This window comes from Heterodontus francisci, chromosome 42, assembly GCF_036365525.1.
Source record: "Heterodontus francisci isolate sHetFra1 chromosome 42, sHetFra1.hap1, whole genome shotgun sequence".
Lineage (NCBI taxonomy): Eukaryota > Metazoa > Chordata > Chondrichthyes > Heterodontiformes > Heterodontidae > Heterodontus > Heterodontus francisci.
Window position 1 is genome coordinate 17,874,072 of NC_090412.1, and position 144,179 is coordinate 18,018,250.

General features: G+C 42.7%; 1 protein-coding gene across 1 annotated transcript; it reads left to right on the forward strand.

The window, feature by feature from the left end:
• The first annotated feature begins 52,616 nt into the window (after nt 1-52,616).
• On the forward strand, nt 52,617-111,566 carry vstm4a (V-set and transmembrane domain containing 4a). Its single transcript, XM_068020683.1, has 9 exons — nt 52,617-52,951; nt 70,497-70,889; nt 73,391-73,459; nt 77,857-77,925; nt 78,778-78,885; nt 79,005-79,038; nt 84,484-84,590; nt 98,898-98,962; nt 109,858-111,566. The coding sequence occupies exons 1-9, from the start codon at nt 52,903-52,905 to the stop codon at nt 110,002-110,004; spliced, it is 1,041 nt and encodes a 346-aa protein (XP_067876784.1). The 5' UTR covers nt 52,617-52,902; the 3' UTR covers nt 110,005-111,566.
• Nucleotides 111,567-144,179: the final 32,613 nt, after the last annotated feature.

Here is a 144,179-nt window from a genome sequence, read left to right on the forward strand (position 1 = left end):
TTTGTAAAAGGATTCCTTATAGGTATTGGATCCTTTCTGATGTAGATTGTCCAACAGAGAGCTGCATGATACTCTGCTTTGTAAAGGGAGGAGTGTCATGCCAGGTGCATTATTCTGCTGCAGAGGTGAAAGTGTGTCCTGTTATCACCACAAAAATCCAATTACTATTAAGCAAACACTTGGTGAAGTCAACAAAGTTTTATTCCTGTTAGGCTTGAGACCAGAACCAAGCTTGAAAGACTTGGCATTTTTTCTTTCAATTCCTCAGTCATAGGTGACAGTCATTTGGACTCCTGTGTTAATAAAATGTGATTTATTTTTGTCTGTACATTCCAAATGTCTGGCTTTCTTTTTTTAATACTTTTGAAAAGTGTAACTCAGAAATGTGTGATAATGAGAGGCTCAAAGTGCGATGCGCAAAATCAGAGTGATTGTACCATTTTTTACTATATTATATACTAGCAGACGTCCTGCAGGGCTATTCATGGCAAGATAGAGAATGCAGTGTTTTACAAGCACAGGAGAATTATACTATGTAGTTCAGCATGTATTATTCTGCTGCTAAGATGCCGGTGTATGTTACTTCAAGTCTGCGGGCAGTAATTGTCTAGCGCTCTCAAAATCAATTAGGGATTATGACTGCTGGGTCAATAAGATAACTTCAGTAACTTTTTCACAGATTGGCTTTCTTTGCTTTGTGTTTTTTTTTAAATATAAAAAAATTCACTTAGTTTAACATCTTACCTGAAAGACAGCACCTCCAACAGTACAGCACTCTCTCAGTACTGCCTAGGCTCAGCTTAGATTTTGTGCTTGAGTGCAACTTGCACCCATACAACCTTCTGAATCAAAGGCAAGAGTTCTCCCAACTGGGTTACAGCTGTCATGGGAGCTGTTCAGGCGATTGGATGGTGGTGCTGTGCAGGCTTTATCTCAGGTTAAGAAGTGGATTCAATGGGTTGAATTTTGTTCTCTTGTCGGAGGTGAGCTCGGTGATGTTGCGGGTTGGGGGGGGTACGGGTGTTGGAGAATCTCCGTGGAGCCATTCGCCATGAAACCTACCGCAAAGTGCAAATTTTGTCAGAGGCGGGGAAGTGCCGTGGCGGTACAGACGCCCCGACACAACGGCATCTTTATTTAAATGTTGTAAATGCTGCTTTAAATAAATTTGAATCTAATTCACTGCGTTTCAACAAAGGTTTCTCAATTTTCTGGTTGACCTGCAGCGCTCACGTGCCTTCAGTTTCGCTACTTTGAAAAGCTGGTGCCTCCGAGGCAAGAGTCCTCGGTGCAGCGAAAGGGAAGGTAACCTAACCAGAGTAGCATAGGGTAAGGGGGTTTACAGAGGCCATTGCCGCTATGCTGAGTGTCCAAGGGGCTTGTGTGTGAATGGAGGGAGCTCTGTAAGGGGCTTTTCTGTGAAAGGGGGGGATCTCTGAAAGTGTATAGGCTGTTTGTGTCCTTGGGGAGGGTGGTTGCGATTAGAGAGTATCCTAAATGATGTTGTTATGGGTGTGAAGTCTCACACTTCTGGATCAGATGCTAGACCAATAAAAATTGTTACCCAAGAGCCAAATTGAGCATCTGGATAAGGAAAAATTGACACATTTTTGACCAGACACATTCATTTTGCATTGGAAGGAAGCCAAAGGGACCCTTGCTTGGACATCTGACATGTTCAGAAGTATGCCCAAGGGGGCTGCTTGCTGAATTGCAGATTTTTTTTTAACAACACAGAAGTGTAGCTGCAATGAGCTTACAATGAATGTATGGAGAGAGTAAATGCAGGGCTGGCCGCCTTTTAAAGGTAGCGCCAGCACCTGCTCCAACATCAGATGACGCTGTGAATGGTATTTCCATTGCCGTCCTCACCACGTGATTGTGGGGGGTGGCCGTTGCCATTATGCAGCCCCCCCCCTCCCCCTACCTCCATGGTGGGATCATGAAATTGAGCCCATTCTAGAAAAATTAAAACAATGCTCAATGAATCCTTTCTTAGCAATGAAACGTTTATTTATGGGCTTCTATTATTAACCAAGAAGGTAAATCTTACCACTTTTCACTCCTGGGTGGAATTTTATGCAACAAGATTAGCACGTCCAATTCTTGAGCTGCAGGATTTCCCCATCATCAAACTTGAGGCAGTATGCAGGCCATGAACCGGGAATGCTGATCTCTGTTTCCAAGTTCTCCATATAAGCTCTCATGGTGCATTAGAGTGTTAAATCATAGAACTTCCCTCCATATCTAACACTATAACATGGCAAATCAACAATCAAATGCCTCCGAAAAAAAATAACATCAATAGAGCAAACTGGGAAGAAAATACTGCCTCAAAAAGTACAGCAGTACTATTACAGCGGCTGGTGCACTGGTAGAACTGGTGCCAGAGTCTGACTATGTTCACAGTGATCAGTTTACATCATGTACGCCAGCTCCAGAGTATTTGAAAGATTAAAACAAAACTCTGGTACGTTGGTTTGTCTTTTCCCATGGGATGAACAGGTAGCAGTTTCTAAAGACCAGTGGATCAGAACATTTTATTGTGGGATTGGATGGGAGTTGGGGGGAAAGGTTTCAAGGAAATTAATATGAGAGACAGCTTGGACAAATCCTCAGTGTCAGGCACTGCTCAATAAAAGCAACAAGCTGTGTATTACACTGGCTGAAGGCAAAGCTCAGTGTCATCAATAGAGTTCTCCTCTCTCTCTACCCATTTGTTAGATACTTTGGGCTAGATTTTCCCGCTGGCTTTGAGACTTGAGTGTTGGGACTAAATAGGGGTCCTGAGGTTGCACTTGCCGTCAGCAAGACCTGCTCAGCAATTTTCTGGGAGGCGGCTCCAATCAGAGGGCCAGCACCTGGAGGGCGCTGCTGAGGCAGGTCGGGAACCGCGAGAGTGCCTCAACGTGGAGGCTCCCTCACTGGGGCTGCATAGCAGCCATGAAATAAACATGATCTAGCGGGGCAGGTGGTTCGGGATGGAGGAGAAACCCCTCTGCTGGATCGGACTCTGCGGCATTTGCAGCCTTTAATGCTCACAGCTCCTACAATGAGGCACGGGGCCCTCCGGTTCCAATGGCCTGCTGCTGGGAGGCTGCCTTCAGTGATGCTGGCGACCTCTGCACCCACAAATTCGTCCCTAATTGGGTTTTTAACCGGCTTAATTAGCTGGCTGCTTCCATTGAGCGGGCAGTCAATCCGATTCCCTGCCCGCCATTAGGATAGCTCCCCAGTGGCGGGACTGCATCAGGGAGCCATCCTGATGTGGCTTCCCCCCACCCCCCTATTATCCTGGCACCTCCACCTCCAAGCCCACAATCATAAGGCCAGGATTATTCAGCCCTTTATTCTTTCTTTCCATAATAGGGCATTCAGTGAAACTTCTTTACCCAGAGGATGATTAGAATGTGGAACCCATTACCAGAGGGAGTAGCTGAGATGAATATCACTGATACATTTAAAAGGGGATGCTAGATAAACACATGAGGGTGATAGGAGTAGAAGAATATGGTCCGACTGTCAAATAGGGTATGAGGAGGCTCACATGGAGCATGAACACTGGCAGGGGCCAGTTGGGTTCAACGACCTGTTTCTCTGCTGTTTATTCTATGTAATTCTTTTGCTTTATTCATCAATGGTGCATCTATGATTCTAATAGAGGGCTTTTAAAATTACAGTGAATGCTGGGTAGCCCAACCTCTATAGTGTTCTCCTGCTCCCTAGTGAGAGAAAGCAAAAGTGTCAGGACTTGTCAGCACAATGCATGCAGACTTCTGATAGCAAATCTGAGGTTGGAACACGGAAGCTTGTGATCTCAAGCAGGAATCGCCTGCTCAGTGAATTTTCTTAATTTTGGTTTAACCCAGAGAACGTGAGTTTACATCCTGCCAAGGCAGTTTCAGAAGTTGAATTCAGTTTTAAAAAAAGAACCTGGAATTTTTTTTTTAAAAGCTGGTGTCAGTAAAAGTGACCATGAAACCGTCAGATGGTCGTGAAAACCCAACTGCTTCATTCATGTCTTTAGGGAAGAAAACCTGCCAACTTGAACTGGTCTGGCTTAAATGTGATCCCAGTCCTTCGTTAATGTGAATGACACTTAACTGCCCTCTGAAGTGGCCGAGCAAGTGCCACAAGGAGTAACATTGTGATAGTTCCTTCACCACACAGATTACAGTGGGTCAAGTAGGCTAACCACCCCTTCCTCTGGGCAGTCGAGATTGGGCAATAAATGCTGGCTTTGCTAGCAACGCCCACAGCCCGAGAATAGAAAAGAAGCAGTGATTTAAAAGACTACAGAGAAGTTAATTGTTCAATCTGTGCTATTTCTGAGCAGAACTATGCATAGTTTTTGATCCTCTTCGGAATGGAATTTCTCCAAGATGCAGAAAATTAGTTTGACATTTATAGTGTGGGAGCTCTGTATTGTTAGGCCCAGTAGATAGTCAACAATCTGGTCTAAACCCTTGGAAGTACTGGCTCCGTAGACCATGTATAGTACAGCACATAAAGGATTACAGTTGACAAACAGCAGAGACGTAGGATTTCTGTCCCAAGAAATTGCAGTTATATTCCAACTAATCCCTCATGTGTGCATGAGGATATAGCTGTGCGTGGGCACTATTGTATGCATTTGCAATTGTTTTTGTATTCTTAAACTGCAATGAATTCAGTTGGGGAAAATCACAATTTATGCATTCTAAGGGAAATGAATATCCACACAGTGCCCAAGTAACCGATTCTTGCTTTTATTTTCCCTTGTGTGTGACTTTTAATCATCTTGGGGTAGAATGATATGTTGTAAAGCCTAAGTGCACCATCCTGTAGAATGCCCCTTTAGCACTGCGCCAAGCACTATTGTGGGCACTGATGTGAACAGGAAGGCATTTTCATATAGCCGACTAGAATCGCTGTGATGTTGGGGGGAAGCAGCTTTATTTAATCACTGAAATTTGAATAGTGCTATACCTGACTACCATTTTTTAAAAAATGAATCATTTAATTTGCTTCTTATTGGGAGATAAATAACACCGCATGCTTCATTATAAGTATTAGCTCAAGCAGTTCTAGCAGTTTGTATCATGGTGCATAAGATAGTTTTAAAATCAATTTGGCATCAGGGTGGTACCCAACAGATTAAAGCATAGATGCCGTTGTGATAGGGTGCAAAAGCCACATTACTAAATAAGACAGGCAGTTTCATCAGCAAAGCAACTGCAGATAACTCCTTAAATTGCTACAGGTTCTTCCTCCCTGTCACTGACACTAAACTCTTTGCGGTTTGAAGCTGCCTCCTCTGAGGAAATCCATCCATGAATATTGCAGATGGAGCATTAATAACACTGAGTCCCAGTCTTAGTTATACACCCAACGGTTTCTTTGTGCCTATTTATGAAGCTCACTGGGATGCTTCTACATGTTAAAGGTGCTATTTAAATGCTTGTTCACCTGCAAGACGAGATAAATGCATTAGCAATGTCATTGAAGTAATCAATGTAGAAATAAAGTAGTGGTGGAAACAAAGTAATGGTTGTGTTAATCAATGATTGGGAAAAGCTCAGTCTGGGAAACCTAATTGATCTGTACATGAGAATAGAAGACTGGAAGAATCAGTACAAATGGAACAAAGTTTATTTCAGGGTTAGTGCGAGGGAGGTCTGGTGCTAATTCCTTTTAACCAATTATTATTCTCGGACTCTAAAATTTAACTCTCTGGTTAATTTTGGGGGGGGGGGGCGGTGGGAGGAAGTTGACACTCTGTCTGAAATCTGGATCCTCTGAATCCAAGCCTGAAGCTTTGCCACATTCCTGAAACATAGGACTGGATTTTATGTCGGGCGGATAAGGCAATAATGGCAATTAATTAATTGCCATTAAATATAATAGGCAATAATGGCAATTTGCAAAGTGTCAATATTTCCTGAAGGGCACCGGCCATCTGCATCAAGCCAAAGCTGAGAGTGTCCCAATTAAATTCACAACTCAAATGGATTCTGACTTTTAAAAATATACTTCAGAACATCATTATATATTAATCTTCCACAAAATAGAAATGGATAATCTTAGTATAAAAGGCGTAAAGATTGGAGTGGCTGTTGATGCTAATAATTGGCGAGGGTTCTTGTTTAACCACAACTGACTGAGGCAATGGATAATAGATTAAGTCAATGGGCCAAACTATGGCAAATGAATTTCAACGTAGGCAAATGTGAGGTCATCCACCTTGGACCTAAAAAGGAGAGAACAGGATATTTAAAAATGGTGAAAAGTTGGAAACAGTTCAGGTCCAAAGAAACTTGCGGGTCCGGGTAGACATCATTAAAATGTCAAGAACAGGTACAGAAAATAATCAAAAGGGTTAGTGGATTGCTGGCCTTTATATCCAGAGGACTATAATACAAATGGTTGGCAGTCATGCTTCAACTATACCAAGCCCTGGTTAGACCAGCTGGAGTACTGTGAGGAGTTCTGGGCACCACACCTTAGGAACGATATATTGACCTTGGAGGAAGTGCCGTTTAAATGTAGTAGAATGATATCCAAGGGTTAAGTTATGAGGAGAGATTAAACAAACTAGGGTTGTTTTCCCTGGAATTTAGAAGGTTAAGGGGCCATCTGATTGAAGTTTTGAAGATATTAAGGGGAACAGATAGGGTATATTTGGAGAAAATTTTGCTGCAGGTTGGGAAGTGTAGGACTAGGGAGTGTAGTTCAAAAATTATAGCCGGACATTTCAGGTACAAAATAAGGAAACACTTTTCACACAAAGGGTGTTGGAGGTTTAGAGCTCTCTTTTACAAACAGCAACTGATGTTGGATCAATTGTTCAATTTAAATCTGAGATTGATAGATTTTTGTTAGTCAAAGGTATTAAGGGATTTGGAGGCAAAGGCAGGTGTATAGAGTTAGGGTACAGATCAGTCATGATCTCATTGAATGAGGAACAGATACAGGGGCCAAATGGTCTACTCCTGTTCCTATGTTTCTAGATTCTTATATTGATTCTTAGATTATCTTAGATTCAATGTAAAATTCAAAAGTTACACATGGGGCATCAAAACCTTTTGCAAATTCATTCCACAAAGTTAGCTAGTCAAAGGAAATAGTTGCCCGCCAGTGTTCTTTCGCCTTAAAGATACATTTCATTAACAAAACATGAGAAAAGCAAAAAATGGTATCTTTTGCAATCATATTATTTTAACACATTTAACATTTTATATTACAGAGAAGAGAGAAACAGAGTTGTCCAGAACTGAAGGTTGCAACAGCTGTGAACAAAGCATTAACTCGCAATTCTGCTTGTTTGAAGAACAATGATCTCAGTTTCTACACTGGACAAGTTTGGATTCATTACCAGATGTTACATAGAATTGCAAAGAGAATACAGCACAGAAACAGGCCATTCAGCCCAACCAGTCCATGTTGGCATTTATGCCCCACATAAGCCCCGTCCTATCCATCCACAACTAACTTTATCAGCATAACCCTCTATTCCCTGTGCCCTCACGTGCTTATCTAGCCTCCTTTTAAATGCATCTATACTACTTGTCTCTATGGTAGTGAGTTACACATTTTCACCACTCTCTGAGTAAAGAAGTTTCCTCTGAATTACCGATTTGTTTCCTGGTGACTATCATATATATTGATGGCCTCTGCATTTGTTGGAGCAATGTTATACTCCTAGTGCATGTAACCCAATATTTTTAATCCTAAAATACTCTTGGACCATGTTGTAGGATTGCCTCTTATATGATCAAGCTTGGACACCAACTACTATAGCAGTATAAATTATTCTGCACACAGTACACTTTGCAACTTTGGAAAGCATGAAGCACAACATTCACACAAACACATTTCTGTCAGTTTTTATTCCCGGATATTATGAAATAGGTTCAGGCAGCTGCATAAAGAAATATATTTTGGATCACCCTAGTCTGATCTCTAATTATAATTTCCACATAGATATTTTCCTCGACTGCTCATATTCACAGATAATTTCACCTCACTGTTGTGCTGTCACCGCTATAATCCTGCAAAATTAGAATGGTTCCTGGTCACCAGGTCCTAAGCTTCAAACTGCTCATCAATCCTAAGAATAGTATACATATTGGAGGACAAACCTGTTGAACATACCTCCAAATAAATTGTATTGACAAAATATCATTATACCTGTACTGCTTAAATATACTTATAACTTGTGTGGAGCTTAAGCTCTGGCAGTTTGGCTGAATGATTTCTGTATCATAAATTATTTGTAACTCCTTGTACCTGTACTGCACACTTCATTACACCAGTAAAAAACAGTAGTCCAAAATTCGGCAGTACAAATCCTGACAGAATGGTGCTAATATTTAGCAGTTATTTTCGAAGATTGTGTTCATTTGTAGCCTCTTTGTCAGGTATTTAGGATAACACCTGTTCTCTTTCATTGTATATATTTATATAATGTACATAGGTGAGTACAGAACATTGGTTATTTTTTTTAGTTTTGGAGTATTGCTTGTGATATCACATGACCATCTCTGCTTTGTATTTGTAAATGTAAAATTAATTCATTGTATTATGGTCGTGTGTAAATTTATATAATCAACTGAATTACTGAATTGTGAGTGGTTGGATAGAAAAAGTGATTCAATTACCCAACGAATTATTCCCCAAATCCCACTTCTACCCATCAGTGATCCTAGACTTTTTCCCATTCTAGTTTCTGATCCATCAGCTCTTCCAGACAGTTCAACCTGCCTTTATATTCTCACCTCTCCCTGGGTGATTTCTGCATCATTAATCATAAGTCTACTTACTGAAACAAACTCCCCATAAGGATCACAGTCAAAGTCAATCAATGACCTTCATCCCAAGTTTCTTTTTCAGCTTTCAGCGGTTTTTTTTTTGCAATGACAGATATTAACTTTGTGCGATTGTTATGAAGTAGAACTCAAGAAATATGTAAAAGGAACAATCTTCTTGATAGGCTCTGAGTAACTCAATGAAGTGTTATATTAATAAAAGTTTATTTCATTTTTGAATGCAAAATTTGTATTCAGATACGTACGTACTCCTGACTGCTACAAACTTAGCTAACTACAGGGAAGCCGACTTGTAATCTGTTAATTATGTTAAAGATCATTAATTAACTGAAAGGATACAATGCTCCGAGACATGTGATTAATTGATTGGATGTTGTGCTTCACCATTTAATTGTGACCAGTGTTGGTGTCGTGCAGTCTCTTGCAAATGGATCTTAAGGTCAGCCACAACATAAACACTGCGACCCTGAATTATCAAAGCAGCGTCCAGAACAAGTTGGAGTTGCTCCAAGTGTAAATACAGCTGTTCTCCCCCAGTCCCTCAGCTCTTTGAAGCCGCTCATGAAAATGTTTAATGGACTTGTGTGCGTTCCTGCCAAATGGAGTACTGAAGCATCAGTCTGAAGATGCAATCTGCCAGTCTCTAACCCAATGCTCAGCTTGTCAAAAAAAAAATCTGCACACTGGTCAATATTGTTATTCAATTCTATCTTCACAAATTTTAACCAAATTGTTTAATTTGACTGGTCCCCCAAATAGTACGAATTATTGAACAATCTACGGTTTTTCAGGACAGTTCAGGATGGGCAATAAACATGGCCTCACCAGCATTACCCACATCCCAGGAACAATTCATAAAAAAAAGGCCAATCTCCATTATTTTCTGATGTGCATCCCTGTCTGTGAGGTAACTAGCTACTGACAAGCATTAGAAAATCTACCCTTAAAGTACTTCTTAGTCTTTTTACTGTAGGCAATATCTCTTGAATTCTTTAAAGAGCTTTAATTGCTTTGTAAAAAAAGCTGATGTTCCCAGATATATTCTCTATGTGTACATGACAATTGTCTTGATGAAAAGAATATGGAGATAACAGACCTGATTTTAACCCATTCAAAACACACCCACTTTCACAGAGTTAAAATCCAACATTTTTCTATAGTGATCCATTGTTAGTATGTTGTAAAGCAGAGTACTTGTGCAATGTAAAATTGAGCTTCCCTCACATTCATTACTGGCAACGTTACAAATTTGTTCTTGTGATATTCAATGCCTGGAGGGAGGATGGTTTCTCCAGGAATCCTCCAGAGATAAAGGCCCCAATTTTAACCTTCTGCATATATTGGGTATGTGTTTGTGGTAGGCAGTGGAGTGATTGCAATGCTCGCCCGATGATGTCGGCAGGAGATCCGAACCATTTTGATGGTCAAGCTTTATTTAAATTCAACAGCTGAGCTTCCCTCACATTTCCAGTGCTGATGGGGAGGGTGGGAAATCTAGTGAAACAGCCAAGACAATGGACCTGCAGCAAGTCAAAGGGGAGGACTGAGCAGATCTGGGAGGTGGGTGTGGGGCAATGGAGGGCATTATTAAAGGAAATTAAAACATTGCAAAGGGGTCAGGGTGAGCAATTGTCATCTTGCTGGATGAAAACTTGCACATTTATAAATTTTTAATGTTGCCTGACCTGCTTCCAGAGATCCCTTTAAGTGACAGTGGTCCTAGCCATTTTGAACTTTGTACCTCCCTTATACAGCGGGCAGTCTCATCACTGGTCAAGTGCTCCCCGATGATAACCCTGATTTGTGTGGATTAGTGAAGTTCCTGCCTGCTTCTGGTGGGAGTGCTGACCACATAAATGAAGCTCCGCTCGAAAATCACAGTGGGCAGACCTTGGAGGGGAAAGAGTAGGTAAGTTAAAATTTGTTATTTTTGCTTCACTACCACCCCATTCATGATGAAAAAGCAGGCAGTAGATAATTAATAATCTCATTAGGCTGCATGCAACATGCTGCAGTTTGACTATACCACTTGTCGCTAAGCCAATGGCCTGGAGGGAACTAAAGTACTGAGTAATATAAAGGAAGAGTGACTGAGCAAGTCTTCTGCTCCGTTTCCTGTACTCGAATTCTTGGAGAGCAGTGTGTAGGATCTGACTAATCAATATGGTCAGACCACACTGTGTTCTAAATATTTTCTTGCAATGTACACTGAAAGACCTTGGTTCTGTTGGGTAGGCAAGTGGTGCATGTTCCTACTTGGTAACATGCTACAAAATTCATATCCGGGGTTATATTTAGATGCAGCACAGTAATATTATTACAAAGCACTGTTGAGATGAAGTCAGACAAAAGTTCTGATGCAAATAAATGCTGCTCATCAGTCTATGCTGTCTCATGGTCTAAACCCAGAACGCGATGGAACCCTATGAGGATATGTCTCATTTGCCTAAAGAACAAATATTGATCTTAAATGAGCTCTGAGCTGAACATATCTCTCCGGGTTTACACTACAACAATTACATTAAAAAAAAGACCTGATGCACAATGGGAATCGATATCCTCCCTCACCAGCAAAGCAAAAGTAAATCCTTTCCTGCTTTTACGTTGACAGACACATATTGGAGATGTGAAAACCCTGCAGACTCACTAATCTGACTATTAAATTAGTGTTGTTGAAAAGCCAAGGGACTTAATGTGAAGCATCTTGGGATTGAACCCTGATTAGGATTTATCTTCCAAATTATTTTTCGAACAATAAACTTTACAGCAGTAACTGGAATCGTGGACTTTTTAAATTCAAAGCCGGAAACAGCACAATTAGAGCTGGTATTAATTGATGCACAAATATCTGGCTGAAATTATATATGGCTTCTGCCTGTCATTCATAATTATTTGGCCACAAACCGAATTGCCCTAAATTAGTCATATTAGTTAGATCCATATGTCATGTAAAATTTTTATTTCGAAGTTGCTCCCATCATATCCTGTTTATACCAATTTTATAGTCCTTCCTCAATCTTTGTATGACTTTATGAATTCCTCTGTGGTTTCTATGCATAACAGAACAAAAGTATAATTAATTAGCATCATTCAAGAGAACCTTTTAAGAGCCTATGCCTCCTTTACCAACTCACTTGTTAAAACTGCTAAAAATGTGTGATTACAGATGTATCAAAGGTATTTTATACACTGAACATTGATGTGATTTTGGCATGTGATTATAGATAGTTCCATTTCCAATAGTTTCTGCATGTGATTGTTAAAATAAAGGAATAGTATTAAAGCAACTTTCTGCAATAAATACAATCCTGAAAAATCATTCCATTCCTCATAAAAGATCTTAGGGTAAGAATTTGAGCTAGCAGAAGTGGGTCAACTAGCATTAGATGAACAGGTGAGGTCTGGAACTTGGAATGATAATACAGTGACCATTCTCCTGCTCCAATAACACACCATCGGAAATTGTGGATCTGGCTGTTCATGTGCAAGGGCCTCACTAGACCTTCAAAAACTATGCAAATGAAAGCCCAATTGATCAAAGATGCAAAATTTCAGAGTTTAGAAACCACACCAGCCTGTGCTTAGCAGGACCATTGAAACTAGATGTTAATGGCTCCTTACAAGATGGACACAAGACAGTTCTTATAGATGGGCTGCTCTAAGATGTTGACCTGCAATTGACTTCAAAGTTATGGGGAATGAATTCAATGCTCTCTTCTTACTATATTTGATAGAAGAGGGTGAAGAAGATCAAAGATAAGATAATGGAACCATCAGGTTGTACTAGATGTGCACTTCCCATACCTGTCATCTTTACAGAGCAAGGCACTGCCACCTAGCAATGTTGGAAAAGAGAGGCTCAAAACTAGCAGAGTGACGGTTACAGAGTTGAACAACCTGGTGCAAGGAAACCTGCAGATAACCTTGACCACAGTCATGACACTGCCCAGGGCTGCCAAAATAACTATTGCCTTTAGTTTTTAATGTCTTTTGCTCCTTCCAGAGCATCACAAGGAGTATCTGAAATATAAGCCACTTTATAGTTCTGAGATGTATCAAACAGAACACTGATGCCTGTATTCAGCAGGACCAGCCCGCTCATTGCTATTTGCCACTGAGCAGGAACAGCAGCCCAACTGGATTCCCCAGATTGCAGACAGCATGTAGTCACCTGTGTCCCTACGCACAATATGCTTGTCTACATAAACTGAAAGGTGTCTCACACCATCAGTGTGCAACTGACCAGTGATGACCAACACTAGAACATGCAGGTTATTGCCTGCTTCCCAGGCAGCAGTCACAATGTTTTCTTCTAAGCCAATCATCTACACCACCCTCTCTGAAGGTGAAACTCTCCTTGCATGCACCAAATATAGTACAACCTCTACTACTGTATCACAACATCTGCCAATTCTTCAGCTATGTTGCTCCATTTGGTTCAACTGCCAAATTCTTTGCTCACTTCACCTTCCAGCTAGTGGCTTGACCTCTCCTGATCTGCTACACTTGAGGAAGTTGGGGTAAGGTTTTAACTGTTTCACCAATGCTCCCAAATTGTATGTGACGTCCCAGGTTGTATCCGCATCACCATATAATTTGGAGTCAAACTGAAAGGTCAGGCAAAAATTGATGTGAATGAATAGTTGCACAGAAGTTACATTAAGTTTCATTTTCACCACCTTCGCAAACTTTTATAATTTTGCTTTGTTTTAGCTTTAGAGGCATTTTAATGGGATTGGCTGGGTTACACATATTGACATAATGGCTGAATTGGCAGTTTCAACTTTGACATTTTGCAGGTATGGCAGCACTGGTGTCAGGGTTTTAATACTTTGACATGAATTATATATATTATATATCTATTTTAAAATCAAAATCCATTGCTCATTAAAATATAGCATTAATAAATAACCACTTGGACTATCTACTCAGCAATATTAACATGGCAATATTCAATCTTCCAGACTTTTCAAGCTCCTAGCAACAGCGACCAGACTGGTGAGAGATGGACGCTTGTCACACATGTATGCAGCTGTACCCTGCTGTTAAGACAACCAGTATACAAAGAAAAGAATTGCTGTGGACTTGTCATTTACATCTGCTCCCCAGTAAGTAAGGCCATGTTCCTTTTCACAGGTTTCAGTGTAGATGCTTCATAAAAGGCTTTTATAAGCTTTGCAGGTTACACCAGTCTACATATATTTCTCACTGCTTCAGCCACCAATTTCAGAAAAATGGACAACCTTGAAGCCAAGTCAAAGCTTGATAAATGCACAAGGGAGAAAGGAATAGAAGGAAGTGCTGATAGGGTTAGATGAAGAGGGGTGGGAGGAGGCTTGCGTGGAGCATAAACACCAGCATGGTCCAGTTGGGCCGAATGGCCCAAGTCTGTGCTGTACATTCTATGTCATTGTATGTAAAGCTGTAAGTGTATTATCAAGTAGAATATAAATAGGACCCGGAGAAATTCTCTTTAAGGAACTTAATCACTTTGCAGTTTCATCCCTCAAGTCTCTTCTATGTAGGAATATATTACCAATGTTATGACATCACTGGTCACAGCTTCAGGCGGGCCCTTCATGTGAAAAGCTAGTTTCAATCCTGCGTGACTGTTCTGACATCCAGAGGTGGTGTATTATTGAGTGGGAGCAGTGGAGTCCATTCAGCCTTTTCCATGTGCGTGACACAAGTTAGTAGTTCTGATGAACCGGGCTTTGGTTAATACTTGAGATGTGCTAGCTACAGACATGTTGAAGAGAGACAGTTTTCAATTTTATGCTCTGTGTTTGCGCTGGGATACACAACTCTGTATTACATAAGATGGGAAAATCGTAAATTGATGATAAGGTAACAAATTTGGTAGCACTTCTAGACTGTGTCATTTATATGGCAAAATCATCCCTTTAATGGCACCATTTAAAACAGACCATTTACTAAGAGAATTAGGGTGTGTTTTCACTGTACCGTTAGCATTGCTCCAAAGTGGTTCCTGTTACACAATGATGCAAGTTGCTAATACAGAGATCTGATTCCAGAGAGACCCTGTGGCAGTATCGTCAATCTGGGTTTAAATGGTTCTCATCTGGCTCCTTGGATCTTCTAGATAGTTTTTAAACCTATTTAGAACTATTTGATTTATGTACCAATGGGGACATTTGTGAACAGGTAAATGTTTAAATTTTAATTGCTGGGTGAGCAGTTCTGTGCAGGTGTGTAAGCACATATTGATAGAGCTTAATCTTGCGCAGGAGGATGGGAGCTACGCAGTTGTGGGACTGTCTGCCTGGAACACATACTGCCCCTACCAGTCTGAGGCCAAACGCTACACTGTAAAACTCATTGCAAGTAAGAATTCACACACCCATAGGAACAGACTGCTCCAAATTCTCGGGTATAAAAAGTATGTGAAAAAATAACAAACCATCTACCGTCCTTAGCAAACTGGCAATGTTCGTTGTATCTTGTAATAAGTACAGAAAAATAACATAGAGGCCATAACTTTAAGATCATCACTATCGGAATGCACGGCATGTTTAGAAGAGGTTTTTGTACACGGTGTTATTAAAAGATTGAATATCCTTCGAGAAAGAACATAGGATGCAAAATTCATAGCAGCTTTTATAAAGGAATATTTGTAAAATAAAAATTTGAAAGGGTTTGGGGAAAAGGCAGGGACTGGCGAAATGAGACTCTGTGAAAAGCTTTTTCAGCAATATTGCAAAAATTTATGATTGCTTTTTCCATGAGCTGGACTCCCTGCCCGTAATTCCACCAATTTAATCACAAATATTCCCTCCCCTTAAAGGGAATCAAGTGAAACTTCAGAATATATACCCATCACTCCATTTCCATTATTCAAGCCAAACCACGACTTATAGACTATTTCATTACCTCAGTCTCCATTTATCCCTAAAAGCTGGTTTATTCTGCAGGCTGTTGTGGTTTTACATGTTCTTTCCCCTCTTTCTGCCAAATTTTCTCTCACCTTATTTCCCATAGATATGATCATCTCTGTGTGGTATAGCTCCACAGGAACAAGTAAACCTCTGGTACCTCGCCCATTTGGCTAGACATCATGTTTGAGCCTAGAATGGGTACTGATATTCTATTCACCATGTAGGTCTTCATACCTAGCACAATTCTTCTTATCATCTAAAATCCATACATATGCAGGGACTTTGGATAGTGACTAGGAGTAGGATCCCTGGGAAAATGTTCCATCTCTAACTCACCACCCTGTTGAGATTGAGGCTTAGGTCGGAAATCAGAGCTGCGACCTTTCTACACAGCGTGCCTCAGTCACTTGATGCTTTACAGAGCTCAGTCACCGAGCGAGCTCATGCACATTTCTAAGGCTGCTGTCTCATAATTCCGAACCTCCAAATGAGAAAATTTGAGACTCCACTATCAGAAGGATAGTGGGATCATGTACTATATCTGAAATTCTCGGTGCCAATGATTTTCTTCAGCTCCCTTCTCTAGATATTTGGCACCAAAAACAGTGCATCGGGTCAGGTGCCTCAGCAGGGAACATGGAGGAGCATAATTGGAAAGTCATGCCCGAATTTATGCCCATTTGTACATCAATTTGGCCAGTACAATTTACGCTGGAACTTCCTGGGCATCTAATTAGAGGATGCTGAAGCATAAAAAACTAGCGTGATTGCAACATATAAAAATGACCTTCAGCATTGTCCCAATAATTTGTAGTCTACTTCCCATCTCCTTATGACTGGCCTGTCGAAATCAAAGACACAATTTTTACATTATATTTCTCTAGTTTAATATTCATTAGGGAAAATTTAATTTCATCAAGTTCCTTCTTCAACTTCAACACAAGCAGAAAGTGAAGTGTTTTTCAAGCACTATTGTAAACAATTCATAGCAACGCAGACAACTGTGTTGAATTGGAAAGGTCTTTCACAAGTTCTGAATACTCATAACTTCAGTTCAACACACTTCAATCAACTAATAGAAATAGAAGGGAAATAAAAGGTCAAAAGGTCCTAGTCATTTAGCACAAAAATCTGTCATCTTTCTTAGTTTGTGAAACCTTTGCAAAATGATCTCAGGTAAAAACTGTTTCCTAATTCTGTTACAAAAGTCCTCTGAAATTTGCAATGGCAACTGTACATGCCATAGCCTTCAGCAAGATTGATGCTCAGTGCACAACTCCTAAGGAAGATCTTACACTGCATTACTACCCACTTCCCACTCAATGTATTGGGTTATCAATATGTAGATATGACAATATTCCAGCAATAGTACTGAAGACCTGTGCTCCAGAACATGCCGCGCTGCTAGCCAAGCTGTTCTAGTACAGCTACAACACTGGCATCTACCCTGCAATGTGGAAAATTGCCCAGGTATGTCCTGTACACAAAAAGCAGGACAAGTCCAACCTGGCCAATTACCGCCCCATCAGCCTACTCTCAATCATCAGTAAAGTGATGGAAGGTGTCATCAACAATCAAGTGGCACTTGCTTAGCAATAACCTGCTCAGTGATGCTCAGTTTGGGTTCCGCCAGGGCCACTCAGCTCCTGACCTCATTACAGCCTTGGTTCAAGCATGGAAAAAAGAGCTGAACTCAAGAGGTGAGGTGAGAGTGACTGCCCTTAACATCAAGGCAGCATTTGACCGAGTATGGCATCTAGGAGCCCTAGCAAAACTGAAGTCAATAGGAATCAGGGGGAAAACCCTCCGCTGGTTGGAGTTATACCTAGCGCAAAGTAAGATGGTTGTGGTTGTTGAGGTCAATCATCTGAGCTCCAGGACATCACTGCAGGAGTTCCTCAGGGTAGTGTCCGAGGCCCAACCATCTTCAGCTGCTTCATCAATGACCTTCCTTCAAGCATAAGGTGGGGATGTTCGCTGATGATTGCGCAATGTTCAGCACCATTCGCAACTCCTCAGATATTAAAGCAGTCCATGTACAAATGCAACAAGACTTGGACAATATCCAGGCTTGGGCTGATAAGTGGCCAGTAACATTTGCACCACACAAGTGCCAGGCAATGACCATCTCCAACAAGAGAGAATCTAACCATCTCCCCTTGACATTCAATGGCATTACCATCGCTGAATCCCCCACTATCAACATCCTAGGGGCTACCATTGACCAGAAACTGAACTGCAGTAGCCATATTAATACCGTGGCTATAAGAAAAGGTCAGAGGCTAGGAATCCTGTGGTGAGTAACTCACCTCCTGACTCCCCAAAGCCTGTCCACCATCTACAAGGAACAAGTCAGGAATGTGATGGAATACTCTCCACTTTCCTGGATGGGTGCAGCTCTAACAACACTCAAGAAGCTCAACACCATCCAGGACAAAGCATCCGCTTGATTGGCACCCCATCCACAAACATTCACTCCCTCCACAACTGGCCCACTGTGGCAGCAGTGTGTACCATCTACAAGATGCACTGCAGCAATGCACCAAAGCTCCTTCGACAGCACCTTCCAAACCCATGACCTCTACCAACTAGAAGGACAAGGGCAGCAAATGCATGGGAACACCACCACCTGCAAGTTCCCTTCCAAGTCACACACCATCCTGACTTGGAACTATTGCGCTGTTCCTTCACTGTTGCTGGGTCAAAATCCTGGAACTCCCTTCCTAACAGCACTGTGGGTGTACCTACCCCACATGAACTGCAGTGGTTCAAGAAGGCAGCTCACCACCACCTTCTCAAGGGCAATTAGGGATGGGCAATAAATGCTGGCCTCACCAGTGATGCCCACATCCCATGAATGAATATATAAAAAAAAATCACTTGTTGACCCTTACACTCCACTTGCTGGCAAATGATCTACATATTAATAGCCCAATATGTTCAGAAGGAAATGGATAAGAATGGTTTCCCATTATGAAAGGTATCTGACTTGATGGAGCTTTGTCACTTGAGTTTTGCATTTTGTGTGTCACTGAACTAAAGTAACGACAATCTTCACAAGCATCAATTCATGCCTAAATATTTGGGTGCAAATTTACATAAAAGCAGAAAATTTGCATTGTCCACTTCTTTGGATGGGGAGCGGATTTATGCCAATGAGTGATAGAGAGTCTGGGGAAGGTTTCAAACAAACACCATAAAAGAATGAGGGAATTTGGGTGCTGTGTAAGTATGGCTGCATATCATTTACATTGGAGTTTCTTCGATCTTTTGTGCCAGAAATCGGCATTGACCTGCGATTACATTTTTTTTGTTGGTTGCAAATTTATAGGAATCTCCATGCCATGGAGAAACAGCATTCAGCATGATAATAGAAGTAAAATATTACAGATGCCAGAAATCTGAGAGAAAAGCAGAAAGTGCTGGAAATATGCAGCAGGTCTGGCAGCGTCTGTGGAGAAGCAAAGTTAACGTTTCAGGTCTGTGATCTTTCATCAGAACTTTCAAAAGCTTCCATGAAACCTTCCTCTTCACATTTGTGCCTGGCCATCGCCCCAATACATCCTACCCCTGCCCAGATCTTATACTGAGCTGTGAAGCACTTTGGGAAATACTGTCACATTATATAAAGTTTGCATTTTATTAATAGACTTTATTATGCAACAGAGTTATAACAGAGGTAATATTCTGAGAACTGAAATCCGTCAACAATAGCTTTCTGTGTTTCCCTCCTTCATCGTGCAGTAGGAAAGGTGGGAGGAAGGGAACAGTCTAGCTCCCAAATATTGCAGATATCACTCATGGAAGCTTTTGAAAGTTGGGTGAATGTAGCTGAGAGTTATATAATATAGGAATGAGATGTCTTAAAGTTTTTATTTTGTCCATCCCCAAAAGACATGTTTGAGCATAGAAAATATTGACACCTCACCATACCAATTAGAGTCATAGAGTTATACAGCACAGAAATAGGCCCTTCGGCCCACCGTGAAATTGTATGCAAAAATGCTATCCTTGGCTTGAAAGCTCTTCCAGTTCGTTAATTGTGTTTGGTGCTGCGTTGACCAGCAATGCAAATAACCATCAAGCAAATCTGCTGAATTATTGTCATGAGAGATACAAAAGGATTGAAAAGGGTTACATTTGAACTCCAGCTGGAGAAGCTCTGGAAGTAACTCATTGAATTAGTTGAAATATGGCAAAGATCAGGCAGAAAACAGGAAGGGGATTTAAGACGAATAAAGCACAAAGGCTATTGAGCAGAGATAATTGCCATTGATAATTTCTTTCCAAGTATTTCTTTAGCCTGTCAGGAAGTGGGTTGTGTCTTCAAGCATGGGATCTGCGCTGACCATTCCAGAAGTCCCGCCTGACACACTATTCAATACATGTTTTTCAACAGCAGCTTTATATAAATGCTGGAGCACATCATTTCAAACTCTATGTACCATCTCTGTATAGATCTTTATACTGGAAATTCTAACCACTTTTTCTTGTTTTTTTTTTTGAAGCCTAACCCATATCCTCAGAGATAGCTTTGTCAGTAAAACTGAGGCTATTCACTCAGAAACCTCAACCTCTTTCATGCACTCTGCCTTCTGCCCGGCCTCCCTCCTCCTCTGATCATCGACATGTTATTTACAGCCCCAGAACACTCGATAGCTTCTTTCAATCTCTGCCTCAGCGTACACCAGGCTTTCCCCTATGAGATCCACGTGAATGTTCTTTTAACATATTCTTGTCTCAGTTTATGCCCAATTAATGCAGCCCATGTCCATATGCAGCAAAACCTGGATAACATCCAGGCTTGGGCTGATAAGTGGCAAGTAACAATCATGCAACACAACTGCCAGACAATGACCATCTCAAACAAGAGAGAATCTAACCATCTCCCTTTGATGTTCAATGGCATTACCATCACTGAATCCCACTCTATCAACATCCTGGGGGCTACCATTGACCAGAAACTGAACTGGACCAGCCACATAAATACTGTGGCTGCAACAGCAGGTCAGAGGCTGGGAATTCTGTCGTGAGTAACTCATCTCCTGTCTCCCCAATGCCTGTCCACCATCTACAAGGCACAAGTCAGGAGTGTGATGGAATACTCTCCACTTGCCTGGATGGGTGCAGCTGCAACAACAATTAATAAGCTCGACACCATCCAGGTTAAAGCAGCCCGCCTGATTGGCACCCCATTCACAACCTTCAACATTCACTCCCTTCACCACTGATGCACAGTGGCAACAGTGTGTACCATCTCCACAATGCACTGCAGCAACTCACCACAGCTCCTTTGGCAAAAGCATTCACAAGAACGGGATCAGTTTCTATTTGGATGCTGACAATACCTGGCTTTACGTCTCACCACCACATTTGATACACTGAATTATCACTGAGGTATCCAACTGCCTGTCCAACATCAAGTCACAAATGTGCCAGAGCTTTCTGCAACATTGGAGAGACCATCCTGTCCAGTCACCACCAGAAATTACTTGTCTTACCCCTGACGCAATCACCCCTCCTTCATTCCCACCAAATTCAACTTCCTGGTGTGTGATCTCCGGATTCTGCTTGACTCTGAGTTTTACCACCCACCCCATCCCTCCCCTAGCCCATTACCAAGTCTGCCTAAGTCGCTTCAGAAATATTGGCTAACTCTGTCTCTCACTCACTTCCACTGCTGTTGAAACCTCATTCATGCTTTTCCAAGCCAAATTTGATTTTACCACCTCTCTCCACCAATACGGCATCTAGAATTAATTCCAACTCATCCAAACCTCTGCTGCCAATATCCTGTCAACATCCTGCCCTACACAAAGTTCTACTACCTTGTTTTTGCTGCCCACCTTTGGCTTCACATCCCTCAGCACATCATCTTCAATGGGTGGCGCAGTGGTTAGCACCGCAGCCTCACAGCTCCAGCGACCCGGGTTCAGTTCTGGGTACTGCCTGTGTGGAGTTTGCAAGTTCTCCCTGTGACCGCGTGGGTTTCCGCTGGGTGCTCCGGTTTTCTCCCACAGCCAAAGACTTGCAGGTTGAGAAGTAAATTGCCCCTTGTGTAGGTTGATGGTGGGGATGTGGTAGGGAATATGGGGTTAATGTAGGATTAGTATAAATGGGTGGTTGTTGGTTGGCACAGATTCGGTGGGCCGAAGGGCCTGTTTCAGTGCTGTATCTCTAAATAAAATAAAAATAAATAAAATCCTCATCTTCAAGTTCCTCCGCAGTGACTCAACTCCACTTTTCCAACTATGCTCAGTCCTACACTGTGCCTGCATTCTCCACTCTTTAAACTCTGGTTTAATGAATGTCCCCAGCTCCCTCTGCTCTGGCATGACCTTAATCCGTCTCACTCCCTTACTCTGCAATTCTCAGCTACATTCCTCTCTCACCTTCAAAAGCTTCCCTGAAGACTCCCTGTTCACCTGTGCCACTGGTCATCTCCCCTAGTTGCCCCATTACTCAAGCCCAGGTCTGATGTTGAACTGCATGGCAGCTTGGGAATTTCTGATACATTAAAGACACTATATAAATGTTATATTTTATTAATAGACTTTATTAATGTAATGGTACTGGATATATACTGAGAACTGAAGTTTGCTAACAATAGATTCTGTATTTCCTTCCTTCACCGTCTAGTGGAAAAGAAAAACTTGCATTTATATAGAGCCTTTCACAACCACAGGATGACCCAAAGCACTTTACAACCAATGAAGTATAATCACTGTTGTAATGTAGGAAACATGGCAGCCAATTTGCACACAGCAAGCTCCTACAGACAGCAATGAGATAATGACCAGATAATCTGTTTTTGTGATGTTGATTGAGAGGTAAATATTGGCCAGGACACCAGGGCGAACTCCCCTTCTCTACTTCAACAGTGTAGTGGGATCCTTTACATCCACCTGAGGGGGCAGACGGGGCCTCAGTTTGACACCTCATCCAAAGGACAGCACCTTTAACAGTACAGCATGTCCTCAATACTGAACAAGAGTGCCAGCCATGATTTTTGTGCTCAAATTCTGGAGTGGGACTTGAACTCACAACATTCTGCCTCAGCGAGGAGATTGTTACTAACTGAGCCACAGCTAGTAGGGGAAAAGGGAGCTAGGGAACAGTCTAGCTCCCAAATATTGCCAAATGCCCTAATCCCAGTTTTTTTCCCACCAGCCAAGGGACATGTTAGGGTACAGCAAGTATTGACACCACCTCATACCAATCTCTCTGCTGCCCGTATATCCAGATAAATCAGGTCAAGCTGACAAAACCATGCTAATAAAGGAAATCCAGATATAAATGTCATGTTTGCTGCTGTCTGCTAACCAGATGACCAACACTCATCTGTTACAACTATCAAGCTGTCCAAACTTACGGCAATCTATTACTGGCTAGCTATTCAGTTGTGTGACCAGAAATAACTTGCTGCAGTAAAGAGTGGAGTGTGTAATTGAACAAGTTACCTCAGCCTTTACATTGGCAACCACAGCAGTCCGAGGCCCCACAAAGAGACTTATTCAAACCATGCCAATCTTTCATTCTCACTCTAGAACATAATCCAAACAGTGCAACATTTCATAGCAAGCTGTATGGTTCACACATACCTGGGACCATTATTGAACCATTAAAACAAACAAACGAGGAGTCTTTTCTATCAAGTTGTACATTTTTTTATTAAATTACCATCCATGCATCCTAATTAGGATGATTGGGATTTTAAAAGATAAATAAAGCATCATTCATTATCCAAGTTAAATTACTTAACCTCTTCAACACTGGATAAAGCTTAATCTATGCTTTTGTAGCTATGCCTCTGTTAATAAAGTCAAAGATCCCATTTTTTTTTTCCAAACAGCATTCTAAACTTGTCCTGCCATTTCCAAAGATACACGTATATACACACCCCTAGGTCTCTCTGTTCCTACATCTTCTTTAAAATTGTATTGTTTAGTCCATATTGCTTCTCCTCATTTTTCCTACCAAAATGCATCATTTCATACACTTCCACATTAAATCTCATCTGTCATATTTCTGTCCATTTCACCAGTCTGTCTGTGACCAGTAGAAGTCTATTACTATTCTGCTCATTGTTTATTACATTTCCAAGTTTTGTGTCATTTGCAAACTTTGAAATTATGCCTTATATACCCAAGTCCAGGCCATTAACATATATCAAAAAGAGTAGCGATCCTAATACTGGTGGCTGAGGAACACCACTGTATACTTCCCTCCAGTCGGAAAAAGAACTGTTCACTGCTACTTTCTATTCCTTAGTCAATTTTGAGTCCATACTGCCACTGTCCCTTTAATCCCGCAGGCTTCAATTTTGCAAATAATGTGTTACTTTGACAACTGCCTTTTGAAAGTCCATATAAACAACATCAACCGCACTACCCTCCTCAACTCTCTCCATTAGTTCATCAAAAAAGTCAATTGAGTTACTCAAGCATGACGTACCTTTTACAAAGCCATGCTGATTCTCATGCATTAGCTCATACTTTTCAAAATCCCAACTAATTTTCTCTGGATTACTGTCTCTAAATGGTTCCCCACCACCAACGTTCAGCTGACGGACTTGTAGTTGCCAGGTTTATCCCTCTCCACCACCCTCATATCTAAGGAGGTTTGAAAGATTATGGCGAGTGTCTCTGCAATTTCCATCCTCACTTCCTTCAGTAACCTAGAATGCATCCCATTGAGACCGAGTGATGCTTCTACTTTGAGGACTGCCAACCTTTTAAGTACCTCCTCTTTATCTATTTTTATCCTATCCATTATCTTGACTACCTCCTCCTTTACTGTAACATTGGCATCATCCTCTTCTCCAGTAAAGACATATGCAAAGTGCTCCTTTATTACTTCAGTCATGCCCTCTGCCTCCACAAGGAGAGCTCCTCTTTAGTCCCTAATCTGCCCCAACCTTCCTTTGACTACGCTTCTAAATGCTTATAAAAGACTCTTTGGTCCCCTTTTGCATTAGCCGTTAATCTATTCTCATACTCTCTCTTTGCTCCTGATTTTCCCTTTTTTAGATCTCTGTACTTTCTATATTCAGCTTGTTTCTAGCTCACCTGCTTTTCAATACCATTGAAATCAATGGGTGTAAATCAGGCAGGTCTATAACACAGGAATGATCTGTTTTGCCAGGTCCCTGCTCAGCTGGCAATTTCGAAATTCACCCACAATTCACTCTGGGATTAGTAATAGTTACTATTTATAATAGATTTATTTAGTAATATTAGTTCAGAAGTGGGGATGCTCTTTGATGATTGCATGGTGTTCAGTTCCATTCTTATTTCGTCAGATGCTGAAGCAGTCAGTGCCCATATACGGCAAGGCCTGAACAACACCCAGGCTTGGGCTGGTAAATGGCAAGTAACATTTGCACCACACAATTGCCAGGCAATGACCATCTCCAACAAGAGAGAATCTAACCATCTCCCCTTAACATTCAATGGCATTACCATCATTGAATCCTGCACCATCAATATCCTGGGGGTCTCCACTGACCAGAAACTTAATTGGATCAGCCACTTAAATACTGTGGCTGCAAGAGCAGGTCACAGGCTGGGCACTCTGTGGCGAGTGACTCATCTCCTGACTCCCTAAAGCCTTTTCAACATCAACAAAGCACAAGTCAGGAGTTTGATGGAATTCCTTTCACTTGCCTGGACGGATGCAACTCCAGCAACACTCAGGAAGCTCGACACCATCCTGGACAAAGCTGCCCATTTGATAAGCACCCTATCCACCACCTTAAACTTTCATCCCCTCCACCATTGGCACAAGGTGGCAGCAGTGTGTAGCAACTATTAGATGCACTGCAGCAACTCGCCAAGGCTCCTGCGACACCACCTCCCAAACCCGCGACCCCCAAAACCTTGAAGGGCAAGGGCAGCAGACACATGGGAATGTTAGCCTTTCTAAGAGGCTGGGAAAACTGGGGCTCCCTTCATTATATCAAAGATTAAGAGGTGATTAAATAGAGGTTTGATGAGAGATTTTGATAAAGAGAATGCAATAATCTATTTCCAATGCTTGGTAAATAGATGGTATTAATGTAATATCGACATAAAAATGAGAGGAGATTAGGGGCAATTGCTTCAGGCAAAAGCATTGTTAGAAAATTGAACATCCTCCCAGAAACTTTAGTGGAGGCAGAATCTATAAGAGCTGTTAAAAAGAAATGGATGAATTCTTGAAAGGAATGTTTTAAGTCGTGTGGGGAAAAGGCTGGGAAATAGCACTAAGCGGATAGCTTGTCCAGAGAGCTGGTTAAATGTTCTCTTTGACTGCAACATTTGAGTTTCTCAGTGGTTTAGATCAAGCCCTCACACCCCTGCTAATGACGCATTGACTTGTAATATAAATTTGCATCAATTCTCACCCAATAATCCCACAATGAAGCCACTCTCAATTTACAGAGCATCACACCCCACTCTGCAGCTTCAGTAAGCTCTGCACCTTGCCCTATGCTTGGGCTCAGTGGGTCAAATAAGGTCACTTATTGTAGTAAAAATAGAAAATGCTGGAAATACTCAGCAGGTCAGGCAGAATCTGTGGAGATAAAAACAGAGTTAATGTTTCAGGTCAATGATCTATCTTTACAGCTGGAAGATTTCAGAGATTCAATGGATTTTAAGCAAGTACAGAGCCAGGGAAAGTGGCACCGGTTGGGAGATGAACTAAGAGGAAGGTCTGTAATAGGATAGAGCACAGAAGAAATTAAGTGACAAAAGGGACAACGGTACAAAGCAAAAGGGGTTGATAATGGGACAAGCAAAGAATCAAAGGATGAGTCTGTAAATGGTAACAGCAGAATTATTACCAACGCCTGCCGTCCGATAAAATGGGAGCAGTGAAGTCGAAATCAGTTTCGAGTCTGGAAGGTTGTAACTGATACTACACTCCTGATGTCACACACACACTGTAGATTACAATTGTTTTAAGCTGACCTTATCACCTTCCGAAGCAGTGTGCATTGAACTGCAGGACTGCTCAACTCAGACACTGATGTGTAGCAACCTCCACTGCAAAGCAGATGGATACAAAATTCGGGAACAGCTGTCTGCATACTGAACCAATGTCCAGGAGCAGGTGACCAGTCAACCACCCCCATCATTATGACCATATTACCAACAGTGTTTGGTGCCTCATTCTGAGCTTCCTCCTTATGGTCAGTATTAACTTCTGCTATAGTTTGTAGACCTGTGCCGGTGCCTCCTTTAAGCAGGGTGATATTTTAAAGCAAAGGCTATTAAATTTTCCAAGGACCAACTATTAAAATTATCTACGGATAATAAAAGTTCAACTTAATTTAGTTCCACTTGATACAATACCTTTCATGTTTTTACATTCTAAAGCATTCGGTTGGTAAACTTCACATTGCAATGTTTGATTACGTCACCCAAAATGTTTAATTTTATGCCTCAGATTTGTATGCAGCGGAATTTTAACAGCTAACCTCTGCCTTTAGTATGCTAATGCATTTGACGCCAGGACTGGAATTTCACCAGGAGGTGGTGGGCCCACCCGCCAGCTGGTAAGTTGGGGGAAAGCCCATCTCCACTGGCCCTGGAAGCCACGATGTGAGTTTGTGTGGCTCGGGCAATGCCTGAGGGCATGGCTTCTGCCCCTCTGAGGCAGGATGCCCCACCTCCAAGTGCTGCTGGCCAATCAGTGGCCACTGCTGGGACTGCAGCAGGCCCCAGACCCAGCCAGTGATGGAGCCGCAATAAAGGGTAAGTGGGGGCAGGGCTCGCTGGGGCCAATTAACCAGACCCCGGTGAGGGGAGGTGGGAGTGGGGTGGGGGGGGGGGGGATGCTCGTGAATGGGGGTGTTCCAGCAGGACTGGCCTGTGCCTGGGGGTAGCGGGGCCCTTCACGGGGCACAGTGTTCCCAATTAGGAGGGCTCCACCCCCAGCCACAAGGAGGTATTACTGGGCAGCCTCCCCAGGTGGCAAAGTGCCCATCCGCCACTGGTAAAATACCAGCAGCGGTGGGAAGAGGTCCTTAAGTGGCCATTAATTGGTGACTTCAGGGCCTCAATTGTTACAAGGTAAGGCAAACTGCCTGCCACAGCCCCCAGTGGGGGCAGGTAAGTGACTGGCACAGCAGCCATGCCATCCCAACCAATTTTACGCACACCCCACCTCCCAGCCTGCTCCCAGAGGTTGGGGGCGGGCCATAAAATTCCGGCCTAGATCTTGTAGGAAAGAAAGATCTTACCTCAGCTCATCCCAGTATACTTCACAATCAACAAAGTGCTTTCAAGTGTAATCACTGAGGGAAGGGCAGCAGACAATTTGAGCACAGCAAGCTCCTAAAAACAACACAAACAATTTCCGGATAATCTATTTTTCGGTGATGTTGTTTTGGGAATTGAATGTTGGTCAGGACACAGGGAGAACTCCCCAGCTCCTTTTCAAATAATGCCACAGGATCTTCCACATCTGGCTGGGAGGGCAGATAGGACCTTGGTTTACAATTTTATCCAAGAAGACAGCACGTGAAACAGTGTAGCACTCCCTGAGCACAGTACCTAAGTGTCAGCTGGATTATGCGCTCTGGAGTGGGACTTAAAGGTGAAAGTGCAGTCTGACACCTGCATTTAAGATCTTACTGAGTGCAAGACTAACTGCAGAGTTTGCCTATAGAACAACAGTAACTGCACTTCAATAGTAATGCATTGGTTGATTGGTTGTAGAGCTTTGGGGGATGTAATCAGGCACTGTTTAACTTTCTTTCTGTCTCCAAGTACCTTTGGGGTTGATCACATGTCAGTTGTGGGATTGATAATGACAGAGATAATCCAATTTCTCATATCCTTAGACTTACCACTATACTTACTACACTCTAAGCAAAACTTGTATACTTATAGGGTACAGTAGCATAGTGGTAATATTACTGACCTAGTAATTCAGTGACATATTGTAATGATCTGGAGACGTGAGTTCAAATCCCATCACAGCAGCTGTGGAATTTAAATTCAATTAGTTAAATAAAATTTGGAATACAAAGCTAGTATCAATAATGGTGACCATGAAACTACTGAATTGTGTAAAAGTAGTTCACTAATGTCCTTTCAGGAAGGAAATCTGCCATCCTCACCTGGTCTGGCATATATGTGACTTCAGAGCCAAAAGCAATGTCGTTGACTCTTACCTGCCCTCTAAAATGGCTTCGCAAGGCAGGCAGTTGTATTTAAGAAGGTGGCTCACCATCACCTTCTCTAGAGCAGTTGTGGATGGGTAAAAAATGCTGACCTTACCAGTGATGCCCACATCCTGTGAGTGAATAAAAAAAGCTATACTGGTGCTATAATATATTAATTGTATATCAATTGTTTAATTATATGCAGGTGAGGGGTATTAATTGGGGTCTTACTTGAGCACATGCGAGGAGACACTTACTGAGACTAGTGAAGGGTTTGAGTAAGGAGCTACATGCTTGTAATCTTTTTACTCTGTAAAAATAAATGTAAGACTGCGTAAAGATTGGCTCCAGCATCATCCTTCAACAAGACACTTTCTGGAATAGAACATAGGGTAGATTTGCAAAATTAGTACCTATACCACCAATATTTTCCTTCTTGTAGACTTCCAAAACCTTCGGTTGAGTTCGATATGCACAAATATTTCCTTTACTTTTTATATACTAGCATGTTCTATTTACATAGCCTCAAACACTAGGCTACTCCATGAATTGTGCTTAAATATATAATTCCATCACTGGATTGAGCAATTGAAAACATTTTTAACACAACATTATCTTGCCACAGGATGGTTGTGGAGTTTATATAGACTAGTTGAGCAGACCTGAACAAAATGTAATTGTACATCTCTCTTTGGGTATATATTTATTAAACATAGTGCATTGCGGAATAAATGCCACAGAGCTGATTAAGGTCACTAAGCTTTTTTCTTTCAACACGGAGCTACATATTCCAGAGCGGATTTGTGCCCAGTCAGACACTGCAGAGACGTGTAAATGGCTCAGGTTCCAAACTGGGACCACCCATATTGCGAACACTCCCTAAATAGGCTTGGCACTGATGCACACCAACTAACCCAAATATGGAAACTCATTAATAATGCTGACACAGTCAAAACCCACCAGACATTGATCTAATGGTCCAACATATTCTTATCCTCAAATACAACTACCAAACTACTCAAAACTACTCAAAGTTAGCCAAACGGGTCGCCTGCATGCGATTGATCATGCACTCTGTGATCCTATGTCATATACACTTGGTTATATGTGCTGAGTACCTTGAAAGCAAAAATTGCAATGACGAGGCATGGCTCAGGGTGGCAGTGAGCGTGATCAATCGCGTGCAGACGACTTGCGTGGCTAACTTTGGTGAGCGGTGGTTGTATTTGGAGGTAAGAATATGCCGGCCCTTTAGGTCAATATCTGGTGGGTTTTGACTGTGTCAGCATTGATTAATTAGTTTCCATATTTGGGTTAGTTGGTGTGCATCCATGCCAAGCCTATTTCGGGAGTGTTCACAATATGGGTGGTCCCAGTTTGGAACCTGAGCTGAAGCTGAATTGCCTTTTTTTCCCCTGGCAAGTGGCACTCCCTCTCAAAATGGACTCGTAGTCTTGCATACTCGCCGGAACATTGGAGAAGGTACCAGGTAAACCCAAATACTTGAGAATTTTGGGACATATTGGGCTGAATATTATGAGCGCCCCGATGACGTAGAGGGGGCGGCCTCTCTGTCCCCGGCAATGGCATTCGGCACCACTGCACAGGCCCCAGAGCTATTATTAAAGAACTTCAAGCCCTGACAGATTATTTGCATTTTTAAAGCCACCATCACCTTTTACTTCAATAAAATCATTTAATTACACATCAAAGCCCCTCTTCCACCCCCGCAACGATGAAACAATATATTAGTTTCCCTTTCATCTCCAAAAAAACATTTTTGCCGGACCCGACCTTTCAACCCCAAACTTTGCACTCTTTGCCCTTCAACCTCTGCCCACCATCCCCTCAGCCAATTGAATCAGTTTTCAACGCTCCTCCCCCCCTAAGAATTTCACTGCTCCCCCCTCCCCACCAGTGTCACGCCTCAGATGGCCGTGTGGACATCCGAAGGTGTGGGAGTTCCAGCCGATGGCCAGAATATCGGCGTGGGATGGCTGTCAGGACCTGGTAAATTTATTCGCATGCATTAACCTCCATTGACATATTGAAATGAAGGCCTCGCCGCAGAGTGGTGAGGTGGGGGAGCCGCACCGAGGCCTCGCCACCACCGGTAAAATGCAGCGGGGCCTTCTTGCCATTGGGGATCATGGTGGCCTCTCCCGGAAGAATTTTCCGGGCACTCCTGCCATGATCCCCAACGCCGGAGGGCTGGTAAAATTCAGCCCAATATTTCCATATGTTCCAACAGTGACTACAGTTCAAAAAATCCTTCATTAGTTTTAAAACACTTTGGAGTGGTCTGAGGTCATGAAAGGTGCTATATAAATGCAAGTCTTTATATCCAAGAATCCAGTTATTGTACACTACTTTGCAGAATTTTGTTTCACCTCTACTCCCTGTTGAACATGACCATAATAATCAATACTGAACTTAATTACATTTTCTTTGTTTTAAATATTTTCTTCCATCTCTTCCTCATCTGTTTTTCTCTGCCTAGAGCCAGCAAATCTAATGCAATCTAACATTTTCAGGGCATATGTATCAAATGTGTGCTTCTATAATTGTAACTAGTTTATTAAAAATCAAATATTGCTTACAAACTCTAAAGTAGCCTGTGATAGCATCACAGTCAATGATAATGAATCCTAATAGTTCTATAAATCACTGCAGTCCCTTAAGTAGCAGAATGCGTCTGACAGATTTTTAACTAAGTACTTGTTTAATAGACTGGAAGAATTAAAACCTGCTACAGATATATCTTCAGTGCACAACAATAATATGAGCTATGGCAGTTTGCTATATTGTCATCAGCTGTACTCCTTAATTAGTGTTTAATTGCTATTTTAACTTAATTTGCTTGGTTTGTACTGATCCATTTACAGGTATAATTCATTGTGAAAAGTCCAGTACCAGAAATTATACCAAAAGCAGGTATTTTGCTATAAGCTGTAAATATGCAGTAAAATGACCTCAGAATGATTCTGTCCTGTGTTATTAAGTCCCTTCCGAATTATGTATTAATTCATTTTACAGCCACTGGTTGAACACAGTCGGACGTTTAGTTCGATATTCAGTGCTGGAAGAACTGGTTATGCTGAGATATGTCTTTTATAATAAGCCTTGTCTGTATCCTGCATTGTCTTCGTGGAAGCACTCAACAGACTGTCTACCTTAATGGTACAAGGCCTATTTTAAACAAGAATTCACAAAGGAACAGCAAGCTTCTGACTAATAACGGACAACAGACACAGTGAATAGACAATAATTTGTAAACGGCTCACATGATATGTGAAGGACTTTTATTGGGGGTAAACAGTCAATTTCAAACTGTAGCAAAGCTTTAGTGAAACACTGACTTGCAAATTTTAATCTTAATCTTAAATCTGCAGTATTTTGCTTTTATGATAGACTTGTAAATCTTGTCACTTTATCTAATCGCCATAATGAGCCAATGCGGGAGATAGCAGTGATATGACATCAGCAAATACAAGCTACAAGTATTGTTACATAGACTTTATAACCCGATAGAGTCATGTGACTGGTCTTAGGTGGTGTTGCAATATTCTGATATTTCTGTACTAGGGTTGATTTTATGAATGGAACTCTTAGTGTGGAGCCTTAACGTTCAGGAGCACATACTGGAATACAGATTTCACAGTCATGTTGCCCTGGAGAGGGAAGTGTGTTTGTTAGATCAACTCTACTGGAATGCATTTTTATGTCATTAGTACATGTAGGGTATCCCATTTGCTGACCCCACTATTCCAACTCCTCCATTTTTGCCCAACCCTGGACATGGTAATGCGTGTCCTTTTCATAAGGAAGAAAGCACCAATAGGTTAATTCTTTATCTAGAGTTCAGCCCCAGCTAAGTGCCTCCACAACATGCGAGAGGGACGACTGCAGGACTGCACGTCCATAAAGGAGCCCACCCAATGTAACGACCAGTCATTTAAATTATGGGCTCCCTTACAGATAGTGCAGCTGGGTACATATTGGATGGCCTAGGCATGGCAGATAGAGAAAAATCAGGAAAAGGAGAATCACATGCCGGTAAGGGAGCCCATAATTTAAATGAATGGATGTTACATCAGGTGGGCATGTCATCCTCACTGTTCCATTTTCCTCTATAGGCTCTCTCCAGATCATCCAATTTGCCCCAGTGCATGAACAGGAATATCTGCCTCTGCCCTCTCCCCACATAGCTTTTGAATCCATTTCTATTATCTGCTCAATGGTCTTCCCCTGTAACTTCTTCCACAATTCAGATCTGAAGTCAATTAGTTGCCATTCCTGATTTGGGATAGGAGTTGTTCTTCTACATCAATACAATTCACCTTCTACGAATTGGAGGAACTGCAGGACATGTTTTGTATTATTAATCTTCTGCCACTCAATGTTTATTATTTTAATGTTGTTTTGTCGATCCTGCCTTGGATGGGCCAAGCCTGCCCTCAATTATTAGGTGTTTTCTCTGTAAGGCGGGAAGCTGATGGTGTAAATCTGTTCATGTAGGTAAATCCAGCAATCTACCAGCCCATTTGCAATGAGACCAGTCGTGTGATCTTGACAGGAGACATAATAAGCCCACCTGGCTCCTTAGACAGCTTGGTGCTTCTGTTCCTGGTTTGGGTCCTCATCCTCACGGGCCTCGTGGCTAACATGAGCATTGGGATGAGTTGTCCAAGCCCAGCAAGCTGATCATTTCCAGCCACAAGCAGAGTGGAAATCCCCCTAATAGCCAGTCACTCCAAAAGGCGATCATCATGAAAGGGAACCTGGGCCCATCAAGCCCGTTCAAGCAGCCCTCCCAACATTCAAAGGTTACCTGTCTTCAAAGGTGCAGTGAAATACCACACACTGGCCTGCTGCAAATACAATAAAAATAAATGGGAAACAATGAGTTTGTGAAAGCCAAAACCTACATTCCCTCAAAGGCATGAGTAAGTTTTGGAAAGAAGCCACAACTGAAGGGTCAGTTCCATATCCACCCCCAGAAATAACCACATCCTTTTGAATTCTCTCTGCAATACCAAAACTCCAGCTCATACAGATTCCACAGGGTGCACATGGCATTGAACCCAGGCTTCATTTCCTGCAGCAAGGGTTTATTTTAGTCTAGTTATCCATGCAGCCCGGAGCAGTCATTGTGGGGCCAAATGTAATCGAGCCGAATCTATTTATTTTCCTTTAAAAGTTTATGCCAAAGCTTTTTACTTAGCTTGTTTCTCCTTTTCCTTTTATTTATCATATATAAAAAACAACTTGCATCTATATAGCATTGTTGACATATAAAACACTCCAAGATATTTCACAGGAACATTACCAGACAAAATTTGATGTAAGGCGATATAAAGTTAGTGAACAAAAGCTTGGTAAAAGAGGTAGGTTTTAAGGGCGTCTTAAAAGGAGAGAAGTAGAGAGGGAGAAGGTTTAGGCAGGGAATTCCAGAGCTTAGGGCCTAGGCAGCTGAATGCAATGGTGCTGCAATGAAAATTGGAGACGCTCGAGAATTGTAGGAACGCAGAGATCTTGAAGGGTTGTAGGGTTGGAGGAGGTTACAGAGATAGAGAAGGGAAAGGCCATGGAGGTATTTGAAAACAAGGAGGAGAGTTTTAAAATCAAGGCATTGTCGGACTGGCGGCCAATAAAAGTCTGCAAGCACAAGTGTAGACCACTTGCATTTACGTACCAAATTTCCTGGAATGCACTTATCCAAAAACGTCAGAATTTACGCCAGTTTCTGCACCTGATTTTGCTGATGAGAACTTAGGCCGAAGGTTCCCACCAGAATGTAAAACAAGTGCAAATGAAACACCGTCAATAGGAGTAATAGAGAGGGACTGCTGTCTCGTACCATAATGCTTCCCTCTGCTGTTCCTCTTCCGCTATTTGCAAAACAGTTGAGAAGACCATCCCAGCTGCTTAGTCTTTCCGAACGTGTGAGGTTTGTGGAGGTTTGAATATCTCAGGGGGACTGAGTCTGGCAGCACTTTGTGTAAATATAGTGCTGTGGAAAAAAAAATCTTGAAGCAAAGCACTATCAAACGCCAATCAGTTGCACTCACATCAGGGCGGCACTGTGCCTAAACGTAAACCAACACACTCATCTCCCCAATCCAGGAAACTTGCATGCTGGAAACTTGCAAACTTCCCTTTTAACATGAAAGCAAATCCAAATTCCTATAACAATGAGATTAACACAATTTTGCTCAGCTCATGGTTATAGGAAATTGTTAGAAAGATTTGAGTTACATCAGCTTTCAGTTGAGGGATATTAACATCACATTGCATCCAGAACACTTAGGGGAAAATATCCCAACATCCCAACTGGTTTCTGAATGTCACCAGAAAGAGCACATTTACTAGGAATTATAGAACTGAAAATGTAAGACTGGTGTTTAATATCATTGATGTGAATACAGCCTCAACACCATTTAGGTGTCAGCTCAGTGTCAGAAGATTGTGGATTCATGTCCTACTCAGCAACTTGAACACAAAACCTAGGCAGACACTTTAGTGTAGTACTGAGGGAGTGCTGCATTGTCAGAGGCCCCAGTCCACCCTCTCAGGTGAATGTAAAAGATCCTACGGCACTATTCAAAGAGAAGGGAAGGTCCCCCTGGTATCCTGGCCTGTATTTATCCTTCATCCAATATAAAAAAATATACATTATCTGGTCATGATCACATTGCTGTTTGCGGGAGCTTGCAGTGTACAAATTGGCTGCTGCATTTCCTACAGCATAACAGAGAGTACTCTTCAAAATGTACCACAATGGCTGTAAGCGTTGTGAAAGGCGCTATATAAATGCAACTTCTTTCTTTCCAATCCTTTGAAAACATACACTCCATTTTTGAGAGCTCCCAATTGTAGACATCTTTGACTCGGAGAATCTTTTGGGCCTCCTTATCTCGAGAGACAATGGATACGCGCCTGGAGGTGGTCAGTGGTTTGTGAAGCAGCGCCTAGAGTGGCTATAAAGGCCAATTCTGGAGTGACAGGCTCTTCCACAGGTGCTGCAGAGAAATTTGTTTGTTGGGGCTGTTGCACAGTTGGCTCTCCCCTTGCGCCTCTGTCTTTTTTCCTGCCAACTACTAAGTCTCTTCGACTCGCCACAATTTAGCCCTGTCTTTATGGCTGCCCGCCAGCTCTGGCGAATGCTGGCAACTGACTCCCACGACTTGTGATCAATGTCACACGATTTCATGTCGTGTTTGCAGACGTCTTTATAACGGAGACATGGACAGCCGGTGGGTCTGATATCAGTGGCGAGCTCGCTGTACAATGTGTCTTTGGGGATCCTGCCATCTTCCATGCGGCTCACATGGCCAAGCCATCTCAAGCGCCGCTGACTCAGTAGTGTGTATAAGCTGGGGATGTTGGCCGCTTCAAGGACTTCTGTGTTGGAGATATAGTCCTGCCACCTGATGCCAAGTATTTTCAAAGTATCCTTTGAAAACATACACTCCATTTTTGAGAGCTCCCAATTGTAGACATCTTTGACTCGGAGAATAGTTCCACAGAATAATCACAGATGAGCGCATTTATTGTCAGATAAAATACTAATTGGCAATAATTATCAGTTGGAATGCTATGGGTCACCTAGTCATGTTGATGGCTGGGATGTGAATCGAGAGTCACACACAAAGGCTTTGACCAAAGTGCAAATGGTAATAATGTTTAAAGTGCTGATAGAAATACATACTCATCTTTGTGAATTGGTACCTGATTCTTTATTGTTAAGCTAGTTAATCAGAACACTGGTAATCTATCATGTGGGTCATAATGGATAATTGCATTGCTTTCATACTTACTGATCTGTATTGTGGTAGTAATGGTTGGTACATTACACTGCAGGGATATTTTTGACTTTAATTGCGAGTGTCTCAGATATACTTTAATATCTGTCAGGTGGGTTAATCATGTTATGATAAGTAACTGGTTTGCATCTACCATGGCAAAGCCATAATAGTCTTTGCAAAAATATACCTCAAAAAATACTGTTGACACTACAAATGCCTTATGGTCCATAGAAAATAATTAGTGGTACCATCGACTGAATCATTTGTGTAATGGTGCTGTCAATAAGCAAATTCAGCTGCTGATTAATGGCACTGTGTTGTTTCTTTACTGTAGAACTGAGTGACTTACTGTAGTTAAGCACTTACTGGGCCTCAGGGACAGGCTTTCTGCGTGTACTTGCCCAGATCAGTTTCCTTTTATTTCCCCAGGTCTCACTCCCAATAACTTAAAGGCTCAATATATGTTGCATTTTGCCCATTTTATCCTTTACCTCAGTCAAAATCCTGGTCTCTACTTGCGACCTCTGTGTTGTTCAGTCAGACCTATTAATCTCCGGGTCGGCAGTGGGCAGGGTGCTGGCTGTCCAAGTTGCCTTAGGTGAGAGGGCAGCTCCCTCAGTGACAACATCACAGATTGGGACTGAAAAACGCAGTGTAGTGCAATGAGTACCTAAGGGTCATCCTGTGTCAGGGAGAGGAAATAAGCCAGCACAGAGCAGCATCTGTCTTCTGTGAATCTACTACCTAGGGTTTGATTAATTTATTGTCTCCGCCTGGATAATTTGTCATAATCTCCTGCCAGTCAGCGTGATCAATCATCATTCAGAAAAATGAAATTTCTTATGTGAAGATTATCAGTCTATGACAGACTATGTATGATTCAATTATCTGACAGTCCTGAGTGTTTCAGTTAAGCCCTAGCAGCAAAACAATGTAAGAAATAATGACAAAATTTTATCAGGCTGTAGTGAAACTGTGTCAGGCGTTTGCCTGTTTAAGACTACAATCTGCATTCATTTGTTATTCTTATTATGGGGAGCACGAACAGTGCCAGAAGAAGTGAACTGCTTTGCCCTTTCCCATTATGGAACCGAGAGGAAACAATCGCTAAACAAAAGAGCATGTCGTTGCTCAAATTAAATCATTCTACTCCATATTGTCCATCAAACGGTTATCAGACTAACCCCCTCACTGCAACATTCTTGCTAAAGCACATCCTCTATGTTACATGTTGTTTGCGGCCCTTTGTTAAAAATAACTGCTTTCATTCAGGAAGTATAAGACATAGTTTGTGCAGTCGCCATCCAGTCTCATTGCATGGCACTGACAGGACGGCACAGTGACACCGCTGGCATGCCTATGTGGCTTATTATAGATGATGAATTTTTCCGGTCAAGACAATTTGCCGATGGTTGTGATACAAAAGCAAAAATAGAAAGTGCTGGAAATACTCAGGAGGTCAGGCAGCATCTGTGGGGAGAGAAACAGAGTTAGGTTTCAGGTTGATCAGAGTTCTGATTACAGGTCATCAAACTGAAACATTAGGCATGATTTTGACTCTGTGTAAGTAAATGAATTGAGTGAGGTAAAATCAAGCATTTTCATGTTAACTCTGTTTCTCTCTCCACAGTTGCTGCCAGACCTGCTCAGCATTGCCAGCATTTTCTGTTCTTTATTGGCGATCGTTTATTTTTTTAAAAAATGTTTTCACCTCCCCTCTTAAAGACGTGAATTCTTGCTGCCGCACAGCTCCACAACAGCGGCCCTCTGGTGCCTTGACCTAAAGGGTTACTCCGCGTAAGTGAGCCAAAGCAGTGAATGGCAGGAGGCTATTCGACTATGGTGGGCATCACGCCAGTGCTCAGTTCTGTCCTCACCCAATGTCCGCACTTGCATGTTTTCCAGAAGAGGTGACTGGATTGCCAGATCCTGGTCCTTAGGTATACTATAGAAAACCAGCTGCTGTCCCAGCTGCCTACAGCCAGCTCAGCACAGACCAGGGCTGGGTGTGAAAATTGCCAGGTCTATACAACTCAGAACTGCACATGGCAGTACATTTAGGCACCAAAGCAATAACTCTCTAAAAGAAAAAAAAGCATATAATCCTACAGTATTGTTTGCTATTTATAGTGTTCCCAAAGACACATTTCTAAATCACATTTAACTTGATGGTTCATATCAGTGAACTAGCAATATGCAGAATATTTTTCTAGCTGATGCTATTGGTACAGTTTTAATCCTTCCCAGAAGCATTTTTCCCTTCTCACGAGAGATTGTGCAAAGAAATTAAAATCCATACTCTGTTTTAGCACGTTTATAAATCATCATGGATTGAACAATCAATTAAATGATTCAATGCTTCTACCTGTAACTCTGCCATCTTTTGTGATGTTGATTAGGCCCCACTCCCGTCCCTCACTAAAGTAATTAAAGTAACTGAAGAACTGGGCAAGGTGGAAGATGACTACTGCTCCAAGTCTGCAGAAAGCTTCAACCTCCACAATGAAGGAGTCAGGCACAGAGTGTGCGCGTTAATGTGTAACAGCTTCCAATGATGGGTTGGCCCCGGCAAATAGGACTGAAACATTGCCTGCTTAATGCTGTTGTCAGAACAAGGTAATGTTATCAGTGCGGGAGTGGACTTCACATTCAGTAAAGATTTCTCCTCATTTCGGAAAGGAGCTCCAGTCCTTGAGCACAAGCCAAAAATATCCATCTGCCGCACAAACTTTTTTTTATTTTTAAAAAGATGTTCATATCGAGGAAACAATCTTCACAATGTTTCCAAAAGTGAGCATCGAAAGAAAACGGTATGGGTTTACCCAATTATAAAGGAGGAGGATAATTATCCTGTTCGCTAAATGTCATGAACTCAAGAACACAAGAATTAGGAGCAGGAGTAGGCCATTCGGCCCCTCGAGCCTGCTGCACTATTTGATAAGATCATGGCTGACCTGTGGCCTCAACTCCACTTTCCTGTCTGCCCCCCTATAACCCTTGTCGATCAAAAATCTGTCTCACTCAGCCTTGAATATATTCAATGACCCAGCCTCCACTGCTCCCTGGGAACAGAATTCCACAGACTAATGACCCTCTGCGAGAAAGAAATTTCTCCTCCTCTGTCTTAAATGGGAGACCCCTAATTTTTAAACTGTGTCCCGTAGTTCTAGATTCCCCCACAAGGGGAAACATCCTCTCAGCATCTGCCCTGAGAAGTCCATCAAGACATCATTAACATTTTATGATGTGATATTAACACCATGAAGCATCTTTACTACTTTAAAGGTGTAATATAAAAGCAAGTTGTTGATGGTGCTACACATAGCAATGATATAATGCTGCTCCCAAGTTTCTTTTATAAATGAGAAAAAGGGGATAGTTTTTGCACAGATGGTAGAATCACAGAATAGAAGAAGGGCAGTCAGTCCATTGGACTTGCTTTCACCACTGTTTCACATTCACATTGGTCCTGACAACACTCTGTGTAAAGAGTAATTCTCCTGGGCTCTCCTTTCATTCTTTTGCTGATAACCTTAACCTTATGCCATGTAGTTAACAGCTCCCTGACCTGTTTACATCATCAAAAACCCTTCAGAATTCGGAACAGCGCTTTCAGTTCTCTTCTTAACTACTAGGCCTCTGTCGGTGGATAGTATTCTTGCCTCTGAGTCAGAAGTTAGTTCTGATCAGTTTAGTGATTTCTAAAGATTGCCATCTCCTGGGACTTTAACAGAAAACCCGATGCAGGAGCAGGGAATCACTGACAGTAACTTCTGGATTTCCGTGTTTAACTGCACATGTGCAATCCCAGAGGTTTGTTGTCAGTTACACAGAGCAATGGCGAACGCTGACAGTCTCACAGTCACTACAACCGCAAAGTTGGGGCCGTTATGTTAAAGCCACTTATTTCCCTACAATGAAAAAAACATTTTTAAATGCTTTTTTAGGGGTTATCTGTAATCTGCAGTGGGCGTAGCTGTGAAATGGGTGAATGGGTAAAACCATAGACTGAGTTTCAGATAAAGAAACTCGATGTCTTTTTGCAAAGAGCTGTTTGTTTACACTGATGTCCTGCCTGTTCACCACAGGTGTAACAGCCATTCTGGATTCAAAGGTCCCTTCACGGCATAATTAGCTTAGTAACTGAGTCTGACCTATTGCGGCAATCATTGGCTTAACAACAGAGAATTAATACATTGAAATCGTTGGTTTGGCAGGTGGCCTCACCAAAGCCTTCTGTTAGTCAGGCATGCTTCTCTTTTCAACCTCCTCCTCACAAATCAAAGTTTAGCTCCAGGCACTTTCATTCAGCTGTGCCCAGGGCAGGTGATGAGGTCTCATATTGCCCCTGGGAATGGCAGGGGGCGGCCTTGCTTACAGAACAAGATGGATGAACTGTTAAATTCTATCCCCCAAGGGGAGAAGCTCCATTTCTGCCAGGCCTCCCACTTTGTGGTTTAAGCTGAGGGCAGGCATGCTGTAATATCAGAACACTCCAGAATCCTTTAAAACCCAGTGCCAATGAAACATATATGCATAAGATTATTTGGAACGACAAGCTTAATTATTCTACATTCCAGCAGACCTACCACTTGGCAAGATGTTGAGGTAATTTTGCAAGGCTCTGTTCCCTGGTGCAGTGTCTTACTTGTCAAGAAAACATGCTTTGCTGAATGAAGATTTTTAATTCATCGGTTGGAAACCTACATTATATTTTTAAAAAGGAAAGCTAGAATCCTACATTTAACTTTTAAAAAGCTGGCAGCCAAGATGGGCCAACACAATTTTCATTGAAATACCTCACATTCCAGGACACTGAAGTGGAGATGCATATCTAAAAAGGCTCCCATCCAGGACAATGGCTTGGATAGTTGAGTGAAGATCTAGGATCACCCTTATGCGCAGGAGATTCAAAGCCACCTTGGAGAATTCACTAGTGGAGATGTACCTTCAGGGGGTAAACATGGAAACAATACAACCTGAGAAAGATCTGGGATTCTTAGACTTTGGACCTTATTTTAAAAAAGACATTGAGAGAACCAAGTGACAGTACCCCCCTCCCCACCACAGTGTGTAAACTTGGAGTTTTTTGTTACACACAGCAGACAAGCTTTGGAAGCTAACCCGTGCAAAACCCTGGTGGGGCTGTAATTTTCTCTCTCTCTCTCTATCTCTCTCTCCAGGTATCATCACGATTTTTCAGAATCTGTCTGCAACTGTGGAACATCCAAGTCCACCATTGCTACAGACAGAGACCCAGGAGAGAAAACCACCTACATCACTGTCTCCAAGAAAATCCTGAACCAGATGGACCAGCTGCACATGCACTTCTACCAGCCAGAGACTTCGGAACCATGAATTCAGCCAGAAGACAACAGAATTACCAGATTCCACAGACTGTATACTATTTTTTACTTATTCTGGACTCTAATCCTACCCAAACTATTCTTCATCACTCTGTAATCTATTTGTATGTATGTGATTCTCGTGTGTGTGTGTGAGTGTGAAAGTTGGAGTGTTGTTTATTATTTTACTTAGATCGGGATTTGATTTTAAGTGCAATAAACAAACCTCTTTCTTGTTTAAACTCAAGAAAGCCTGTCTGATTGGTTCTTTTATGATCATAGCACATAAAGGGTTAAACACTCACTGAATTGTTGAGCACATTCACTGTTTAAAAGGCATAAATCCTTTTGCGGTCAAAAAAGGAGAGGGACAGGAGGGGAGTCTTTTGACCCCTCCTCAACTGATTGTAAGATTTAGGCACATAATGAGTCCGGTAGTATTATCTTGTCATAATCTTCCAATCTTCCCTAGGTACAGGGGACGTGCTAGAGGATTGGAGAGTGATAAATATGTCACCCTTATTCAAGAAAGAGAGTAAGGACATTTCTAGTGACTACAGGCCAGTCAGTTTAACATCAGTGGTGAGTAAGGTTTTAGAAACAGTAATCAGGGAAAAAATAAACAGACCCTTGGAGAGGTTTGAGTCAATTAAGGAGAGCCAGCACGAATTTGTAAAATGCAGATCATGCTTGGCTAATCTAATTGAATTTTTTGATTAAGTAACAGAGAAGGTTGATGAAGGGAAAGCAATGGATGTTGTCTATATGGATTTTAAGAAAGCATTTGAGCAGGTACCACATAAAAGGCTGTTTAACAAAATTGACACTCATGAAATAGGAGGGTCAGCATTAGCTTGGATTAAAAAAAAATTGGCTTTAGGACAGCGAGTCGCGGTAAATGATTGTTTTCCAGACTGGCAGTAGACAGTGGTGCACCCCAAGGGTCTGTGCGAGGACCATTTTGACATATATAAGTGACTTGGATATTGGAATACAGAGTAAAATTTCAAAATTTGCTGATGATATCAAATTTGGAGTTGTGGCAGACAGTGAGGATGACACCAACTGACTGCAACAGGACATAAATATGCTAGCAGAATGGGAAGAGAAGTGGCAGATGGAATTTAATACAGAGAAGCATTTTGGCAGAAGGGATAGACTCAATGATACTGTTCTAAAGAATGTGCAGGAACAGAGGGACCTGGGGGCTTCATGTTCATGGATCATTGAAGGCGGCAGACATATTGGAGAGAGTAGTTAAAAAAAGCATATGGGATCTTGGACTTCATAAATAGAGGTATTGAGTACAAGAGCAGGGAAGTTATGCTGAACCTTTATAAAGCTCTGGTTAGGCCACAACTAGAATACTGCATCCAGTTCTGGTCACCACACTTTAGGAAGGATGTGAGGGCCCATGAAAAGATGCAGAGGAGATTTACCAGAATGGTTCCAGGGATGAGGGATTTTAGCTACAAGGTTAGGTTGGAGAAGCTGGGGTTTTTCTCTTTGTGGCAAAGGAGATTGAGGGGAGATTTGATAGAGGTATACAAGATTATTACAGGTTTAGAAAAGGTAGACAAAGAAAAGCTGTTCCCATTAGCTGATGGTACAAGGATTAGAGGACATAGATTTAAGGTTTTGGGCAAGAGGTGCAGGGGGGATGTAAGGAAGAACTTACACAGTGAGTGGTAATGACCTGGAACTCATTGCCTACGAGGGTGTTGGAAGTGGAGATGGTGAATGATTTCAAAAGAAAATTGGATGGGTACTGGAAGGCAATAAACTTACAGGGCTATGGCGATGGAGCAGGGGAAAGGAACTGATTAGATTCTCTACAGAGAGAGCCAGCATGGACTCAATGGGCCAAATGGCCTCCTTTTTGTGCCATAATGACTCTATGACACTTGACTCTAGACAGCTGCTTTCTACTGACAAAGATAACAAGATCTGCAACAGTATTGCTCCACATAACAGGATGACATGAAGAGGTAAGCAAGAAAGAAAGACTTGTATTTTGTCATGAGTTTTTTTTAAACTAAGAGGTTTGTGTGTCTTTAAGACTGAGGAAAGAAGAGGGACTTTCTGTGAACAGTGATTGTTGAGCCCTGGTGTTTGAACTGCAGGCTATAAAACTTGTTTCCAAGCAACCTGAAAGATTTTGAATAGTCTTGTGACTTCCCTGCTGAAGGGTTTCAGTTTCATTTTGGCAATGTGAATGAAGTGTGTGATGGACAAGCAGCTAGCAGTAAACTGTGGCTGTGATTTGCTGATAGACCAGAGAAAGACCTATTCTCTCTAAAAATAAGCTTTGCAATTCATGGAAAGAAGTGCTACATTTAAGGTGTGGTTTTGACCCGCCTGGAGAGAGAATAAAACCCTAGAGAGGAAAAAATCCAGAGAAAGAGTTGTTCCTGCTCTGTGGAGAAAGGCTCCTTTGCTGAAAGGAAGCCTGCATTGTTGAAGGTAGAAAAAATCCTATTGTCTCCAGTCTCTGGAAAATCTCTGCCTTAAGAGTGAATCCTGTTGCTTTTTGTGTTCTTTTGAAGTTCCTGAAATCTCAAGAAAGTCTCTACTGTTTGACTGCTACTTAGATGTCCAAGTAGACCTGTTGCTACACCTTTTTGCTAAATGATCTGTGTTATGCCTGCTGCAGATTAATTGCCTTGAATGCCTACCCATCACAGACTGTTTATTAAACTCATCTGGAGAGACATTGTGTGGCATCTAACTATTCGACTCTGGGACATCTCACCAATCTGGAAATAGCCTACTAGACTTTGACAAATAATTATTTTATTGCTCCTAAGAAACAGTTGGGGCGGCACAGTGGCGCAGTGGTTAGCACCACAGCCTCACAGCTCCAGGGACCCGGGTTCGATCCTGGGTACTGCCTGTGCGGAGTTTGCAAGTTCTCCCTGTGTCTGCGTGGGTTTCCTCCGGGTGCTCCGGTTTCCTCCCACATGCCAAAGACTTGCAGGTTGATAGGTTAATTGGCCATTATAAATTGCCACTGGTATAGGTAGGTGGTAGAGAAATATATAGGGACAGGTGGGGATGTGGTAGGAATATGGGATTAGTGTAGGATTAGTATAAATGGGTGGTTGATGGTCGGCACAGACTTGGTGGGCCAAAGGGCCTGTTTCAGTGCTGTATCTCTAAAAATAAAAAAATAAAAAGGTTACAACTTAAATCACCTGTTTTCCCCGGTTAACTGATTTTTGAATGTATGTGTGTGTGCGCATGAGGGCTAGGAAGAATAAGGAGTTATAAAATCTGTTCATACTTGTAGATTTATCTCAGCATTTAAAACTTGGTTTATTAATAAATAATTTTTTGTTTAAAGAAACCTGGTTTGGTGTGCTTTATTCTGGGGATAAATATAATGGTTAATTTGGCTAATTTCTGGTAGGTGGGAAACTTTATTAATATGCTGTGACCTGTGGAGTAGTGGGACTGAATTAACAGTGCATTACTCCTGCCTTGGCCATAACAATTTACATAGTGTTTTTCACAGCCTCAGAATGTCCTAAAGTGCTTCAGAGCTAACTAATTATTTAGTATTGGAACTTTAGTCATCATTATGATGTAGGAAATGCAGCAGCCAATTTATGCACAGTAAGCTCCCACAAATGTATATGTGATAGCGACCAGTGAAATTGATTGAAGGATAAATGTTGGCTAGGGCACTGGGAAAATCTCCCCTACACCTCTTCAAAATTGTGCCATGAGATCTTTTATGTCCAATTGAGAGGGAAAATGGGGCCTTGGTTTAACGTCTCATCGAAAGGACAACACCTCCGACAGTGCAGCACTCGCTCAGTACTGCATTGGTAATGTTCTAAGTTTTTGATGATGTTTGTTTGGAGCTGGACAACAGCCTAGTAACAGGGACAGCCCCCTGGTCTTCTTCAAATGGTGAGATGAGGGCCTGGAAATTGTATCATGCAGTGCCTCTCTCTTTGCAGTTCCTAGTAGAGTGATAGAGAGTCAGAGTCATTTACAGCACAGAGGAGGCCATTCGGCCCATCAAGTCCATAACAGCTCACCATAGAGCTATGTAGTCAGTCCCACGCCCTGGCTCGAACCCATAGCCCTGCAAGTATATTTTTCTCAGGTGGCCATCCAACTTCCTCTTGAAGTCTTTGATCATCTCCGTTTCCACCAGCCTTGTGAGCAGCAAGTTCTAGATCATTACTGTTATATACTTGGTTCTTTATGCTGCCCCCTTATGGAGTCTAGCCAGAGAGATTTTTAAACTGTATTGTTTAAATATTAATCTTTATTTTATATTAACTATATACACTCCATACTAGTCTGTGTGTCTCTTTCAAAAGCCACGCGATAACTGTTCTTGAGTATCTCCCACATGATCTCTTACACCATCATGGTGGGCGGTAATCTTTACATTCTCAAGATTAACCCTTTGATACCCTTATACTACATCTTCCCCCAAATCTTTATCCCAATATATATATTTACATACATTCACCTTTTTATTTACATGCTACCCTATCTCCCCCCAAGTCTCTGACTTCATAGATTCAACCTATCAAGAGACTTCACAACTCTCCCTGATCTTCTTGTTGTCAGATGTGGAAGATTGGTCATCTTTCTCTGATCTCTTGTTTCTTGACTTGGATGGCCTTCGTAGAGGTTTGCAACATTCGGTGCTTTTTGAATTTTCGGTTCATTATCTGAGTCGTCTAAATGTATGACCGTTTGACATCTTTAATGTAAAGGAACAAGATTCCTTCTATTTCTCCGTATAGAACCTTCGAGTTTGTACTAGATAACATCGCTGTTGATTCTCATCCTTCTGGAGAATTACCCATGCTCTATTTTGGTCTCGTACCCATTACCTTTTGCCCTTCTGACAACTTTGTTAGGTTTCTTGTACAGTAGCTTCTGTTATAATTATGGGTCTGTTTGTTTTGATATGACTTTTCTTTGTCTTGTACTTTCTGATAATCCTTACTTTGCAATCCTGGAAGTAATTTCTTGGGTAGAATTGGAAGTTGTGCTCAAAGTTTTCTTCCCATTAAGAGTTCTGATGGTGCTAATCCGCACAATAATGAAGTCGTTCTGTATGTCAGTAGTGCTAATTGGAAATCTTGATTTTTCAGCAACATAGTTTTAATAGTTCTGACTGCTCGCTCAGCTTCTCCACTTGACTGGGGATACTTAGGAGAGCTTGTTAGGCGAGCAAATCCACATTCTTGTGCAAAGTGTGTAAAGTTATCGTTTGCAAATTGTGGTCCATTATCAGATACTATTTGATCAGGTATACCATGTGTTGCGAAAACTTATTGTAAAACTCTGATGACTGCTTCAGTTGTTGTTGTGTATATCCACTTAACTTCGATCCATCTTGTGAAGTAATCAACTATAATTAGATAGGATCTTCCTTCAAAGGAGAATAAATCCATCGCCAACCGTTCCCACGGTCACATTGGGAATTTGTTCGAAATTAGAGGTTCTCTCTGATCTTGTCCATGTACCTGACAATTTTGTTGAAGTTGCTTCTTGCCAAGTTCTCTGTCCGTGTAGCACTCCTGTAAGAACTTGCTGCATTTCTCTTTCTTGCTCTGGTAGTCTTTGAACAGCATGGCGGGCTGTGCTGTGTTGTGTGCGTTCCCTCCACATTGTGTGAGCTCTCTGGCGGAATCCAGACTCTCCGCAGTGCTCAGGTCAGGTTGGGGGGCTCTCCGTCTGCCTGGCTCCTGGATTCTTCTTGTTTATCTTCTTCAACTTTCTTTTTAAGATGAAGGCCAATACAAGCTCTTCTACTTAAGAGTGAGAACTCCTGATTGCTTAGGACATAGTGTTTCTAATATCAGCTTTCCCTTACATTGAAGCGTTGCTTGTAACTTCCCCTTTACTTTAAGTACAACACCTCCTGAGCCATGTAACTGAGTCTCTGTTGGTTGCAGAACGTATGTGGATAGCCACGGCTCTTTGCCTGACAGGACCGTCACACTTGCCGGATCCGGTGTCAAACTTGAAATTAGTGACATGTCCGTTGACATATATATCTGCTGACTAAAATGCTTGTTTTGGATCATTGATAGTGCCCAGAAAATATTTCGATTGGTCTGCTGCAGGAGTTTGCTTAACTTCATTTACCTCTCTATTCTTAACCTCTTTTCCTTTAGAGGTTCAGGTAGTCGAGATTTTATTTCAGCACATCTTACTGAAATGCCCGATTTTTCTGCAGCAAAAGCATTCTGCTCTATTGGCGGGACATTGTTCATGCCTGTGGGAAGTTTTTGCACCACAGCGTTGACAAGGTTTAAAGGTGTCTTTCGCTCTCCCACACCCTCCCCTCGCCCCCCCCAGTGTACCTTTCATCCTACTGCCTCTTGTTCAGCACTCTGGTGAAGGAACTGAACAGTTACAGGAGGTTCCCTGAACTAATGTCTTTTCTCACCTTGCAGGATTGGTCTGTTATTGCTGCACCAATTGAAGTAGGAATCACAAGCTTTTAAGATTTCATTGAATTTGGCTGATGTTTCATCAACATGTTGTCTTATCATTATATCATCAGCTACAGCATCAAGTAAATATAATAATGTTTTCACTTGCTCTGTTTTGGACTTGCTGTCCAATTCTGCATCTGAGGAACCTTTTCCTCAATAGTAGTTTTGATTCTGATTGGATCCCGAGTGACTTTTGAAACTCTCTGGCACTCCAAAATTTTGATCCATTTTAAAAAAGTTTTTAAAGACCTTTTTAGAATGTTTCCCTTTAAGAAACTCTTTTTTCAGACTAGCTTGCGTTGATGGAGTGTAGCAGGTGCTTGACAGTGTTCCCTGTTTGTTTTTCTTTATAGGTTTCTGGTAGGGACTTCCCGTTTCTTTTAGCAGTTCACTTATATGTTTACGCAGCTGCCTATTTGAATCAACAGAGCTGTTTGAAAAACAGTTCAAGTTGCTTTCTTTATGCTTTTTTTTAAAGTTAGAGTTTATTTATCTTGTTCAAGCTTGACAGATTTAATGATTTTATTCTTCAGCTTAGCTGCATTAACGGAGACTGCTGTCTTCTGGGGTTTCCCTGCGTTTTTTTTTCAGTTCGCATGCTTTTCAGGGTTTTCCCGCTCTCCGCCCTCATGTTTAGCCCGAGTGAGGGGTTGGGTTTTCCCATTTTTTAACCTCTCACTCACATGGAGCCTTTAGAAAATTAATTTTTTAAGCTTTTCAAAGGCTTTTTTTTTTAAAAACTGGGATTTCTCAATCGTCGGCACAATGACTCACCCGATCACTTGCTTTTCAGCCACGCTTCCGTTCTACGGAGCTTTTCTCCACCTTCTACAGTAAGCAGTTTGTTTTTTTCTCTTCAGCTACTTGTTTTAAAAGTTCTTCGCCTGTGGCTGATGGATGATTGTTGCTTCAAATTTTCTCTTCTGGGTATAGGACTTCGATCCCACCACTGCCACCTTATAATTGTTTCTTTGTGCTGCCACCATATAGAGTCTAGCCAGAGAGTTCTTATCCTGTATTGTTTAAACATTACTCTTTATTGTATACTAACTAAATACACTCCACACTAGCCTGTGTGTCACCTTCAAAAGCCACGCTGTAACACGCTGTTCTAGAGTCTCTCCCACATAATCTCTTATATTATCATGGTGGGTGGTCAACTTTACGTTCTCTCAAGATTAACCCTTTGATACCCTTATACTACAATTCCCACCCACCGTGTAAAAAATTCCCCCTGCATCTTTTGCCCAAAACTTTCAATCTTTGTCCCAAGTCCGAGTACTATTTGTTCATGGGAACAGCTTTTCCTCATCTAGCTTATCTAAGCCTGTCATAATCTTGTACACTTCGATTAAATCTCCCCTCAATCTCCTTTGTTATAAGGAGAACAAACCCAGCTTTTCCAACTTAACCTTGTAAGTAAAATCCTCCATCCCTGGAACCATTCTAGTAAATCTCCTTTGCACCCTCTCAAGGACCCTTACATCCTTCCTAAAGTGTGGTGACCAGAACTGGATACAATACTCAGAGCATTATTAAGGTTCAGTATAACTTTCCTGCTTTAGTACTTAATGCCTCTATTTATGAAGCCCAAGAACCCATATGCTTTACTAACCACTCTCTCATATGTCCTGCTACCTTCAAAGACCAATGCACATGCACCCCCAGGTCCCTCTGTTCCTGCACACTCTTTATAACTGCCATTAAGTATTTATTGCCTCTCCCTATTCCTTCTGCCAAAATGCATCACCTCACATTTGTCAGTACTAAATTCCATCTTCCACCTTTCTGCCCATTCTGCTAGCCTAACTATGCCCTTTTGCAGGTGGTTCATAGCATCCTCACTGTTTGACGCACCTCCAACTTTGGTGTTGTCAGCAAATTTTGAGATTCTACACTGTATTCCAAGATCCAAGTGATTTATATATAGCAAAAAAAGCAGTGATCCCAGCACTGACCCTTGGAGAACACCACTGTCTACCATCCTCCAGTCTGAAAAGCCACCATTAACTACAACTTGTTGTTTTCTGTCCTTAAGCCAATTTTTTATCCGATTGAACATTGACCCTCCTATCCCATGAGCCTCAATTTTTTTTACCAGCCTTGTAAGTGGTATCTTATCAAATGCTTTCTTAAAATCCATATAAACAACATCCATCACATTCCCTTCATCAACCTTCTCTGTTACTTCATCAAAAAATTCAATTATATTAACCAAGCATGATCTGCATTTTACAAATCCATGCTGGCTATTCTTAATTAATTGGAACCTTTCTAACTGTCTGTTGATGTTTTCCCTGATTATTGTTTCTAAAACCTTACCCACCACTGATGTTAAACTAACTGGCTGTAGTTGCTAGGACTTTCCTTTAGCAGGTCATCAGCCATATAGGCGTTATGCTCAGGAATTCCCTCCTTACAGCTCTCCACCTAAAGCCAGCATTAGGCCCCTTGAACATGTTAATCAGGGACCTAACGCTTGCTAAAAGATCCCTTCCGAAATTAGTTCCTGATGAGCTGATGACAACTAACTTAGTGTTAAATTAGGAGCATCAGCCACATTCCATCAAAAACAGAATGCACAATCACTTTCCCTGTCCCAACAGCCCACTATAACCCCCTTTCTCCAGGCTTAACTGAGGATCGCAATCAGTGAAGTAGGCAGCCCAGAAATGGTTTCTCCAGTCAGGCCGAGTTACCTGTGGAGGTGTAAGGGGTGCTGCCAATTCATATCGAGAATGCAGATGAGAGCCTATAATCAATTTCTATCAAATGCCCTGCCTCTAACTTCAGGTCGGCACTAATCGTGGGTTGTAGGGCTGGAGGAGGTTGCAAAGATAGGGAGGGGAGAGCAAGACTTGGAATAAGTTAAGATATGGCAACAGAGTTTTGGATGTGCTTAAGATTATGGAGGGTGCAAGATTAGAGGTCAGCTAGGAGAATGTTGGAATAGTTGAGCCTGGAGGGAGCAACAGCAAGAATAAGGCTTTCAGCAGTAGACGGGTTGAGACTGGGTAGAGATGGATAATACAACAAAGGTGAAAGTAGGCAATCTTTGTGATAGAGAGGATGTGGGGTTGGAAGCTAAGTGTCAGTTAAGGCGCCGAGGTTGCAAACGGTCTGGTTCGGCCTGAGATAGTGGCCAGGGAGGGGAGTAGAATCAGTGGTTATGCAATGGAGTTTGTAGCTAAAGGAAAGGAGGGATTGGGAGCTGGGAACTCCATTCGCATAAACTTTGCTGGGCAATCAAAGCCAGAGATGGAATCAAATAAACACTTGGGAATCAATCCTATCTCTGAGATTTTTATTATTGGATCTTGCTATATGTTGGCTATTGACTATACCAATTGCAATCATCCTGTTAGTGGCCTCACTATGAAGGGGAAAGGTCACATTCAGCAAGTCCAAACTGAAAAAAAAGAGCTTGGCTTTCATGGGTCATTTATTTACTTATTGACTTGAAGCCAATGCTAAAAAGCTTTGTTTGGCTCGTGAAGCCAAATAAAATTCCAATTGGAACCGTGCTCATTTGCAAGACTTCAGTCTGTTCTAACCCATAAATCGATCAGTCACACACCCCTCGTATCTCTCTCCCAGTTCTATAGATTAACAGGATCATCAGCAGGAAAGAGGATTACTGTGGGAAATCAGACTGAGGTTCCAGGAGTCATAGATCAGCACAGCATGGATTTTAGCCTTTAAAAACAAGACAGGACCATATGATGCAGTATCTGTGTCTGCAGGCTCCAACTGTGAGGGAACATGGTAACATTCAAAAGTGCTGTTTTCCAATCCGCCTGAGGAAATGAGTTCAACCAAAATCCTGGTTGGGCACAAACAGAATATGTTGCACCCCATGAGGTCACAATGAAGTAATTATATGTAAGTTAATTCCCTCCAAATGGGAATGCCTGTGAAATTAGTCACGTAATCTCAGACACTCCCAAATTCCCTCCCCCCTCGCCGTACCCCCACCTTTGAAAATCTAGCGCAGTGCATACTCCTTCAAGGGAACTGCTAAATAAGGGGATCCGTTCCCGCAAGCAAATAGTTGGAGTTTGCCAGTGCTACTGACTGCACTCACTGAAAAGTTTTTAACCCCAGGCAACTTTTCTTCCAGCAAAACAGCGGAGCTTCTCTCTCTCTGTGCAGCTGGACTTCTTTCATCGGTGCTGGACGCACTGACAATGAACTTCAAGTTGTCTCGTTCTGCTTAAAAGGCGACTGAAAGAAATTCCTTACTTGCCTGCGGACTGTGAAGGAAATGGCATTTCCTTCATTCGTAGAGAGAAATAGAAGTCGGTGTGTGTGTAGAGATTAAGGAGTTAGGAGCACACAGCTCACTGACTCATTAAACAACATGTCAGATTTTTGCACCGTGAATCTGCTTGGTTTAAACGTCTGGTTCGTGTGAACCATGAAAATCTTGGGGGTAATGGTTCTGTTGGCAGAGCTCCTTGCTGCAGGTAAGTCTTGTCTTTTGTATCTCAATACTGACTTTGAAATATTCAAGAACTTCACTCAGACAACAACAGCATGTTAACTTTTCAATTTGCCACACAAGATATAAACTCTGATGGAATGCTGTTTGGAGCCTCTCTCGCACTTTTCTCGGAAAGCAGTCAGAAAACATGGCAGTGGTTTTCTTGAGAACTATTTTTTTGTTTTGTTTTGTAAACAAGGCAAATTTGTGATAGATTTTAGCCCAGCGGGTGTAAGTTTTATCCAAAATTTTCTCTATCTTTTCATTTTTTCCCACCCTCCTGACAATTTGTTCAATAAAATTTTGCCTTTTCTCCTTGCAATTGCCAGTTGACAGGACACAGACCTCTGGATGCCCACTGCTCTGTGGTTAGCTGGCAACAAGGTGGCATATCTTAGTCCCGAGTTCCTGCACCCTCCCATCCTAATTTGCAATCCCTCATTGGTCTGTTATCAGTCAGAACAAGACCACCCCTGTCTCAACAGGCAGGTTGAGAATAGGTCCTGTAGCTTGTCTATGACCCATGTGAAAATGGGAAAAGAGATAAAATAACTGTTTTACAAAGTATAATTCAACAGCTTTCATGCAAAATCTTGAAGACTTTCACCTGCTCCAGGTTCTTTACAGGTTTAAGCTGGGCAGTTTGAACTACACTTCAATTTGCATTCAGGACTTTTTTTTTGCATTGCATGCAATCAAAATGATTCTGGTTTGTGTTCGATGATATGGTGTGATTTAATAGGGAGCTCTGCAACAAGAAATGACTCTAGGCAGCGTTCATGAGCTGTAGATCACAGAGTGTAATGCCATGTGGAGGCAGTTCTGTACCTTCACAATTGGCTATTGTATAGAATTGTACAGCACAGAAGGAGGCCATTTGGCCCATTGTGCTTGTGCTGGTTCTTTGAAAGAACTATTCAATTAGTCCTACTCCCTTGCACTTTTTCCCTTCAAGTATTTATCCAATTTGAAGAGTTCTTGTTATCTATCATATCCTGCACCATTATCTACTCTGGCATTCAGCTGTAAGCTTTCTAATCTGCTGACTTTTTAAAAAATGTTGCAGTGGTTTTTTTTCTCCAAAATAACAGAGAACCCTCCCTCCCCAGTGGATAATGGGAATTGATGGATAAATGAGAATCCACAAATTTTGGTTGGGCTCCTGCCCGCAATCTCCGAATTAGGAAGTATTAAAAGCATTAAAAATGGAGCTCAGTGTATGCATGCATCCATGCAAATGCAGAACACCACTACTAATCTGGAAAGCCTAGGGTAGGAACTTCTGTTTTGTTCTAACATTGAAAAGGCAGAGCAAACTATACAAGTCTCCAGGGAGTCCAACCTAGACAAGTTTGAAATGCAGCTTCATGGCAGATTGGAGTTATACAGCAGCCAGCGCAAACTCAGACCCTCCTGAAGGCTGCCTGACACTTAAAGGCTTTTGTGCACTAGAATATCAGATGACGTTATGTGACCACTTTTGTGCATCAATGCATACCTGAAACTGCCACACACCCCCCCCCCCCCAGAAACAAGTGCATCGGAAACCTCACTGCATCCTTCAGCTGTTGCCTGTACCACAAGCAATGTGGTTTTAAGACTTCCTACACTGCTACTTGATGGCAGGAAAGTGACCCAGTTTAAAAAAGAAAACCAAGAATATAGCAAACTCTGCCACTGCCAATACACCACGCATGTGCCTGTGGCAGTGCTATCTATTTTGATCTCTACTTTTGAAGACAGCACAAACAGAACAAATTTTACCAACAGGAGGGTGGAACTGTGAATGTGGAGAAAACCACAACATTGGGATGAGAATTCCACAAAGAATGCAACACTGCAAAGGGAACTCACTTAGGGAATTAGCTGAGTGGCTGTGGAACTAACTTTGGAATGTTGTTCCACGTATCAAAGAAGAATTGAATGTATTTGGTTATAACTTAGATCTGTACTAAAGGTCACGTCATCTTAGCATGGATGACATTTGGAAATTTGACAACAGTCAGGCAATTTACATAAATATGCTGACAATTGACATACATTTAATCAAAAAAAGCAGATAATACTAATGTATACAGTACTATATCAAGTTTCTTTGCTTTCTGTCAAATGATATCAAGTTGAGCAAAATTGTGATTATGACAGTAATCACCAATTCACTTTCTGTAAAATATTTGAGAAGCCTCTGATTACAGCACAGTTATATATGCCACACTGGCTTTTGTCCTTTCTTACACTAACTTCCAATATTGTCAAGAAGTATATCAGTAGCAATGCCATGATGTCTGGGAGCAGTGGATTAGCAGGGCCTTTGACCCCAATCAAATTCAGATTGGTGTGTGAACCCTGTTCGGTTTGCTGACTGCAAGAGTCCTGTGGGAGCAGATGAGCCATTGCAAGGAGTGAGAGGGACACCATTGTTTTTGCCAGAAGTAACTTCATAGGAGGTTAACTAGCAGTGAATAAAATCACAAATTATACAACAATGCCTGCAATTAATGGAACAGAGATATGTTTGAGACTCATTCATATAAATAGCCTGGGTATGAATCTCAATGGTCCACGGGTGCTTAGAATCCTGGACTGAATTCATAGGAGTACACATTGACCGTCCAGCCCCTTGAGTCTGTTCTGCTATTCAATGAGATAATTGCTGATCTGTACCTTAACTTCATCGCACTTTGGTTCCATAACCTTTGATAGCCTTGCCTAACAAAAATGTGTCCCTCAATTTTGACATTTTCAATTGACCCCCAGCTTTTTGAGGGAGAGAGTTTGAAGATTTCCACTACCCTATGTGTGAAGAAATTCTGACATCACCTCAGAACAGCCCGGCTCTAATTTTAAGACTATGTTCCTTTGTTCCGGACTGCCCCATCAGAGGAAATAGTTTTTCTCTATCTAGTCTATCAAATCCTTTAATCATCCTAACTGCATCAATTAGATCACCACTTAATCTTCTACGCTTAAGGAATACAAGCCTAAACTGTGCACAATGTCCGCATAATGTAACCATTTTAGCCCCAATATCACTCTAGTGAATCCATGCTGTACCTACTCCAAGATCAGATATCCTCTGAGGTGCGATGCCGAGGACTGAATGCGATATTCTAAATGGTTGAACACAGGCAGGGTTTGAGCATTTACTTTTTGTCAGCTTTGTAATTGAAGAAGCAGTGGGTGCTTACAGGGGGTTAAAATACTGGCCTTTTGCCTTTGGAAGCTGGAACCTAATTGAGCTCAGATCGATGTGATAATCCGTTGGCTGTGAAAGTCCAGTGTGAGTTTGATCAAATATGATTATAGACCTGCAGTCTATGAAGTTCATCAGGAAGCAGGATTGAGCATCTCATTGAATGATAGGTGAACAATGAAGGATTCTGTATTGTCAGCAGGGGGCCATTGGTGCCTGCAGCACACATCTCCTATTGACGCATGCTACTGCACACTAAGCTCCTTGTCGTTGTCACAGCAGCCTGCTTAGCACAGCAATGTTAAAGATAATCTCTACTGTGATTTGACAGTAAACAATACTGAGCAGGGGGTTTTATAGCAATCCCACCATAGGGTCTGTTTAAAACAACATGCATTGTATAATTACAAGGAGCTCAGGATACCCATTGACATCTGCACTTAACAGATTGTCAATAAGCAGTGAGGACATTAGAACCATAGAAAAGTTACAGCACAGAAAGGGGCCATTCAGCCCATCAAATCTGCGCTGGCTGAAAAAACTAGCAGTCCATTCTAATCCCACCTTCCAGCACCTGGTCCATAGCCTTGCAGGTTACAGCACTTCAGGTGCAGGTCCAGGTAGCTTACAACTGTAAGTTGAGGGTTTCTACCTCCACCACCCATCTGGGCAGTGAATTCCAGACACCCACCACTCTCTGGGTGAAAAAGTATTTCCCCATGCCCCCTCTAATCCTGTCAATCACTTTAAATCTGTGCCCCTGGTAATTGACTTTCCGCTAGGGGAAACAAGTCCTTCCTGTCTACACTATCTAGGCCCCTCATAATTTTGTACACCTCAATTAAGTCACCCCTCAGCCTCCTCTGATTCTGAGGAAAACAACCCAAGCCTATCCAATCTTTCCTCATAGCTGCAATTTTCAAGCCCTGGCCACATTCTCCTAAATCTTCTCCATACTCTCTACAGAGCAATTATGTCCTTCCTGTAATGTGTTGACCAGAACTATCTGCAGTACTCCAGCTGTGGCCTAACCAGCATTTTATACAGTTCTAGAATTACATCCTTGCTTTTGAATTCTATACCTCGGCCAATAAAGGAAAGCATTCCACATGCCGCCTTCACCATTTTATCTACCTGTCTTGCCACTTTCAGGGACCTGTGGACATGTACTCCAAGGTCTCTCACTTCCTCTACCCCTCTCAATATCCACTCATTTATTGTGTATTCCCTCATTTTATTTGCCCTCCCCAAATGCATTACCTCACACTTCTCCAGATTTGCCACTTTTCTGCCCACTCAACCAAAACATTAATATCTTTCTGGAGTCTACGGCTATCCTCTTCACTATCAACTACACGTCCAATTTTTGTGTCATCTGCAAACTTCCCAATCATGCCTCCCACACTTAAGTCCAAATCATTAATATATACCACAAACATCACAGGACCCAACACTGAGCCCTGTGGAATGCCACTGGAAACTGCTTTCCATTCGCAAAAACGTCCGTCGACCATTTCCCTTTGTTTCCTGGCCCTGAGCCAATTTTGGATCCAACTCGCCACATTTCCCTGTATCCCGTGGGCTTTTACTTTTCTGACCAGTCTGTCATGTGGGACCTTGTCAAATGCCTTACTAAAATCCATGTAGACCACATCCCTGTTCAATCCTCTTCATTAGTTCCTCAAAAAATTCAATGTAGTAAGACAAGACCTTCCCTTAACAAATCCAAGCTGACTATCCCTGATTAATCCGTGCCTTTCGAAGTGTGTGTTTATCCTATCTCTCAGAATGGATTCCAATAATTTCTCCACCACCGAGGTCAGAATGACCGGCCTATAATTATTTGGCCTATCCATCAAACGCTTTTTAAACATGTTTGCAGACCTCCAATCCTCTGGTACCTCGCCTGTATCTAGTGAGTATTTGAAAATGGTCCTCAGAGCATCTGCTATTTCCTCCCTGGCTTCCTTTAACAGTCTGGGATACAATCCGTCCGGCCCTGGTGATTTATCCATCCTTTCAAGGATGTCAGACCCTCTAGTACTTCTGTCATTATGCTAATCGTATCTAATATGTCACACTGCTCCTCTTTAACTACAATGTCTGCATCATCCCTCTCCTTTGTGAACACAAAAATCTCATTAAGAACCCTTCCCACATCTTCTGCATCCATGCATAAGTTCCCTTGTACATCTCTGATAGGCCCTAACCTTTTCTTTGTTTTCCTCTTGCTCTTAATGTACTGAAAAAAGATCTTTTGGCTTTCCTTGATTTTTTTACCTGCCAATATTTTTTCATGTCCTCTCTTTGCTTTCCTAATTTCCTTTTTTTACTTCACCCCTGCACTTTTTATACTCCTCTAGGCTTTCTAAAGCATTGAGTTTTATATGAATGTGATAAGCTTTCTTTTTCTGCTTGATCTTGCCCTGTATGCTTCTAGATAACCAGGGGCTCTAGATTTGGCAGTGGCACCCTTTTTCTTTGCAGGGACATGTCCATTCTGTTCCCATAGAATCTTGCTTTTGAACGCCTCCCACTGGTTTGCCACTAATTTTCCTTCAAGTAGCTGTATCCGGTCCACTTTCGCCAGATCGCCTCTCAGCTTTGTAAAATTTGCCTTCCTCCAATTTAGAACTTTTACTCCCGTTCTATCTTTGTCCTTTTTTGTAATAATGCTAAATCTAATGTATTATGGTCACTATCTCCAAAATGGTCACCCACTGCTACTTCATCCACTTACTTCCTTTCCTCAGACTAAATCTAGAATTGCTCCCCCTCTCATTGGGCTTGTTGTGTGCTGGTCGAAAAGGTTCTTTTGAATGCAGTTCAAGAATTTTGTGCCTCTGTGCCCTTCACACTATTTGCATCCCAGTTGATATTAGGGTAGTTGAAATCTCCAACTATTATTGCCCTTTTGTTTTTCCTACATAGCTGTTCTTCTATCTCCCTCTCACTGTTTGGGGGTCTATAGTACACCTCCTAGTAGTGTGGCTGCCCCTTTTTTATTTGAGCTCCACCCATATGACCTCATTTGATGATTCATTTTAACATATCATCCGTCCTCACAGCTGTAATTGATTTTTTAAACCAATAATACTACACCCCTGTTCCCTGCTCTGAATTTGTCCTATCTGAAACTGCCCTTAGGTTCCCATCCCCCTGCCAATCTAGTTTAAACCATCCCCAACAGCACAAGCAAACCTTCCTGCAAGGATATTTGTCCCAGTCCTGTTCAGGTGCAGACCATCCTGCTTGTACATGTCCCACCATCCCCAGAACCGGTCCCAATGCCCCAGAAATCTGAAGCCCTCCCTCCTGCACCATCTCTCCAGCCACGCATTCATCTGGTGTATTCTCCTATTTCTATACTCACTAGCATGTGGCCTTGGGAGTAATCTGGAGATTACTACCTTTTGAGGTCCTGCTTGCTAATCTCTTTCCTAACTCTCTAAACGCAGCCTGCAGGACCTCATCCCTTTTTCTACCTATATCGTTGGTACCAATCACGACCTCTGGCTGTGCACCCTCACCCTTCAGAATGCTCTGTCGCTGCTTGGTTATATCCATGACCCTTGCACCAGGGAGGCAACATACCATCCTGGAATCACGTCTGTGACCACAGAAACGCCTGTCTATTCCCCTAACTATAGAATCCCCTACCACTATTGCTGACCTGTCTTTTCTCTTCCCTCCCTGCACAGCTGAGTCACCCATGGTGCTCTGGTCATGACACTCGCTGCACTCTCCAGAGGAACCCTCTCTCGCATCAGTACTCAGAACTGAATACCGGTTTGAAAGTGGGATGCCCTCCAGGGACTTCTGCACTACCTGCCTTGTCCTTCTTGTCTGTCTGTTAGCCACACAGTCCTTCTCTGCCTGCGCTGTCTTAAGCTGTGGAGTGACCACCTCCTGAAACGTGCTATCCACCTCTCTGTCCTCAGTGACACCAGCTGGTCCTTGAGTTCCAAGATTCAGCGCTCGTGTTTTAGCATTTGGTGGCACTTTCTGCACATGTAGTTGTCCAGGACATGGGTAGGGGCCTGAAGTCCCCACATGGCACAGGATGTGCATTTGACAGGTGTGAGCAGCCCTGCCATGCTTCAAATTATTTATTTACTGCACTAAAATTGAAAGTTAAATAAACACAATAAAATGGTTATAAATCGAATGAACAAACGAGTAACCACTTACCAACTACAGGTATTTTAGCTTCTACTTAGTCTCTCAATGAAATTGATTTTCTTAATTTATTTATTATTCCCCTTCTTACCAAAGTCCCTCACCTACCAAACTCCCTTCTTCACACTCAGTGCAGACCAAGACATTAGTCCAGTGACGTCTGCTTTCCTTTCCAATAAAGTGGAAAGGAACTTTAAAAGAAGCCATTTGGTGTAGATTTTCACCGAAGCCTAAAAAAAATATTAGAGGAAACTTTGCATGTGCTGGAGTTGGTTCAAAGTGCTCATGTTGCAAAATGAGGATCCTACCAGTTTTACAGAATGAACCATAACCATGCCATTGATTCGATCGGCTTCGATTGGCAGCTAAATGTTCCAGGCTTTAGAAGCTTCAGGCGGGATAGAGGGGGATGTAATAGGGGTGGGGAGTTGCATTACTGGTTAAGGAGAATATCACAGCTGTACTGCGGGAGGACACCTCGGAGGGGTCATGCAGCAAGGCAATATGGGTGGAGCTCAGGAATAGGAAGGGTGCAGTCACTATGTTGTGGGTTTACTACAGGCCTCCCAACAGCCAGCAGGAGGTAGAGGAGCAGATATGTAGACAGACTTTGGAAAGATGTAAAGGTAACAGGGTTGTGGTGGTGGGTGATTTTAACTTCCCCTATATTGACTGGGACTCACTTAGTGCTAGGGGCTTGGATGGGGCAGAATTTGTGAGGAGCATCCAGGACGGCTTCTTGAAACAGTATGTAGATAGTCCAACTAGGGATGGGGCCATTCTGGATCTGGTATTGGGGAATGAGCCCAGCCAGGTGGTCGAAGTTTCAGTGGGGGAGCATTTCGGGAACAGTGACCATAATTCCATAAGTTTTAAGGTACTTGTGGATAAGGAGAAGAGTAGTCCTCGGGTGAAGGTGCTAAATTGGGGGAAGGCTAATTATAACAATATTAGGCAGGAACTGAAGAATTTAGATTGGGGGCGGCTGTTGGTAAATCAACATCTGACATGTGGGAGTCTTTCAAACGTTAGCTGATTCGAATCCAGGACCAGCATGTTCCTGTGAGGAAGAAAGACACGTTTGGCAAGTTTCGGGAAGCTTGGATAACACGGGATATTGTGAGCCTAGTCAAAAAGATAAAGGAAGCATTTGTAAGGGCTGGAAGGCTAGGAACAGATGAAGCACTTGAGGAATATAAAGACAGTAGGAAGGAACTTAAGCAAGGAGTTAGGAGGGCTAAAAGGGGTCATGAAAAGTCATTGGCAAACAGGATTAAGGAAAATCCCAAGGCTTTTTATACATATATAAAGAGCAAGAGGGTAACCAGGGAAAGGGTTACCCACTCAAGGACAGAGATGGGAATCTATGTGTGGAGCCAGAGGAAATGGGCGAGGTGCTAAATGAGTACTTTGCATCAGTATTCACCAAAGAGAAGGACTTGGTGGATGATGAGCCCAGGGAAGGGAGTGCAGATAGTCTCAGTTATCTCATTATCAAAAAGGAGGAAGTGTTGGGTGTCTTGCAAAGCATTAAGGTAGATAAGTCCCCAGGGCCTGATGGGATTTACCCTAGAATACTGAGGGAGGCAAGGGAAGAAATTGCTGGGGCCTTGACAGAAATCTTTGCATCCTCATTGGCTACAGGTGAGGTCCCAGCGGACTGGAGAATAGCCAATGTTGTGCCTTTGTTTAAGAAGGTGGCAAGGATAATCCAGGAAATTATAGGCCGGTGAGCCTTACGTCAGTGGTAGGGAAACTATTAGAGAGGATTATTCGGGACAGGATTTACTCCCATTTGGAAACAAATGAACTTATTAGCGAGAGACAGCATGGTTTTGTGAAGGGGTGGTCGTGTCTCACTAATTTGATTGAGTTTTTTGAGGAAGTGACGAAGATGATTGATGAAGGAAGGGCAGTGGATGTTATCTATATGGACTTTAGTAAAGCCTTTGACAAGGTCCCGCATGGAGGGATGTGACTAGTGGTGGTCCGCAGGATCAGTGCTGGGACCTTTGCTGTTCGTAGTATATATAAATAAATGATTTGGAGGAAAATGTAGCTGGTCTGATTAGTAAGTTTGCGGACGACACAAAGGTTGGTGGAGTTGCGGATAATGATGAGGATTGTCAGAGGATACAGCAGGATATAGATCGGTTGGAGACTTGGGCGGAGAAATGGCAGATGGAGTTTAATCCAGACAAATGTGAGGTAATGCATTTTGGAAGGTCTAATGCAGGTGGGGAGTATACAGTAAATGGCAGAACCCTTAGGAGTATTGACAGGCAGAGAGATCTGGGCGTACAGGTCCACAGGTCACTGAAAGTAGCAACGCAGGTGGATAAGGTAGTCAAGAAGGCATACGGCATGCTTGCCTTCATTGGTCAGGGCATAGAGTATAAAAATTGGCAAGTTATGTTGCAGCTGTACAGAACCTTAGTTAGGCCAAACTTGGAATATTGCGTGCAATTCTGGTCGCCACACTACCAGAAGGACGTGGAGGCTTTGGAGAGGGTACAGAGGAGGTTTACCAGGATGTTGCCTGGTCTGGAGGGCATTAGCTATGAGGAGAGGTTGGAAAAACTCGGATTGTTTTCACTGGAACGACGGAGGTAGAGGGGCGACATGATAGAGGTTTACAAAGTTATGAGCGGCATGGACAGAGTGGATAGTCAGAAGCTTTTTCCCAGGGTGGAAGAGTCAGTTACTAGGGGACATAGGTTTAAGGTGCGAGGGGCAAAGTTTATAGGGGATGTGCGAGGCAAATCTTTTACACAGAGGGTGGTGAGTGCCTGGAACTTGCTGCCAGGGGAGGTGGTGGAAGCAGATACGATAGCGACGTTTAAGAGACAGTTACAGTTACAGAGATACAGAACTGAAACAGGCCCTTCGGCCCACCGAGTCTGTGCCGACCATCAACCACCCATTGATACTAATCCTACACTAATTCCATATTCCTACCACATCCCCACCTGTGCCTATATTTCCCTACCACCTACCTATACTAGGGGCAATTTATAATGGCCAATTAACCTATCAACCAGCAAGTCTTTTGGCTTGTGGGAGGAAACCAGAGCACCTGGAGGAAACCCACGCAGACACATGGAGAACTTGCAAACTCCACACAGGCAGTACCCAGAATTGAACCCAGGTCGCTGGAGCTGTGAGGCTGCGGTGCTAACCACTGCGCCACTGTGCCGCCCCATCTTGACAAATACATGAATAGGAAGGGAATAGAGGGATATGGGCCCCGGAAGTGCAGAAGGTGTTAGTTTAGGCAGGCATCAAGATCGGCGCAGGCTTGGAGGGCCGAATGGCCTGTTCCTGTGCTGTACTGTCCTTTGTTTGTTCTTATTAAATCATTTGACACAGAAACACGAGTCGAAGTCCGGTATTGGCAAAAACAAAACTCACCAGGATTCAAATGCGAGCTGAATTGGAAAGGCAGGAAAGGCGTGTCAGTTGATTCTTTGAAAAATTCTGTTCAACATGATTTCGGGCAGCATGACTGAGCTTTTGACAGCTATACTGCAGTCAGTGCAGAGTTGAAGTTAAGTCGCCCATGTTCTCCTGATATTATTTGAATTTAGTCAATATTTTTACGAGGTGGAAATGTTCTGCATTGACATACAACTGCTTATAACACAATAATACGTCATGACTTTTCAGTAGATCACATTCACTGCTTATGTTGACGCATGAGCTGGTATCATTAATTTATGAGGAGATTGCTATAACAACAACTTGTATTTATAAAGCACCTTTTAATATAATCAACGGTCTCAAGGCGCTTCACAGAAATGTTGTCAGACAAAAAAATTAACACAAAGCCGAAGACGACAATTGGACAGGGCAATGGATAGGTTTTAAGGAACGTCTTATAGGATGAGAGAGAGGCAGAGATGTTTAGAGAGTGAATTCTGGAGCTTGGGGCTCATTGTATTGGATATAAGCATGCAACTACAAGCAGCAGGGAGCACACAAAGTATTAAAGTACCCAAATGGTAGATGCGTGACTTTGTCTAGGTTATATAGGAGGATCAGTCTGAGACTGTTTATTGTAAAGTTGCTGCTGTCAGCTTTTCTAATTATACATGGCATGTGCTTTCACAAATATTACAATGATAACATGGGATACTTTACTGTTGTGCAATGAAAAGGTTTGTCTCAGTTGGGTTTCTTCACTGTTGTTAAGTCTATAACTCCTCAGATGCAATGTTGACTGTGATAACATCATTTGGGGCTATCCATGAAAGTGTATGGTAATTAATCATTTTGGCAATGGCCTTTGATTACTGTCAATCAGCTCTGATGGTAAATGCAAAGATTGACAATAGCATAAAAAGCATGGGAATACTTCTGCACTTCAATTCCCTGGCTGCAGTCATCCATATTGTGCTGACTTCAATCAGTTCCTAACTCCTTCAGTCCGAAACCATTCCAAAATGTTATTGATGGCATCTTAAGTGTTCCTTTAGAAAACTGTGATATGAGTGTCGTGGAGTCTTCATGCAGCACACAGCAAAAAATTCATATCAATGAAAATCCATTTTATTTCAGTTCTCAAGCTCCTATGTAAGAGACCATCCTCTTCAAACTGCAATTCAACATCACCGCTCACCTGACAGATCAGCTGGTTAAGTCAATAAATAGCTGCACCATAGAGATCAGAAAGGCCCTGGATTGGGATCACGCACTCAGCTTGATTATAATGCTCCCCTTCTATATTTGAAAAGTATTGAATGCAGCTGCAGTCACTCAGACAACAGCAACTTGTATTTATATAGCACTTTTAGCATAGTCATAGATCCCTGACCACCTCCAGGCGTGTATCCATTGTCTCTCGAGATAAGGAGGCCCAAAAGAAAAGATCCCAAGGCACTTCGCAGGAGTGTTATCAAACAAAATTTACACCAAGCTATGTAAGGGGATATTAGGACAAGTGACCTAAAGCTTGCTCAGAGACAGGTTTTAAGGAGTATCTTAGAGGAAAGCAAGATAGAGAGGTGGCAAGTTTCAGGAGGAAATGTTAAAGCTTAGGGGCTTTGCAGCTGAAGGCATTATGCCAATAAGAACATAATAGGAGAGGAAATACACCATATGATCCATTGAGTCTGCACCACCATTCAATAAGATCATGGCTGAACATTTATATCAACTTCACTTTCCCACCCTATCCCCATATCCCTCAATTCCCTTAGTGCCTAAAAATCTATTGATTTCAAATGTGAATGTACTCAATGAGTAAGCATCCACAGTGCTCTGGGGTAGAGATTTCCAAAGATTCACAACCCTCTGAGTGAAGAAACTTCTCGGCCAGAATTTTATGTTGGGCATGAGGCACCGCCCACTGGCCAAAAAGTCGGGGGAGAGCCTGCCTCCACCTGGCCTGTGGAGCCACATCAGGATTTTTTTGCTCCCCAAGTCCTTAATCGGCCTTGGGCAGGACTTCCACCTCCTTGGGGCAGGAAGCCCCACCTAATGGAGCTGCTGGCCAATCAACAGGCAGGCAGCTCTTAGTCCCAGCAGCGCCACTGGGAGCGGTGGCCACTGCTGGGACTGCACCCAACCAATGGCAGCAACAGGGCCGACCCCAGGAAGAAGCTAAGTTTTTGGGGCCTCACTGGGGTCAATCGGCAGGGCACCAGCGAGGCAAGGGGTTTTGTTTGGGTTGGGGAGGGAGGTGGGAGTAATGTGCAGTGGGGACAGTGGAGCCATGGGATGGGATGGGGGGAGGCCCTCTGTGGGGCACAGGGTGCCCAATCAGGAGGGCCCCCCCAGCCCACAAGAGGGCTGCCAGGTTTTACTGGCAGCGTTCTGGGGGCCTTTGCTGCCCGGCCGTCGCTGGTAAAATAGCAGCAGCGAGTGGAGGCCCTTAAGTGGCAGTTAATTGGCCACTTAAGGGCTTTGGCCTGGGGCAGGTGGGTGGTTTCTCACTGCCCCACGTAAAATTGCCACAGGGGTGGGAAGGCATCAAGAATGACAGCCTCCGCCTCCCACTCCATTTTCAGCCCTCCCGCTACCAGCCTGCTCCTGTGGGGAGCTGTAAAATTCAGGCCCTTGTCTCAATCCTAAATGGCCGGTCCCTTATCCTAAGACTATGACCCCTAGTTCTAGACCCTTCAGTCAGGGGAAACATCCTCTCAACATCTACGCTTTCAAGCCCTCTATTTTTTAGACTTCATGGACAACCCTCTCATCCCAGGAATTAGTCTAGTGAACCTTTGTTGTACGCCCTCTAAGGCAAGTAAATCCTTTCTTCAATAAGGAGACCAAAACTTAACTTCCTGTATTTGCAAAGTCAGCAGTCCCATTAAAAAAAATTAGCACAAAAATAACTAGTATTCTAGGTTTGATCTCACCAAAGCCCTATATAATTGCAGCAGGAATTCCTTACTCTTATACTCCAACCCCTTTGCAATAAAGGCTAACATACCATTTACCTTCCTAATTGTTTGCTGCACTTTCATGTTAACCTCTGTGATTCATGTACTAGGACCTGGCTGATGGCCAACATTTACTAGTCTCTCATCTCTTACAAACTATTCTGCTTTTTCATTCTTCCGACAAAAGTGGATAATTTCACACTTCCCCGCAGTTTACTTCATCTGCCACCTTCCACTTAACCAATCTATATCCCTTTGCAGTATCTTTGTCTCCTCCTTACAGTTTAATTTCTGACTTGGCTGTGTGTTGTCAGAAAACCTGGATATATTACACTTGGTCCGCTCATTTATGCCATTGATGTAGATTGTAAATAGATGAAGCCCAAGCACTGATCCTTTTTTTTTTAATATACTTGCGGCACTCCACAAATTAAACCCTGCAATCCTGAAAATGACCCGTTTATTCCTACTCTGTTTTCCGTCAGCCTGGGGGAGGTTACAGAGATAGAGAGGTGATGCCATGTCGTGATTTAAAAACAGATGAGAGTTTTGACAGCTGACACAATGGGAGCTTCTCTTACAGCCAAATATTCTTATTATAAAGGGCTTCCATTGAACTAAATTTGTTTCACTTTCCCATGTGCTTGTGCTGGAGAACCTATTCTCCGGACTGAGCACTCCCATACAGCAAAAACAGATATAGGGGTCATTATCAGCTTATGATAACTGAGACTGTACATATCTAACAAACACTCCAATTGCTAAGCGCCCATCGTTTTTATCTTGGGTGGGCCTGACCTTCTAATATGGCTTTCCAGTTTATAGACTATAACCATGGAAAGTCAATTTGCTGTTTGGATTTTCCTCCATGGGGCCATTTTTCCTTAAAGGGGAAGATGTCATCAACGCAGCAGAGGCCTTTTATGAACTTCAGGCATTAGAAATCCCACTCATATGGCCTTGGTACTCTCCCAGTATATAGTGCACAATGTGGGTGTTAAAATAAGGCTAATGAATTGATCTTTCACTATCTGGTGAGGTGCTTGCCTCTTTGTCAGAGCGTTGCAGGTTCAAGTCCCACTTCAGCATGTAACCCAGAATGTTGGAAGTGCCATCTTTTGGTTGACATGTTATACCAGGACTATGTCTTCCCTCTCCGATGGATGCAAAAGATCCCATTTGAAAAAGAGCAGGGGAGTTCTTCTGGTGCCCTGGCCAACATTTATCCCTCAACCAGCGTCACTATAAGCAGATTATCTGGACATTATCAAGTTGCTGTTTGTGGGAGATTGCTATACACAAATTGGCTTCTGCATTTCCCTACATTACAATGGTGACTACACTTCAAAAATACTTCATTGGATGTGAAGCACTTTGGGATGTCGTGAAAAACAATTATTAGTATGTTCTTTCTTTCTACAAACTGCTGCGGTTCCAGCAGCACTGAACCATGACTGCATTATTGGCCCCATTACATCTCTGTTCTGCCATTACACTGTGCCTTAACCCCAGTGCCAAAAGAACAGGCCTGATTATATTGATGTGACCTCTTCACTTTCTATACAAGTCATCTTGATGGCGTGTCTGAGTAAATCTGCCAATCTTTAACCAGTTTTATTTTATTCGTTCATGGGATGTGGGCGTCGCTGGCCAGGCCAGCGTTTATTGCCTATCCCTAATTGCCCTGGAGAAGGTGGTGGTGAGCTGCCTTCTTGAATTGCTGCAGTCCATGGGAGGTAGGTACATCCACTGTGCTGTTAGGAAGGGAGCTCCAGAACATTGACCCAGTGACCGTGAAGAAATGGCGATATAGTTCCAAGTCAGGATGCTGTGTGGCTTCGAGGGGAACTTGCAGGTGGTGGTGGTCCCATACAACAGCTGCCCTTGTCCTTCTAGGTGGTAGAGGTCATGGGTTTGGAAGGTGTCAGCAGTTTTCTGCTATGAATCTTATCCAGTGAGAAGCATTATGCAAATTCACAGGAATTCCAAAACCAGAAATGAAAAAGGATTTTCAGCCTATTAATCTGGGTTAGCTTCAAACTCAGCTGATAGATGAAAGGCCAGTGTACACTGTGCCACTCAATCCCAAAGTTTAATTTTAAGAAAATGAGCTATATTTTCCAATTAATGATTCCAGCCAAATATTATAGAGAACAGTAATTGTTTTCACATTTTTCATTTGATGTCCTATAACTGATATCATTTAGCAATAAGAGTTTTCCTAAACAAAACAGGCCTTTAAATAAGTAATTTAAACCAGATATGTTCAGCCACCAGTCTCAACCTAAATTGTGACAATTTTATTATTAGATGAAAAAACAAACCAGCTGAGATGCAAACTTTCACATTGAAGAAATACAAATATAGAACTTGGACAGATGTTGAAAATTATGATAAGTTAAATCATTTGTGCTCTGTGAAAATGTTTTTAAGTTCCAGCGATTCTAACATGCATCATACAAAATATTAACACTGAATGGGAGAATGCAATTAGGATAACCGATGGGATTTGGCATAGTTACAACACAAGCCTGCTGGACTTTCTTTTGAAGAGATTCCAGATTGAGCCCACAGCCCAATTTACCTTGGTAGGGTGACTTTGCCACTCTCTCCTAGGTCATCTGGGAGAGGAGCAGTGATTTTCAAATAATTGTGTGCAGGGAACCCCATGTAAATATAGGCATAGTCCCAGGGTTCCCCTCCAAACACTGACATGCTCCTGGGACCCGTGACTTAACTTCCAAAGCACTATCAGCTACTCAAAGCAAGCAGCGTGAGCCTGAACAAGGAGGCCTGAGGCTTGTCCAAAATCAGGCCTCCGGCCGCGTTGTAATAATTGACAGGAGCTGCTAGTACCCGTTTGGCCGCCAGAGGCTGCTTTCAGGTGAGCCATGTTCCAATTTCCACCTACTGTGCAGCGACCCTAAGGAGTTGGGGAGAGCACAGATAAGTAGAATTCAAATACTTACTTTTTTTTAATGGTGGCTATTCATTAGGCCGAAGAAGTCCCACTAAAGCTTGAGTGGAGTCAGCCTGATGCCGGATCTGTTCAGCACTGGTGAATTTTACTGAAGGGTTCATAAACCAGCATTAAGCCCCCTCATTAGCATATGCAAAGGGACTATTTAAGGAAGCTACCCAGGATGCCTGAAAAATGTCCAAAGTCAACATGATACCTAACAATTTTAAGTGTCCTTGGGGCATTGGGCAAACAAATCTGCCCTTATCTGTGTTTTCTACCTAGAAAATGGGCATAACTAGGACCAGTTTCTACCCCAACAAGTTTTATAAATGTAAAGCACCAAACAGCATACCAGTAAGTCAGTAAACGCGGTAAAAAAAAAACGAAGTCTGAAGATAAATGGACAGAAAGCTGATTATCAGCCAGATTCTCTCTCAGCTGCTCCTGGAACCCAAGGCTCCCAGGACGCCAGTATGAAAATCTATTTTTTTGCACCAATGAACACACCACCTGGTAGAGCAACAAAGGTAAAAATTATAGTTCTCTGGTGGGCCATTGAATGTAGTCTACCTAAAAAACTACAAGATCATTTCTTAAAGGCAACAAATTACTTGAACTATGATTTTCTTTGGATTTCAGAGAAGAGAGAACCTTCAGGGATTGAATGAACTATTTATAGGAAAATGGTATTAAAGCAAACAAGATGTAAATATTTATAATATAAAATAGCACAATATTGATACTATGTAACTGTATAACAACAGTATATATTGACATTGTGTGATAGTATATTTTTGCCACCTGATTACAGATATCTGTGAGGCTTTGAAAGTCATTGTAACCCCAGGGCCTGTGGTGGAGTTCACTGAGGGACAAAGAGGCACTCTATTCTGCCGAATATCTCAACAAAGAAGGAGAAACAGTTACTTGTCTCTGGTATGGCTCTTCTCAAATTCATTGTATGACAATCAAAGGATCCTAAGGCTGAACCGAACAGGCCATGTGCAAGCATTCCGTAACTGTCGGGAGCGCCGTTGTGAGCTTCAGTTCTTTGAGCAGGGCCCAGCCAAGGTCTACGTATTGATCATCAACACATTTCACAACAGTGATGAAGGGCATTACCGATGCAAAGTCCAGGAAATTGCAAACCTAAATAGGAGGTGGCTGTCGATATCTAATGGAGACAACACGACAGAAGTGAAAGGTAAGAATAAGCTTTGTATTGATCACCGAGTAGCGTTGCTTAAATGTGCAGATAAAATGGTCAGATGCTCTTCAAATCTTGAAGTTAAAAATGATTGAACTGTCCTTTTAATTGCTATAAAAAAAATATAAATTATTCTCATAGGTTTACCTCTTGTTAGCATAGCAACTATGGAGGTAAGGATAAAAAAATGCAGTTGTATGTAATGTTTACTGCATTTAATAGCATTTCGCATCTATGATTAATTGCATTCACAAGATTAAATAAGCTTGTGTGTGTAATAAATAAAAACTATTGTTTTTCTACTTGCACAATTCTTGTCCCACTTCCAGCTCTTCTCAGAACTTCCATGACAATTTCTCTATCCAGACTTTCCCACAATGCTTTATTTCAGCCAAGTCACACTCAATGAATTCTCCGTGATGATGTCTGTTACTGTATTTTTTTTGAGAAGGAGAAGTTGTTTCATTGTGTTGCGGTACGTTGTCCTGCGTTGACACTAATTTGTTTTAACAGCCTTCAAGCCATAAAAAAGAGGGCACTTCAACCCATTCATTTATATTCAAAGGCAAACCCAAGAGAGCTTGTGGTGGTCTATCTCCTGATTCACTCAGTCCCCTCATGATATACTCTTAATTCTTCCACGAATATTTCATCTCCACTTTCTATTGGCCATGATTTCTCTGGCTGGATTTCAACAGTTAACATGTTGTCTTCATTAAAATACATTTGCATGGAAAGCCCAAATCTTGTAAACATCTTTCTAGTTTTTTTTAAAAAAAGCTCTCAAGATGTTTTCAGAGATCTGGGACAGAGATTTGAAAACCAAAAAAAAACTTTAGTTCTAGCTTGGCCCAGCACTGATGCTATTCATTTCAGCTAAGTTTTCTGGTCCAGCCCCAAATTCACTTTAATTGCCAATTCTGTCTTCTGAAAACACGTTATGCAATCTTGCTGATATGTGGCAAGACTGAGAAGGGAACAAAACCCCTACAGGTCTGAAACCACTGCTGGTTCATGACCAAACATTTGCCATCCCATAGGATGAATATACAGCAGTACTTCTTTTTGAGCCAAATCTCACCATATAATTATCCAAAAATACCTCCCTCCCAATGAGGAAAGCTAAGTGTGCATGACATACAACAGAACACAAATAACACACCGTGATGGAAACGTCTGTCAGGATATAAAATGATACATATTTCCAGTGATTCAACAAACTAATAATTGGAATGATCCACTCAAGAGAAAGGGAACTTCTTCAGCAGGCTAAGGATCAAACCAAGCCTTATTTGAATGCTACAATCTGATTGGCTGAAGTGGTAACGTAACTAGTGGCTCAGATTGTTATGGTGCTGTAATGAAGTCACGCAGGAAGTGTCCACAGCAAGAGTAAAGCGGATTATAATTAAAGACATGTGAAGTATGGCAGAGAAAGCTTTAATACCATTTGAAAAATGTAACTGAAATTCTAAAATGTTGAATGTGATTTAGAGCTTATGGGCTTTGGGCTAATACCACATGAATAACATGCTAGAAGACAAGGCTCTGGAGGTATTCTGTCATTTTCTGAAACCACTCATGGCATAGAACAGATAGCTGAGGGTTTCCTGTTCATACATTGAACACTTTATGAATCCACCGAGAAATATGGGCAAATGGCAATGCTTTCTGCATGACACAGGAACTTGTAAGAGAGTAGCCTGAAATACAGAAGAAAAAAATGATCTAGAATTTAAAAAAAAAGAAATTCCAAAAACATAATAGGCATCAATATTTACAGGGAGCCCCTTGACAGAAAAATCTTAAAACTGCTGAGCTACTGGACAGGATCTTACAGGATTTAAAAAAAAAAGTGACATGGTCAGTGGGTAGACCATTTAAATTAGGTTGGGGTATTTACACATTTGATGTTCTGCCTAGATTCCATTGCCTTCAATTTTAACCTGTTTTTCTGAGCAGGCGCCAAAGCCTGAAGTCAGTGGGATCCTTCATTGAATATGTAGATTGGGTCTGCTGACTTAATTGAAGCCCCAACTGCAATTTTAACTCAAACCTGAGTGGGGATTTCGCTGTTGCTATCCCAGTAGGTAAAGTCAAATGAGAAGAGGATAGGAAGCAGAGGAGGCGAAAGTAAGTTTTTTATTTTATATTTTCCACTGATCAGGAGTGCTCCTCTGGGCCCCAAAAGGAAGGTTTAGGCCTCCACTGATCAGGAGTGCCCTGCCAGCCACCTGACTCCATCCCACAAGATCCCCTCCGAACCCTGAACCTACATTTACCCGAGTGATGCTGGCAAAGTACTGGCAGCTACAAGCTCTCCCTCGCCGTGTCAACTGCTCTGAATATGAAAGGCAAGGAAGAGAATGTGCTGCACATGAGATCTGCAACAAAAATTAAAGAGTGTCCGTCATGTTTAAAACTATGCATTTGGTAATCATGTTTGAAGCAGCTTTAAATCACATGGTTATTTTGCTTTTCTTTACATTTGCTAACAGTGCGTGTACCACAGACAACTACTGTGCTGATCTCTGAGAGTACAAGTGAAACTTGGAAACTTTTTGAAGGTAAAATGATTTTCTCTCACATTGAATTGCATATTAACACTATGGGAACCTCTGTTCAGCAATTAACCAATCATTCATAATTTCTGATGGGTATGACCAACGAAACTCATAACAGAGCAAATTATATGGTTCTCATCTGGTATATAATTAAATGCCACAGTCACTTCATTGCACTGCAAGTGACGGCCAGTAAAGTAAACGAGATAGGAACAGAAGGAGGCCCTTCAGCCCCTCGAGTCTGTTCTGTCATTCAGTTAGATCATGCCTGTATCTTAACTCCACCTACCTGCCTTGGTTCTGTAACCTTAACACACTTGCCTCACGAAAATCTTTCAACCTCAGTTCTGAAATCTCAGGAGGTTGTGTACACCAGCAAAGAAGCGAGTTCACATGAGAGCCTCCAGATGCAGTTTATAAAGATCACACCTGATACTGCACAACCTCTTCCCAAGCACCAACTCAAATTCAAGTTGCTGCAGAAACTGTTCTCTATATTATATCGAACTACTTAGAACTTACAACATAGAAACAGGACCAACTGATTTCTGCTGATCTTTTTCCTCCACAAAGCCTCCTCCCACCTCTCTTCTTCTAAACCTATCAGCACTTCCTTCTATTCCTTTCTCCCTCATATATTTATATAGCTTCCCCTTAAATGCATCTATGCTTTCACCTCAACTACTCAATGTGATTACATGTTTCATATTCTAACAACTTGCTGGGTAAATAAGATTTTCCTAAACTCCCTATTGGATTAACTAGTGACTATCTTATACTTGTGGCATTTAGTTCTTGTCTTCCTTTCAAGTGGAAACACCTCTAAATCTACATTATTATCTTCATAGTTTTTAGACATCTATCAGGTTGCCCCTCAGCCTTCACTTTTCTGTAGAAAATAAGATTGTGGCAAAAAACAAAATAAAAAGAGACAATCTCAAACCAACAGCACAATTGCACATGGTCTGTGATCTCGAAGTATCTGTTTCAGGGTGCACTGTCGCCGTTTTGTTTTATTTGTTTGTTGGATGTGAGCATCGCTGGCTAGGCAAGCATTTATTGCCCATCCCTAATTGCCCTTGAACTGAGGGGCTTGCTAAGCCATTTGCTTATTTTGTTACTGAGACAGCTCCTGATGTTGTCAAAATCCTGCCCTGCAAATTTGAAAAACCCCTTTGTTAACAAAGGAATCGATTAGCAACATGGAGAGCTGCAATGAGACTTCTGGCAAGTTTGCAAACCTCTTTCTGCATCTATCCTGTCTTGCCTTTTAAGAATATTGTATGCTTCAATGAGATCAGCTCTCATTCTTCTAAACTCCCGAGAATATAGGGTCAATCTCTCCTCATAAGACAATCCCGCCATCCCAGGGATCAGTCTGGTGAACCTTCATTGCACTCCCTCTATGGCAAGTATATCCTTCCTTGGGTAAGTCAAGCAAAACTGTACACAGTACTCCAGGTGCGGTCTCGCCAAGGCTCTATAGAATTGCTGCAAGATATCTTTACCCCTGTACTCAAATCCTGTTGCAAATGTGGCATTTGTAAGATTTGGTTCAGGAGTGACAGATACCCAAAGAAGGGGATCAAGCTCATAATGTGATTTTTAAAGTAGCTTATTAAGAAGCAACAATTTAAATATAATGCATAGGTTAAATAGACAGAAAAGCATGGGTGAGAACGGTTTATCGATCCTGGAGAACAAACAGGCAGATGAAGCCAATTTCTGCCGATGGAGATGGCAGTCTCTTGTCTGTTCTGTTCACAACCTTCTTCACTTTGTTCTTTTCTTCTCAAGCTGACCAAGGTTCTTTCCTGGTTGTCTTCTGCCTGACGAGGACTGCCCTCAGCCCCCCTGAGTATTCATTGGTATACCTTATTTCAGGGGACTTGTAGTTCACCTATGTCAATCACTTGCTCGAACCCTTATAACCATTGAATACAGGACAGATATCCAAGGTGTCAGGGTAGTCACCCCCCCCCCCCCCCCTTATCCATCACTTTAGCTCGAGGTCATCTTTCAGTTTACCTCATGCTGGGGGCTATTTGTTAGCCTTTACTGACACTTGTATAGATAAGAGAGTGCACAAGGTTTCAGAAGACTCCTTCCTATCAGCTTAGAAATGTCTATGGTGTCTAGTGGTCCCCTCAGGAACGCCATAGTCCTTGGCCCTTACCTTTGTTTATACCAGTAATGTCCTGGCTGCCTACTATAGAAACTTTCTTAATAAGAGAGCAAGCTATTTCTATAAGATGCAACTAATTTCTTAAGATTTTATAGGGTTATTAGACAACCATTTCTTGCACATTCAACTTAAATAAAAGGTTTGCTTCTTTTATTAATGGTAGCATCCAATCTCACTCATTAGCTCAATTTGCAGCTGCTGTGCCCGTATAAAATGCCTCCTCACTTTTCTTGCACAGTATTAATTTTAAAATTTACTACATTGCAACAGTAACTACTCTTTGAAAATACTTAAAACACTTTGGGGCATCCTGAGGTCATGAAAATTGCTCCATTTTTAATTTAGCCCAGCCTTCTTATTTGCAACATCTTGCGAAATTGGTATTTTGGTCCATCTTGTGTTCCACATGGTCAACATCAAGGTGAAGATTACTTCCTCTCCTTTAGCTTTGATAGGCAACATATCAAATTCCTCGTTTCATTGTTACTTGATCTTCCTAACTAATGTTTGAATGGTTTCATTTTCCTCAATGGTCAACTCTAATTTTTTTTTTCGTTTCAGTGGCTTTGCTTGTACTGTTTGTCTATGTTTAGGATATGTTCCCTCAGCAGCCTTTTTCCACTGAGAATTATTCTGGCCTTTACGACATTGGTGCCTCTTCAAGGTATTTTATACATCTGGTGTCAATTCACCAATCCTCTGTCTGGCTCTGCAGGCCCATGGAAGGGTTAACGCGGAGAATCCATCTCACAGTGGTCAATGTGATGGCATCCTCCACCTGCACCATGCATTCAAAGAACAGACAAAAGAAAATCTCACTGTAGTTTCTGTTTTAAACAGTAGTGAATCCTCAATATGTACATTCAAAATAGATTATTTTTCTTCAGTGGCTTAGCGAGTGGGTGGTGTGTTGGGATCAACATGAATCATGACCGCCTCGTACCCAATCATTTTGTGGTTGGCCAACAAATCTCCATTTCACTCCCAAGATCCTCTGTTGTCCACCTTCAGCCGCCATGTTTGGTATGCAAGTCAGTGCAGTTCCCTGTTGGGCCTTTGGACTATGTATGTTGGTGTTCCCCAGTTTCCAGTTCCATCTCTATTCTGCCACATCGGTCAAAACTCCAGTTTGAACTCTATCGCCAAACCCTAACCTCCAGTCGACCAAATCTAGCTGCGCCGCTGTTTATCTTGGATCTTAATGTTCCTTTGGTTAAATATGTAGTTGCGTTTATCTGATTGCAGAAGTGTGTTGACTTGGCGATCGTTTAATTCCTTAAGCATAGTGGAAGGGGGAATGGATCCAGCTTGTTTCCATTAGTTTTGTGCCCAGGCTGCAGCGCTGGTTCAAAATTCAGTTGGCCTGAATTGGACCTTGCCCACAAAGCTGGCCACCCCCTCAGGTCAAAATTCTGCCAATTGCTCTAGTTTTGGAAGGTCATTCAAATTGCGCTCATTTTCTGACACACACAGGCAGAACAGGCATGAATTTTAGCGAAAACTTGAAGTGAAACCTAACCAGTGCAATTTCAAGTACATTTTAGATGCAATTTCCTGACTTCATCCAAAGTAGAGATACTACCCCAATTTATCCTGAATGGATAATTTCATAGGGTGGCCAACCCTCCAGGGTTACCCTAGAGTCTCCAGGAATCCAATATTAATTTCCTGGACACTGCCAAGGGAGAAGGAAAATATTGGAGATGGGAAGACAATCTGTTTGAAGGGCAGGGTAGTTGGAGGTGGGAGGTCATGTGAGGAAACATTCAGGAATACGTCCAAACCAGAGTTGGTGATTCGAGATCATCTGGCATACTATAGTGAAACCTTCCATCACTGACCTTTCAACACTTACTGAGTTACGCTGTGTTAGCTTTACTGCAGTGAAGTGGAAATTTCAGGAGCCAGCTATGTCATTGGCAACACTGCCACTCTGATACACCTCAGTGTATCCTGTGACCTTGCAAAAAGTCCAACTCAATGAAGGATTAATAAATCCTGGTAGGCAAACTTTGTGGTATGCAGTGTGTGTTCCCTTAGCAACTGATATTTGGGGATAAATCGCACTGGAAACTGTCATATAATAAAGAAGCATCATTGCACCAATTAAATAATGATGTGTGACAGATGCACAAAATTTACCTCCTGCAGTTAAATATTAAGAACTGACAATGTTCCATAAACCCACATGAATAAAATTACTTATCACTTGCAGATCCGCTTCTGGAAACTTCCACGGTGTTGATTTCCAAGAATCCTAAGGAAGAATGGAGAATATTTGGAGGTAAAGTTCCTCACCATTCTAGTTTAATTCTCTGAGCACCCAAGCTGGGGAAATTATTCAGCCGAGAATGTTTTCTCAAGATTATATTTGGCAGATGAGATCAAGTTCCACCATATGAGTCGGAACCTTCGCAAGTGCAGGGAATAAAATTAGAGAGGGGGTGGGGAAGAGAAATATTTGAGGGTATGACAGGATTTTTTTATTTGTCTTTTGTCCAGCAATAATGACTCATATGATATGGCATCTGTAATGCAGCAAAACATCACAGTGCTTCAGAGGAATGACAAAATTGAATGCTAAAGGAGTTGTAGTAAGGAAGTTGTGGGAGGTGAATAGAAAGGTGGTCAAAATCTTGAGGTTTTGAAAGGGGAGAGAAACAGTAAGGTGGACAGCTCTACAGGAAGAGTTCCGGAGTGTGAGATTAAAGCGGCTGAGGGGCTCTGCCTGAGGAGGAATGGAGAGAGGGGCTGGTGCAAAGTGGCCAGAGATGGAAGAGGGGAAGGTGCTATTCTGGAGGAGGAAGAGGAGCAGAGCGAGGGAATGTTTTAAGACCATGGAAAGGTTAAAGAATGAGGATGAAAATTTTGAATTTGGTGCCTTTGTGAACAGGGAACTAATGGAAGCTGGCAAGGACAGAAGTGAAAGGGTGTTGCAGGACAGGATGCAGATAGCTCTGTTTTGACAAGTTGGAATTCATGACGGGTGGAGCATTCAGTCCACATCTTATGACTCTTTTCTAGTAACTGAGCACATTTTCTTTGCTAAGAAGGCTGTCCGCTCGCACAGGAATTGATGGGTGTGATTTACATTGTAGGAAACCTGCATCTGTTAATGTTTGTGCCTTGTTTCCAGATCTGTATCTTTATGCAACGTTGATGTGCTCTCTGGGGATTATATCGGTGATGCTTTTTGCAGCCATTATCATTTGTCAGACGGTGAAAAACAGAAAGAAAACAAGAGGTGACTGTGATTACCCAAAAAATAAAGCTGACACTCTTAACATGTCTCCGCTATCATCAAATTTATTCAGTTTTGTTTTGTATATACATAACTTCATGGTTTTTGCATTTCTTTTACAGTGAGAAAATATTTGACAAAAGGCCCCAATAGCAGGTATTGTCTTTATGTAATTTTGTGGGAAAGTTGTAATCAAACGGAATATTTTCTCAAAGATACCCATTGCCAACTCCGAGCATTTCCTGGTCAGGTGTAGTACAGTTAGATGAAGGAGGATTGTTGCTCTCCCCTCGCAACATCTTTCAGCCTGAAGCTTGAAAGAACAACACCTACCAACCGCCCCTCCCACTACAACAGTGTTAACAGTTCCAATCCCACAATAGTCATCCATCTGAGAGTGCGAGCACACACTGCAAAATTAGGGACTCTGGGCTCTTGTGCATGAAGACTTGGCTTGACAACCACCTATTCTCATTCCAAACTGGACCCTTGAGAAGATCAATCTCATCCATCTGTCTGGATTTGAATCCAGGTCTCAGATGTGAAACAGCCTCTGCTCTTAAAGGCTTCATTTTTCTTAACGGGTATGAATGTGCATTCGTGAAGTGAATGTGCTGGTTTTAGATAGGTTGTTCTCTGCAGATAGCAGAGGCTGGAATTATGTGCCATTGGCCAAGGCATTTGCAGGAACAATAAAGGAATGCAATCAGCTAGAACTAATTCCTAAATATGGTATTGTGTGCTCAACAATTGTTGATGTTGGGAGAATTGGAGCTTTCAAGAACGAGATAGAGGTTTCTGTTGGTTTCGAAGGATTGGAGCCCAGTTAGATAAATGGAGTTGAGGTACAGATCACCTATGATCTAGCTGAATGGTGGAGCAGGCCCAAAGGACATACTACTGAGGTAGTATGGGCTGAGGTTAGAAACAGGAGAACTCCAAATAGTTCCAGAGATGTAGAGGAAAGGATAGCGAAGATGATTCTCGACAGGGGCGAGAGTAACAGGGTAGTTGTTATGGGGGACTTTAACTTTCCAAATATCGACTGGAAATACTATAGTTCGAGTACTTTAGATGGGTCAGTTTTTGTCCAGTGTGTGCAGGAGGGTTTTCTGACACAGTATGTAGACAGGCCAACCAGGGGCGATGCCACATTGGATTTGGTACTGGGTAATGAACCCGGCCAGGTGTTAGATTTAGATGTAGGTGAGCACTTTGGTGATGGTGATCACAGTTCGGTTAGGTTTACCTTAGCGATGGGCAGGGACAGGTATATACCGCAGGGCAAAAATTATAGCTGGGGGAAAGGAAATTATGATGCGATTAGGCAAGATTTAGGATGGGGAAGGAAACTGCAGGGGATGGGAACACTCTAAATGTGGAGCTTATTCAAGGAGCAGCTACTACGTGTCCTTGATAATGTATGTACCTGTGAGGCAGGGAGGAAGTTGTCGAGCGAGGGAGCCGTGTTTTACTAAAGAAGTTGAAGCGCTTGTCAAGAGGAAGAAGAAAGCTTATGTTAGGATGAGACGTGAAGGCTCAGTTAGGGCGCTTGAGAGTTACAAGCTAGCCAGGAAGGATCTAAAAGGGAGAGATAAGAAGAGCAAGGAGAGGACACGAGAAGTCATTGGCGGATAGGATCAGGGAAAACCCTAAGGCTTTCTATAGGTATATCAGGAATAAAAGAATGACTAGAGTTAGATTAGGGCCAATCAAGGATAGTAATAGGAAGTTGTGTGTGGAATCAGAGGAGGTAGGGGAAGTGTTAAATGAATATTTTGCGTCAGTATTTACAGTAGAGAAAGAAAATGTTGTCGAGAATACTGAGATTCAGGCTACTAGGCTAGATGGGATTGAGGTTCACAAGGAAGAGGTGTATTCAATTTTGGAAAGTGTGAAAGTAGATAAGTCCCCTGGGCCAGATGGGATTTATCCTAGGATTCTCTGGGAAGCTAGGGAGGAGATTGCAGAGCCTTTGTCCTTGATCTTTATGTCGTCATTGTCGACAGGAATAGTGCCGGAAGACTGGAGGATAGCAAATGTTGTCCCCTTGTTCAAGAAGGGGAGTAGAGACAGCCCTGGTAATTATGGACCTGTGAGCCTTACTTCGGTTGTGGGTAAAATGTTGGAAAAGGTTATAAGAGATAGGATTTATAATCATCTTGAAAAGAATAAGTTCATTAGCGATAGTCAGCACGGTTTAGTGACGGGTAGGTCGTGCCTCACAAACCTTATTGAGTTTTTCGAGAAGGTGACCAAACAGGTGGATGAGGGTAAAGCAGTGGATGTGGTGTATATGGATTTCAGTAAGGCGTTTGATAAGGTTCCTCATGGTAGGCTATTGCAGAAAATACGGAAGTATGGGGTTGAAGGTGATTTAGAGCTTTGGATCAGAAATTGGCTAGCTGAAAGAAGACAGAGGGTGGTGGTTGATGGCAAATGTTCATCCTGGAGTTTAGTTACTAGTGGTGTACCACAAGGATCTGTTTTGGGGCCACTGCTGTTTGTCATTTATAAAAATGACATGGAAGAGGGTGTAGAAGGGTGGGTTAGTAAATTTGCGGATGACACTAAGGTCGGTGGAGTTGTGGATAGTGCCGAAGGATGTTGTAGGGTACAGAGGGACATAGATAGGCTGCAGAGCTGGGCTGAGAGATGGCAAATGGAGTTTAATGCGGAAAAGTGCGAGGTGATTCACTTTGGAAGGAGTAACAGGAATGCAGAGTACTGGGCTAATGGGAAGATTCTTGGTAGTGTAGATGAACAGAGAGATCTTGGTGTCCAGGTGCATAAATCCCTGAAGGTTGCTACCCAGGTTAATAGGGCTGTTAAGAAGGCATATGGTGTGTTAGCTTTTATTAGTAGGAGGATCGGGTTTCGGAGCCACGAGGTCATGCTGCAGCTGTACAAAACTCTGGTGAGACCGCACCTGGAGTATTGCGTGCAGTTCTGGTCACCACATTATAGGAACGATGTGGAAGCTATGGAAAGGGTGCAGAGGAGATTTACTCGGATGTTGCCTGATATGGAAGGAAGGTCTTACGGGGAAAGGCTGAGGGACTTGAGGTTGTTTTCGTTGGAGAGAAGGAGGAGGAGAGGTGACTTAATAGAGACATATAAGATAATCAGAGAGTTAGATAGGGTGGATAGTGAGAGTCTTTTTCCTCAGATGGTGATGGCAAACACGAGGGGACATAGCTTTAAGTTGAGGGGTGATAGATATAGGACAGATGTCAGAGGTAGTTTCTTTACTCAGAGTAGTAGGGGCGTGGAACGCCCTGCCTGCAACAGTAGTAGACTCGCCAACTTTAAGGGCATTTAAGTGGTCATTGGATAGACATATGGATGAAAATGGAATAGTGTAGGTCAGATGGTTTCACAGGTCGGCGCAAAATCGAGGGTTGAAGGGCTTGTACTGCGCTGTAATGTTCTTTAAAAAAAAAATAGTCTACTCCTGTTTCTATGATAATTTTGATGGACTCCAATTAGATTTCCTATCTAAGGAGTGCAGATTTAGGCCAATAATCTGCTTTGTTGATTAGGAAGAAATGAGCCAAGTTAACCTTCAATAGGGTTGAACTGCAATGTAAGATTGACCATGAACTGGAGGAGAGGAGAACAGTTTTAGAAACTGTTGGGGCAGTCTTATGCTGCAACTTAAATTACTGAGGAAAAGCATGGGATTTTATTTTACTGTGCCCAGACAGAACTAACTGCATAAAGAGGTATGGTTGAGAGCCTTGAGCTTGGATTCACATCCATATTTGAATTTGTTCTTTTTTGTTCAGGCACTTGGGATATTTAGTGTATATGCTTTATAAATGCAATCAGGCAGAGTCAACATGGTTTTGTGAAAGGGAAATCATGTTTAATTAATTCATTAGAGTTCTTTGAGGAAGTAACAAGCAATGTGGATAAAGGGGAACCTGTGAATGTGGTGTACTTGGATTTCCAGAAGGCATTTGACAAGGTGCCACATCAAAGGTTACTAAACAAAATAAGAGCCCATGGTATAGGGGGTAACATATAAGTATGGATAGAGGATTGGTTAGCTAACAGGAAACAGTAGACATAAATGGGTCATTTTCGGGTTGGTAAGCTGTAACTAGTGGAGTGCCACAGGGATCAGTGCTGGGGCCTCAACTATTTCCAATCTATATCAATGACTTGGATGAAGGGACAGAATGTATGGTTGCTAAGTTTGCTGATGACACAAAGATGGGCAGGAGAGTAAGTTATGAAGAAAACATAAGGAGTCTGTCAAGGGATATAGATAGGTTAAGTGAGTAGGTAAAGATTTGGCAGATGGAGTATAATGTGGGAAAGTGTGAACTTGTCCACTTTGGCTGGAAAAATAGAAAAGCTTCATAATATTTAAATGGAGAGAAATTGCAGTACTCAGATGCAGAGGGCTCTGGGTGTCCTAGTACATGAAACACAAAGTATGCAGGTATAGCAAGTGATTAGGAAGGCAAATGTAATGTTTTTTGCAAGGGGGATGGAATATAAAAGTAGAGATGTTTTGCCACAGTTGTACGGAGCATTGGTGAGACCACATCTAGAGTATTGTGTACAGATTTGGTCTCCTTAATTGAGAAAGAATATAATTGCATTGGAAGCAGTTCAGAGAAGGGTCATTTGACTGATTACTGAGATGAGAGGGTTATCTTATGAGGAAACTTTGGACAGGTTGGGTGTGTGTTCACTGGAGTTTAGAAGAATGAAAGGTGATCATATTGAAACATGTAAAGTCCAGAGGGGACTTGACAGGGTGGATGTTGAAAGGATGTTTCCCCTTGTGGGAGAGACTAAAACTAGGGGGCACAGTTTTAAAAATAAGTGTTCTCCCATTTAAGACCGAGATTAGGAGAAACTTTTTCCTCTGAGGGTCGTGAGTCTGTTGAACTCTCTTCCCCAGAGAGCGGTGGAGGCTGGGTCATTGAATGTTTTTAAGGCAGAGGTGGACAGATTCTTGACAAACAAGGGATTCAAAGGGTATTGGGTTTAGGCAGAAATGTGGAGTTGTGGCCACAAAGCGATTAGCCATGATCTTGTAGAATGGCAGAGCAGGGACAAGAGGCCTAGTTTGTATGTTCGTATGTAAGTTTGTACTTAAATGTATAAGAGTCTTCAATGTATTACCGTGCCCTGTTTTGTGGACATTGAAGAATGAATGCTGCTTGCAGGAAGTAAATTAGGACCCCTTCTGCAATAATGAAGATACTTTGGTTGCTTCTTGGTTTTCATAAAGTCTATTGTTCTGATTAGGACAGAAATTAATTTTGCACATTATGGACATGTATCAGATTTGTAGCTATTCCTATTTGTTATGTATTTGTGGCTATTTGTTGGTCACAGTCAAAATTGAACCTTTAAAGAGCAAGGTCAAAGAGTATGCTGTCCCTGATTCAATTGGAGGTGCCCCCTTTTTTCTATCTCTAGTACATTAGCACCCTGTGGAAGACAGAGGGAAAAGGTCAATTGTGCCACTTCCTGACAGATAAGAGGTCCAATCGACAGCTTATTATTTTTTTTGGTATGTAAATCAGATGGTGAAAACTAGCCACACGGATCTTGGAATAAAAGTCTTGTGTTTTACAGTTCAGGAGAAACGGTGATGAGTACAGGGAGCACATCACTCCTCCAGCCCAAATCGGAAAAGAAGAAGAAAGTAGTGCAAGACCCGCCACCACCAATTCCAGTTAAAAGTAGGTCTCAATAGATCATACGCTGTAGCTTAAATGTAAAAAACATTGGTGTAGATTGACTGGCAGTTATACTTGTTTTCTTTTTGTGGGGCTTTGCCCTCAGCATACTGGCTGCCTAGTTTCTCTATGACAACAGAACTGGCATTTATATAGTGCCTTTAACAAAGGAAAAAGTCCCAAAGTGTTCTACATAACGACTGTTCTAAAGGGAGTGCCAGGAGCAGAGGGATTGGTGGTATACGTGCACAAATAATTGAAGGTTGAGAAAGTGGTTAAGAAAGCATTTGGATCCTGGGCTTTATAAATAGAGGCATAGAATATAAGAACAAGGAAGTTATAATAAAACTGTATAAAACGCTGATTCAATCTCACCTGGAGTATTGTGTCCAGTTCTGGGCACCACACATCAGGAAGGATGTTAAGACATTAGAGAGGGTGCAGTAAAGATTCATGAGAATGGTTCCAGGGATGAGGAACTTCAGTCACGTGGATAGGTTGGAGAAGCAAGGGCTGTTCCCCTTGGAGAAGAGAAGATTAAGAGGAGATTGGATAGAGGTGTTCAAAATCATGAGGGGTCTGGACAGAGTAGTTAGGGAGAAGCTGTTCCTGTTGGTGGAATGATCCAGAACCAGAGGACACTGACTGACTTAAGGTTACTGGCAAAAGGAGCAACAGCAAAATGAGGATTTTTTTTTTTTTGTTTTAAACACAGCAGCCGGAATTTAATGCCACCCCAGCAAGTGGGACAGTGGCAGGGGGTGGGGGGTGGCATTAAATGGAGCGGGAGGCTCTGTGAGGTCTTCCCGACCAGATCCCGCCTCTGCCGCCACTTTACGTAGGGCGGCGGGGTGAAAAATGGGCCGCACGCCCCAAGCCAATCAGGGCCTTCAAGTGGCCACTTAAGGGCCTTTGCCAGCCTCCATGCAGATTTTACGCATGGCAAGCGGGCAGCTGAGGACCCTGTGCCCAATGATCAGGGCCCACCCCCACTACCCCGACCACCCCTAACACGCCCCCCTTTCCCCCCCCCCCCCCCGCCGCATCCGACCACCCTTGCCTCGCCGGGGCCTGACAGATTGCCCCAGCGAGGCGACCAAAACTTAAGTGGACTCCCAGCTCCCTGTCTTCAGCTCAACTGCAGTCTCAGCAGTGGCCACCGCTCCCGGTGGCGGAAGCGGGTTCACCACCGACTTTTCAATCGGTGGCCAGCTCCCATCTGCTCAACATGAAATCCCGGCCAGCGAGTGGTTAGGATCTGGAATGCACTGCCTGAGAGTGTGGTGGAGGCAGATTCAATCAAGGCCTTCAAAAGAGAACTGGATAATTATCTGAAGAGAAAAAAAAATTTGCAGGGCTACGGGGAAAAGGCAGGGGAGCAGGATTAGGTAAGTCGCTCTTGTAGAGAACCAGCACAGATAAGATGGCTTCCTTCTGTGTAGTAACCATCCTTTTTACTGTGATTTTTGCATTCAGAAGTATTTCATTGGCTGCAAAACGGTTTGGGACATCCAGTGGATGTAAAAGGCACAATATAAATGCAAGTTATCTTACGTTTAGAACTAACCTACAAGAGATCTAGAAAAGCCCCAATGTCAATCCTTTGGGATGAATTGAATGAACTGATCTCAATCAAGATAGCAGAAAGGGGGATAGACATTTTTCTCCTGGTCGCGGTTTAGTAACTTTGGCTGGAACTTCCCCACGTGTGGATGTCGGACAATAAATACGACTGGATTCAACTAAGGCTCCCCATGGTAGAATATGTCCAGGCTCACGTGAACATTGGTCATTTGGTTGCGGTAATAAAGCTGATTTGTTCGAAACATTCTAACACTCTAAAGCAAATAATGGTCAACCAAGATAAAGCTGTTGCTCAGCGAATGCAAGCCATTCAAAGCCTATTCTAAAAGTCTATCCCAATCTTTTTGGAATAACAATATTTTTCAGATAGTTTCATGCAGGCTGTTTATAAGGCACTGCTTAACATGGATGTTTAGCCCAGTGCACTGGAAAATATATTTCAAGATGATCAAATTTTCGTTGTCATTTCCACAAGGAAGTATTTGCTAATGTCAGTTAATATTCATTTGTTTCCATGCTGAATAGATTTGCTGATACAAACATGTCATAATTCTTTCATGGTGCCAGGGTGGCCTGATAACAGGTGTGGAAGATTGTATTAAACTAATGATGGTAGGAGATGAGATTGCATATCAACATTATGTAAAACCCGCTGGAGTTTCCCTCATGTCACTTTATATCTGGTGAATTATTTATGGGAGTACCTCAATAATTTATCCGTCTGTTTTGCAATTATTATGAAAATTATGATGAGCCTCAGTTCTGAACCTGAGACCAGCACCAGCAAGCCCCCATTGTTAACTTCCGTACAACAATAGCCATTGTAATGCTCTTCCATGGATCTTCCATGGAATAATGGCCATTACAATCCACCATGGAAGACAGCCCCTCTTTTCCCATCTTGTTTATACTTTTACCCCCCTTCATCTCCTTTTTACACAATCTATCCTGTGGGCGCCGTAGCTTCACTCTGATATGCATTTCCCCTCCACTACCTAATAGTTGATGGGTTGAATTTTCGTTCCCCGGTCCTGATCCCGCTATCGGATGAAATGCGGCCCAGGAACCCGGAGATGCTTGCAGTGGGAACCCAAGAGAAATTGTGGAGGAGGTGGCCAATTAAGTGACTACCTCTAGGAGCCTTGTTGAATTAAGGAAGGTAGGTGGGCTCCTGAGGCTGGAGGCCAAGAACAAGAGGTCACCTCAAGATTCAAGCACCCTTTGAAGACTTTTCAATCCTTAAAATACAAAGAGGCCACAGCTACCGACCATCATTGTGGAAAGGCCAGTGGCTGCAGCTATGTCCCTATGGCAATTGCAAAAGGGGAGGTGGTGGTGTAGTGGTATTGTCACTGGACTAGTAACCCAGAGACCCAGGGTATTGCTCTGCAGACATGGGTTCAAATCCCACCACAGCAGAAGGTGGAACTTGAATTCAATTAATTAATCTGGAATGAAAAAGCTAGTCTAATGATGGCCATGAAACCATTGTCGATTGTTGTAAAAAAAAAAAAACCATCTAGTTCACTAATTCCCTTTAGGGAAGGAAATCCGCTGTCCTTACCTGGTCTGGCCTACATGTGACTGCAGACCCACAGCAATGTGGTTGACTCTTACATGCCCTCTGAAAATGGCCTAGCAAGCCACTCAGTTGTATCCAACCGCTACGAAGTCAATAAAAAGGAATGAAACCGGATGGACCACACTGCATCGACCTAGGCACTGGAAATGACAACGGCAAACCCAACCCTGTCAACCCTGCAAAGTCCTCCTTACTAACATCTGGGGGCTTATGCAAAAGTTGGGAGAGCTGTCCCACAGACTAGTCAAGCAGCAGCCTGACATAGTCATACTCATGGAATCATACCTGACAGACAATGTCCCAGACACTACCATCACCATCCCCAGGTATATCCTTTCCCACCGGCAGGACAGGCCCAGCAGAGGTGGCGGCACAGTGGTATACAGTCAGGAGGGAGTTGCCCTGGGAGTCCTTAACATCAACTCTGGACCCCATGAAGTCTCATGGCATCAGATCAAACATGGACAAGGAAACCTCCTGCTGATTACCACCTACTGCCCTCCCTCAGCTGATGAGTCAGTACTCCTCCATGTTGAACAGTACTTGGAGGAAGCACTGAGGGTGGCAACGGCACAAAATGTACTCTGGGTAGGGGACTTCAATGTCCATCACCAAGAGTGGCTTGGTAGCACCACTACTGACCGAGCTGGCCGAGTCCGAAAGGACATATCTGCTAGCCTGGGTATGCGGCAGGTGGTGAGGGAACAAACGAGGGGAAAACATACTTGACCTCGTCCTCACCAATCTGCCTGCCACAGATGCATCTGTCCATGATCGTATTGGCAGGAGTGACCACCGCACAGTCGGTGTGGAGACGAAGTCCCGCCTTCGCATTGAGGATACTCTCAGTCATGTTGTTTGGCATTACCACCATGCTAAATGGGATAGATTTTGAACAGATCTAGCAATGCACAACTGGGCATCCATGAGGCACTGTGGGCCATCAGCAGAAGCAGAATTGTACTCCTCCACAATCTGTAACCTCATGGCCCGGCATATCCCCCACTCAACCATTACCATCAAGCTGGGGGATCAACCCTGGTTCAATGAAGAGTGCAGGAGGGCATGCCAGGAGCAGAACTAGGCATACCTCAAAATGAGGTGTCAACCTGCTGAAGCTACAACACAGGACTATCTGCGTGCCAACCTGCGTAAGCAGCATGCAATAGCCAGAGCTAAGTGATCCCAAAACCAATGGATCAGATCTAAGCTCTGCAGTCCTGCCACATCCAGCCGTGAATGGTGGTGGACAATTAAACAACTAACTGGAGGAGGTGGCTCCACAGATATCCCCATCCTCAATGATGGGGGAGCCCAGCACATCAGTGCGAAAGATAAGGCTGAAGCATTTGCAACACTCTTCAGCCAGAAGTGCCGAGTTGATGATCCATCTCGGCCTCCTCCTGAAGTCCCCAGCATCACAGATGCCAGACTTCAGCCAATTCGAATCACTCCACGTGATATCAAGAAACGACTGAAGGCACTGAATACTGCAAAGGCTATGGGCCCTGACAACATTTCGGCAATAGTACTGAAGACCTGTGCTTCAGACCTTGCCACGCCCCTAGCCAAGCTGTTCCAGTACAGCAACAACACTGGCATCTACCCTACAATGTAGAAAATTGTCCAGGTATGTCCTGTACACGCAAAGCAGGACAAGTCCAACCCGGCCAATTACTGCCCCATCAGCCTGCTCTCAATCATCAGTAAAGTGATGGAACGTTTCATCGACAGTGCCATCAAGCGGCACTTGCTTAGCAATAACCTGCTCAGTGACACTCGGTTTGGGTTCCGCCAGGGCCACTCAGCTCCTGACCTCATTACAGCCTTTGTTCAAACATGGACAAAAGAGTTGAATTCAAGAGGCGAGGTGAGAGTGACTGCCCTTGACATCAAGGCAGCATTTGACCGAGTATGGCATCAAGGAGCCCTAGCAAAATTGGGTTTAATGGGAATCGGGGAAAATCCTCCGCTGGTTGGAGTCATACCTAATGCAAAGGAAGATGATTGTGGTTGTTGGGGGTCAATCATCTCCGCTCCAGGACATCACTGCAGGAGTTCCTCAGCGTAGTGTCCTAGGCCCAACCATCTTCAGCTATGTCATCAATGACCTTCCTTCAATCACAAGGTCAGAGGTGGGGATGTTCATTGATCATTGCACAATGTTCAGCACCATGTGTGACTCCTCAGATACTGAAGCAGTCCGTGTAGAAATGCAGCAAGACTTGGACAATATCCAGGCTTGGGCTGATAAGTGGCAAGTAACATTCACGCCACACAGGTGCCGGCCAATGACCAGCTCCAACAAGAGAGAGTTTAACCATCATCCTTTGACATTCAACGGCATTACCATCGCTGAATCCCCCACTATCAACATCCTAGGGGCTACCATTGACCAGAAACTGAACTGGAGTAGCCATATAAATACCGTGGCTACAAGAGCAGGTCAGAGGCTAGGAATTCTGCGGCGAGTAACTCACCTCCTGACTCCCTAAAGTCTGTCCACCATCTACAAAGCACAAGTCAGGAGTGTGATGGATACTCTCCATTTGCCTGGATGGGTGCAGCTCCAACAACACTCAAGAAGCTCGACACCATCCAGGACAAAGCAGCCCGCTTGATTGGCACCCCATCTACAAACATTCGCTCCCTCCACCACCGACGCACAGAGGCAGCAATGTGTACCATCTACAAGATGCACTGCAGCAATGCACCAAGGCTCCTTAGACAGCACCTTCCAAACCCGTGACCTCTACCAACTGGAAGGACAAGGGCAGCAAATGCAAGGGAACACCACCACCTGCAAGCTCCCCTCCAAGTCACACACCATCCTGATTTACCGTTCCTTCACTGTTGCTGGGTCAAAATCCTGGAACTCCCTTCCTAACAGCACTGTGGGTATACCTACCCCACATGGACTGCAGCGGTTCAAGAAGGCAGCTCACCACCATCTTCTCAAAGGCAATTAGGGATGGGCAATAAATGCTGGCCTGACCAGCGACGCCCACATCCCATGAATGAATTTTTAAAAACTACAGGGGGTGGGGGGCATGTGGAAGTGGAAATGGATGGAATTGAATGATTGCCCCTCCCACAGTTTGCCACTGGAAGACCACCGCCATCCATCGGCCAGACTTCAGCCTCAGCGGGGGATCCCACATGGGCTCGGGAGAGTTCCCTTAATTGGCACTTTTATTGCTCTTAATGGCTACCTCCCGCTGGTGGGTGGCTGGCCTCGCCTACCTACTCATCACCCCCATAGCAACCATCTTGAAAATAGGCCAGAGGCGGGAACACATCAGGAACCTGGCACACCAGTCGGTAGCACGAATTTCTTGGCATATCTGCCTCCAAATACGCCTCTGCCGTGCTCCGAACATTCTACCTGATGGTTTTGTGTCCTTTTTTTCCCCTCCTTTCTCCAGTAAAGGGCACTTTCCCAAACTGAAGGATAAGAGCCAAGGTCAAGTGTGGGGAGAAGGTGGTGTAGAGGTAATGTCACTGGATTAGTAATCCAAATGCCTAGGCTAATGCCCCAGAGACATGGATTCAAATCTCACCTTGGCAGCTGGTGGAATTTAAATTCAATTAATTAAAATCTGGAATTGAAAGCTAGTCTTGGTAATGGCGCCATGAAACGATCATCAATTGTTGTAAAAACCTATCTGGTTCACTAATCTCCTTTAGGGAAGGAAGTCTGCTGGCCTTTTGCTGTGGGTCTGGAATCACATGTAGGCCAGATCCACAGCAATATGGTCGACTCTTAACTGCCTTCTGAAACAGCCTAACAAGCCAGTCAGGTCGAGGGCAATTAGGGATGGGCAACAAATGCTGGCGATGCCCACATCCCAAGAAAAAAAAAATTAAAAAGTCGTCATCTCTTTCCTGAGCTGCACATGTGTTGAAGTCCAATTCAATATAACGATTCAACCATGCCTTAAAAGGTTTCTTGCATTCCTGTTCCATTTCTTCGATAGAAAAAATGGCATTAGAGTCGATAGGTGCTTAATGGCTGGCACAGACACGATGGGCTGAAGGGCCTGTTTCTGTGCTGTATAACTCTGAATACACTCATTGTTTGGTCAATTAACTCGAATGCTTGGAAAGTGGCTTGGAAGCAGAAACTTATTATTAAAGGGATCATGCAGCTTTGTGTAACTGCTGTTTTAGTTATTATCTCAGGGCAGTTAAATGTTCCAACAAACCACGCCCTCTTGTCCGCCCACCTCATGTCCTCCACACTTTACTGAAGTACAAATGGGGATGTAGCTCCCTGGGCCCAGCCTGCCAATCAAGCTGTATTCCGGGAAAAGAGATGTAAGCCCTGCCCTTTCCAGCTTACAGCTATTCCCGCTTACACAGTTAACAGTAATAAGGGGGTACTTAGGATATCAATCAGCACAAGTACATAAAGGCCATTTGACTGCTGAAGAATTGATTGATGGAGACTGCTTGTAATTGCTGGCAGCTGTCTAACCCTCCCACTGACACCGCTATTAATGAATTAGTGGAAATCTAATTAATGGACCAAGATGATGCCCAGCATTTTATTTACTTAACTTACGTGTTTTGCATTATTCACATTCGTTATAGACATTTACAACAGAAACATCAAAGAACTAGCTTCTTTGAACAGATAAGCAGAAATGTTCCATTGTAGTCTCATCGTGTTAAAGTAGTTTCTCTGTTATGTATACAGATACAATCAACACATACACAAATACAAGCTGCAGCTGGAGATTGTTGCAGCCGTTTAATAGATGGCAGGTAAATGCAGAACTAAGGTCTGACAATCTGCTGATGTCCTGCGAGTCTTATTTTAGTTCCTGCTTTTAGACATTAGCATCTTTAAAAAGGACTCTGGAAACTGCTAAAGCCTTCTACTGTCACAGTAAGGTCAGTAGAAATCAATCAGCAACTAACCTGCAAGTAGCCAATGAACCCTTTAAATAAGCAGGTGGGAGGGGTGGGTCCTTCCTGCCACTGAACACATGTTCAGATATGCAAGTTTGAGAGTGTGTCAGCTGGAGTGTCGTGCTCCAAGATGGCAACGCTGGCATCAAATCAGCGTTACATGCTGATTGATATGCCCTGCAAACTTCCAGAGGTCGTCAGCTGTGCCCTTGCTAACATGGCATCGACACGATTCACGGCAGTCGTGTGCATGCTCTCAGCTAACGCCATCTTGGTAGCTGAACAGCACCCTTAGGGTCCAAACAACAGATGCTACTAAGCTCAAATGTCGTGCACAAAATGACTCGACTTATCTGTGGCAGGTTTACTACAATGCAAGAGATGCACCTTCGCTGGCGAGGCACAAAGTGAGATGCCACTGTTGCAAAGCTAATGGCATATGTCAGACTGCAACTTTTCAACTTCTGGGTTTAACCTCACATCTGTGGCATTTGCACGGAAACAACGGTGAGCGCGGTAAGCCTCGCCATTATTTTGGGCGGCAATTTTTGGGCAGTGTGTTTCCATTGTCACTCTCGTCTCCATCTACCTTGCTCAACTGAACATCGAGTTTTGGCATGCTATTCAAACCGGAAGGGTATTTTAACCAAGTGCGATCCTGCTCTCAACCAACATTCGCATACTCTGGTTTTCAGATACTGGTCACTCGGTAACAATTAGAAAGAAGAACATAGACTGATTTCCCCTTAGATGTGCCTCTATTGCCACCCTAGTCAGGTGACCTAACTCTGCATGAACCAGGGATAAAATGTGAGAAGTCCCCAGTCTCAGTGCGTGCACATTCAGCAATAGGCATCAATGATTTTTATTGGCCTGACAATGGATTAATTTCCTTGTATCCATTATTAAACACCGGTTATTCTCATCAGCACAATGATGAACTTCTAACATCCTGTAAATGATGGATTACATTTTGTGGACATTTCATTCTGTATCTTTCAACATGAATGCAAGATTTTTCAACCCACTGCTAAAAATCTAAGGGTAGAGATTGATGTGCGTTGAGTCATTTTTTTCAGGAGTAAAACAGGTGCAGGGAATTCCAATTTTGTAGTCATATTCCAGGCATTCCAGACCAACATCCAAAACAAACATTAGGCGTCTTGAATATTCCATGTAGGGTCCTAACACCTATTAAATTACTCCTTTCGAAAATCTGTCAGCTGCCAAAGTAATTAATGTTTTTTTCAAAAAAAGGCAGAAATATTTAATAGATCAGACACCAGCTGTAGTGAGAGAAACAGAGTTCATGTTTCAGGAGGTTCTGCTGAAGGGTCATCAACCTGAAATGTTAACTCTGTTTCTCTCTCCACAGACGCTGCCTGACCTGCTGATTATTTCCAGCACTTTGTTTTTATTTGAGATTTCCAGCATCCGCAGTATTGTTTGTGCATTTTTGAAAAAACTTTCTGGACATCCAGGAGGAACAGAAGCGAGCTGAGGGACCCGAAATTCACCTCCATTTCACCAGCGAGCTACCTTGGAACTCACCGCAGTTAATTTAACTGAAGCCTGAGGCTAAATTTTGTTTGGGCTTGCCTGTTCCAGTGCAAGAATCACTCCCAGCCCTGCAAGCGGAAGCAATATAGAGATACAGCACTGAAACAGGCCCTTCGGCCCACCGAGCCTGTGCCGACCATCAACCACCCATTTATACTAATCCTACACTAATTCCATATTCCTACCACATCCCCACCTGCCCCTATATTTCCCTACCACCTACCTATACTAGGGGCAATTGCTAATGGACAATTTACCTATCAACCTGCAAGTCTTTGGCTTGTGGGAGGAAACCGGAGCACCCGGAGGAAACCCACGCAGACACAGGGAGAACTTGCAAACTCCACACAGGCAGTACCCAGCATTTAACCCAGTTCGCTGAAGCTGTGAGGCTGCGGTGCTAACCACTGCACCACTGTACACTGAATCCAGGGACAAAAGCAATCCAGTTTCTCTCTGTTCTTGAACTTTCCCAGTTAAAATGTGAGCTTTGACGAACTGATTCGGGACCAAATTTAGGGTTAGACATAGACATAGACATAGAACATTACAGCGCAGTACAGGCCCTTCAGCCCTCGATGTTGCGCCGACCTGTGAAACCATCTGACCTACACTATTCCATTTTCATCCATATGTCTATCCAATGACCACTTAAATGCCCTTAAAGTTGGCGAGTCTACTACTGTTGCAGGCAGGGCGTTCCACGCCCCTACTACTCTCTGTGTAAAGAAACTACCTCTGACATCTGTTCTATATCTATCACCCCTCAACTTAAAGCTATGTCCCCTCGTGTTTGCCATCACCATCCGAGGAAAAAGGCTCTCACTATCCACCCTGTCCAACCCTCTGATTATCTTATATGTCTCTATTAAGTCACCTCTTCTCCTCCTTCTCTCCAACGAAAACAACCTCAAGTCCCTCAGCCTTTCCTCGTAAGACCTTCCCTCCATACCAGGCAACATCCTAGTAAATCTCCTCTGCACCTTTTCCAAAGCTTCCACATCCTTCCTATAATGCGGTGACCAGAACGGCACGCAATACTCCAGGTGCGGCCGCACCAGAGTTCTGTACAGCTGCAGCATGACCTCGTGGCTCCTAAACTCGATCCCCCTACTAATAAAAGCTAACACACCATATGCCTTCTTAACAGCTCTATTAACCTGGGTGGCAACTTTCAGGGATTTATGTACCTGGACACCAAGATCTCTCTGCTCATCTACACTACCAAGAATCTTCCCATTAGCCCAGTATTCTGCAATCCTGTTACTCCTTCCGAAGTGAATCACCTCACACTTTTCCGCATTAAACTCCATTTGCCATCTCTCAGCCCAGCTCTGCAGCCTATCTATGTCCCTCTGTAACCTACAACATCCTTCGGCACTATCCACAACTCCACCGACCTTCGTGTCATCCGCAAATTTACTAACCCACCCTTCCACACCCTCATCCAGGTCATTTATAAAAATGACAAACAGCAGTGGCCCCAAAACAGATCCTTGCGGTACACCACTAGAAACTATACTCCAGGATGAACATTTACCATCAACCACCACCCTCTGTCTTCTTTCAGCTAGCCAATTTCTGATCCAAAGCACTAATTCACGTTCAATCCCATACTTCTGTATTTTCTGCAATAGCCTACCGTGGGGAACTTTATCAAACGCCTTACTGAAATCCATATACACCACATCCACGGCTTTACCCTCATCCACCTGTTTGGTCACCTTGTCAAAAAACTCAATAAGGTTTGTGAGGCACGACCTACCCTTCACAAAACCGTGCTGACTATCTCTAATGAACTTATTCTTTTCAAGATGATTATAAATCCTATCTCTTATAACCTTTTCCAACATTTTACCCACAACCGAAGTAAGGCTCACAGGTCTATAATTACCAGGGCTGTCTCTACTCCCCTTATTGAACAAGGGGACAACATTTGCTATCCTCCAGTCTTCCGGCACTATTCCTGTCGACAATGACGACATAAAAATCAAGGACAAAGGCTCTGCAATCTCCTCCCTGGCTTCCCAGAGAATCCTAGGATAAATCCCATCTGGCCCAGGGGACTTATCTATTTTCACACTTTCCAAAATTTCTAACACCTCCTCCCTGTGAACCTCAATCCCATCTAGCCTAGTCGTCTGTATCTCAGTATTCTCCTCGACAACATTTTCTTTCTCCACTGTAAATACTGACGAAAAATATTCATTTAACACTTCCCCTATCTCCTCTGATTCCACTCACAACTTCCCACTACTATCCTTGATTGGCCCTAATCTAACTCTAGTCATTCTTTTATTCCTGATATACCTATAGAAAGCCTTAGGGTTTTCTTTGATCCTATCCGCCAATGACTTCTCGTGTCCTCTCCTTGCTCTTCTTATCTCTCCCTTTTAGATCCTTCCTGGCTAGCTTGTAACTCTCAAGCGCCCTAACTGAGCCTTCACGTCTCATCCTAACATAAGCCTTCTTCTTCCTCTTGACAAGCTCTTCAACTTCTTTAGTAAACCACGGCTCCCTCGCTTGACAACTTCCTCCCTGCCTCACAGGTACATACTTATCAAGGACACGCGGTAGATGCTCCTTGAATAAGCTCCACATTTTGATTGTGCCCATCCCCTGCAGTTTCCTTCCCCATCCTACGCATCCTAAATCTTGCCTAATCGCATCATAATTTCCTTTCCCCCAGCTATAATTCTTGCCCTGCTGTATATGCCTGTCCCTGCCCATCGCTAAGGTAAACCTAACCGAATTGTGATCACTATCACCAAAGTGCTCACCAACTTCTAAATCTAACACCTGGCCGGGTTCATTACCCAGTACCAAATCCAATGTGGCATCGCCCCTGGTTGGCCTGTCTACATACTGTGTCAGAAAACCCTCCTGCACACACTGGACAAAAACAGACCCATCTAAAGTACTCGAACTATAGTATTTCCAGTCAATATTTGGAAAGTTAAAGTCCCCCATAACCACTACCCTGTTACTCTCGCTCCTGTCAAGAATCATCTTTGCTATCCTTTCCTCTACATCTCTGGAACTATTTGGAGGTCTATAGAAAACTCCCAACAGGGTGACCTCTCCTCTCCTGTTTCTAACCTCGGCCCAGACTACCTCATTAGACGAGTCCTCAAACGTCCTTTCTGCCGCTGTGATACTTTCCTTGATTAACAATGCCACACCCCCCCCCTCTTTTACCATCTTCTCTGTTCTTAGTGAAACATCTAAATCCCGGAACCCGCAACATCTATTCCTGTCCCTGCTCTACCCATGTCTCTGAAATGGCCACAACATCGAGATCCCAGGTACCAACCCATGCTGCAAGCTCACCCACCTTATTCCGGATGCTCCTGGCGTTGAAGTAGACACATTTTAAACCAAGCTCTTGCTTGCCAGTGCCCTCTTGTGTCCTTATAACCTTATCCCTGACCTCACTACTCTCAACATCCTGCACACTGGAACTACAATTTAGGTTCCCATCCCCCTGCTGAATTAGTTTAAACCCCCCCGAAGAGCACTAGCAAATCTCCCCCCCAGGATATTGGTACCCCTCTGGTTCAGGTGAAGACCATCCTGTTTGTAGAGGTCCCACCTACCCCTCGCCTCAGAGTCCCATTTCTCTCTTTTTAAAAATATTTTAAAATGTTTTATTTTCGGGCATTAGAGTACGTTGAGTGCTTTGAGACTTGACAATTGAGTTCCCTTTCATGCCTTCCTTCTCCATCTCAATCTCAACCAAACCATTTCAGATAGGACCTCAGCAGAGTGCAGGGGTAAGCCGGTCATAATTCTGGGCAGTATTTGAACCGAAGTTGCAGTGCTGGTGAAAACTCACCACATTACTCACACCCCAATAGATAACATGTTAGTGAAGGGAGAAGGCAATAATTTTCCACAAAATGTTTTTTTTTTAAAAATCCCAAAAGGAAAAAAAAAAATCAAATGTTGACTCAGGCACCCTGACTATCCCTAAAAGATGCCAACAGGTCAACATGGAATGTGGCTACAAGCTCCCAACAACTCCCCTGCTTCACGTCCCACAATGATTCAGCCTTGCAAGCCCCTTTCTTATATAAATAGGAGTTTTGATACCCCTTGATTTAGCTGAACCCTAGGCATATTGCCAATATCTTGCACCCCCCTCCTCAAAACAATGCTTTGTTTCCAGTGTGTCGGTCATTGTACTGCTGACTTGTACATGGTAGTGTCGCCTTCAGGTACCAAGTGACAAAAGTGCAGTGATTTCATCAAGTAGGTGCATGTAGTCTTTGTGAATAAAGAAAAGCTTTTTTCCTCCTTTTACATTTACCCATTTCATTTCCTTTCTGTAATTTGGTTCACTTCCTCCCCCTCATTATACTTCTGTGCCCTATAATTTACATCGGCAATATGTTCCACCCAGGCTAAGCAGCTCGGTACATAAGAGCCAGACTGCTGAAGCCAGCAGTGTGAGGCCCAGTTATTAAAAGGTATTCAAAACCAGTCAGGCAAAGAAAGCTACAAGCAGTTCTGTTCCTGGAATTGGAAAGGCACTTTGAGCACACTGAGCGATGTGTGTTCGTGTTTGAAAAAGAGATGATGCTCTTTATATCCATTATTGCTTAGTTGGAAAATCAAGATGTGCATTCTCTGACTAAATTAACATAATATGTCTCTTTTCTATGTTTCAGTCCCAACTAGAGAAGTGTCGAATAAAAAAAAGTTCTTGAGAAAACAGGATGCTAAGTCCATTCTGGTAAGCAAAATCATAGGGGAATTATATTTTACAAAGTGCTTTTTATCCATTTTCTTTGAAGGCTTCCATTTATTAGTTTTAAGAATACTGGAGATGGGGGGGGAAAAGGCGGTTTGATTGGGCGGGACAGTTGGAAGTAGGAGGTCATGTGATAAAATCTCCAGTCATGTGCCCAGCCAGAGTTGGCAACCCTATCAGGTGCTTGCATTTCATTCCACTCTCTTTTACTTGTATTTTATTTATTGTATGCAACCTTTACCAATATCTGCCCTTCCTGCAGTATTTTTATATATTTAGATTGTCAGAGCATTACAAGCAAGCAATGAGCATACACAGAATCCGGGCTGCTTTCGCTTCACGTACAATTTACTCATCATAGACTTGCTAATTTTATTGTGTCTTTATTGCTTTCTAAGATTCAATTATTTATTTAGTGCTCTTTGGCTTTATTAAATTATATTTACTATCAGACCATCATAAAAATGTATGAAAACCACACATCAACCCAACACACAGGGTGACCTATATTCCAGAATGCAGTGTTATTTTTCATATCCACCCATAATAAAATAAAGAATAAATAGATAATCTACAATGGAACACAATGCAATTTTATGATAATTCAATAAAACACCAAGAGAATGTGATTTCATAACTTGATGTGCTAAAATTTGCATGAGTTGGGTTTACTGAGACTATTTTAAGAGAGGCAGTAAATGCCCATAAAAAAGCTAGTGTGGTGGAATCAGAATAAAACAAAACGGTAATTAAATGAGAGTGCAGGATTTAACTCATACATTCAGGGTGGCTAGCAACAAAAGAATATTTTAACCCTGATCACATCACCAACACAAAAGGGCTGAAGTATTACAATTGCTGCTTCAGTGATATTGCGTTATTATCTTCATCCACTTATTGGCCTATTGTGTTTAATGAAAATCTTTTATTGCGTCTCTTAAGTTCTGTGAAGGTTCTTTTTAAATTAACTTGGGTTTGTAAATCGATTTATTTCCTCCCCCCACTCCCCCCCCCCCCCCAAATGTTTCAAAGTATTTGTTGAGTCGTGTCTGCTTGATGCATAATTGTTTCTGCAGATTGTGAAAGGGCGCGATTTATTCTGAAAATGATGGTAGCAATGCAGTCCCAAGAATGCACAGACACGTAGCACTTGGCAACTGCTGGCTTTGGCCCATAAGGGTTTCTACTAAGTAAGGAGTCACAGATTCATTTGCTATTTAAATGATTCCTACCTAGTAGTTTGCTGGCACAACATTGCTTTCCCCCTCAAATATAGATATTGTAGTTATAATTAACCCTACACCAACAAGCTTGAGATTTTGCACTGTATCTGTGCTGACTGTTGTAAATATGTGTATAGAATGCAAGCCATTGGAAAGCTGATCCTTCCACAGTATTCCGATATAGTAAAGGGGAATCAGATTCCAATCAAAATATTAAGAACACAGGAAATAGGAGCTGGAGTAGGCCATGTGGCCCCTCAAACCTGCTGTACCTTTCAACAAGATCATGGCTGATCTGATTGTGGTCTTAATTCCACTTTCCTGCCTGTCTCCCCCCCCCGCCCCCCCCCCGCCCCCCATATCCCTTGTAGATCAAAAATCTGTCTAACTCAGCCTTGAATATATTTAATGACCCCGCCTCCACTGCTCCTGGGGAAGAGAATTCCAAAGATTAACGACCCTTTGAGAGAAGAAATTCCTCCTCATCTCAGTCTTAAATGGGAGACCTCTTATTTTGAAACTGTGCCGCCTAGTTTGAGATTCCCACAAGAGGGAAGCATCCTCTCAGCATCTACCTGGTCAAGCCCCCTCATGATCTTATATATTCCATTAAGATCACCTCTCATTCTTCTAAATTCCAATGAGTATAGGCCCAACCTGCTCAACCTTTCCTCGTAAGACAACCCCTTTATCCCAGGAATCAGCCTAGTGAACCTTCTCTGAACTGCTTCCAATGCAAGTATATCCCTCTTTAAGGAGGCAAAGATTATACACAGTACTCTAGGTGTGGTCTCACCAATGTCATGTACAGTTGTGGCTAGACTTCCCTATTTTTATACTCCATCCCCCTTGCAATAAATGCCAACATTCCATTTGCCTTCCTAATTACTTGCTGTACCTGCTTGCTAACTTTTCGAACATGGCCATTATGGGATTTACCTAGGATTGTTAGCCCATTGTACCTGTGTTTTTTGTGTTAGCAGTTATGGTACTGCACCAGCAATCGAGAGGTCATGAGTTAAATCTTATCCTATTCTGCAAACAGGAATTGATGCTAGATCAACTATTAATTTTGAATCTGAGATTGATAGATTTTTATTAACCAAAGGCATTAAGGAATATGGGGCAAAGGCAGGTATATGGAGTTAGATTACAGATCAGACATGAATTCATTGAATGGCTCGAAGAACTGAATAGACACCTCCTGTTCCTATGTTCTTATCATGACAAGTTGAAAAATTGAATTTGACCTATCAGGTACTATGTGGCCTGGCATCAGAAAATAACCATGGAATCTGCTAGATTGTCATAAAAACCCAACTGGTTCGCAAATGCAATGGTTTTCAAACTGGACTCCACAGACCCCTGGAGGTCTGCAGAGACCTTCTAGGGTGTCCACTACACAGGGCTGGCCTTACAGGTGGGCAATATTGGTGACTGCCCAGGGCACGTGGTCAAGAGTGAGTGGTCGCCTGAGCAGTGCTCTACTGCACCCATTCTCCTGCTCCCTCCCTGCACCTATAGTCTACTGCTCTCTCTATGTTCCTGCTTTCTCCATACTCTGCTCTCCCATGCTCTGCTCCCCCTTGTGCTCTCTTTGGCTCCTGCTTTCTCCATACTCTGCTCTCCCATGCTCTGCACTCACAATGTGCCTGCTCTCACTCTGCTCCCCCTTGTGCTCTCTTTGGGCTCCTGCTTTCTCCATGCTATGCTCCCTCAGTACTCCTGCTTTCCAACTCCTCCCAGATTCTTTCTCCGGGTCTGCTCTCTCCGGGTTCCTGCTCTCTCTCTGCTCCTGCCAAGGATAGACAGATACTGCAGTGAGAAACATGCCGACCCATCTCACTGAAATCTGTAGGTAAATACCTGTTTTCTTGAAAGCAATATTAAAACTGTCTTTACATGCAGCACTTACACACTACGAGTATTTGTATAATTTAGGTGTGATTACTATTCCATTAGAAAAAGGGTCCTTCAACCAAAAAAGTTTGAGAACCACTACTCAAATGGCCTTCAGGGGAGGGAGTCTACTGCCCCTACATGTTGTGTTTACTGCCCTCAGGGAATCTAGAGATGGGCAACAAATGCCGAAAATAAAAGATGGAAGAACAGATAAATCTCAAGGGCACCGAGCAGAGAGTGGTTCCGCATATAACTTACTGAAACAGCTGGATTTAGTTTGTATTTTCTTAGGTTTATGCTAGGTCTCTATAACCAAACCTTTAGTAGGAATGGAGTGAGAGTCATGGCCTGGTACAATCAAGTAAAAGAGTGTTTAATTTAAAAAATACAAACACATTTTACAATGATGTAAAATTAAATTTCTAAAATTAAAAATCAGTCAGACTGCCAGAGAGAGTTTGTGGCCAATCAAGGAATTGTCTGATATCGTTTTCAGTCACTTTAAGTAGGAAAGGAATGAAAAGCAACCAGATCATATTTTCCTAGCACAGCTTTTCAATTACTGTCGTTAACTTACAAAACATAGATGGAATTTATTATTTTTTAAAAATCAGTTAAATACTTCAATGTAGAGTCCTACTCACCAAAACATGCAGCTTTACCCAAATCATTTCTGAAGTTCCTTTTCCCTTCTGTTCTGATGTGCTGTTGAGATTGTCCTGCTATAGAATGTTGAGATGGTTAAATCAAATAGCCACTCTTTTCTTTTAGCAATTTAAATACAGGGTCAAGGATCAGAACATCAACAACAACGATGTACATTTATATACAACTTTTTAAGGCAGTAAAACATCCCAAGGCACTTCACAGGATGGTTATCAAACAAAATTTGACATCCAGCCGCAAAAGGAGATATTAGGACAGATGCTCAAATGCGCTAGAGGCCCGAATTGGAGGAGTGCAGAGGTCTCGGAGAGTTGTAGAGCTGGAAGAGGTTACAGAGGTAGGGAGGGGTGAAACCATGGAGGGATTTGGAAACAAGAATGAGAATTTTAAAACTGAGTGTTGCCAAACACCACCAAAGTTGAAAATAAGAACATAGATGCTAAGACGGTTAAGTGGTTCCAAGCTTGAGTTTTTAAAAAGCCAGTAGGTTGTAGGGGGGGAGAAAAGGGAATGCAGAGAGGCCGGAAGGCCCATGATTTTGAAGTTCTGAAAAGGAATAGGTTGGAATTGTAGATGATGAGAGTCTTGATTTCAACATGGGAGCTGATTGTGTTGCACAACAATGTAATATTCTCAAACATTTACTAAGACCTATGTGTTGAAAACTGCACCTGCCAAGAATGAGGGATATTAATTTTAAACTCTTACTGGACTGAAAACATGGCTGCACCTGCATTCTTACAGGACAGTGCCTGGAAACATTTGCATTCTAAGTGACAGTTGCCTGGGGAAGACAATGGAACTGCTCCCTGATTCAATTAACCCAAATGGATTTTGATCACCAGACATTGTGCGGAAATCAGCATTCCAGCCCCCTACTGAAGGTGTCTACTAAGATTGAAAGAATCCACAAAATCTTGCCGGGCAGGTTGTCTCAAAAATAGCTAGTCACATGACTGGCCCGCTGGCCCAAGTTTGGTTTCAATTGTTTTCACAGAACAGGTTGTGATCAGACTGCAACTGAACTTGAAGGAAGACAGCATCTCCCTGTCTTGCTCACTCACTCTCACAAAAGGAGGAAACTGCAACTGGATTTCAAGAAGACAGAAAACCATCGAAACAAGTTTGAAAGAGTGTACTGGGCCCCAAAGAGAGGACAAGATTGAACTGCAATCCAAGACTTTATATCAAACTCAAAAGACAGTAAATGAAATCCAGCTATTGCTTCAAACTTTTCGGCTTGATTCTTTCTGCTTTTTCTGTCTCTATCTGCATGTGTGTTTACTGCGTATGCATGCCAGTGTGGTTGGGTTGCATATTTTTAGTAGTTTTAACTGAATTAGAGTTTTAAGATTAATAGATTTAAACAAGAAAGGTGCAAGTTCAAGAAAACCTGTCTGGTTGATTTCTTTGCCATTGTAATTGGAGAGCAGTGAACAAGGATGCACTGAGGGGAAGCTAAAAACACAGTGTTTTAAAAATTAAACCCTGTTACGGCCAAACCAGGAAAAGGCTGAGAGGGACCCCTAGACTCCTTTCTCACCTGGTTGTGACACCTATTGGATTCTTTCAGTAGATAGATACTGGTAATGTATGACCACTGAGGAACACAGGCTCCTAGTATTCATCAGGATTCCTATATCATGCCACTTTAATAGTAATGCTATGATTTATAATCTTCAACACTTTTGTAGAACCTCATTTTCATAAATATGACTAAACTGCAAAGTATTTGTAACAAATGACATTTTGAGCAACAAAATGTTTCGTGAAGCAGCTCAGATCCACTTAAAATGCAAAGTCCGAACCTGTTGTAATTCCTCTCCTCATCATCCATCCATCAGCCACCTGAGGCAGCATCTGCTAAATAAGCGCAACTAGGAAAACTGAGCAGTTCAGTCGTTGGTATGATTCCTTTATGATAAAGTTCATCAGATGGCCAAGGGTACAAAAGGGAGATGATCAACTTTCAGTTCAATTTTGTTTTCATTCTCTGAGTCAAACTGTAAGCTCAAGCCTGAAGGCTGATCTCGACTGGTGAATTTGACCATTCCCGTCACTAACATGAAACACAAACCCCAACTTGTAAAAAAAAAGTTATTACAAAGTCAAGAATCTCAGTATGTTGAAGAGCAGAACACAACTCAAGTTGAAATTATTCTATGAACTCTTAACTCCTACCAAATTTCTCTCTGTTATTATAATATAGGTTACTAACCTGCTTAAAGTCAATGGGCTAATGCGTGTGTTAAAATAGCAGAACAGAAGTTAGTTCAGGTGCATTAAACCAACAATTTACCAAGTTCACATTACTGGAGAGATTTTCACCTCCCAGCTGCACTGCCTATTTGTCACATTATCAAAAGCCTTCTGAAGTCCGCATACACAACAACTGGATTATCTTATTCAACCCTCTATTCTTTCATCAGAGAACTCAATCAAGGCTATCAGACACAACTTGCCTTTAACAAATCTGTGTTGGCTGTCATTTATAAACCCATGTACTGCCAAGTGACCATTAATTTTGTCCTGCATTATAGTCTCAAGCATTTTCCCCACTACCAACATAGGGCTCACCTCCCTCCCTCCCGCATTTATTTTTCAGTAAAGGTGTAACATTTACAACCGTCTGGTCCTCTGACACCATTTCCATATCAAAGGAGGACTGGAAGGTTGTGGCCAGATTTTCAGCATCTTCTTTTGTGAGGACAGACGCAAAGTATTCATTTAGTACCTCAGCCATGCCGTCTCACTCAAAATGATCTTTTGGTCTCCAAACAGTCCCACTCTTCCTTTGATTACTGTTTTACTCTTTATACGTTTAGAAAAAAAACTTTAATGCATCCTTCTATTTTACCCATTTCTCTTTTCTCATACATGTTCTTAGCCTCTCTTATTTACTTTTTCAGTTCTGTACACCTTCTGCATTCTGCTAGACCCTCTATTGTATTATGAAACTGGCATTTATCATAAACCTTCTTTGTTGGTTTTATTTTAGTCTCAGTTTCTTTAATCATCCAGGGAGCTCTAGCTTTCCGTCTTCCTTTCCTCCTCATAGGAATGTGTTTAGCCTGTACCCAAACTATCTCCTCCTTCAAGGAGATGCTTTGCCGCTATGCAGAAAGCCATAGACAAATGGCCGCATCAGAATTAGATAAGCCTTCTCTGTTGTAATGAACTGGAATCTTCAGCCATTTGCTGCTCAGTGATGTCACAATCTTGTCTTTTGAACTGCTAGCTCTGCAATGGGGTGGAGCTGCTAACAAAGCATGTCAGTATTCCAAGAAGCAAGCCTGATAGATCCTATATATTGTAATGACTGTAATCACCTCTGGGTCTTTGCAACATGTTATTAGGATTGTCTGAGCTGAGCTAAAGACATTACTGTTGTGGTGAGAAAAGTGAGTGGAAAAAAAAAACTGCATCTTAAAAGCCTCAGCAGCCCCCAGCAGCTCGGAGAGATTATTGAAGTGACTCCTTTTCAAATCGTTGGTGGGCATCATACTGGACCATTTGAAGCCTTGTGGTAATTTAGTCTGTTCGAGGGAAAGCAGCTTGTTTTGATAGCTCACCTCAGCTCTCTAAATTGGCCTACTATAACCCCACTTATACAGGGGGTGATACTTGAGACGGCACATCTATCAGGAAAGACTGAGCAGGCTGAGAGGTGACTTGATAGAGATCTTTACAATTATGAGGGGATTCAATAGAGTAGATGTGGGGGGAGTCCAAAACTAGCAGCTATAAATATAAGATAGTCACTAATAAATCCAATAAGGAATTCAGGAGAAACATCTTTACTCAGAGCGTGGTGAGAATGTAGAACCTGCTGCCACATGGAGTACTTATGGTGAATAACAGTTGCATTTAAGGGGAAGCTAGATGGGTAGATGAGGGAGAAAGGAATAGAAGGATATGTTGGTACTGTTAGATGATGTAAGATTGGAGAAGGCTTGTGTGAAGCATAGACACCAGCATAGACCTGTTGGGCTGAATGGTCTGTTTCTGTGTTGTAAATACTCTAGTACTATGTAATGTTTAGGGTTGATCATTAAAAGAGCTTTGGCTAGAGACAGGTGTCAGGTTTCTAGACACTCCACTAGCCTGGATAGGAGTGGTTCAGGCTCCCCCATTTTGTGTGTTTAGCCAAGCACATTTATGATATTCTTTTGATTTCCTGTATGCCAATGGAACTATTCCTTAAGAGAAAGAACCCCCACTAACAATGGACATCACGTCCCTTCTCCTTATATGGCCACTGGCAGCATGGGCCTGGAAAACAACTGTCATCTCTACTTCACTATTAACATGTTCAGGTTCAGCCACGTGCTCCTCCTTATCGGTGGGGGGGAGGGGAGGGTCTCCTTTCACTTTCTTCCCTTCTCCACACACAGACATCACTGGTTGTCAGCAGTGGCAAATTCTCCCCTCACTTGCCCAGAGACACCAAGACTAACAATACTGCCCTTCCTGCTGCCCCGCCTCAGATCTCCTATCTCACACAGGTCTTCCTGTTTTTAGTATGATTCAATTCCACGTTAGCCAGGGCGCATCATTTTAACGAGGGCACTAAGAACCGTCAGTGTTTTCCTTGTGTCTCGTAATCGAGTGCACAGATTGAAGGTTTCATTTTAATTTTTAGTTTTGCTTTGACTGCACTATTCTCCCCTTCTTCTGTAGGCATTGACTCCTTTATAGTTCTATGAGAGTGGGCACCTTGACAATTAGTGCCTGTGGGCTATTTGACTATGGGGGCATCACAACCTCGCCTGATGTCCACACATAAGGACAGATTTTTAGTTTGTGCAAAAGAATTAAACAGACACTAATGAATCAACAGCCCGAATTTTATGTCCATTAGCTTCAAGTCAAAATCTAGCCTGTGCACTTCAGGAAAGAATCATTGGGTAGAGACAGAGAGTAGGAACCCTGGCTGATAATTCCCTTCTGTATCCCAGGAGTACTGAAGCCAAATTGTGGTGCCTCGACCAGAGCTCTGGCTGAGATTAACAAACTCAGCTCAGGCCAGAGGTCAAAGCCAGGAGCTTCCTGGTGCGTATGGCTGAGAGAGAGATGTGTGTTTTTTAGCTCAGTCACTGAGCTAAAATCATGCTGTACCATTGAAAAAGGGGCACTTGGCATATTTCAGTTGTCTGCGAATCTGGAGCATTCCCTGGCTAACCAATAGGAAATCCACTTCAAAACACTGGACCATAAGAGTGCTGATTTTTCATTAATACTAATATGCTGCAATCGCTACAAGCATCGAATCTTACAGCACAGAAAGAGTCCATTCAGCCCATCATGCCTGTGTTGCCTCTGAAGGAGCTATCCAACTAACCCCACTCCCCTGCTCTTTTCCCCATAGCCCTGCAACGTTTCCCCTTTCAAATATTTATCCAATTCCCCTTTGGAACTTGCTGTTGAATCTGCTTCCACCATCCTTTCAGGCAGTGTGTTCCAGATCGTAACCACTCACTACATTTTTTTAAAAAACTCTCATCATCTTCTGGTTCTTTAGCCAATGACCTTAAATCAGTGTCCTCTGGTTACTGACCCTCCTGCCAGTAGAAACGTTTTTTTCCCTATTAAAATTCTTCATGATTTTGAACACTTCATTAAATCTCCCTTTAACCTTTCCTGCTCTGAGGAGAACAACCCCAGCTTCCATATTATGTCCAAAAAACTGAAGTTCCTCCTCCCTATGCCATTCTGGTTAATCTCCTCTGCACCCTCTCCAAGGCCTTAACATCCTTCCTAAAGTGTGGTACTCAGAATTGAACACAGTACTCGACAGGTTTGCGTCTGCCTGCAATGAATTTGGCCTAACCATCAGCCTCAAGAAAACGAACATCATGGGGCAGGATGTCAGAAATGCTCCATCCATCAATATTGGCGACCACGCTCTGGAAGTGGTTCAAGAGTTCACCTACCTAGGCTCAACTATCACCAGTAACCTGTCTCTAGATGCAGAAATCAACAAGCGCATGGGTAAGGCTTCCACTGCTATGTTCAGACTGGCCAAGAGAGTGTGGGAAAATGGCGCACTGACACGGAACACAAAAGTCCGAGTGTATCAGGCCTGTGTCCTCAGTACCTTGCTCTACGGCAGCGAGGCCTGGACAACGTATGCCAGCCAAGAGCGACGTCTCAATTCATTCCATCTTCGCTGCCTTCGGAGAATACTTGGCATCAGGTGGCAGGACTATATCTCCAACACAGAAGTCCTTGAAGCGGCCAACATCCCCAGCTTATACACACTACTGAGTCAGCGGCGCTTGAGATGGCTTGGCCATGTGAGCCGCATGGAAGATGGCAGGATCCCCAAAGACACATTGTACAGCGAGCTCGCCACTGGTATCAGACCCACCGGCCGTCCATGTCTCCGTTATAAAGACGTCTGCAAACGCGACATGAAATCGTGTGACATTGATCACAAGTCGTGGGAGTCAGTTGCCAGCATTCGCCAGAGCTGGCGGGCAGCCATAAAGACAGGGCTAAATTGTGGCGAGTCGAAGAGACTTAGTAGTTGGCAGGAAAAAAGACAGAGGCGCAAGGGGAGAGCCAACTGTGCAACAGCCCCAACAAACAAATTTCTCTGCAGCACCTGTGGAAGAGCCTGTTACTCCAGAATTGGCCTTTATAGCCACTCCAGGCGCTGCTTCACAAACCACTGACCACCTCCAGGCGCGTATCCATTGTCTCTCGAGATAAGGAGGCCCAAAAGAAAGAAACAAAAGAAACTCCAGCTGAGGCCTAACTATGGACTCATAAATGTTTAGCATAACTTCCTTACTTTAATATTCTGTGCCTCTGCTAATAAACCCAAGGATCCTTTATGTTTTATTCACAGCTTATCAACTTGTTTTGCCTCCTTCAAAGTATGTAGGCAATTCTCTTTTGAAAGTTACTACCGAATTTGCTTCGACTACTCTTTCAGGCATTGCATTCCAGATCATCATAACTCACTGGAAAGTTCCCATCTCTGCCCTAGTTCTTTAATCAATTATCTTAAATCCGTGCTTTTGTTTTTTTTTTGAAGTTTTGCTTTCGGATTTCATGATGTTGTTTCTCTCTTCCCCTCAGCCTCGAATTGTAGAAGACAGTCTGACGTACGCAGAGCTGGAACTGGTGCCAACACAGCCGAATGGGCCGAGCAACCCAACCACTCAGAGCTCCCAGTGTCCCAACACGGTCTATGCCAAAATCCTTTTCTCTGAAAACCAAGGTTAATGAGCTGCAGCTGGAAGAGCTTCAGGAAATGCACATTTAACACTGACAGAACAATAAAGCATATGATGTAGTCTGCATATTTGTGTGACTTCAGCGAGACTGAGGCCTTGTTACGCTTTTCTCCAGGCCTGCTGAAACATTTGTGCACCAAATGGAAACTGTATGGCACAGGCAGCCTGAGACTGTGGTTGTAAAGTGGGTTGGACTACCTTATCCAGACTGTCAAACAACATCAGTTCAAACCCCATACTACACAAACAGTGAGACTCACCTTGTCCACATTGGGCCATTTTCTCAGTCCAGAGTAGGTGAGGAAAACCCTGCTTTTGGGCCTACTCCAGCGAATTGCATCTTCTATTGTTTAGCTGCACTAAGATCGATATGGGGCAAGAAGCCTGGAGCCTAGGACACCTCATTGTCCTGGGTCACTTAAAAGCCCTAAGAGAGACAAATAAGTATGCATTTGTAAGAGAGACTGTAAAATAATTTAATGGGTGGATACTTACAATAAGGTTTGAATTAATGGTCTTTTGTTAGGAAAAATGATTATTGGCAGAAGTGAGCATGTCTATGTGTGTGAACAAGTGTGATTGCGAGCGGGTGAAGGAGTGAGTGAATGTGAATGCATGAATAAGTGTGAATGTGCGTGTATATAAAGATATATTTGTTGAATTTTGTTTTATTTTATTCGTTTGTGGGATGTGGGCGTCACTGGCTAGGCCAGCATTTGTTACCCATCTCCCTAATTGCCCTTGAACTGAGTGGCTTGCTAGGCCATTTCGGAGGGCATTTAAGAGTCAACCACATTACTGTGGGTCTGGAGTCACATGTAGACCAGACCAGGTAAGGACGTCAGATTTCCCTTTTCTGAAGATAACACTTCTGTGACTTTTTGCTATGTTAGACACACTATATACATGCAAGTTGCTGTTGCTGTATGTGTGTCTGGAGGCAAGTTGAGCAACTAAATGTGAGTGTGAGAACCATTGTTATCAGTCTAACCTGGGACCACAATCCACACTGTATAGGGGCCCTGTATGCGTGTAAGTGTGTAGTGCTTACAACCAATACAACCATGCAGGGGCTGACACTGGTTCGAGGCCCACCTGCTCCCTGCCTCAGTTGTATCAAGTGGATCTCAGCTGAGAAACCCACAGGATGGAGTGAATTGTGGGCAGTCTTTGGCGCCTCTTAGTGGCCATAGTGCCTGCCCTCTTGGCTGCAGGAATCAGCCTGGGCAGACAAAGGAAATACATATGTCAAATTGATTAAAGTATCCCATAAAAAGTAACATTTTCAATAAAGTCACTTAACAGAGAAGCTCCCAGTGCAAGCTCTGAAATTGCTCATGTTCCAACTCAGACTCTACTCGTCTAATAATATAGGCAGATTTATCTTTAGTATAAAGGATTTAAATACTTAGCGAATTACTTGAATTGTGTGCATGCAAGATGAACCTGTGCAAAGTTTCATAATATGCCAGCTATGAGTTTGTTTATGGAAAATAAAATTAGAAGTGGATTTTCAATATAACGGCAGGATACGCAATAATGCTGGGTAATAAACAGACGACTTTGTGCTTTTACAATTATACACAGCCTGCAGAATTTGAGAACAATCGTTAATATATATGTTTAAGACAGAGAGAGAGCACAAAACATTGTGTAGAAAAATTAGCTGCAAAAGCAGTGCCTGTAATCTTGCTTCCAAATGCAGGCCAGGAATTTCCTGCTTGGCTTCTGCTCAGGTATCAAACACAATCTGGGTGAAGTCGGCTGAAATAGCAGAAATGCCCATAACCAGTTGCACTCGAATTTCTGTAATCTTTAACGCTGGTTCAAAAGACAGTTTGCCTGAAGCAACCCCTGTCCATAAAACTGGCACACAAGCACCCCGGCATCACCCCCTCCCCCACTCCCTGGGTTGAAAAGGTCAGGCTGGTGGGTTTCCACGTGCCCATTCAGGAGGGGTCATCAAATTGGGCTCACGTTCTTCGGCGTACAAGCACCAGTGGACACCTGGGATCATGTCTCGTCTGCCCTCATCTTGCTGTGTGAGCAGATTAACCAAAGTGATAGGATAGCCCTCTCATCCCATGTGGAGAGATCGAGTCGCGTGGGCTTATATTCCTTGGAGTTAAGGAGAATGAGCGTTAATCTCACTGAGATGTATAAAATTCTTAGAGGGCTTGACAGCTTAGATGCTGAGGCATTCTTTCCCTTGGCTGAAGAATCTTAAACTAGAAGTCATAAACTCAGGGTAAGTAGTCGGCCATTTAGGCTTGAGATGAGAAGAAATTTCTTCACTCAGAGGGTAGTGAATCTTTGGAATTCTCTACCCCAGAAGGCTGTGGATGCTCAGTCCTCGAGTATATTCCAAACAGAGGTCGATAGATTTTTGGGTATGAAGAGAATCAAGGGATATGCTGATAGTGAGGGAAGATGGAAGATAAGTCATGATTGTATTGAATGACAGAGCAGGCTGAAGGGGCCGAATAGCCTACTCCTGGTCCTATTTCTTTTGCTGAGTACATGTACAACAAAGTAGTTCCCAAACTCTTCTGAGCAGGATATGCTGTGCAAGCACTGACACATTTCTGAGGGGTCCCTCTCCCACGAGGGTGTAATTTTAACCTAACTTGTCAGTGGGAAACCCATTGGAGCAGGTGGAATGTCAGTTTTACACCTTGACAAATATCGATTTCAATAGTGAGTACAAATCGAGCGGGATGTAAAATTGTCTTTGCACACGATCCACTCAATCTCCCAATATGGTGGTGGTGGTGGTGGGGGTAGGTTAAAATTCCCCCCAATAAGTCACTCCCCGGAGGGAGGCAGCAGTCTTGCTGAAGGGAATGGTTTTACCTGTCTATGTAGCGAGAGAATTGATTTGTTTCTAAGGATGTGAGGGTCCGTGACAGGGTGCAGAGGAGATTTACCAGAATGGTTCCAGGGATGGAGGATTTTAGCTACAAGGTTAGATTGGAGAAGCTGGGGTTGTTCTCCCTGGAGCAAAGGAGATTGAGAGGAGATTTGATAGAAGTATACAAGATGATGACAAGCTTAGATAAGTTAGACAAAGAACAGCTGTTCCCATTAACTAATGGTATAAAGGACTAGGGGACACAGATTAAACATTTTGGGCAAGAGATGCAGGGGGAATATGAGGAAGAGCTTTTTGTTTTCAAAGACACGAGTAATAATGACGTGGAACTCACTGCCCACTTGGGTGGTGGAAGCAGAGACTATTGATAATTTCAAAAGGAAATTGGATGGGTACTTCAAGGAAATAAACTTGCAGGGCTATGGGGATCGAGCGGGGGAGTGAGACTGACGTGGGAGAGCCAGCATGGACCTGATGGGCTGAATAGCCTCCTTCTATACCATAAATGACTCTAAGTCAACAGAGGAAGAAGTGCAAAATTCTCAAGATGTGTCTGACTCAGGAAAGATCGGATCCAAATACCTTACAGACCTGTGGGATCACCGGCTTCCGATTTTCCATCCAGCATTTTAGACCAAGTTGAACCACCGATCGACCAAACAAAATGCTGCGGCTGGCGATAGTCAGAGACGGTAGATAATCCCTTGTGATACTAGCTCCTTTCTTTCACCTGCGTTTAAACCCAGTATTTTACCACGAATGTTGTGCTTTTCACAGGGAAGAACAAGTTTGGGAAATGCTTTGGTGTTGGCATCATAAATACTCCCAGGACAGGGAGACTACAGCCAGATGCATAGCAAAGCTTCCTCTACCTAAGCAGTAACCTTTTTTTAAACTTTAAACGGCTTTGTGCCGTGCCAATACTTCTGGCTCACAACTCATGGGCCTCATGTTTCCGTGTAAACTTGCCAGATTCACTAAGGTCACTCCCAACCCAGGAAGAGACAGTGAAAGACATGTTTTCCCTGCCGGTTGAATTTAGTCGATTTACTTTGAGGTCGGTACTGGCTGTGAGATCCACACATCAGGAGCCCGGGGCAGTAGAAGGTCATAAAACCAATGCAAAAAGGAACAACGTTGCCTCGGCCACATTACGACAGTGGTTACACTTCAAACATAATTCATTGGTTGTAAAGTGCTACGGGAATGGAATGTCCTGAGATCATGGAAGGAGCTATATATATATATAAAGTCAAGTCTTTTCTTTCCAATTGCATCAACAACTTGTATTTATATAGTGGGATGATTTTAAAGCATCTCTGCCACCGCGATTGGTGGTGGTGGTGGGCATTGAAGATTGCAATGGACGAGGTCCGCCACCAACCCCGACAGGCCCCATACCGATCTCGGTGGCAAGGTGTTGTGGCAGCTGCCCCACCACTCAGCGACGGGACCCGCATTAAAATATGCTAATGCCTACTTAATATGCAGGCTGCAATGATTCAGCCACCACTTTGCAATCTTTATACTGCGGTCAGCAATGTCACGCCTTCTCCGTTCGGGGAAACGAGGTGTGACACCTGTGGGGAGGGGGGAGGAGGTGATTTTCTCTGTGCGGGAGGGGGAGAGTGGGGTTTACAATGCTGTGGATTGGTCGGCAGGGGGGGAGGTAGTGATGAGAAGGGGTAAAGGACAAAAGGTTGTGGTTGGGGAGGGGGCTGGAGAAAGGTCAAAATTGTCAAGGTCGGTATTCCGGGAGGGAAAAGGGCAGGAATGTTGTGATATGTCATTGGAGCGGGGGGGCAGGGGTGGAGAGTGGAAAGGTTATTTTATTAATTTTTACAAAACGTTACAGTAACTGGCTCTTTAAATTTCAAATGCTCATCGAGGGCTGTAAGCCCTTTAGAAAAGGCACCAGCACCAGCGCATTGGCGCCGGACGCCGTTGTCGGCAATGGCTCGCCTGCCCCCTCCAAGTGATTGGAGTGGGGGGCAGCTGCCCCGGACATGGTAATGAGCCGCCACGCTTGGAATTGCGGCCGCTCCGTGACGTGGGCCCCGTGCTTGCGGGCTGCATTTTTTTTTTTATACACAAGCCGCCTATTTCAGCAGCGGAGTCTTAAAATGCAGCCCTCCTTTTATCCTAATTCTATGCCCCCTGGTTATGGGCCCCTCAACCAAGGAGAATATGGCCTTCCTAGCCACTCTATCAAGACCCCTCATAATTTTATACACTTCAGTTAGGTTTCCCCTCAGCCTCCTCTGTTCCAAAGAAAATAACTCTAGCCTATCCCATCTTTCCTCATAACTGTAATTTTCCAATCCAGGCAATATCTTTGTCAATCTCCTCTGTACCCTCTCTAATGCAATCACATCTTTCCTATAGTGCGGTGACTAGAACTGCACGCAGTACTCCAGCTATGGAGTAACTATTGTTTTGTACAGTTTGAGCATATCCTCCCAGCTCTTATATTATGTGCTTTGGCTAATAAAGGCAAAGTATCCCATATGCCTTCTTGACCACCTTGTCTACCTGTCCAGCCACCTTCAGGGATCTGTGGACAAGCACTCCAAGGTCCCTCTGTTCCTCTACACCTCTCTGTATCCTACCATTTAGTGAGTATTCCCTTGCCTTGTTAGCCTTCCCTAAATGCATTACCTCACATTTCTCCGGATTGAACTCCATTTACCCCTGTTCTGCCCACTTGACTAGTCCTTGATCTCTTCCTACAGTCAACAGCTTTCTTCTTCATGATCAACCACATGGCCAATTTTCCAAGGCTGAGGCTTAGGAGTATAACAATTAGTCTGCTCGCTAATTAATTATACTATTTGTGCATTGCGCTACTTGACTTCTAGAATCCCACTGACACGTGAGGATTTATACTGGAATGAAAGTGGGATTTTTTTTAAAGTCTTAAGTGTTCTCAAATAAATTATGACAGTATAAAAGTAGCCAGCCTGGGAAATGTGTGTGATTAAACACATACTTATTCCAATGCAAGCCCATAGGACTAAGCTACAGTCTGTTAAATCAAGGTAATACTTACCCCACTGGACACCTTCATAGGGAAGGCTAGATATCAAATAAATGCAGAGTGTCTCAGGTATCTGAATATCGGCTTTCTTCAGTAATAATATTCTATTCTGCTGTGTGCTGTAGTATAATTGAGGCACTTTAATTCATTTGGTACCCAGGACAAATAATAACAGAGCATTTCTAAATCTTTGCCGATCATTAGCTGCAGGGCAGAGCACTTGTTATTCGAATATACATATCTTGAAGAATAGATGCTTGTATCACTCATATACAACTGAACTTGCTGACTTCCTTTTGGAAGCGAGAGTGTTATTGTAAATCCCATGGGGAGATACACAACATGTTCAAGAAAGAACTTCAATTTATATATCACTTTTCACATTGCACAGCACTCCACAGTCAATTAAGTGTAGTCACTGTTGTGATGGAGAGAAATGTAGCACCCAAATTTCTCAAGGTTCTGCAAACAGCAATGAGGTAAATGACCAGATCATCCATTTCAGTTATGCTGGTTGAGGGATAAATGTTTACTAGGACACTGGGAGAACTTCATTGCTCTTCTTCAAATAGTGCCATTGGTCTTTCACTGAGAGGGCAGATGGGATCTCTGTTCAACATCCAAATGCAGGACCTCGGACTGTGTAGCACCCCCTCAGTACTACATTGATGTGATAGTCCAGATTATATGCTACTGCTAAATCAAGGATGATACCTAACTGGTCGAATTCTTGATCATCAATTTTCACACTTGTTAACTGGCTGTTCTTAGATCTAGATCATTTCACAAGGTGACGCTGTTCTGTTGAAATAGTAACTGTAGATCTTAATTAAAGTGCAGAGGAAAATTGACATTAAGTAATAAAATAAAAAAAGGGACAGTTCTGTGTTTGAGTTACAAGTGTTTCATTGGAATTGTCAGCGTGCCAAAATGGCCACACTCTGGAAACCAATTGGACAGGTGAGTTAAACCAGGTGAGGATCCAGGAGCTGTTGAATAGAAAATGCTACCTCAGTGAATTCAGACTTAACATAGAGAAACTTGTCTAGCAGCGAACATGCAACAGTAAAGTGCGGAGAATGCCAGAAGTACAAATTTTGGGGAATCAGTCACCGAAGAAAGATTTTAAGGGAACATAGGTTTTTGCTCTGTCAGCCATAGCATTCATGAAGTGAACTGCTCAGCAACCTTTGGAATAGAGAAAGTGCCTGGACATAGAAAGAGGCAGGACCAATGAAGAGAGGTTTTCCGCATCAGCACTTCCTGCACACGCTAAGAGCTCGTATCTGGAAATTCTATTGTCAATAATTATACTATGGAGGTAACAGAGGTACTGGGAGCACTGAAGCAAGAAAATCTCCTCTAGCATTAAAGACACCACCCTTTGGCAGCTCAAGTCTTCCCCGCCATTCAATTAGACTGTGGCTGATCGGTACCTCAACTTGATTTACCTGCCTTAGTTGCATATCCCTTGATACCTTTACCTGACAAAAATCTATCATTCTCAACCTTGAAAGTTTCAATTGCCCAGCCTCTTTTGGGGAAAGAAAGGTTCAGATTTCTACAGCACATACACATGTGTTTATAATGCATATTAGGGACACCTAGTGGTAAATATTAGTGCTCCATAAACCTTACCTTCAGTCACTAAGAGACATCAAACATTGTAGAACTAGAATGTTGAGGGAACAGGAACTAACCCTTGCCTGAAATTATGATCTAAAAACTCAATAATATTTACCATTATGGTGAATAGCAATACCTTTCTCTGGTGCAATGAGTTGATTAGAATTCCATCAGATGAGAGTTGATGTGATTGTATTGTGTTTGATCCCAAGATTAATTTCCCATCACAAATCCGCTCCATCACCAAGACTGCTTATTTCCACCTCCTAACATTACCTGATTCTGACTCTGCCTCAGCTCATCTGCTGCTGAACCCTCATCCATATCTTTGTGACCTCTGGACTTGATTATTCTAATGCTCTGCTGGCCGGCCTCCAATCTTTCACTCTACATACATCTGTGCGCATTCAAAGCATCTGTATCTTAATTTGCACCAAGTCCCATTCACACATCACCCTTGTGCTTGCTGACCTATGCGGACACACGGTCTGGCAATGTCTCAATTTTAAAATCGTCATCCTTGCTTTCAAATCCCTCCATGATTCTCCCCACCTTATCTCTGTAATTGCCTCCAGCCCTACAACCGTCTAAGATCTCTGAGGTCCTCCAGTTCTGGTAATTTGTACACACCAGCATTTTGATCACTCCAGTATTGGCGGTTGTGCCATCAGTTGTCTGTGCCCAAAGCTCTGGAATTCACTCCCTAAACCTCTCCATCTCTCTCTCCTCCTTTAAGATGCTCCTTAAAACTTACCCCTTTGACCACTTTGGTCACCTCTTCTAATAATAGTTGAAGAGCCTTGGGATGTTTTACTATGTTAAAGGCTCTATACAGTGTAGGCATGTCCCCACAAAGATAAAGGGTGGTACTGCCAAATCTAGAGCTCTTTGGTTATCTAGAAGCTTACAGGGTAAGTTAAAGCAGAAAAAGAAAGTTTATGACGATCACAAAAATCTTAATACTTTAGAAAGCCTAGGGGAGTATACCAAGTGCAGGGGTGAAGTAAAAAAGGAAATTAGAAAAGCAAAAGAGGACATGAAAAATTATTGGTAGGTAAAATCAAGGAAAACCCAAAGATGTTTTATCAATACATTAAGAGCAAGAGGATAACTAAGGAAAGGGTATGGCCTATCAGAGATGTACAAGGGAACTTATGTGTGGATGCAGATGTGGGCAGATCTTAATGAGTTTTTTGTCTCTATCTTCACAAAGAAGAGGGATGATTGTAGACATTGTAGTTAAAGAGGAGTGTGAAATATTAGATATGATAAGTATAAAGAGAGAGGAAGTATTAGAGAGTCTCACATCCTTGAAAGTGGATAAATCGCCAGGGCCAAATGGATTGCATCCCAGGTTGTTAAAGGAAGCCAGGGAGGAAATAGCAGATGCGCTGAGGATCTTCAAATATTCACCAGATACAGGTGAGGTACCAGACAATTGGAGGTCTGCAAACATTGTACCATTGTTTTAAAAGGGTGCGAGGGATAGGCCAAATAATTATAGGCCAATCAGTCTGACCTTGGTGGTAGGTAAATTGTTAGAATCTATTGAGGGACAGGATAAACAGCCACTTAGAAAGGCATGGATTAATCAGGGATCGTCAGCATGGATTTGTTAAGGTAAGGTCATGTCTTACTAACTTGATTGATCAGGGTAATGCAGTGGATGTTCTCTATGTGGGTTTTAGTAAGGCATTTGACAAGGTCCTGCATGGCAGACTGGTCAGTAAAATGAAAGCCCATGGGATACAGGGAAATGTAGCAGATTGGAACCAGAATGGCTCAGGGACAGGAAACGAAGGGTCGTAGTCGACGGAAGTTTTTGTGAAAAGAAAGCTGTTTCCATGGCATTCCACAGGTCTGTGTTGGGTCCCTTGTTGTTTTGTGGTATGTGTTAATGATTTGGACTTAAATGTGGGAGGCATGATTGGGAAATTTGCTGAGGACAGAAAAATTGGCCGTGTAGTTGATAATGAAGAGGATAGCTGTAGACTCCAGAAAGATATCAATGCTTTGGTTGAGTGGGCAGAAAAGTGGCAATTGGAATTCAATCCAGATAAGTGTGAGATAATGCATTTGGGAAGGGCAAATAAAGTGAGGGAATACACAATAAACTGGAGGATATTGAGAGGGGTAGAATAAGTGAGAGACCTTGGAGTGCATGTTCACAGGTCTCTGAAGGTGGCAGGACAGGTAGATAGAGTGGTGAAGAAGACATATGGAATGCTTTCCTTTATTGGCCGAGGTATAGAATTCAAAAGCAGGGATGTAATACTGGAACTGTATAAAACGTTGGTTAGGCCATAGTTGGAGTATTGCATACAGTTCTGGTCACCACATTACAGAAAGGACATAATTGCTCAGGAGAGAGTACAGAGGAGATTTACAAGAATGTTGCCAGGGCTCGAAAGTTGCAGCTATGAGGAAAGATTGGATAGGCTAGGGTTGTTTTCCTTAGAACAGAGGAGGCTGAGGGGTGACTTAATAGAGGTGTACAAAATCATGAGAGGCCTAGATAGAGTAGACAGGAAGGACCTGTTTCCCCTGGCGGAGAGGTCAATTACCAGGGGGCACAGATTTAAGGTGATTTGTTAGAAGGATTAGAGGGGACATGAGGAAAAACCTTTTTCACCCAGAGTGTGGTGGGTGTCTGGAATTCGCTGCCAGAATTGGTGGTGAGGCAGAAACTCTCAATTCTTTTAAAAGGTACCTGGACAAGTATCTGAAATGCTGGAACCTGCAAGGCTATGGACCAGGTGCTGGAAGGTGGGATTAGATTGGGCCGCTAGTTTTTTCGGCCGCCACGAACATGACGGGCTGAATGGCCTCCTTCTGTGCCACAGATTTTCTACGGTTCTATAATGGCAATTTGTTGCTGAGATACCATCTCAGGACAGGCCAAAGGTAATAAGTGTCCCTCTATAATTCTGTGGTATTCAGACTTGGTTAGACGAGCGAGACCATTTCTAACACTTTGTAACACAAGTCTTTTTTTCTCTTTACCAGCCTTATGGCGGCAGATTGTCAGAAGATAATCTGTAGTATCAAAGTGGTGACAGGCAAACTGATTTTAATCCATCTGTTCTAAGCTACTGCAAGCTTAAAGGTTAACTAACAATAGCATAAACTCCTCATTAACTAGCAGTAATAGGGGATTATGGTTAACCAGCACTATCAGTATTCCTTTCAACTTCTAAAACAACAAATCAAATTAGAGAGTTCCAGCAATCTAGTTATAATAAATTTTGATTCGTTTTAAAAAGCCAGTATCATTCTTCAAACCGAGCTATACATCAGTTTAATGAATTCAGATACAGACAGTCCAGTCTCTGGGTATCTGCAGCTGATTTATAAAGGTAGCCTAATTAAATGTAACTTAAATAATATTTAAATAAAATGCACAGGGGAAATAAATGTTGAAATTAAAACAACATAATGTATTTTTTCATAGGTCAGTTAGGCCATATAGCACCCTTAATTTTTTATGTTACCCCTATCATCATACTGAATAAATGGCAATATAATTAGCAAAATAATGAAACTATCTTTAATTTGTTCAGTAATTTGGACACATTAGCCATTTGGAGACTCTAGTAGAGTTTAAGAATGGTAAAGTTTGGAGGGAGACTGTTGAAAAAGATAAGTACAAAACAGATCTGTCTCGTCTGAAAATGGCTTTATCACTATAATTTGGGAGGACAAATTTTGCTCACCAAATGATGGGCCTCTGGAGAGAAGATGATCTATCTCAAACTATTGTCTTTGGTTATATTAAGTGAAATATACTTCACCTTACAGGACTCATTTTTAATCTCCTTTTTAAAGTATACAAGAAGTTTTAGTTTTGATCCCTTGCCTGTTGCACAGAGTTATAAAATATGTACAGTACCTATTTTCTTTCTGTGAGGTCTCTTATCTGTTTATATATCTGCTTGTAAGGATCCAAACAGTTTCCTCTGTCACTTTGACTTTCACATTCTCCATCCTTGTTTGATGTTCTTCACTTTGTGTCTCATCTCTTTTCCCTCACTCTGCTTCTCCTCCTGCCTGCCGGATTTACACGCACACACAGCACGAATTAATAGCCCGAGCCTACTGACCCTGAAGAGAAGCTTCATAATCTCATTGGAAAGAAGTTTTTCAAAACAATGGAGGAGGAGGAGGGAGGTATATTTGAAGATGGTTGACCCCAAGTTTGAAAACAAAATAGATCACGGGAGGGGGGGAAAGATTGAGAGATACCATAAAATGTAAAGCTGCCTCCACTTCGTAGCAATTATATACCATTTCAGGAGATTACTCCTTCCCTTTTAACATGGCAAATATAACACCTCGGGATACGGAAAGGGGTTCCCTATAGAAATGTGAAATATTTTTAAATGGTGGGGCCACTTTCATCTGATGAAGGGTCACTGACCTGAAACATTAACTCTGCTTCTCTCTCCACAGATGCTGAAAGACCTGCTGAGTATTTCCAGCATTTTTTGTTTTTATTTCAGGTTTCCAGTATCTGCAGTATTTTGCTTTAAATTGCCACGCTGGCCCGACTTGTGACTTTGCTACTTGTGGGATATGTGGTCTGGCCACCCAAATATCTTTTGCAGCCAAACTGCCCTGTCACATATCCTATGTTTCCATTGTTGGTTGTTTAGTTCTGCTGTTTTTTTCCTGAGATCATTGCTGTGGTCACTTTTTGGAATGCAATATTTATTTATAAGCTGCAATCGGGAAATACTTAGGCTATTACCAATCTTGATGTCTCTACAAAGGTTACTGGTAATGCTATTATGTATATTACACAGAATAAACTTATAATTGCCACTAAAACAAACCCTTATCATTATAGTTCAATTTACCATCAGCTGTATTATTATGGGAGGGACAATTGCAGAGGGAGAAAACATTTCTATTTTCCACCACGAAACCTGAGATTTCCAAATGTATCTTTGCATTGTGTTTCTGCAGTTGTCTTAAACCCTTCTTTTACTCACCAGAACATCTCTCTGTCTCTCCTCATTGGGTACACGTGTCAGCTGGGTGTGGCTTCATTGAAGCCAGACCAACACTCTATGGTATCGCAAAAAAGAATTCACAATCATTAAATAATATCCTGATTTACAGCCCTTCCTATGCAAGCAATCTGGAAACAGTTGAACCTTATCTGGCAACATTATGAGAGGGCACATTCCCTGTTTCCTAATATTAAAATGTAACCAGATAGGGGACATGAAAGGGATTTCTTTGTTGCTCCACAAACCTATCCATGTAAATTAAAAACAGATGTGTAGGTGGTAACTTCAGTATACTATCATGCTAGGCCCCCACCTGCCAAGAATGAGGGACATTAATTTTATCATGAACATTGATTTTAAACTGTTACTGGAGTGAAGAAAGGACTCGTTAAACAGATCAACTGTGCTGGAAAAGATATTTGCATATTAACAGACGGTTACTGGAAGGATAAAGGACCATTCCCTGACACATTTAACCCACAATGGACCTTGATCACCAGGTATTGTGTGTAAGAGGAGCATTCCAGAGACTGCTAAGGTGATACAATCTAAGACATGGTCAGACCAGTTAGTCACATGACTAACCTGCTTGGCAACCTGGGTTTTTCTGAACTGTATAAACAGTTTGAACTGAAAGTGTCAGTTTGCTCCTGGATTGAGATGATCTCTCCTGTCCGCTCCCATCTTTTTCTCACAAGCCTCTGAATCCACTGAAGAACCCCAAGAGAAAAAAGTCTCCGACAGTGAACAAGGTTTAAGAAGAATACTGGGCCCCAACGAAAAGCAAGATCTACCTACAATCAAGGACTCCACAGTGAGCTTGAAGAACTGTACCAGAAACTTTTCAGATATTGCCTCAAACTTTTCCACTTTATTTTTCTTCTGCTCTTTTCTGTCTCTATTTGCATATGCGTATCGTGTCAAACCACTGACCACCTCCAGGCGCGTATCCATTGTCTCTCGAGATAAGGAGGCCCAAAGAAGAAGAAGATCGTGTACACATGCTAGTGTGGGTGCGGCGTGTATCTGGAGGCATTAACCGAATTAGAGTTGCAGTTTAAGAAATTTAACTTTTCTTCTTTAAACCTAAGAAAACCTGTTTGTGCTGGTTTCTTTGCCTTATAATTGGAAAGCAGTGAATAAGAATTCACCAAGGGGCAGCTAAAAACACGGTGTATTTAAAATTAAACCCTGTTATGGTAAGACCAGGTGAAGGCTGAGAGGGACCCCTAGACACTTTTCTCACCTGGTTGTAACAATACTTTAACATTAATTGTCACATAAGGGACTACCATACGTTTTTTGGGGGGAGTTCTTTTGATAATAAACTGCCAGGCTTTGCTCTCATAATCAGTCAAAGTCGATCATAAGAATACTGCCTGATCACTGCACTTAGGTATTCAATTTTTCTTTTAATAACTGAGGCATGTCAGTGCTTTGTAATGGAATTGCTTCTTCCCCACTTTTCCCACTCATTGTTGGCCTCAAGCACTCTAAGGTCAGGTGAATGCAGGGTGAGGTTTCCTGTAATCTGGCTCCACAGTATATCTTCTCCCACATACTGACTATCTTTATGGCCTTTCTGACTAACACTGGCAATTAGCGTCAAGCTTTGGATGTTTTCACACTACTCATTTGTGCCAAAGCTATTGGGTTGAGACTGTTCAAACTCATTTCACTTAACACCTTCACAGCCTTCAGTGAGAGCAGACTTTCACCTGATCAGGCTCAAATAGATTTGAACCCAGGTCCTAGAGATCAAAGTCAAATTCTGATATACTGCTTTACCCAGTTTCTTTCGTAACATCTGTATTAAACCAGACTTGAGCATTCAGCTAATTTGATCTCTAGTCTGTTTGAAAACCTGGAGCTATTGTGGTGAAGCCAAATGCAACATCTCCCCTCAATCTTGCCAATGCTTTTGTGAGAAATAATGTATTATTCTCCTTTTCAGAGAGAAAACATGTAAAAAAATTTAAACAAGTGAGAAGGCAACCAAGGCAAGTAATAGATCTTGAATGAGACAAATGGCAGTCTTCTGAGAAAGCTTGTTCTATTAATGTTCATTCAGACATTTAAAGTGTATTTTTAAGAATTCAAACCTCTGCAACCTGGTATAAATGGAATAATTGAATGGTAAATTATGACAGGTCTTTTCGGAAAGGACTGGATGAATTACTGATAGGAAATGAGATACAGGGCTATTAGAGTCATAGTAAGGAACTTGATGGGTGATTTGAAGATGTGGCTATGTGGACCAATGGCTCCCTGTTGCCAAAAATATTGCTTTTTAAATGTGGAATGAGAGAGCGAATAAAAATTTACTCTGAGAATGCAGTTATTTTACAACATGCAATAAAAATTGGACAGGAAAAGTCCTACTGGTCCATTCAGCCCATTGCATACAATTCCTCACCCCACCCTGAGGCATGTGGGGCTGGATTTTACCGACTCCCTGAAATTGGGTTTAGTGGCGGGAGGGGAGTGCAGAGAATGCCTCCAGGAGAGAGCTGCCACGCTGCCCGACGCTGGCAGGACCTGGGCCAAAATTAACAGCGGTGGGGACGTCAGGTGGCAGCACCACCACCAACCCCCACCGCCTCCCCCCCCCCCACCCCCCGCACCGCTCGGTGATGGGACCCCAATTTGAATATTTAAATAAATTAAAATGATTTGATTAATTAAGCTCACGTCGCCACCTGATGTCACGCTGCACTCATTGGCCCAGCGGCTGGCACGCCCACGCCTTTGGATGCCCATCCGGGGAAACGAGGTGCAACACTGGTGGGAGGGCAGGGGGGAAGGTGGGAAGGAGGTAAGGTTAACAGTGTGGGAGGGGCGGGGAGAAGAGTACGGGGTCAAACATCATGGGTGTAGGGAATGGAGGGAAGGATTGTTGTTGAAAGTTTGTGCAGTTTGGGGAGGGGGGAGCAGCGGAAGGTCAGATGGTAAAGGTAAGTGTTTTGGGGTGGGGGGTGGGCAAGTAATTAATTTGTTATTGGGGGTGTTGGGAGAGGGGAAAAATGTATTTTAATTTTAATTCAATATACCTTTAAATATTTAAATTAGCCGGTCGGCTGACAATCCTTTAAAAATGGCATCAGTGTCTGTGCACAGGCAGCTGACGCCATTGCCAGCGACGGACAGCCCACCCCCTCTACGTGATCGGGGGGCAGCCCACCCCAAGGATGCAAATGATCCGCTGCACGGAAGATTGTGGCGGCTCGATGACTGGTGGCCCATGGCGAGATTATAAAATCCAGCCCATAGAAACATAGAAAATAGGAGCAGGAGTAGGCCATTCGGCCCTTTGAGACTGCTCCGCCATTCATTATGATCATGGCTGATCATCCAACTCAGTAACCTGTTCCTGCTGTCGCCCCATACCCTTTGATCCCATTAGACCCAAGAGCTGTATCTAACTCCTTCTTGAAAACATTCAATGTTTTGGCCTCAACTGCTTTCTGTGGTAGCGAATTCCACAGGCTCACCACTCTCTGGGTGAAGAAATTTCTCCTCATCTCAGTCCTGAAAGGTTTACCCCATATCCTTAGACTATGACCCCTGGTTCTGGACCCTCCCCACCATTGGGAACATCCTTCCTGCATCTACCCTGTCAAGTCCTGTTAGAATTTTATAGGTTTCTATGAGATCCCCCCTCACTCTTCTGAACTCCAGCAAATATAATCCTAACCAACTCAATCTCTCCTCATATGTCAGTCCCGCCATCCCAGGAATCAGTCTGGTAAACCTTCGCTGCACACCCTCGATAGCAAGAACATCCTTCCTCAGATAAGGAGACCAAAACTGCACACAATATTCCAGGTGTGGCCTCACCAAGGCCCTGTATAATTGCAGCAAGACATCCCTGCTTCTGTACTTGAATCCTCTCACTATATGAAGGCCAACACACCATTTGCCCTTTTTACCGCTTGTTGAACCTGCATGTTTATCTTCAGCGACAGGTGTACGAGAACACCCAGGTCTCGCTGCAGATTCCCCTCTCTCAGTTTATAGCCATTCAGATAATAATCTGCCTTCCTGTTTTTGCTACCAAAGTGGATAACCTCACATTTATCCACATTATACTGCATCTGCCATGCATTTGCCCACTCACTCAACTTGTCCAAATCACCCTGAAGCCTCTCTGCATCCTCCTCACAACTCACCCTCCCACCCAGTTTTTTGTCATCTGCAAATTTGGAGATATTACATTTAGTTCCCTCATCTAAATCACTAATGTATATTGTGAATAGCTGGGGTCCTAGCACCGATCCCTGCGGTACCCCATTAGTCACTGCCTGCCATTCGGAAAAAGACCCATTTATCCCTACTCTTTGTTTCCTATCCGCCAACCAATTTTCTATCCATCGCAATACACTACCCCCAATCCCATGCGCTTTAATTTTACATGCTAATCTCTTATGTGGGACTTTGTCAAAAGCCTTCTGAAAGTCCAAATAAACCACATCCACTGGCTCCCCCTCATCAACTCTACTAGTTACATCCTCGAAGAATTCCGGGAGATTTGTAAAGCACGATTTCCCTTTCGTAAATCCATTCTGACTCTGTCCGATTCTACCACTGCTCTCCAAGTGCTCTGCTATAAAATGCTCTGCTACCATGATCTCCTGAGGGAAGTGGAAAACCATATTAAAATCAGGAAAATCTGGGAGGGAAAAAAAACTCGAGAATTCCTTTCCGACCCTCTTAGGCGATGGAAATTGATCCAGGAGATCACCCCAGCCCTGATTAATGTTACAAGATTCCCTTACCACTATACATGGAATGGGTCTGCCCTCAGTATTTTACCCTGATAACTGTGTTTAATTAAATAGTAAAATATTTGTGTCTGTTTTTATGAAAATAAATAATGTGCAGAAGCTCCCTCTTGCCTAGCATGAGGCATTCCTTAGCTAGAAATAAAGAGCATTCAGTGGAGAGAGCATCCCTTCATAAGTTTGCCAGCACACAGAGGTGGACCCTAAATCATGTGGTAACCACAGGAATTCGAGTTCCTGCCATTTTATGTCCATTTAATCTGTTGGGTGGTATATTCCCCCATTGACAATAAATGGAAGGAAATTCCACCCTTAAACTTTAACATACCTACTGACATCAGTCTGCCTTAGAAAATTACCTCACTGTGGGCAGTGTAGGCGTTAACTGACAATGTGGAAATGAAAGAAGCAGGCTGAAAATAAACAAGCCTCAAGTGAAATGGGAGAAGAAAATAATTAGTTTTTCCCTTCCAGAGAAATGGCTTTGTAGAACCAATTCTCAACATAAGCTCTCAACTATTCTTTCAAAAGTAAAGAGCTTAAAATATCTGTCTGGGAATGGAATTGAAGATGTAGAGTTAAGTAAAGAGCAAGTCAGTGCCCAACTTTATGAAGTAGGTGGCCAGATCTAAAAGCTGCAGTGAGCAGTTTGCATACAATCGCATTGAAATGTAAGCCCATTTACACAAAGGTTCAAGCCCCCCATATTCCAAACATTGAATCCCCACTGCCCCTGCAACACACATGGAAATTCAAGTCTCTCCCGACACAAAAAACCTTCCCTGGCTGCCTGTACTTCACTTATCGTTACGCTCTTCTCTTCCCAACCTTGTCTGATTTGTTCCATCGCTATCTGCTGCTGTCCACCATTGCTCACTCCTCACGATCTTAGCTGCTCACTTCATCTCCACTATCTCTTTCGTTGCCACTGCAGCTGCCTTCCCGTTTATCACGGACTCCATTTCCACTGAAACATTCATATATATTGCTGCATAGACCTCCTCAGTATCCACCAGTGTACATCACCACCTCCATCTTCAACTCCATGTACCTCAGTACCATGATGTAACTCATTAGGGAGGAGGCAGTGGCATAGTGGTAATGTCACTGCACCAGTGATCCATGGGTTCAAATCCCACCACGGCAGATGGTGAATTTTGAATTCAATTAATACATCTGGAATTAAAAAGCTAGTCTAATGATGACCACAAAACCATTGTCAGTTGTTGTAAAAACCCATCTGGTTTACGAATGTCCTTTAGGGAAGGAAATCTGCTGTCCTCGCCTGGTCTGGCCTACATGTGACTCCTGACCCACAGCAATGTGGTTGATTCTTAAAATGCCCTCTGAAATGGCCGAGCAAGTCACTCAATTCAAGGGCAAATTAGGGATGGGCAACAAATGCTGGCCTAGACAGTGACGCTCACATTCCGTCAAAGAATAAACTTTTTTTTTAAATTACCCCTGTCCCCCTCACTATCTCCATGTCTCTCACCTCCTCAGTATCCCTTATTAACTCCATATACCTTACTACTTCTGTGTCACTCTGCAGTAACAGAGTGGTTATGTTAATGGACTAGTAATCCAAAGGCCTGGACTAATAATCTGGAGACACAAGCTCAAATCCTACCATAGCAGTGAGGGAATTTAAATTCAAATTCAATTAAATAAAATCTGGAATTAACAATCAAGTTGCATCATCTAACTACTAGACCGACCCATCTGGTTCACAAATGCCCTTCAGAGAAGGAAATCTGCCAGACTTACCCAGTCTGGCCTAAATGTGACTCCAGATCCACAGTAATATGGCTGACTCATAACTGTCCTCTGACATAACCTAGCAGGCCATTCAGGTGTATTCAATTAGGCAGCTCACCACTACATGCTCAAGGGCAATTAGGGGGATGGGCAAAAAACTGGCTCAGCTCTTTAAACTTCCCAGAATTCCCAGGGGGTCAGGGCGGGATGTGGTTAAAAATGGGTGGCACAGTGGTTAGGACCGCAGCCTCACAGCTCCAGCGACCCGGGTTCAATTCTGGGTACTGCCTGTGCGGAGTTTGCAAGTTCTCCCTGTGACTGCGTGGGTTTCCGCCGGGTGCTCCCGTTTCCTCCCACAGCCAAAGACTTGCAGGTTGATAGGCAAATTGGCCATTGTAAATTGCCCGTAGTGTAGGTAAGTGGGGAGGAGAATGGTGGGGATGTGGTAGGGAATATGGGATTAATGTAGGATTAGTATAAATGGGTGGTTGTTGGTCGGCACAGACTCGGTGGGCCGAAGGGCCTGTTTCAGTGCTGTATCTCTCTATGACCTGGAGGACTGAAGAAGGCTGTCAGCTGATTGGTGTAAAAAGGCAACCTGGCTTATTAGTCCAAGTCCACTAATTGAACAGCAGCCTTTTCCAATCCTCTGGGCCTGAGAAGTTTAAAAAGCCAAGTCTGAAGTCCTTTGTTCTATATCCAAAAACGTATAAAGGAGCAAGAAATCTACAAGGCTGGTAAAAGGAGTTCATGTGTTAGATTGGGCTTACAGAATGCATCTTTGATGTTCACACAATGGCTCCTGTGCTGTCTGGTCTGGGGCTGGTAAAGGGATGGTCAGTTGTGAAAGAGTGCCTCCCAGAATTAAATGGTAGCGATGTGAAAATGGACGAACATTCTGGAGATTTGCTCGATTACCTTTGGGACTCACTGCACAAAACTTTCTCTCAGAAAGTTAATGAATGGGTTAACGTTCATAATAAGGTTGCTTCTACACAGTCTAAGGAAGGAATGTCAAATGGTGCTTTCCTACAGTGATGGCAAACCACTTCAAAGTGGCTTAGGGCAGATGGTAAGCAGCTGTGTGCACTCCTAGTCAAGAAATGTTAAATGGAACAAGCAAAAGAAAAATAATAAATGAGAACTTTGCAGTTAAACATACAAAGCACATGTGGCAAGGGACGGTTAAATGCAACATTGAAACATTTCAGTAACTAATTCAGTCCTGGGATGATTCCATTGTAAATTGGTTACTTATATCATGCATTGGATTGACTGTGATGGTTCCTTAGAGCAAAGTAGGCGAAGAAGAAATTTCATAGAGGTGTTTAACTTGTGAAGGGCTTAGAGAAACTGTTTCCAACGGCTGAACCAGAGCCCATGGATTTGAGGTGGTTGGTAAAAGAAGCAGAGGTGACATAAGCAAAAACATTTTTACACAACCAATGGTTAGGATTTGGAATGCATTGTCTGATAGGGCGGTGGATATAGATTCAACAGTAACCTTCAAAAGGAAATTGGATAAATACCCGAAGGAGAAAAATTTGCAGGGATATGGGGAAAGAGTAGGGGAATGGAACTGCCTGGATTGCTCTTTGAAAACCGACGCAGACTTGATGCCTCTTCTGTGTCGTAATATTCTACAATTCTTTATCCTTGGCTGTAGCATCTGTCAATATTATGAAAGTGAGCATTAGCACTTATTGTCTAATATGCATGTGCTATGTGGGATCAATTATTTTGAGTGATCCAGGCTAGGGTAAAGCTGTCACAATGTCAGGCTGGTTACTATGTACCTGTTGCAGTCAATGGGTTCTTGCACATTCTACATGATAGACCTGGTTCTGATAAGCATCCTTTCACCACACACATGGCTCCACTATTTACAACAAAGACTTTGTCAGACCCTGTGGCTTCTTACATTTTCCTTCCTTGTGAAACATGTCAGCACTCAATAATTCCAATAACACTTGTATGACGGAAACTGTTGATTGGTTAAACATTTCAATTCAGTTTACCACCAGCAAAAGGTGGAAGAACAGATTTAGCAGTGAACATGATTTAGTTACAAAAATGTGAAGACGTAATGCTATATGGCTTGCGCACAGGATTTCTGTATAGCAAAACTTCAGTATCTTCTGTCAATTATAAAATCAGATCTTCACTAGACTTTGCAGGGAATGATTACTTCAAAATAGGCCAGTTTTACGACACAGCTTGAACTGGTGCAAGGTGCTTTTTGGGCTCTGTACAATGTCTAAGGGGTGCTTAACTCAGGTGTGAAGGCACTTAACACTCAGAGAAAAGATGAGAGATGATAGGTCCAATATATTAAGCTTCACACCCGCTGCAGTATCCCTGTAACTCAAAGGAGAGCAAAGATTGGGGGGAAAAGATCACGCAGCCCATTGGAATCTTTTTGGTGGTGAAATTAACCTCAGGCAGAGGCGCAAAACAGACCACAGTGAATGAGCATCTGTTCTGATGAAAGGTCACAGACCTCAAACGTGAACTTGGTTTCTCTCTCCACAGATGCCGTCAGAATATTTCCAGCATTTTCTGTTTTTGTTACAGCAAATGGGCACCCGGTTTTACATCCGTCCAAGTTCCTTTTTCATTGACTTCAAGACCAATTTCAGCCCCATTCAATGCCATTCTGAATCCTTTTAATGTAAGGAGAAAGCTAACTTTCTCTGTACTTTCAGGCATGTGAGTAGAGCACTCCCCTTTCCTTGACTGGAAACCAGTGCACATCTGGTGGTAAATTCAGATCTGCCAATTCTGTATCACCCTTAGCAAGTATTGACTTCAAATCACTACTTACACTATAGAACACCCAAGCTCATATATAGGACCCAATTAGTACAATGCATTTTAATTGATCACATAATCGGCTCCATAAGTATTGTAGGAATTCCTATTACATTTCCAACTATTTATTTTTTTTATTTATTTAGAGATACAGCACTGAAACAGGCCCTTCGGCCCACCGAGTCTGTGCCGACCATCAACCATCCATTTATACTAATCCGACATTAATCCCATATTCCTACCACATCCCCACCTTCCCTCAATTCCCCTACCTATACCAGGGGCAATTTAAAATGGCCAATTTACCTATCAACCTGCAAGTCTTTGGCTGTGGGAGGAAACCGGAGCACCCGGCGGAAACCCACGCGGTCACAGGGAGAACTTGCAAACTCCGCACAGGCAGTACCCAGAACTGAACCCGGGTCGCTGGAGCTGTGAGGCTGCAGTGCTAACCACTGCGCCACTGTGCCACCCAGAACTAATGTTCTGCTTTGGGGCACAGGGAAATGGAAGGAAGTTTCTTATGTTCATTGTGGTGCCAGATAACTGAAAGGAGTGATTAGAGTTTCTGCAATTGTTCAGCAATTTTAAGAGAGAGAAGATGAGCCATACAGTTCGGGGAAGGTCACAGATTCCCAACAGGCTATGCTGAGTGACTGAGCTCAAATAGTCTGGCAGCAAGGGCACTAGAATTAGCCTCAGTGCCCCAGAATAGGAAACGGAAAAACCAATCAGGTTTCCTGCTCCCAACCATCGTCCAACTGTTGCTGCTGGACGCCCATGTAGATGGGGCCATTGAGCAAGGACTCCACTGTGATGCCCCCCGCAGTCAAACAGCCAGCCCACACTAATGGGAAAGCTTCCAATATAAATCCTAGCTATTCGGGTGGGTATTGGAGAGCAACAGGAACTATGGAACCGCACACCACAATCTTCGGGCCAGAAGAGCAGGAGAGGGAAGAAAAAGGATGAGAAATATATTTAAGTGTGACCCAACTCCATCTATGTGTCTTCAAATAAAGATTTATTAGATTAAGTATTTTTTCCGCAATGCTATCTTTGCTTCTGCTTTTTCTGCTTTTATACTACTACTTAAATCTGAAAACCCACAGAATAACAAGCGATGCTGGGATTTATTTTACTTAGTAATACTACTGACAAAATGCTAAAACCTGAGGCACAAAGAACAGTAAACACACTCAGTCACACCAATGCTAATTAATGCCTTAGTATAAATTCACAGACACAGTTCACCATACTGGCTAAAGGCCACTACAATGTATCTTTATAAAAAATTGCAAGACGGTTTTTTAAAAGGTAAGATTGCTTTGTAATTAGTTTTACAGCAGATGATAATTAGGTTAGTTCAGTAAATGGCGCTGCCGAGATGCTATAAATTTCTCCATTAAATTATTTTCAGAGTTCCTGTCAATCTGACATTTGCGATTCCAGAGTCATAGACTTATTGAATTAGGACAAGTACCACTGTCATTCTGAAGGTCATTTACTTCCTCATTTAGATATATGGTGATTATTTTCCAGTCCAATGAACTGTGTTACTTGCCAGTCAATTTAGTGTTTTCTAATATGAGAAGAATATTGGTGCGTGGTACATTACTGAGCCCCATTATCAGAATCCTCACAAGACCCAAAATAGTCTTTACTATTATAATATGCACCTCTAACAGTAGAAAGTCTAGGCATTGCTCAAAGCATGAAATGACAGGAGATGCATCTCTCTGTAACTACTCCTAATCCTGATAAATGCTCCTTTAAAATCTCCACTCCAGAGTGTGGCACAGGGAAGAGCTGTGCGTGTGCAACTATTGGAGCCTTGTATTTATCCTGCAATTGTCTGGCCCACCACAGGGACTTGATTTAATATTGCACATTTGTCACCGCTCATCTGGTTTATTCCGAGAAAAAAAAAGCTTTGCAATTTTAAGCTTACACCCCTAATTGTTTATCCAACACAACAGTGTCTATACAAACTGGTTCACGATGAAACTAAAGTGAGGAGAGGCTGAATTGTGTGTGTTTATTTTTATGTGTTTAGCTCAAGGTTTTGGAAGACAATTGAAACGTGATGTTTCACCAGCGAGTGTCAGTCATATCCTGGAATAAATACGTTTACGCTACATCACATATATGAAGTGGGCTCCGTTTGGTTCAAGTGTTACACAATTCAGTTTCATCTCAGTTGCATGGAAAGATGCCGTGGAAAATTAAAATAATTTTTCCTACTGGACTGGTGTCACTATGCATTTGAAATTACATAGGAGCGTGAATTCAAGAGCTCCCAGCACAGGAGAGGCTGACTTGATGAGAGTATGGGTTAGAAAACCAGGGCTGTAGCCCTGTCTTCAGCTGTGTTCCTATTGAATTAAGTCCCTGCTGGGACCATGGGACTGCCGTATTTATTCTAGAATTCCCTTACTTTGATTTTTATCTCTGTTTATGAGGGAAAGAAACATTTATATAGGACCTTGTCATGGTCACAGGATGGCCCAAAGTGCTTTACAATCATTACTTTTTTTTGAAGTATTAGCACTGTTGTAATGTAGGAAATGTGGCAGCCTATTTGTGCACAGCAAGCTCCCACAAACAGCAATGAGATAAATGACCAGATCACCCGTTTTAGTGATGCTGGTTGAGTAAAAAATATTGGCCAGGACTCCTCAACTGCTCTTCTTTGAATAATGTGATAGGACCTTTTACACCCACCTGAGATTTTTTGTTTTTCATTTCATAGGATGTGAGCATCACTGTTTAGGCCAGCCCTTGTTGCCCATCCCTAATTGCCCTTGAGGAGTTAGTGGTGAGTTGCCTTCTTGAACCATTGCAGTCCATCTGATGTAGGTACATCAACAGTGCTGTTCGGGATGGATTTCCAGGATTTTGATCCAGTGACAGTGAAGGAATGACGATGTAGTTCCTTGTCAGGCTGGTGTGTAGCTTGGAGGGGAACTTACAGGTGGTGGTGTTCCCATGCAACTACTGCCCTTATCTTCCCAGGTGGAAGAGATCGCAGATTTGGAAGGTGCTGTCTAAGGAGTCTTGGTGCATTGCTGCAATGCATCTTGTAGATGGTACACACTGCTGCCACTGTGCGCGGTGGTGGAGGGAGTGAATGTTGAAGGTGGTGAATGGGGTGTCGATCAATCGGGATGCTTTGTCCTGGATGGTGTCGAGCTTCCTGAATGTTGTTGGAGCTGCACCCATCCAGGCAAGTGATGAATATCCCCCGTCATACTCCTTATAGATGGTGGACAGGCTTTGGCGAGTGATGAAATGGGTTACTTGCCACAGAATTCCTAGCCTCTGACCTGCTCTTGTAGCCACAGTATTTATACGGCTGTTCCAGTTCAGTTTCTGGTCAATGGCAACCCCAGGATGTTGATAGTGGGGGATTCAGCGATGGTAATGCCGTTGAATGTCGAGGGGAGATGGTTAGATTCTGATGAAAGGCCACATACCCGAAATGTTAACTCTGTTTCTCTCTCCACAGTTGCTTCCAGGCCTGCTCTGTATTTCCAGCACTTTCAGTTTTTATTATGGTTAGATTCTTTCCTGTTGGAGATGGTTGTTGCCTGGCACTTGTGTGGCATGAATGTTATTTGCCACTTATCAGCCCAAGCCTGAATGTTGTCCAGGTCTTGTTGCATATGAACATAGACTGAACTAGTATCTGAGGAGTTGTGAATGGTACTGAAGATCGTACAATCATCAGTGAACATCCCCACTTCTGACCTTATGATGGAGGGAAGGTCTTGGATGAAGCAGCTGGAGATGGTTGGGCTTAGGACACTACCCTGAGGAACTCCTGCAGTGATGTCCTGGGGCTGAGATTATTGGCCTCCAACAACCACAACCATCTTCCTTTGTGCTGGGCATGACTCCAACCAGTAGAGTGTTTTCCCTGATTCCTGTTGACTTCAATTTTGCTAGGGCTCCTTGATGCCATACTCAGTCAAATGCTGCCTCGATATCAAGGGGAATCACTCTCACCTCACCTCTTGATTGGACCAAGGCTGTAATGAGGTCAGGAGCCAAGTGGCCCTGACGAAACCCAAACTGAGCATCAGTAAGCAGGTTATTGCTGCTTAGGTGGCAATTGATAGCACTGTCGACGACACCTTCCATCACTATGCTGATGATGGAGAGTAGACTGATGGGGTGGTAAATGGCTGGATTGGATTTGTCCTGCTTTTTATGGACAGAGCATACCTGGGCAATTTTCCACATTACCAGGTAGATGCCAGTATTATAGCCGCACTGGAACAGCTTGGCTAGGGACATGTTAGATGAGGCCTTAATTTGATGTCTCATCTGAAAGGTGGCACCTCTGACAGTGCAGCACTTGATCAGTACTGCACTGCAGTAGCAGCCTAGCTTTGGGCTTTGGCCTGGGACTTGAACCCATGACCATCTGTTGGAGAGGTGAGAGTGCCACCCACTGAACCAAAGCTGATATCAGACTCACTGCTGCGAGGACAAGTTATTTTGCTTTTACTAACAGAAACTAGGGAGTGTTATGATTCAAGTGGCTTGACCTCCATGCCTGATTTTCCGATCTGCACTCCCATTGAATGAAGAATGATTGTGGAAAAAAACCCTTAATAATTACAGGTAATAGTCGCAACACAAGAGTGAGGCTTGTTAGCCACCCTGCATCATCCACATTCTTCATTACTTGAGAAGATAAAAAAGCAGGGACTGAGGAAAAGCTATTTAGTCCATCAAGCCCAGTCCTTTCACAGACCATGTACAACAGACTATGTCACTATCTCGACTCAATTAACCTCTCGAGGGGAAGTTCTGCACAAAGACTTACTGATTCCCAAAGGCAAATCAAGCAGACGTTTGCAACATTCATTTGTCCTCACGTCTCCCCTTGGCCTGCCTTGTTGCAGGTAACACAACCATGTTCCCAGTGCAGTCTTAGCTCAGGGATCATTGAGTCCCATGGAATATCTGATCACTTCAGACTTTGCCAAACCCTATAATTACTAACTCCATTCCAATCACTAATTTATCCAGCTCGTTTGTCATATTCCCTTCAGTTTCATAAAAAATGCCTTCACTTTGTCATTTTGATGTTTTCGTTAGGGTAATAGATATATTTTATAAGGAATTACAAAATGGCTTTTGTTCTAACCTCAACCAGTACTTGCCAGCGTGAGAAAATTGTTTATGGGAAAGTAATATGCCTTCAGTTTAAATGTACCTTTTGCAGATTTTCGATATCTTCCAGCTATGCCAATGACAACAATTGTCATTCTTCTGTTCTTCATGTCAGGCAGTCACCTCTGTTACCAGCCAAGCAATTTAATGAGAATTCCTGTCCCAGAGTCCAGCAAATTACCCACTCTTCCGAGCTTAACAAAATGTGCTGTGGATACAGACAATGGAGGCAGTATCATTGCAGTGGTTCCCATGTGTGCCCAAACTGACTGTGCATTCAACACAATGAAACACAAGTGATCGTCTATGAGGAAATGATTTGCACATTCGACGTGTGATGATTCCTTCCGAGCTGTGTTTAATTGACCCTGATTGTGTGTGAGCATGTGTGTGTGCCTATGCATGTATCTCAGATCTCATGAATATTTCTCATGTGTCAGTTTACTAATGTCATGAATTAATCATCTGCAGAGGGACTCGTAGAATGGTTCTGTGCTGCACTCAAAGCTATTTGAGTGAAATCTTAAGCTCCGTTTAAAATAGTGCCACAGTTTTCCAGCTTCATTTGTGCCTCACTAAATGAAAACTTCAGCCAACAAAACTCACCCATACAAATCAAGCCTCAGACTCCTGTTCCAAACTTAACAACTTCAGATTTCATTGTCATTCAAAGCTCTTCTGATTTCACCACTCATCTCTAAACACCCAGGGAAACACAATCCTTCTTTCTGTGTAAATTTGGCAGTCTTTACTTGCGCCAAATCCATCAGACTTTTCCAACTCATCACACAGTGACTACTGAATTCAACCTCCCAGAAACTTTATTTGTGTAATCTCAGTTTAACTGTGTGAGAGACATCTTTAACAGGATCCTGTCAAAAGAGTGGTACAGTAAATAACTGACAAAGCAAGCCTCCAAAGAATGAATTTTCCACAGCTGAAACCTTCAGTAATTCACACACTTGTGGTTAAAATGCAGACCAGTTTTGACATACTCTATGATTCATCAAATTTGGTAGATCATACTTGCAGCCTGATTAAAATCACCAAAATAATACTTTCCTTCAAAATCCAAGATTGTAGTGAAAAGCAACTTCCAAATTCTCAGTTAAAAACCATGTTAATTCAAACATTTAGCAGCCAAACACTCCAAATTCAGATCTTCTTGGATATCTGTCTAATTCACAGTCATTAACACTAACCTTTTTAAAGTTTACAAAACCTGGCCACTGTCATTTAAAAAAAGATTCCTCTATGACCTTCACCTCTTGAAGACACTAACTCCTTTCTGAGGCGAGTCTGCCTCCAGTCTATTCACTCAAATTGCCCATTATTTAAGTATGAATGTTATTTGGTGGTGGAAAGTATCACAGCCCAGTCCAAACCTGGCAATCACTCATCATCCAATTGCACACACTTCCAGAAGTGGTTGCTGGAAAGCAATCAGGAGCAGGAATGTCTTCCCTCCCTTATCCAAGGATATTGAAGCGACAAGGGAATAACTCAGAATATACCTGGGGCTGAACCTAAGACCATGCTGGTCTGCACGTCTCAGTTATTCTCTGAATAAGCTCATTGAGGCAGTGGGGGAGCACATCTGCTATTTTGCAGTACATTTCAGGTGAAGATGTGGCAACGATATGCAAAAAATACATAACAAGGCAATAATTCTTCATAAAACATTTTACTCCCTAGTGCTATGAGCTTGGTTCAGCTGATAGTAATCTTGCCTTTGGGTAAAAAGCATGAGTGTTTGAGCCCAACAGAAGGTTTTACCTCAAATCTAGGCCAGCACTCAAGGGGAGTGTTGTATTACTGGCGGTGCCATTCATCCGATGGGAAACTGTATTAAGATCTTGTCTGTTTCTTCAGGTGGATGTTAAACTGGTTTATCGGGAGTGCTGTCTTGATAAGGAGCTCCAAAGTAGACTCATGACTAAGGTCAGAAAACGTCGAGTCAGGGGACAAGTAGCAGGGCGCATAGAAAGCTGGCTACAAAACAGAAAATAAAGTGTAGGATTTAAAGGTAGTTACTCATATTGGGAAAAAGTGGGAAGTAGTTTTCCACAAAGTTCAGTGCTGGGACTACTGTTGTTCACTATTTGCATAAACGATTTGGACTCGGAAATTAAAAGTATAATGGGGGACAGGGTAGCTAATACAGGGGAGGTCTGTGATAAAATACAAGAAAATATTAGTAAACTTGCAGACTGGACATGTAATTGGGAAATGAACTTCAATATAGACAAGTGAGGTGGTACATTTTGGTAGGAAGAATAAGGAGGACACATACTGTTTATTTATCTTATTTTATTTAGAGATACAGCACTGAAACAGGCCCTTCGGCCCACCGAGTCTGTGCCAACCAACAACCACCCATTTATACTAACCCTACAGTAATCCCATATTCCTTACCACCTACCTATACTAGGGGCAATTTACACTGGCCAATTTACCTATCAACCTGCAAGTCTTTGGCTGTGGGAGGAAACCGGAGCACCCGGTGAAAACCCATGCGGTCACAGGGAGAACTTGCAAACTCCACACAGGCAGTACCCAGAATCAAACCCGGGTCCCTGGAGCTGTGAGGCTGCAGTGCTAACCACTGTGCCATTGTGCCACCCAAAGACCTATGTGGAAGGTAAATATCTAAATGGGGTAGACGAGCAAAGGGATCTGGATGTACGATTACACAAATCACCAAAAGTAGCAACACAAGTTATTCAGGCCATTAAATAAAATCAAACAAAGTGCTGGGGTTCATTTCTAGAGGGATTTAGGGAAAGGAGAGAAGTTATGTGAAACTTTTATAGACCCTTGGTTAAACCACACTTGGAGTACCGTGAACTGTTCTGGTCTCCACATTAGTAAAAGGATAGCGAGGCACTGAAGAAGGTATAAAATGATCACTAGGATGGTACCAGAACTGAGAGGTTCCATCCATCAGGGGAAAAGAATTAACAGGTTGGGGTTCTTTTGGCGAGAAAACTGAAGGGTGACCTGATAGAGGTCTTTAAGATTATGAAGGGTTTTGATAGGCTAAACATAGAGTCTCCACAAGTCTCCACTTATGGGGGAGTCCAGAACTCAGGGCCATGAATATAAGATAGTCACAAATAAATCCAATAGGGAATTCAGGAGAAACGTCTTTACCTAGACAGTGGTTAGAATATGAAAGTCGCTACCAGAAGGAATAGTTGAGGTGTCTAGCACAGATGTATTTAAGGGGAAGCTAGGGAAACACATGAGGGAGAAAGGAATAGAAGGATATGTTGATGGGGTTAGATGAAGAAGGGTGGGAAGAGGCTTATGTGGAGCATAAACACTGACATGCATCTGTTAGACCGAATGGTCTGTTTCTGTTCTTTAAATACAAAGTAATACCATGATCTGAAATTGAGGTCCCATCTGCTGGTTCATTATCCAAAATAGATTAACTGGTCGTTTATCTCATCGCTGTTTATGGAACCTCACTGTGGGTTGATTGGTGGCTGCATTTGCCTGTGTAAAAACACTTCATGAGCTGTGAAGCACTTTAGGACATGCGTGGAAGTGAAAGGCACAAGTAAGTGGCACAAAGTTCTACTCGAAAGAGCCCTGTGAGGCACAGTGCTTAACTTGGGAATTTGGTAAGTGTGGGAATTTGGTGCAGTGAGGGAGGAGGTGCTGTTCTGGTCTTTTACAGAATAAGCAATGATCTGAGAGAAGGAGCCGGAGACAGTAAGACCTGAGAGCTGAAGCACAGAGGCATTCCAGGTAGGTGATTGGTTGGTGAGTTTGAAGGCTTTTTTTCCCTTTCTAAGCTGGGCAGCAGTTTAAACTGGTAATGGGGAGATATAAGTATTGTATTGAATTGATAGCTTAACTAGTTAAACTATTAATATAACTGCAAATTATCAGTGATATTTCTCAACTTTAAACCTAATTAGTTAAATAAAAAACCATAGAGATGACAGGGCCGGTGATGCGTTGCAGCTGTAGTATGTGGGAGCTGGTGGACACCAATGTGATCCATCGCAACCACAGCTGTAGTAAATGTCTGCAGCTGAAGGAACTTTGGTTCAGAGTTAATGAGCTGGGGTATGAGATTCGGACACTGCGATGCATCAGGGAGGGGGAAAGTTACCTGGACACTTTGTTCCAGGAGGCAGTCCTACCTCTTAGATTAGGTAATTTAGATTTAGCCCATTCTCAGGGACAGGAAGGTGTAACTATGAGTGAGGCAGGTATGGGGATCCAGAAGGTAGCAATGGAGGAGCCTTAGCCCTTGCACTTGTCCAATAGGTTTGAGGGTCTTGCAGCTTGTGTGGACAAGAGCAGGGACTCCAGATGAGGATGAGCAAACTGACCAGAGCACTGAGGTGCAGGGGGCCTTTCAGTGGGGGGAGTAAAAAGGAATGTCCTAGGAGTAGGGGACAGTACAGTTAGGGGGATAAATACTGTTCTCTGGAGCCAAGAGCATGAGTCCTGAAGGCTGTGTTACCTGCCCAGTGCTGGGGTTAAAGACATCTCCTTGGGGCTGGAGAGGAACTTGGAGTGGGAGGGGAAGGATCCAGTTGTCATGGTCCATGTGGGTACCAATGAGATAGGTAGGACTGAGAAAGAGGTTCTGCTGAGCGAGTATGAGAAACTAGGGGCTAAATTAAAAAGCAGAACCACAAAGGTAATAATCTCTGGATTACGACCTGAGCCACGAGCAAATTGGCATAGGGTAAATAAGATCAGAGAGTTGAATGCATGGCTCAGATTGGTGCATTGGGGCACTGACACCAGTACTGGGGAAAGAGGGAGTTGTACCATTGGGACGGCCTTCACCTGAACAGCACAGGGACCAGTGTTCTAGTGAATCCCTTAACTAGAGCTGTAGAGAGGGCTTTAAACTAAATAACTAAATAGTGGGGGAGAGGGAGGGTTCAGGTGAGGGAAGTTTAGAAAGTTAATGAGAAAGGACAAGGCAATAGTGGAGGATAGAATTAAAAGCTCTATATCTGAATGGACATTCATAACAAGATGAATGAATTATAGCACAAATAGAATTAAATGGGTATGATAGGATAGCCATTACAGAGACATGGTTGCAAGGTGACCAAGGCTGGAGACAAAATATTTAAGGGCATTTGACATTTTGGTAGGATAGGAAGAAAGGAAAAGGAGGTGGGGTGTCTCTGTTAATAAAGGATGAGATCAGTACAGTAGTGAGAAATGATCTTGGCTTGGAAGACCAACATGTAGAATCAATTTGGGTGGAGATAAGAAATAGCAAAGGAAAAAAGTCACTGGTGGGAGTAGTTTACAGGCTCCCTAACAGTAGCTACACTGTAGGACAGAATATAAATTAAGAAATAATGGGGGCTTTTAGGAAAGGTACTGCAATAACTGTGGGTGATTTTAATCTTCATATAGATTGGACTAAGCAAATTGGTAAAGGTAACCTGGAGGACGAATTCATAGAGTGCATCAGGGACAGTTTCTTAGAACAATACTTTCTGGAACCAACCCGGGAGCAGGCTATTTTCGACTTGGTAATGTGTCATAAGACAGTTTTAATAAATGACCTCATAGTAAAGGATCCTCTAAGCAAGAGTGATCATAACATGATAGCATTTTACATTCAGTTTGAGGGCAAGAAGCTTGGGTTTGAAACCAGTGTCTTAAACTTAAATGAAGGCAATTATGAGGATATGAAGACAGAGTTGGCTAAAGTGGACTGGGAAAATAAGTTAAAAGGTAAGAGAAGCAGTAGCAAACATTTAAGGAGATATTCCATAACTCTCAACAGAGATACATTCCATGAAGAAAGAGTGACTCTATGTGAAGGGGAAACCATCCAAGGCTCACTAAGGAAGTTCAGGATGGTATCAAAGTGAAAGAAAAGGTGTTCGATGCTGCAAACATTAGTGATAGGACAGAAGATTTGGAAAATTTTAGAAATCAGCAAAGGATGACTACAAAAATAATAAAGAGGGTGAAATTAGAGTATGAGAGTAGACTAGCAAGATATATGAAACCTGACAGTAAAAGCTTCTACAATATATAAAAAGGAAGAGAGGGCGGCACAGTGGCGCAGTGGTTAGCACCGCAGCCTCACAGCTCCAGCGACCCGGGTTCAATTCTGGGTACTGCCTGTGTGGAGTTTGCAAGTTCTCCCTGTGTCTGCGTGGGTTTCCTCCGGGTGCTCTGGTTTCCTCCCACAGCCAAAAGACTTGCAGGTTGATAGGTAAATTGGCCATTATAAATTGCCCCTAGTATAGGTAGGTGGTAGGGGAATATAGGGACAGGTGAGGATGTGGTAGGAATATGGGATTAGTGTAAGATTAGTATAAATGGGTGGTTAATGGTCGGCACAGACTCGGTGGGCCGAAGGGCCTGTTTCAGTGCTGTATCTCTAAATCTAAATCTAAAAAAAATCTAAATCTTAAGTAAGTGTAAGGAACAGTGGTGGAGGTAGAAACCCTCAACTCATTTAAAAGGTACTGGACCTGCACCTGAAGTGCTGTAAGCTACAAGGCTACAGACCAGGTGCTGGAAGGTGGGATTAGAATGGGTGGTTAGTTTTTTTGGGTGGCTAGTTCTTTCAACAGACACGATGGGTTGAATGGCCTCTTTCTGTGCCATAACTTTCCTATGGTTCTATGTGTTGGTCCTTTAGAGGATGAGACTGGGGAATTAATAATGGGACACAAAGAAATGGCAGAGATTTTGAACAAGTATCTTTTATCTATCTTCACTGTAGAAGATACAAAAAGCATCCCAAGAATAGTAGAAAATCAACAGGCAAAATGGAGGGAGGAACTTAAAACAATCACTATCACTAGAGAGAAAGTACTAGGAAAACTAATGGGACTAAAAGCTGACAAGTCCCCTGGACCTGATGGCCTGCATCCTGGGGGTCTTAAGTGCCTGCAGAGAAAGTGGATGCATTGGTTATAATCCTCCAAAATTCCCTAGATTCTGGGAAGGTCCCAGCAGATTGGAAAACCACAAATGTAATAACACCTCTATTCAAGAAAGGGAGGGGAGAGGGTGACAGAAACCAGGGAACGATAGCCCAGTTAGCCTAACATCTGTCATTGGGAAAATGAT

Bases quoted from the DNA above. Each gene is read 5' to 3' on its own strand.
- vstm4a (XM_068020683.1), top strand. From the start codon at position 52,903: ATGAAAATCTTGGGGGTAATGGTTCTGTTGGCAGAGCTCCTTGCTGCA. The intron at 70,890-73,390 runs GTAAGAATAAGC...ATTTGCTAACAG, and splicing joins CAACACGACAGAAGTGAAAG to TGCGTGTACCACAGACAACT. The intron at 78,886-79,004 runs GTGACTGTGATT...TTTCTTTTACAG, and splicing joins AAACAGAAAGAAAACAAGAG to TGAGAAAATATTTGACAAAA.